This window comes from Ipomoea nil, unplaced genomic scaffold (assembly GCF_001879475.1).
Source record: "Ipomoea nil cultivar Tokyo-kokei standard unplaced genomic scaffold, Asagao_1.1 scaffold2360, whole genome shotgun sequence".
Lineage (NCBI taxonomy): Eukaryota > Viridiplantae > Streptophyta > Magnoliopsida > Solanales > Convolvulaceae > Ipomoea > Ipomoea nil.
Genome location: NW_017618788.1, coordinates 131486 through 275664, shown reverse-complemented (window position 1 = coordinate 275664; position 144179 = coordinate 131486). Strand labels below are relative to the sequence as shown.

The 144179-nt window shown below is 36.7% G+C and overlaps 2 protein-coding genes and 2 long non-coding RNA genes across 8 annotated transcripts; 1 reads left to right on the top strand and 3 right to left on the bottom strand.

The window, feature by feature from the left end:
- Nucleotides 1-49450: 49450 nt before the first annotated feature.
- Nucleotides 49451-56881, bottom strand: LOC109152079 (asparagine--tRNA ligase, chloroplastic/mitochondrial-like). 2 transcript variants are annotated; one of them, XR_002049341.1, is made up of 16 exons: nucleotides 56343-56881; nucleotides 56128-56196; nucleotides 54995-55105; nucleotides 53314-53418; nucleotides 52869-53006; nucleotides 52622-52702; nucleotides 52402-52479; nucleotides 52066-52134; nucleotides 51889-51963; nucleotides 51643-51726; nucleotides 51387-51473; nucleotides 50606-50701; nucleotides 50432-50506; nucleotides 50220-50346; nucleotides 49806-50092; nucleotides 49451-49543 (listed from the first exon to the last, which is right to left on the bottom strand). XR_002049341.1 is itself a non-coding variant. In XM_019299658.1 (15 exons), exons 1-15 carry the CDS (start codon nucleotides 56769-56771, stop codon nucleotides 49977-49979), a joined length of 1740 nt encoding a protein of 579 aa, XP_019155203.1. In that variant the 5' UTR covers nucleotides 56772-56881; the 3' UTR covers nucleotides 49759-49976. The 2 variants fall into 2 exon arrangements, 1 of the variants encoding a protein (XP_019155203.1); XM_019299658.1 differs by lacking the exon at nucleotides 49451-49543 and having other exon boundaries at nucleotides 49759-50092.
- A 3192-nt stretch (nucleotides 56882-60073) lies between these two features.
- Nucleotides 60074-71053, top strand: LOC109152080. Its single transcript, XR_002049342.1, has 3 exons — nucleotides 60074-60085; nucleotides 70636-70886; nucleotides 70974-71053. It is a non-coding gene; the product is annotated as an uncharacterized LOC109152080 (long non-coding RNA).
- Nucleotides 71054-74252: 3199 nt separating this feature from the next.
- On the bottom strand, nucleotides 74253-88142 carry LOC109152051. The gene is made up of 3 exons (XR_002049331.1): nucleotides 88085-88142; nucleotides 85977-85978; nucleotides 74253-74264 (listed from the first exon to the last, which is right to left on the bottom strand). It is a non-coding gene; the product is annotated as an uncharacterized LOC109152051 (long non-coding RNA).
- Nucleotides 88143-117044: 28902 nt separating this feature from the next.
- On the bottom strand, nucleotides 117045-121232 carry LOC109152071. 4 transcript variants are annotated; one of them, XM_019299648.1, is made up of 7 exons: nucleotides 121021-121232; nucleotides 120071-120399; nucleotides 118965-119412; nucleotides 118780-118785; nucleotides 118247-118545; nucleotides 117658-118009; nucleotides 117045-117420 (listed from the first exon to the last, which is right to left on the bottom strand). In XM_019299648.1, exons 2-6 carry the CDS (start codon nucleotides 120374-120376, stop codon nucleotides 117662-117664), a joined length of 1407 nt encoding a protein of 468 aa, XP_019155193.1. In that variant the 5' UTR covers nucleotides 120377-120399; nucleotides 121021-121232; the 3' UTR covers nucleotides 117045-117420; nucleotides 117658-117661. The 4 variants fall into 4 exon arrangements, with proteins under 4 accessions (XP_019155193.1, XP_019155195.1, XP_019155192.1 ...); XM_019299650.1 differs by having other exon boundaries at nucleotides 117045-117319; XM_019299647.1 differs by having other exon boundaries at nucleotides 117045-118009.
- Nucleotides 121233-144179: the final 22947 nt, after the last annotated feature.

The following is a 144179-nucleotide window of genomic DNA, read 5'->3' as shown; positions in this document are numbered from 1 at the left end:
AAAAGGATCAGGATCAAGTGCAAATCGAAACAATCAAAGATCAAACTCATCCAACCAACGACCAGGTGCTTCTCGGAACTCTCAATCTAAAGACAAAACCGGAGGCAAAGGGATCAAATGTTATGAATGTGAAGGGTATGGCCATGTGCAGGCTGAATGTCCAACCTATTTGAGAAGGAAGAAGTCAATGAAAGTTGCCCTTACCTGGAGTGATGATGATGAACCAGAAACTGATCCAGGTTCTGATCCAGATGAGATCTCCGGAAACTTTGTTGCCTTTACAGCTCTTACAACTATCGTATCTGCTACTACAACTGGCGAAGAATCAGAAATTGAAGAGTATGTGTCATCAGAAGACCAAGATTTACCTGCACCTTCATTTGAAGTAGAATATAAAAAATTGTATGCTAAATGGGAAATTCTTGTAATAGTCAATAGGTCTCTGTCTAGTCAGGTTAGCATTCTAGAAAATGCCAAAAAAGTGTATCTATCTAAATTATCTGACAGGGACAGCATCATTGAAGACAGTCACAAGAAAGAAGAAAATCTCAAACATGAGCTAGAAGATCTCAAAAAGGAACTGGAGTAACTCAAATGCAAGATAAAAATGATGGACAACACATCCACCTTAGACCAAATTTTAGATTCTGGTCGAAAGACGTCTACAAAGTATGGGTTAGGCTACTCTGGAGGAAAGGACAAAGCTACTACAATTTTCGTCAAAGCCTCAGGCTCTGACTCAGTCTCTGGAGCAGATCAAGATCGTCCAGAAACTAGTACAGCTCGGCATCAAGTTAACTTTGCTCCAAGGAAAACATCAATCAAGGTTAGAGTGTATAATCCTATATGTCATTATTGCAGGGTACGCGAACATACAAAACCGGAGTGCTTCTACTTCTACAAAGACCAACGTTGTGAGAAATACACAAACAAATCTATCACCCCATTTGTCAAGCAAATTTGGGTGAAGAAAAGTGACTTTGTATGTCATGTCTCTTTCCACTCTACGAGTACTAACAGAAAAGAGAGATGGTACTTTGATAGTGGATGCTCGCGGCATATGACGGGTGATCCTAAGTACCTAAACAACATAAAGGGAAGTACAGGAGAAGTAACTTTTGGTGATGGTGTTAAGGGAAAGATCACTGGAATTGGCACTCTAAATGTCACAGGTCTACCCAAACTCCAACAAGTTCTATTGGTGGAAGGTCTGCATGCAAATCTGATTAGTATCAGCCAATTATGTGATCAGGAGTGGAAAGTCTGCTTTACAAAAGACAGCTGCAACGTTACAGACTACAAAAAGAACTGTGTCATGGAAGGTAAACGCTCTTCTGATAATTGCTATATACTTACTAACGATTCTTATTGTTACAGGTCCAGCATAAAAGAATCAAAATTGTGGCATCAAAAGTTAGGTCACTTGAATTATCGCTCACTTGAAAAATTGATCAAGATTGAGGGTGTTCGAGGTCTACCTAGTATCAAGGTAGAAAAAGCTGGAGTATGCAGTGCCTGTCAAGCTGGAAAACGAACTAGAGCAGCACATACCTCTCAAAATATGATCAATACCACACACTGCCTGGAACTCATTCACATGGACCTCATTGGACCTACCAGAATAGAAAGCATTGGAGGTAAAAGGTACATTTTAGTTTGTGTTGACGATTTTTCTAGGTTTTCGTGGGTCAGTTTTCTCAGGGAAAACTCAGAAACTTTCGAAGCCTTCAAAGCCCTGGCCCTAAAACTCCAAAAAGAGAAAGATGAGCCAATCATACGCATTAGAAGTGATCATGGACGTGAATTCGACAATCAAGTATTTGATGATTGGTGTGCATCAGTCGGTATTTTCCATGAGTATTCAGCACCCAAAACGCCACAACAAAATGGCGTGGTTGAAAGAAAGAATAGGACGATTCAAGAGATGGCTCGGGTTCTACTCAATGCAAAAGACTTGCCTCAGAAATTTTGGGCTGAAGCAGTAAGTACTGCTTGTCACACGATAAACTGAGTATATCTATGACCCGGAACGCATCATACTCCATATGAAATATGGAAAGGTAAGAAGCCTAATATTAATTACTTTCACATTTTTGGCTCACGGTGTTTTATCTTGAAGGACCGAAACTCAACCGGAAAATTCGAGCCTAAAAGTGATGAAGGGTACTTTCTTGGGTATTCAACGAATAGTCGTGCCTACCGTGTCTACAACAAAGTTACAAAATCCATCATGGAATCAGCAAACGTGGTGGTTGATGATCAACCTGAGGAAATAACTGAGGTTATAAGCGTCTCTAACCCAGAAGTTACTCCAGAACCTGACACAAATAATCCAGAACCCCCTGAAACTACATCATCAGATTCTACTCAATCTCCTCCAGATACTAGTCTAGAACCTAGTCCAGACCTAGATGCTGGAGCACTCGACGGAACTATACGACATCACAAAGATCACCCTACTCAAAATATCATAGGAGATCCATCCTCTGGAGTAAGGACTAGAGGGATTAAACGAAACTACCTCGAGCTTGCAGGGTATACATGTTACACATCAAAGATCGAACCCAAGACGGTAAAAGAAGCCCTAAATGATGAACACTGGATTAAAGCCATGCAGGAAGAACTCGGACAATTTGAACGTAACAAGGTATGGAATCTAGTCCCTAAACCTGACGGTGTAAATGTTGTAGGAACAAAGTGGATCTTTCGCAACAAGACCGATTCAGCTGGAAACATTGCTCGCAACAAAGCAAGACTGGTTGCACAAGGCTATTCTCAAATTGAAGGTATCGATTATGAAGAGACATTTGCACCAGTAGCTCGTCTAGAATCTATTTGCCTTCTTCTATGTATAGCGTGTGCTCTAGGAATAAAATTGTTCCAGATGGATGTCAAAACGGCTTTTCTAAATGGATATCTGTCCGAAGATATATATGTTGCTCAACCTAAAGGGTTTGAAGATCCTCATCATCCTGACTATGTCTACAAACTGGACAAGGCTCTATATGGTCTAAAACAAGCTCCGAGGTCCTGGTATGAAAGACTATCCCAGTATCTTCTCCAGCACGGCTACAACCGAGGGGGAGTCGACAAAACCCTATTTATCAAAAGGTCAGGTAAGCATATTACAATTGCTCAGGTTTATGTTGACGATATTATCTTTGGTTCCACTCAAACAGGTGCTACAGATCAGCTGGTTCAAGTCATGCAACAGGAATTTGAAATGAGTATGATCGGCGAGCTAACCTATTTTCTAGAACTACAAGTCCAACAAACCAATGAAGGTATTTTTATATCGCAAGAAAAATATGCAAAAGGCCTGCTAACAAAGTTTGGACTTGAGTCAGCCAAAGAAGCAAGAACGCCAATATCTACAACTATGAAATTAAGCAAAGATGAATCAGGGAAGCCAATTAATCCTACTTTATATAGGAGCATGATCGGGAGTCTACTGTATCTGACAGCCAGCCATCCAGAAATTATGCTCAGTGTTGGAATATGTGCCAGGTTTCAAGCGGCTCCTAAAGAATCACATCTTAAAGCCGTGAAAAGAATAATAAAATATGTCAAAGGTACTCTCAATTATGGCATTTGGTTTTCGAATGATACTAATTTGAATCTTGTAGGATACAGTGATGCCGACTGGGTCGGAAATGCAGATGACCGCAAAAGTACATCTGGTGGTTGTTTCTTTTTGGGAAAGAACTTAGTTGCCTGGCTAAGTAAGAAGCAAAACTCGATATCTCTCAGCACAGCTGAAGCTGAATACATCGCAGCTGGTGGCTGCTGTACTCAACTCCTATGGATGAGACAGATGCTTCAAGATTATGGTCTACATCAAGAATACATGACACTCTATTGTGACAACACTAGTGCGATCAACATCTCCAAAAATCCAGTTCAACATTCCCACACTAAACATATTGAAATATGACATCATTTCATAACAGAATTGGTAGAAGACAAGGAAATCAACCTGGAGTACATTTCAACAGAGAAAAATCTAGCGGATCTATTTACAAAGCCTCTTGAACACAAGATTTGAGTTACTACGAGCTGCTCTCGGGGTATGCAGGTTTTCAATCTAAGTTTGTTTTGTGACTCAAATAATGTTTTTTTTTGCTCTTTTGTTTTGTGTTATTTCTTTCTTTTTCAGATTTACTCCAGAAAATCCTCCAGATATGATCTCTGCTCCAGTACGCTCACCAGACCGGAAAATAAGCCTCTTTGACCGCACTAAATAATCAGAATTTTTTATTAATTCTTTCTCTCACTTAGCTGTTATACACTACCGTATTCTTCCCCAATTAATCGAATCAAATCCCTAAAATCACTCTCCCCTTTCTTTAAAACATCTCTCACCTTCCATAGTTTTTCAAATCCTAGCCAAATTCTTCTACCAAATCGAATATGCCTACCTCAAATATGGCAAGCCATTCTGACCTTAATCCATTCCTTTTCTACCTCACGGAAGATGAGCGCCTCGATCTCTATCGTCAGATTCTTCGGGGAACAGCTCCGATTTCGGACATCTCTGCTCGCCGGGTTCTTGCAACGCTTCTTCGACATCCAGCTCTAATGGAGGAGTTATCTGTGAAGGACTCAAAGGAAATCTTCTCTAGAGCATCAGGAATCACGGATGACCCATGGCCGCTTGATGAAATCTTAGACGAGGAAGTCCTTCAAGGAGAACTTCGGGCTCGGCAAATGCGGGCTCAATCTACGGTTTGATTTCTCTCATCTCTTAGGGAGCAATATCTAATTGCTTGTTTATTAGGCATGCATCGCATTTTTATGCTTTAATTTGCTTATTTAGCCTTGATTATCTATGGTCGAGTTTTTTATACCTAAAACTGCTTCTTTCTTTGATTATTTATGGTATGTTAGTTTTGAGACTGTGCTATTGCCTTGTGAAATTAGGATCCCTCTGCTGGTTTGTCTATTGTGCCTCTGTCTACAATTCCCTTCACAGGTTCCCAACCTCAAAACACGGACAAGGCCACTTCCAAAAAGGCTGAGAATTGGCATGATCCAGTCAATGCTCCAGCCTCAGATCCAGTTATAGATGATCCCGTCTCTGTTCCAGGATCTGTTCCGGAGGATGTTGAGGTTTTGATTCGGGACATAGTCTCTGAGCCTGAGGATCCATCCATTCAAGCAGCCATCATCTCAGACACCATTGCAAATATGCCAAACACTGCCCGTGCTGAAACGGCTGTTCCAGTTATCAGGGTGCCGTTTACGAAGGCCAAAGGGAAAGCCAAAATTACTGATCCAGATGAAGCACCTGCAGCAGCTCCAGTGGCTAAGAGAAAGCTTCACATGTCCGATGATGTTGAATTTGTCTCTGAATCTCGTCCTAGCAAACGGTCTGAACATTGGCCTACGGGTCTTGCTCAGCGTACACGATCGAAAACTGGCGTGTCTACTCCGGCTCCTCCTCCAGCTTCTGCTCCAGCCTCTGCTCCTGTTTCAAAGGCAGCTGCATCATCCAAGTCCAAGACTGCTAAGGTGTCCAAGGAGACCTTGTTCAGACCTATCTTGCTCTCCCCTGCATTGGAAATAGTATGGCAGCAGCACTCAAATCGCGATATCTTGGTTGAGAAGAATTTCAGCATTGAGTACCTCATTCGCGTGTGCAATATTATTCCTCTTCTTAAGGCTCAAAATCTTCTCCAGACTATCCAGAATGTGGGAGCTTACTCTGCCTGGCTTATTCCTGAATTCTACGCCAATCTCACATCTGATTTTCTTCGACCGGCCTCTCCGCATCATCATCAGGTGTTTCTTCGGGATGTTTGGTATGATTTTAGTCCCTCTATTATTAATGCTTATTTTCAGCGTGATGCGTGTGATGATCTTTTTGAGCCTGCTGGAGACTTTCTTTCTTCACATCTTACCCACAACGAGATCAACATCTGGCCAAAGGATGGTCTGCCCTCGAATGTACTTACTGCAGTCTATTCGGTTCTCTTTCGCCTAGCTTCTAGCAATTGGATCCCGAATGTCTCTGTGCACACTGACAATAAGAAGATGGCCTCTCTGTTATACAAAGTTCGACATCAACTGCCTATTGATCTTGGTCACCTCATCTATCATCACATCATAGGTTTCGCTAAGAAGAAGGAAGCCAAGATTCATCTCCCTTTTCCATGTCTTATCACCGGGATTCTGCAACAACAAGGACTTCAACTCTATTCCAATGAAGAGCTCTGCCATGTTAAACACAAGATTTCTATGGACTCTCGCATCTTCCAGAGATCGCACTATGATGATCGGGCCACTCTCTCCTCAATTCCACCTGCCCCTGCTCCAGCTGATCCTCCAGCAACAGGCCTGGACTCTGCACCGACTGCTTCTGCTGCTGCTTCTGCTTCGACACTGGCTGTTCTTCGTCAGCAAGTCACCTTTCTTACTTCACACATTGCTACCATGAAGGATGCCTCTCTAGCCATTCAATCTTCCATCTCTACTGCCGAGGCTCAACTGCTCTGCGCCAATCGCCAGATTGCCTCTATAGAGGATGCTTCTACTGCTGCTCCGCTGGTGATGACGAAGACCTGGCGACCTCCTCCTCCTCCACCCAGTCCTGATGCTGCTCTTTGTCTATTAGATTGACAAAAAGGGGGAGTGCACTTAGTAAGGGGGAGTACGTGTTTTTGAGAACTTAGCCATAAGTGCCAGTGAGTAATGTGGTGTGCTCTACCTTTATTTTGTTTTCTTTTAAATGTGTTAAGGTGCTGCGTGTTTTTGCCTTGACTATGTGATAAATGCTATGCAGCTATATTATGTGACGTATATGTGTTCTGTGTCTTTTTGTGCTTTTAAATTTCTATGTGTTTGTATGCCTTAATTGTGTTTTGAATTCTCTGGCACAACATTGGTTAAGTTTAAAGGAGGGTGTGTGTCTAGCTACTCTTGACTAGTGACTAATTCGATCTCTTTTGTATAGATTATTCATTTGGCAATTCATTTTAAAGCCGATGATATCTTTTAGTAGTTTTGTCAACTAATAGCCAAAGGGGGAGATTGTAAGTGTAAATATATTGCACATTTAAACCTCTGTTTTATTGGCTTACATTAGTTGTCAAAGTAGTTCTGGATTAGTTGCTGGATTAGTCACACGTCTGGAGTAGTTGACTGGATCAGCGCAAGGAAGTTATCCAGGAGGTAAAAAGCTTGTTCAAAGTATTTATTCAAGACCCTATCAATGGGGAGATCTAGATCTAATGGAGCAGCCGAATTCAAGGAATGGAAGAGTGCATACTTTGAGGATCAAAACATCATTTACAACCTATATATACTGCTACCTTAATTAGCATTTGATTTGTGCACTCTTTCACAAAGTCTTACACTGAAATCTTGGTGCATCTATACCAAAGATATCTTGTACTGTTGTGTGTGAAGAAGATCTTGCAATCAGATCATGAAGCAATGAAGAACGCCTGCACATCGGATCCACTGGAGTAGGTTCTGGAGTAGTTATAGGTTATACTGTAGAGTGTAATTAACTACCTTTTTGTACTCCGTTTTTCATCATAGTGGATTTGGGTTGATGTGAGTGGCCCCGCAGACGTAGGAGTGAGGCTCCGAACTACGTGAACATATCCTGGTGCATGCTTTCTTTTACTGCTATTTATTTCATGCTCTTTATTATTTCTGGAATATGTTTTCATCTAGTCCAGCGTTAAAATTGAAATAAATTAAATGTTCTAAAGGCTTTATCTTGCATTCAAGACTCACGTGATTTTTCAATCGCAAAAGGGAGTGTAACCAACAAAATCTGTGAAGAAAAAAACTTCGATCAGCTTGCTTAAACCATTAAATCTTGTTAAGATGAATAGTAAAGATCACAATCAAATCAATCAAAACAGAACAAGAACTACAATATTGATAAACATCTAGTTTTCACCTTGTAAATTCAGAAGCTTATGAAGTAAAATAAATATCAAACTTACATATTCAAACCCAAATTTTAATAAATCTGAGGAAGTAATACCAGAAAGATCGTTTTACACTCTTGCAGAATATAATTAAATCAGAAATTCTTTTCGTATGATAATTAATATCTTGCCTTGCTCAATTTCCGTATTTGGTGAATTTGTTGTGTTTCTATGTATTGACTCTTTTAGTGGCTAATATTTAGTATTTTTCATTTCCCTGATGCAGTTTTGACTTTTGAGGCCTTTATCCTTCCCACCAACAATGGAGGTATACTTGTGTGTTTACTAATTTTCAGTTGACGAGTTATCTCGCTTAAATTTTTTGTGTCAATGTCCATAAATTTGTTACAGGGAACATCAACTGCTAGGGATGAGAGAGAAGATGGAATAACGCAAATTAAAGATGGAATACAGAGAAGATGAAATGACGCAAATACCCTCATCTCAAACAGCCATCTAACAGAAATGTAGACGGAGGACCAAAATTGTCCTCGTCATAATAAGTGTGTCTATAAATTGTCTAAATTTTTTATAAAGGACTAAAATTGTCCGTGTCACTATAAGTCTAGGACCAAAAATGTCTTTTACTCATATATATATATATATATATGGAAGGGTTCAGGTGCGGGTATAGCTTCCCGTGCAGTTAGATCTGAGCCGTTGATCAAATTTAGATCAACGGCTCAAATCAATAAAAATTATTAAAAAAAAAAACGCGTGCGTGTCTCTGGAGGAAAGAAGCATAAGCTAAAAATGGAGCACCTTAAGTGATAGAAACACACAACTTAAGTTTTAGATCTTAAGCACAAACTCACGCACATTAAGTACAAAACCCACACACATTAGACACAACCTCACGCACATTAAGCACAAAACCCATGCACTTTAAATATTAAGTCACAGACTTTAAGTTTCAACAACTACTGACATTAAGCACAAACTCACGCACATTAAGTACAAAACCCCCGCACATTAAGCACAACCTCACACACATTAAGTACAAACCCCACGCACTTTAAGTATTAACTCACAGACCTTAATTAAGTTTCAACAACTACTGACATTAATCACTAACCTCACACACACTAAGCACAAATCCTACGCACATTAAGCACAAACTCCACTCACATTAAGAACAAATCTCACGCACCTTAAGCACAAAAGTCCACACTTTAAGTTTTAACAACTATTCACGTTAAGCACAACCCCACGCACATTAAGCACAAAACTCACGCACCTTACGCACAAACCTCACGCATCTTATATACAAAACTCACGCACATTAATCACAGATCCGCTCACCTTAATTTTGACCTAGATGCAAAAATTACAAAATTACTACCGCATTTTTTTTTTTTTTAATTTTGGCAATCCTGGACGTTGATTTAAGCGAAATGAATGGCCCAGATTAAACCGCACAACCGCACCAGAACCTAATTATATATATATATATATATATATATATATATATATATATATATATATATATATATATATATATATATATATATATATATATATAAATTACAGGCCATTAGAGTAGATAGATCCAATGAATCACATTAATCAAGATTCTTCCAGTATCTTCGCGCGCGTTCTCCTACCCAGCAAACTGCAAGGGTAAACTCGTCATAGCGCACCGGAATAGGGAAAATCACATTGTTGTGTGTTTTATTTGTGTAATTGGTGCATTATTAGCCTTACTCTGGTGTATTTGTAGATTCTCATTGGTGCCAAGTTCAGGTGCGGCAATGCCTTCCCGTGTGGTCAGTGCGGCCGCACCAATTGTTATACAAATATACATCATCTATGTTATGAAATGCATAGCAAAAAACATACACAAAATAGGTACGGACCACAAAAAATGTGCCATTAGATATGAATAAATAAACCATACAGTGTTCGGGAATACACTATTGGTGTGTTTAACTGTGGTGTGTTTTATTACACTATTGGTGCATGTTGTCAACACTGTTGGTGTATTTCTGGAATCCGGCCGCTATAAATGGCCGCTGTAATTACAATAACACCCCCACTTACCAAAACGCGCTAAAATCCTCAAATCCTCATAATTAGCCACTGTCGTTAGATTAAATTGATTCAACGACACAGATACGACCACACCGCCACACCTAATGACATGACCACATATGAGCTCTCTTCGATATATATATATATATATACATATATACACACACACACACACACACACACACACACACACACACACACACACACACACACACACACATATATATATATATATATATATATATATATATATATATATATATATAATTAGGTTCAAATGTGGTGATAGGCTTTAAGTGCGGTCCGTGCGGAGATGAGGTTTAGTCTTAGTCATTGATCTAATAAAAATCAACAGCCCATATTGAACATAGATTAAAAAACACAGTGGTAATTTGGTCTGTTTGCATCTAGGTCAAATTTAAGGTGCGTAATTTTTGTACTTAAGTGCGTAGTTTTTGTGCTATGTGCTTAAGTGTGTAAGTTTTTAAAACTTAAGTCCGCTGGTCTAAAGCTTTAGGTGCGTGGTTTTCTTTCTTAAGGTGCATGGTTTGTGTACTTAAGGTGCGTCATCCTAAAGCTTTAGGTGCGTGATTTTCTTTTTTAAGATGTGTTGTTTTCCTTCTTAAGTTGCGTTGTTTTACTTTTTAAGGTATGCCATTTTTTTACAGTTTTCTTCTTTAACTGAGGACGCGCGTTTTTGTTTTTATATATTCATTGATTTGAGCCGTTGATGTAGATTTGGTCAACGGCTCATATCTCACTCCATTTCTCACTTGGGAATGTCTCCGCACTTGAACCGCTCCCTATATATATATATATATATATATATATATATATATATATATATATATATATATATATATATATATATAAAGAGAGAGAGAGAGAGAGAGAGAGAGAGAGAGAGAGAGAGAGAGAGAGGTTCAAGTGAAAAGGAAGCATGAGGTGAAACGTGCTGGTGCATCTTAGCCATTCATCAACTCATTTTTAAAAACAAAACATTCGCCACATGCGATCCACAACAATGTGCACTGGAAGGCAAAAATTGTGCACTGTAAAAAACTAAAATATGCAACAACTATTGAAAAGAGTAAATTTAATACATGATCTTTAACACAAATATAAAAGATCCCAATATTCAACTAAAATTAGTAATTAGTGATTTATTTAAGATCAAATACTCTTTATATATGCCAAGCGCCTTGTGCTCAGTTGGCATGTAGTGATCTCTCCCATGTGGGAAGTCATGAGATAGAGCCTTAGTGGAGGCGTTGTTGACTCTTTGTGCTTTGAACAATGTAAATAGAGTTAGTAGCACAGAAAGTATGTTCAGTGTGCACTAGAACTCTGGACGAACTTAAAGGTTGAATCAATGGCTAAGATTATATCATATATATAGGAGCGCGTAGAACTCTGGACGAACTTAAAGGTTGAATCAATGGCTAAGATTATATCATATATATAGGAGCGCGCTCAGGTGATAGCAGCCTCCTAGGAGAGAAACAAGCACCACTCACAACCGTCCACGTGTTCAGATCAACGAATCAGATGTAATTTTAAAAAAACGACGCGTTGACATTTTCGTAAATAACTTCAACTTTGTTGCAAGTGAATGTGTTATAAGTGCAAGTAATTGGTGCAATGCTGCCTCCGCCCCTGAACGTTAGGTGCATTTAGTATTAATGCTCAGTGTAAATTTTACTTACACCTGTAATAAATTTTACTTGCACTTGTAATACATTTTACTTACACTTAGGTGCACTATATGAAACTGCTACTTGCAGTTGTAATACATTTTACTTGCACTTCGATGTTCAGTTATCTTACGAAAATGTCATCGTATTTTTTTAAAAATCAGTGTTTCTCATTCGTTATATTTAGACACGTGAAAAGATGTGATGCGTTCTAAGTTCTCTCTTGGGCGAGCCGTTCACATACACACACACACAAATATATATATATATATATATATATATATATATATATTATATATATATATATATATATATATATATATATATATATATATATATATATATATATATATATATATATATATATATATATATATATATATATATATTATATATATATATATATATATATAAAGTCTAGGCATGGGTCGATCCCGGCTTAGGCTAGCACGGACTAAGACTGACCCTTAATTACCTAGGCCGATCTTGTACCTGGGTCTTTCGTGGGCTGGTTCAAGGCTCGCCCAGGAATTTTTATTATTTATTTCGTTTTCTATATATAAAATAATTATAAAAATTTTTTATTGGAAATAATATTTGGTACAATAATGGTAATTAATATTTTTATTTAAATTAATATTTGAACCATTCATTTCAAAATTAAAACTTAATAATATTTTCTAGTAACTTAAAATGTTTAAAAAAAAAAAAAAAAAAAACTAAAATGCCTCTTTCTAAAATCATATTTTTTGATGTTTGTGCACACAATTAATATTTTAAAGTCATTTTTTTTTTGTTTCTATTATATCTAAGTCATTTACCACATTTTATAATCGGCTTAACAAAATCAGTCAAACTTTGAAGTCCTTGAACACATAAACTTAGAACACGAGTACAATATATAATATGCAATAATTGACAATTAACAGGGAAAAATAAGGTTTAAAAAAAACAGGGAAAAGTAAGGTTTCAAAGTAAAAAATTTATAGATCTAGTATTGGATGAAGCATTATTTAAAGATATTGAAAACACTTTATTTTTTTTAATTCAAACTTATATGGGCCAAAGTCTGGGCTTCGGTCCAGGCCTAAGTCGTGTGGCAACTATTTCATGTTAGATGATGTGCTCACATTCTGAATTTGTTGGTGCAAGATGGCCTTAGCACTATTAAAGATAAAGATGTCATTCACAATGTTCGTGCAAGTGTCAAATTTATAAATTATTCAAATGCAAGGCTAAAGTCATTTAATAAAGTTGTTGAATTAAAAGGATTAAAAAAAAAAAGGAAACTTATTATCGATTGTCCAACATGATGGAACTCCACATTCTTGATATTGTGGACTACACTGAAATTTAAGCATACCTTTTCAGACTACAATGAAAAAGAGTCACATTATAAGTATGCACCATCATTTGAGGATTGAGAAGGTTTGTTAACTTTTGGAGGTTTTTAATGATGCCACTCATGTTATATCAGGTAGTGATTACCCTACTTCTAACTTGTATCTTGCTAAAATTCAAAGGGTGAAAAAGGTTATTGATAATGCAGCTGAGTCTTTTGACATGTCCATGAGTGAGATGGCAAAACCTATGAAAGAAAAATTTGATAAATATTGGGGAGAATGTAATTTGTTAATGGCTATTGCATGTGTTATCCAAAGATGAAATTAAATGGTATTAAGATAAGTTTTCCCTTATTGTATAAAACACAAAGTGATGTTGAAAAGAATGTGGATAAGGTGAAAAAGGGCATTAGAAGAATTATATCTTGATTATGTGAACTTGTATAATCAAGATGCTTTCTCTACCAGTGGATATAGTGAATTCAATGTTGAAAGCACCACTGTGGGTGATGGTGTACGGCAAATGGATAAAGGGATACAAGAGTTATTGAGTATGGTCTACCAAAGTCAATCAATTCCTCTTACGAAATCAGAGTTGGAGACTTATCTTGATGAAAATCTTTTTATTCTTGCTTCTTCTTCATCTTTTGGTGCCTTGGAGTGGTGGAAAGATAATAGTGTAAAGTTTAAAGTTTTATCCAAGATGGCTGTTGATATACTAGTTGTTCCTGTTTCAAGTGTGGGATCTGAATCCACATTTAGTGTTGGGGGAAGGGTGATTGATGAATATCTTGCTAGTTTAAATGAACAATCTATTGAAGCTCTTCTTTGTGGTGAGGATTGGCTCCGTAACAAGTATGGGTTGAAGAAAAAACAAAAGGTAAGAATCTTATTTTATATTACTACTTGAACTTGTAAATTTATAATGGACTTAGTTTTTTTTTTTTTTTTTTTTTAAACTAAAGAAGCTAATTCATTAATCATAAGCTGAAACGTTTACAATAAAGGTCGATGGAATGGCCTACATTCCTTACAGTCAGATATACAAATAATTTCCCTAGTAATGCTACAGAAAACTTTATTCGTAGACTGTTTCACAAATTTGAAGTTGAATTCTTTGGAGGAACTTAAAGCTTCTTTAATGATTTAGTCAAACATAACCAAGTCTGACACTGGTTGAATAGACTTGCACACCACATGAGTATCTATTTCCATTCTTCTATCCATTGACAATAACTCAATCGGACTGAACTACATATCATAGTTTAGAGGAATCTCTTTTTCGTTGTCATGTTTGTCACCCAGGATGAGGTTCACATAAGCCATGACTGGTGTTATCGTTTCACGCTTTATGAAAAAGAACTCGCTAAGTAAACGATAGGGAGAAACTCGGCAAAACAACGAGAGAAAAAACACAAAAACTGCAAACAAAATTAAACTAGTAAAACAAAGTAAATGGAAACAATAGTGCGAAAATAAGGGAGTAACGACCGGTAGCGGTGGAGATGGAGGAGAAAACAGTGAAGGCGGACGCGTTCTACGATGGAGATGGCAACAGGGGAAGACGATCGGATGCCGCCTTCGATCCGCTTTGTGACACCCCGAAAATCCGACTCCTTAATTAAGATTAATTGAAGAATTAATCCTAATTTCCTTGATGAATTCCTTTCCTAAAATTCTGAAATTTAATAGTCAAGAGACTAGGAGTTGACTAATTCCTTAGTCAACCATGAGTACCTTTTGCTTTGTGCTTTGTACCTTGCCTTTTGTCTTCCTAGTCTTTTAGTAAGGGTAAACTTGTCCTTTCACACATGATTGGTGTTTAAGCTTTCCCTAGCAAGACACACTTCATTCATTTCCTTACTAGCCAAATCCTAAACACTCCACCTTCTCTCTAAGAAATCTTGGCTTACTCTCCAAGCTAAAAGAAGAACAATCTACCCTTGCAAAGATTCATCCCAAGATTCCACATTTCTATCTTCCAAGCTTAGGAAAGGGTAAGATCTAAAGTTATTTAGTGTTTTTAGTTAGCTTTAAGGTGCCTTTATCTAAGTTTGGTGTTTTTTCTTGTGGTTTGGCTTGTGTAAGAAGTCTTGGTTGAAGAGAAGCTTCAAGGAGAAGCTTAGAAGGGTAGAAAGGAAGAGTTTCTTGGTCTTTAAAGGTAACCCATGCTATACCAAACCTATTTTCTACTTGCTATTAATGATTCTTGACTTCTATTGATGATTCTTGGTGTTAATGTGAGAATTGATGCATGATTTTGTGATAATGCATGTTTAGAGCTTGTATCTAGGTTTCTTGAATGCTATTCTTTGATCTATTCCTGGGTTCAAGTCATTTCCTTGTTGTGTGTGAGATTTGGGGTGTTTTGGACTTGAACTTGACCTTGGAGATGAATTTCCCCGAAGGGAAATAGTTGTGGCTCGGGTGTTCCCCACGGGCGGATGTCCACCCGCCGCCCCACCCGCGGGTGGCAAGTGTGTACCCGGCGGGGGGTACCGCGGGTAGGGATCCACCCGCAGTTCCACCCGCGGGGTACAACATGGTGGATTGTCGGGTGTTGTTTTTCCCATGGTTCCATCTTTTGGTATGTGATGTTTTGACCTCCTTTTGTGGGATTGTTGAGCTTTTGGGTGTCTTCTTGATGTTTCGTATGTCTAGAACGATGTTTTAGGAATCCATGATAGGACTTGGTGTCTTGAATCGTGCGTATGGTTCAAATTTGTCATTCTTTGGACTTATGTGAGTCTTGGAGGTTCGTTGGAACCGTTTTGGTTTACCCGTTTGATGTGCATGCTAGTCGTGATGTCTTTGATACTAGTATGCGTAGTTTGTCCATTCTTGTTGAGGATTGGAAACTTGTGTTGCCAATCATGTTGTTGATTGGATTGAAGTCCATCGTTTTTGTTGAGTATCGTTTCATGTCTTTCATTGAAACCTCTCGAATGAATCCCTTGATGTGATCTTGTACAAATGTTGTACTTTGTTGATTGTTCCTTGACTAAGTTATTGTTGGGGTTATCTGTTGTTGTACACACTTCGTGTCGAATCTATGTTTTGTTATATCTCTAGATTTTGTGTGTATTGACTCTTGTGAGATGATATTTAATGTTACCCTCGTGTACTGAGAGTTCGGCGGTGAATGATTGGCGGATGTTGGTGGGGGACGACGGTCCCAGGCGGAATAAGGTTGGACTCAGAAGTACAGGGTGGCAGTAGCAGGTAATGGTTGGAACTGAGATAAGGTCGAGGGTAGCCATAAGGTTGGAACTTGGAACGTGAATATGTCATTATGTGATTGTGTATTTCCTTACTTATATGCATGTCTTTGATGAACTCTACCTTGTGAATGGTAGGTTGCATCTAGAGCTGTGTTGTCCTTGTTTTTTGTGGTTTGTTGTCTTGTTGAGGTTGATGATCCTCATTCTTGTTGAGAGTGTGATGAGCCTTTGATGTTGATCTTCTCCTGGCTTTCAAATGACTATATACTGTATTCCTCAGTCTCAAATGGTTTTGATTATATCTATCTATATACTATGCTATTTAACGCGTATTGATGGGTTACCAGCATTATTTGCTGGCCAGGTGTTATCCCCATGTTTTACAGGTTTTGCTTAGTTGGAGAGCGCGCTAGATGTAGACTCTAGTTAGCGTAGCTTCGTTTTTCCCTCTGCTTAGTGTTGGGCCTGTGAGCCTTAGTTAGATGTGGCCTATGTGCCTTAGACAATATGTTTCTTTGGTGGATTTTTGTAGACTTAGCCTGTGCACCCATGGTTTTATGGGTGTAGCATAACACCTTTTCCGGTTTATAATAGCTTCCACTTTATGTTGATTGATGTTTAGTTTGCTTATCTTTGAATTTTCAGTTTTAAAATGTTGGTAAAAATCGGGGGTGTTACACGGAGGTATAGGTTGGAACTGATATAAGGACGGAGGTGAGCTACAAGATTGGAACTTGGTATAAAGTTGGAGGATGAATTGTGTGCCTTGATGACTACTTGCTAATTGATTATATTGAATACCTTCGTTGCCTCAACTTGTTATTCGTATGCTTGTCTGCTTGTCATGTCTTGTATTGCACGCTTAGAATGCCTGCTAGTTCTTATGATTATTCTATGATATTGAGTCTATAAATATGTCTTGAGTCTTGATCTAGATTTAAATTAGAGTCTCGTAAGTATATATGCATTCTAGTTTCAAAATGAGTTCCTTATATCTACCTATATTGTACTTAACGCGTTGGAGTGGGTTACCAGCATTATTCGCCGACGGTTGTTATACCGAATGTTTTCAGGTGATGAGCAGTAGCTTCGGAGCGCGCTAGTCAAGACCTTGGACTTAGCTTAATTAGCCTTAGTACTGTAGTTGGCATGCGTGCATTGGGATTGTATTTGAATAATGAATATTGAGTTGAGGATTCATTATGCTTGGTTAGTTTAGCATGTGCACCTAGGTTATCAAACCTAGGTGTGGCATAGCACCCCGATACTTATGGATAACTTTATGCTCTATTTGGGATTTAATTGATAGATTCACCTTTATTTTATAAATTTTAAATATCTCAAAATTTAGGGGTGTTACAGTTGGTATCAGAGCCTAAGTTCGACCCTAGGACAATGCCTTTAGGATAAGACTTTTGGACATTAAGCTTGAACTCTAGGTACTTACATACTTGGGATATTAAGAGTTAGACTTTAAGAATCTAGGTTGCAGCTAGGATAGTGCTCTAAGTTTGAGACTTTAGGATGCTAAGCTTTAACTCTAGGTGTTTAAATACCTAGGACGCGCGGTGAGGCTGTGAGTTACCTATCATTATCTACTTAACTTCTCTTTACTCTATTCTGTGTTTGGCTTAAGAATTTCCCATAATTATAGCATCAAGGTAAGGATGCGAACCCCTAACTTACCATTACAACCGATGTTGGTCCTGTAGAACACCAGAATGGCGCCAACAAGGAGTCAGTCAAGGACCCCTGAACCCTCTGCTCACGAATCACTAGCTCAGAACCTACAGCAACTGACTCAGGTCGCCCAGACACTAAGCAACCCCATCCTCCATAACAATAACCGACCACCACCACCGCCGAATGGAAACTCAGATGTAGCTCGGCAAGTCTCAAGCCATCGCCACCTATCTTCTCAGGAGAAGAAGATCCCACAACCCTAGAAGAATGGATCCGAACATTCGACAAGATCTTCCAGGTAGTAGAATGCCCGGAGGGACACCGTGTAGAAATAGCATCATTCTACTTCGGACACGAAGCCGACCTTTGGTGGGTTCACGAAGGACCTGCTTATAGGCAAGAACCGGGATTCAATTGGGAATCCCTAAAAGTGCGACTACGGGGACGGTTCTTGTAACACCCTAGATTTTCAAGATATTTTAAGCTTATATAATAAAGGTAATATCTCATTACATCCCAAAGTATATCATAAGTGTACGGGGTGCTATGCCACACCTGGGCTAGAGAACCCAGGTGCACAGGCTGTCTAACTAATATCCATTGAAACACAATGCATAATATGGCACGCAGGCCGAAAGGGAAACTACTCTACTTCTACGCTCCAGTTCTAGCGCGCTCCAGTGCTCTAGTCCTTTGTGCCTGAAAGCCAAATATATCTGTTCAGCGAGAGATGCTGGTAACCCACTCCAACGCGTTGAAATACAATACATATAGAGATATATATAGATATACGAAAACCATTTTGAGCATGAAGATATATCCTACGAACACTAGCTTTAAAACCGGGAATGACTCGACAGATAAGGCCAGACACAAGCACAGTTATAACGAGCATATGCAGTTCACAACAGATAAGGCAGATAAGGCAAAGCATAAACAATGATCATAACCCAACATGAACAATCCCCAATATAAATCCCATAGTCACATCCCCCAAGACACTCGTAATCACAACTCGTCCATGTCACAACACATAACACACTTTGTTGGTGCCACAGGACCAATCGCATGCCCATACATGAGGGTCAGCGCATATAGCTCTGACACGGCCCCGCAGCACCCTGCCCCGTATCGCAACACGGAGGGGTCGATCGCAACCGACCGATGAACCGCAGCTCATCATAGTGTTTGATCGCAACCAAACAGTAGACCGCAGCCCAAGAGAATGTCATCTGACCGCAGCCAGGAAAAAGGACGAACCGCAGCTCGTATAGAAACGTTTGATCGCAACTAAACGGTAGACCGCAGCCCAAGAGTATCAATCTGACCGCAGCCAGCTTCTGAACCGCAGCTCAGGATAACCAATCCGATCGCAACCGAATTGGGGTAACACACACATAACACATAGCAAGCACATGCAACCCACATTACACATTAGGAAGGGGGAGAAAACGTATAACAAAACCTATGCGTGATCCATCACTTACTAAGAATAGTCCTAAGGGGTTCATACTTCTTCCACCTAGGTCAACGGGATACCAATTCAACTAGCATGCAATATAATAGACTCATAAACCTACGAACGGTACCCGAAACATCAAACTAGACATAGGCACGATAAACGGAGTCCGTTGGGACACCACGGGGAACGGGGAACATCAAACGGGGAAGCCGGGATCCCGGGTGGGATGAATTTCCAGCGGGTAGCCGGTGGGTGGGGGCCACCCGCCGGCTGCCCGCCGGAGAATACTGTTCCGGGCAGCGGGTCGCCGGCGGGCAGCTGCCCGCCCGCCGGCCACCCGCTGCCGGGCGGTGCTTCACGGCCGTGGGTAGGTGGCGGGTCCCCTACCCCCCACTGACTCTTTTCACACACTTTACGCCCCGGGAACCGTTGTGGAACCCGAAACCATGCTTAGACACTTTACAACGCAATTAACGACAACACGTAGACAATTAACGAATCAAATACAAGAACGAACGGCACATAACCTATCATGCTTTTCTAAATATAATTAACACCCAAACATGCGATTTCCCCACCCGATAATCCAAGAATAAGATCATACGATACAACCTAGGGTTCTAATCACTTTTATATCAACAAGAATACAGTTCGTCTTTTAATTGCAAGATTCGGTAAGAATAACACATAAACATCAAGAGCATCACACAGTTATCAAGAACGACACATAATCATCAAGAACTCCATATAATTATCAAGAACACCATAGTTATCAAGAATCTCCCAATATCAAGATCATCAAGATCCCCCATGGGATCATCACATCAATTACCAATAATAATCATCATAACTCGCCAATATACAATAATATGGGGAAACCCTAAGGGGGAATTATAACTATGAAAATAGGTTTTGTTGAGACATGGGTTACCTCTTAGCCTTAATTAATTCCTTGGCTATGAAGGATCTTTCTTTAAGCTTCCTTGCTTTCTTGATTTCTCCTAAGGGGATTCTTGGAGCTCTTTTGGGGTGGTGGGGCGTTATTTTTGTGGGAAGTTCTAGGTGCCTCCTAAGTCCCCTATTTATATATTTAGGTGTCCTAATTAGGAACTAATATTATAGGCTCGCTAATTCTATTCCTTTTGGAACTAAGGATTGGGTTTAGGGGTTGGGTTTATATATGAGGGCCCATGGGCTATGGTGGGCCTTTTTCCCTAATTAATCATTATGATTTATTCTTTCTCTTGGGCTATTGATTAATTAATTAAATGGTTTTAGGGGCCGTAACACGGGGTGTTACACTCTCCCCCCCTTACAAGGGGCTTCGTCCCCGAAGCCCGGTGTTATAGTCCATCCTTTCACCCCTAGACACCTCGTAGCTCGGCCTCCTAATTAGGGTTGCGGCCTTACGTTTGTCTTGGCTTGGGGTAGGCTGAAATTTTGATGGTGTTGTGATAGAGAATTCTTCGGTTGTACCTCGGTTTCCTGCGCTGGAACTGGATGCACCGCGAGTGCCCAAGGCGGCCTCGATCGCTGCTACCCTTTGATCGAGTGCGCGTGTGGTGCGAATCAAGGATGAGAACCCTTCTTCCATGATTTGATTCTGCCGGTCGAGCTGAGCGAGTATGCGTTCGTTGACCGAACCCTCGTTTTGTCCCCTCGGGTTCCCTCCTGGCTGTGGGTGCACTGACGGGTTAGGCCCGTCTTCCTCCTCTTGTCCCTCATTTCCCTCCGTACCTCCGCAATCTTGCATGGCTCGCTTGAGATTTTTGTTGGAGATGTCCAAGCGATCAACCAATTCCCTACGTTCCTCCTCGGGTTTTTGGCAAATTTCTTCGAGGGTGAGATAGTGTCCTCCCTCGGTGTAGTAGATGTCGTTGCGGCGGAGGTTTTGGGCATTGAAAACCATGCCGTTGGCGGTTTTGACCTTGGTGTGGCTTAGGTCTACCCCCTTTTTCTCCATGATCCAACTTAGGATCATCCCGTAGGGTAGGCTATGCCGGTTGTTTGTCTTGCAGAACTCTATGTGCTTTAGCATGAGTGCCGGCAGGTTGAACTTGATTTTACGTTTTAGGAGATACGCAAAGGTGCACTCCAAGCTCCCCACATCCTTGCTCTTGTTATTGGTGGGCAAGAGGCTATCGGTTACAATCATAACCAATATCTTTTGCTCCGCCGATAGCCACTTTCGGTTTGGTCGAGTGGCCGAGGTGAACCCGTCCTCTTTCCCGAGTAAGTACCCAAGATAGTCCTTGTATCCCGTAGTTTGGGTATCAATCCACCCCTTTCGGTCATAGTCAGACACACCCGTGGTGGTCAATTTCAAGAGCTTGGCCAACCGGCCTTCGGAAAGCACAATTTCCTTGCCACGGACCTTGGTGGTAATTTCTACTTTGTCACCCCGTTTGGTAGCCACAAGGTGTTGGTAGAATTCTTTCACCAATTCGGGGTATGTGTCCCCTTTGATGGCGAGGTAAGTATCTAAAAGCCCTTGGTGTTTGAGCATGTCAACCAATTCCGGAGTGAATTGGTCGGGTTCAAGTGCTTTACCTCCGATTACGGTGTAATCGGCGTTGCTCCACTCCGGGGTGCGGATTCCCGAGGGGTTTCTTTGGCATCGTGATGCTCGTTTGATGGTGATGTTTGCCGGCGATTTTTCCGGCGAGGCGGTGCTGTTTTCCGGCGGGTTCTCCGGCGAGGCGGTGCGGTTTTCCGGCGAGGCGGCGGCGGGGTTTCGGCGTATTCTTCGTTTGCGAGGTCGACGCCGGTGAGGTGGGGTCCGGCTCTGGTGTGGTGGGGGTGTGGTGGCGCTGTGGGGCTTGGACTTGTAAATAGGAGGTCTAGGGTTCAATTCCTAATGGTGACATTAGGCATTTCTTGATGGTATGATTTTTGTCCTTTTCCTTGTTTTGTCCTTTAGTGGGAGAAGGGTTGGGTTGATAGTGTAACTTGTGCTTTACCTCCGTAGTGGAATTGAAATTCGATCAAAATCTTTATTCATAATACTTTCGAAATAGCTAAGCTAAATAAGTGGTCCTTACGACACGGGGGTGATTACAAGGGGTGTGAGGGTTTATCCTAGACAGAACTCGTTTTCTGGGTTTTCTTCTGTGGGATCCGTATGGTCCTCGTCCTCCGGGATTGGGTTTCCCCCTTCCAGGTCCTCTTCGTTTCCGAGGTTGGCTTGAGTGTGGCTCATAACGAATACCTTTCCGGGAGCGCCGTAACTTCCTTGATGACCGGTGCCCCCGTGTTGGCCCACGGTGGCGGGGCGCAGTCTTTGGGGTCGAGTGCACTGGAAGGCCTTGTGCCCCTCCTCTCCGCAGTTGAAGCATCGCCAGGGGTTGCCTGCGCAATCCTTGCCCCTATGGCTTTTGTTGCATCTCGGGCAAGGGAAGCTTCTTGGATTAGTTTCGTTGTTTCCCAGGGTCGGTCTTTGGTTGGTCGGGTTGTTCGTCCTTGTGCCGGTGTCGTTTCTCGTTCTTTTCACTGGCGGTGCCCCACTTCCGGTGTTTCTTCTTCGTACTTGTTCCTGAACTCCGCGTTGGAGTAGTTGGATCCGATAGAGAATCGCGGCACTAGAGTAAGCCTCGTTGAGGGTCCGAGGTCTGCTTACCACTAGCGCCTTTCGACCTTCGAAGTTGAGGCCCGACACGAATCTCTCTATCTTGGTTACCTCGGTGGGGACTAGCTCTGGCGCGAAGCGTGCCAGCTCAAGGAATCGTTTATGGTATTCTACGATGGTGGCCGTTCCTTGTTTTAGATGAAGGAACTCTTCGTACATGGATGCCTTCACGTGGGTTGGATAGAATCTCTCTCGTAGTCGTGTCTTGAGGTCCTCCCAATTGAACCCCGGTTCTTGTTGATAAGTGGGTCCCTCGTGGATCCACCAGAGATCGGCCTCGTGCCCGAAGTAGAATGAGGCTATCTCTACGCGGCGTTCCTCCGGGCATTCTACTACCCCAAAAATCTTGTCAAGGGTTCGGATCCATTCTTCCAGGACCGCAGGATCCTCTTATCCCGAAAACATGGGTGGTCGGTGATTTGAAACTTGTCGGGCGACGTCTGAGTTTGCGTTTGATGGAGGTGGTGGGGGCCTGTTGTTGCGAAGGGCTGCGTCACTTAGTGCCTGTGCGACTTGTGTCAGCTGTCGTAGGGTTTGGGTCAAGGGGTCGTCTGTGGCGGGCTCTGGAGTTCTTGATTGCCTTCTGTTCGGTGCCATGCTATCGTCTTTCTGGTCAGTGTTTATAAGAACGTTAAATTAGAGTCTGACGCACTTCTTATGAAGTGATAAGTGGGGAAGGGTTTTTGAATGAGGAAGGGTAAAGTGTAGGGAAGTTATGTGTAGGTTTCACAATCTCACCGCGCGTCCTAAGATTCCTGAGTCCTATGTTCCTAGGTACCTAGAGTTCAAGCCTAATGTCCTAAAGTCCGGTCTTACGAGTCTCTTCCTAGGGTCAAACTTAAGCTCTGATACCAACTGTAACACCCCAGATTTTCAAGATATTTTAAGCTTATATAATAAAGGTAATATCTCATTACATCCCAAAGTATATCATAAGTGTACGGGGTGCTATGCCACACCTGGGCTAGAGAACCCAGGTGCACAGGCTGTCTAACTAATATCCATTGAAACACAATGCATAATATGGCACGCAGGCCGAAAGGGAAACTACTCTACTTCTACGCTCCAGTTCTAGCGCGCTCCAGTGCTCTAGTCCTCTGTGCCTGAAAGCCAAATATATCTGTTCAGCGAGAGATGCTGGTAACCCACTCCAACGCGTTGAAATACAATACATATAGAGATATATATAGATATACGAAAACCATTTTGAGCATGAAGATATATCCTACGAACACTAGCTTTAAAACCGGGAATGACTCGACAGATAAGGCCAGACACAAGCACAGTTATAACGAGCATATGCAGTTCACAACAGATAAGGCAGATAAGGCAAAGCATAAACAATGATCATAACCCAACATGAACAATCCCCAATATAAATCCCATAGTCACATCCCCCAAGACACTCGTAATCACAACTCGTCCATGTCACAACACATAACACACTTTGTTGGCGCCACAGGACCAATCGCATGCCCATACATGAGGGTCAGCTAGGGGTGTAAACGAGCCGAGCCGAGCCCGAGCCTGGGTAGGCTCATGCTCGTGCTCGTTAATGATAGCACTGCTCGAGCTCGAGCTCGAGCTCGTTCGAGCTTGTGAACTGATGCTCGAGCTCGAGCTCGGCAATTGTCGAGCTATTCAAACTCGAGCTCGAATTCGAATTCGAGCTCGAGTTCAGGCTCGAATTCCATCTCGAGTTTAGGCTCGAATTTGAGCTCAATTTTGATCTCAAATTTGACCTCTTTGATTTAAAATTTAAACTAATTTCCATCCCCTAATTATTATTTTTATATACTAAATATAATATAATTATATTATATAATATATAATATATAATATATTATAAGGCTCGCGAGCGGCTCATCGAGCCGCGAGCCTACAATACCTAAGCTCGGCTCGTGCTCGTTTAATCCACGAGCTGCTCGAGCTCGAGCCGAGCTCGATTTTGACCGAGTTCGAGCCGAGCATTGACCGAACTGCTCACGAACGACTCGCGAGCGGCTCGACTCATTTACACCCCTAGGGTCAGCGCATATAGCTCTGACACGGCCCCGCAACACCCTGCCCCGTATCGCAACACGGAGGGGTCGATCGCAACTGACCGATGAACCGCAGCTCATCATAGTGTTTGATCGCAACCAAACAGTGGACCGCAGCCCAAGAGAATATCATCTGACCGCAGCCAGGAAAAAGGACGAACCGCAGCTCGTATAGAAACGTTTGATCGCAACCAAACGGTGGATCGCAGCCCAAGAGTATCAATCTGACCGCAGCCAGCTTCTGAACCGCAGCTCAGGATAACCAATCCGATCGCAACCGAATTGGGGTAACACACACATAACACATAGCAAGCACATGCAACCCACATTACACATTAGGAAGGGGGAGAAAATGTATAACAAAACCTATGCGTGATCCATCACTTACTAAGAATAGTCCTAAGGGGTTCATACTTCTTCCACCTAGGTCAACGGGATACCAATTCAACTAGCATGCAATATAATAGACTCATAAACCTACGAACGGTACCCGAAACATCAAACTAGACATAGGCACGATAAACGGAGTCCGTTGGGACACCACGGGGAACGGGGAACATCAAACGGGGAAGCCGGGATCCCGGGTGGGATGAATTTCCAGCGGGTAGCCGGTGGGTGGGGGCCACCCGCCGGAGAATACTGTTCCGGGCAGCGGGTCGCCGGCGGGCAGCTGCCCGCCCGCCGGCCACCCGCTGCCGGGCGGTGCTTCACGGCCGTGGGTAGGTGGCGGGTCCCCTACCCCCCACTGACTCTTTTCACACACTTTACGACCCGGGAACCGTTGTGGAACCCGAAACCATGCTTAGACACTTTACAACGCAATTAACGACAACACGTAGACAATTAACGAATCAAATACAAGAACGAACGACACATAACCTATCATGCTTTTCTAAATATAATCAACACCCAAACATGCGATTTCCCCACCCGATAATCCAAGAATAAGATCATACGATACAAACTAGGGTTCTAATCACTTTTATATCAACAAGAATACGGTTCGTCTTCTAATTGCAAGATTCGGTAAGAATAACACATAAACATCAAGAGCATCGCACAATTATCAAGAACGACACATAATCATCAAGAACTCCATATAATTATCAAGAACACCACAGTTATCAAGAATCTCCCAATATCAAGATCATCAAGATCCCCCATGGGATCATCACATCAATTACCAATAATAATCATCATAACTCGCCAATATACAATAATATGGGGAAACCCTAAGGGGTAATTATAACTATGAAAATAGGTTTTGTTGAGACATGGGTTACCTCTTAGCCTTAATTAATTCCTTGGCTATGAAGGATCTTTCTTTAAGCTTCCTTGCTTTCTTGATTTCTCCTAAGGGGATTCTTGGAGCTCTTTTGGGGTGGTGGGGCGTTATTTTTGTGGGAAGTTCTAGGTGCCTCCTAAGTCCCCTATTTATATATTTAGGAGTCCTAATTAGGAACTAATATTATAGGCTCGCTAATTCTATTCCTTTTGGAACTAAGGATTGGGTTTAGGGGTTGGGTTTATATATGAGGGCCCATGGGCTATGGTGGGCCTTTTTCCCTAATTAATCATTATGATTTATTCTTTCTCTTGGGCTATTGATTAATTAATTAAATGGTTTTAGGGGCCGTAACACGGGGTGTTACAGTTCTACCCCGCACACAAAAGGGCGGCCATGTACGAATAATTCCTCCACCTGAAACAGGGGATGGCCATGGTAATGGAATACCAAAAATGATTTCTTGAGCTAGCTCGTTTCGCACCTGAATTGGTGCCTACAGAGACGACCAAAATAGCAAAGTTTGTGACGGGCCCCAACTTCGAAGCTCGAAAGGCTCTAATCGTGACTAAGCCCAGAACCCTTAACGGGGCATACACTAGCGCCACCGATCTTTACCGAATCCAACTTCTACAACGAGGAGTTCAAGAACAAATCTGCAAGAGGAACACCAGAAGTGGGGGACCGACTGTGAAAAGAGCAAGGTACGACTCTAACACAAGGACGGTTAACCCACCTAGTCAAGGATCGTCCATGAAGTACAACGAAACCAGCGCACGACAATTCCTTTGTAGAAAATGCAATAAGGACCATAGGGGCAAGGACTGCCTCGGAAGCACCTTACGATGCTTCAACTGCGGAGGAGAAGGACATAAAGCCTTCCAGTGCACCCAACCCCCAAGCGCGAAACCTACGGTCATAACCCTACAAGGAAACACGAACAATCGGGGGAATTACGGGGCACCCAGAAAGGTATTCGTCATTAGCCGCACCCAGGCCGACCTCGAAGTCGAAGTCAAGATCGACGAAGAAAACGTAACTCTAGGGGACGAGGACCCCACGAATCAACTGGAAGTAAATCCGGGAGAAGAATTCTGTCTAGGATAGACTACGAACCCTTGTAAACTGCCCTTTTAGTAGAATCGCATATTTAGTTCGGTTATTTAGAAGTTCTCATACCTTTAAATAAAAGACAAAGTTAATTAACACAATCAGCTTAAATTCCTCTGACTATCGTCCCTCGGATTAAGTAAAGGACTAACATCCACACCTTCTATAATCTACAAATCCCGAAACCAACACTTGGTGAAACCAAAGAATACGACGAGAAGACCTATTCGGAGCACTTGCTACCCCAGATAAAACGAATAGTAGGAAGCCTCAAAAGCATGCACTTGCTACCCCAGATCAAACGAATAGTAGGAAGCCTCAAAAGCATGGAAGAAGTGCACTAAAAGACCTAATGTAACTAATAAGAATCGACCCTTAAACCTCTCAAATCCTTAACCAATGCCCTAACCATTGACCACAAATGTTTCTTAAAATTGCAAGGGAACACAACCTTCTTAACCCCCTCCAAATCCCGAAAACCCAAAATCCCCAAATCAAAAATCCTTCTTCTTCTCCTTCTTCTTCTTCCTCCCACTCTATCTCTCTCTCTCTCTCTCTCTCTCTCTCTCTCTCTCTCTCTCTTCCCCTCTCTCTCCACGCCGGCCGACCACCCAAACCCCACCCAAACACCGTACGACAGCCGTGAGCCACCCGTCCGACGCCCGTACACCGCTGCCAAACACCACAACCACCGCAACGACAACCCGAGCAGCGTCCACCGGACACACCAGCGCTACCCGCGCACCACCCAGTCGTGTCCTGCCAACCGCCCAGCCACGTCCCGCCAACCGCCCAACTGTCGCCCGTCACCGAACCAGCCAACCACCGCGCCGAGCACAAGAACCCTCACCTGAAGCCTTGCCAAAATTCTCGCCGGAAAATCGACCCCGCGTCCGTAGCCACCCCCTAAAAATCTCTACAATGTCAAGGAAATCCACCAACGCCCGAGTCCCGGAGTAGAACAATGCCGGCTACACGGTGATCGGAGGTAAAGCACTCGAACCCGACCAATTCTCTCCGGAGTTGGTTGATATGCTTAGATTCCAAGGCCTTTTGGATACCTATGTCACGATTAAAGGAGACACATACCCCGAATTGGTAAAGGAGTTCTACTGCCATTTGGTGGCTACCAAACGGGGGCACAAGTTGGAGATCACCTCCAAGGTCCGGGGCAAGGAGATAGTACTCTCCAAGGGCCGCTTAGCTAAACTCCTAAAATTGACCACCACGGGTTTATCGAACTATGACCGAAAGGCATGGGTCAATACCTAAGACACGGGGTACACAGACTACCTCGGGTGTTTGTTGAGAAGAGAAGGCGGTTTTACTTCGGCTACAAGGCCAATCAAGAAGTTGCTAACCGCCGAGCAGAAACTGCTAGTTATGATTGTGTCCGACAACTTGTTGCCCACTAACAACAAGAGAAAGGATGTGGGGAGCTTGAAATGCACCTTTGCCTGTTTCCATAAGCATAAGGTCAAGTTCAACTTACCCGCCCTTATCTCGAAGCACATGGAATTCTGTAAATCTAGCAACCGGCTCAGCCCCTACGGGATGATCCTAAGTTGGATCATGGAAAGAAAGGGAGTGGACCAATGCCGGACTGAAGCCAGACCCATGAGTGGAATGGCTTTCAATGCCCAAACCCTCCGCCGCAATGACATCTACCATGTCGGAGAGGGACAGTACATCACCCTCGAGGAGGTTTGCCTGAAATCCCTGGAAGAACGGCGAGTGTTGGTCGATCAGTTGGAGATCTCAAACAAGAAAATGAGACGGGCAATGCAAGAAAGTGAAGAACATGAGGAGCAGGAAGAAGAAAGCGAGCCTAGCCAGCCTGAACCCGCACAAGGAAGAGGAAAGACGGAGGATCGAGACGAGAGGTCCATCAATGAGTGCATCCTCGCGTAGCTCACAAGGCAGAATCGGATCATGGATGACGGATTCTCGTCCTTGATTCTTGCAACGAGCTCATTGGACAGGAGGGTGGCTACGATCGAGACCATGTTGGGCACACGTGGAGCTTCAAGCTCAGGAGCAGGAAACCAAGGTATATTCGAAATCTCAAACCTCACTTGCCACCGACCTAATCAACCCCCACCCTACACTCGTTAAATAGCAAGCCTAGGCCCCATTTCCTCAATTAAAATACCAATTGGAATGACACCTAGGAGCAAAAAAAAAAAAAAAGTAATCTGTACCCGAGCTTCGGGGACGAAGCTCCTTGTAAGGTGGGGAGGGTGTAACACCCCGTGTTACGACCTCCGTATCTGAATTAATTATTTAATTAATCCCGTTACCATATAATTAAGACTGATTTAATTAGACTAGAATCCCCATCAATTAATCAGCGTGGTCCACAATGGACCATGGACCCTTATCCTTAACCAAGTCCTTAATACTATAAGCAATAGGATAAGTTGACCATTACGATTCAGACCCTAGTTGGGACTCCTGAATCTATATATAGGGACTTAGGAAGCATTTAGAAACCCTACCACAGTTAATCCTACTACACAAGATATTCCCGAAGAGAAACCTACAAAGGGATCCCCTGCCACCAAACGTAGAAGAATCCACTAGAGGGAAATATTAGAGAAGAACCCTAGTAGCCAAGGATATTGATTAGGGCTAAGAGGTAACCCATGTCTCGACAAAACCTATTTTCCTTGCTATATCTTATTCATTGGCTCATTTGATAATCGTATGTGTAATTCTATGATTGAGTCTTGATAGAGCCTTGTTTAGGGTTTATTTATTGTGTTTATGTGATAATCTTGATGTTCTTGATCTTGTGATTGATTATATGAATGATCTTGTATCTTGATTATGTCTAGAGCCCTAGGGTTTAAACCGTGAATTTCGTATTATGATGTTCTTGGTATGTTTGGGTGGGATTATGCATGATCGGGTGTTGAGTCTAGCCTAGGACTTGTGTTTAGGACTTTGCATATAGATTTCTTGATATTCTTGTGGTTCTGGATGTTCTTGAACCGTTATATGATTAATATTTAGTCTTGCCATGTTTAGGAGTCGTGTTAGAACATACTTGGTGTGATTCTTGGTTTAATTCCGTTAATTGAATCCGTGGTGTTGTCGTTATGTGTTCGAATGTGTCTGAACATGGTTTCGGGTTCCAGAGTGATCCCGAGACCGAAAAGTTGCCTGTCTACCAGTGGGGGTAGGTGGGGGGGTGACCACCCGCCACCTACCCGCTGCCCGGGAGTACTGTTCCAGCAGGCACCCGGCAGGCGGTGATCTGCCCGCCAGTCACCCGCTAGAATAGAAGGTGGCCGCCGGCGGGTGGTCCTCCACCCGCCACCTACCCGCTGGAATGTTGATGTGTGTTGTGATGTTTTTCATCGTTTGACGTTTCCCCGTGTTCCGTTGTGTCCCGTTGTACCCCGTTTGTGGTGAATGAGTCTCGTTTGGTGTTTTAGGTATCGTCCTAGAAATTTATGTGTAATACGTGTCGTTGTTGTTGTGCCTTGATTGTTATGTGATTATGTGTTGATTGATTGAATGGTGATGAGTATCGTGGTCATTGCACAATAGCTGGTGTGACTGATGATGATGATGAGATTGTGATTGGTGGTAATGAATTGTTGGAGATTGGCACCACTTGTGCTCGGTCATTGTACTAAAGGTACATGTCATAGCGATGACTGTGCTGAAAGCACACACCCACCTTAGACTTGCTTGCCGTTGAGCATGGGTCAGGTTATAAGTGTTGCGGTGTCATGGTAGAGCTATATGCGCTAACCCCTTGATATTGGCACTAGAGGTGCGAATCATTGAATGGCATTGCGGCACCATATTGATATGTTGGTGGTTGATAGGCGGTTTGTCGGTGGGGGCATGTAGTTTCCCGGAGGCATAAGGGGTGGTGATATAAGGGTGGCCTGGAGGTATAGGTTGTAACTGATATAAGGACGGAGGGGAGCTACAAGGTTGGAACTTGGTATAAAGTTGGAGGATGAATTGTGTGCCTTGATGACTACTTGCTAATTGATTGTATTGAATACCTTCGTTGCCTCTACTTATTATTCGTTTGTTTGTCTGTCTGTCATGTCTTGTATTGCACGCTAGTAGCTTCGGAGCGCGCTAGTCAGGACCTTGGACTTAGCTTAATTAGCCTTAGTACTGTAGTTGGCCTGTGTGCCTGGGGATTTTATTTGAATATTTAGTTGAGGATTCATTATGCTTGGTTAGTTTAGTCTGTGCACCCAGGTTCTCAAACCTAGGTGTGGCGTAGCACCCTGACACTTATGGATAGCTTTATGCTCTATTTGGGATGTAATTGATAGATTCGCCTTTATTTTATAAGTTTTAAATATCTCAAAATTTAGGGGTGTTACAAGAATGGCACCAACAAGGAGTCAGTCAAGAACCCCTGAGCCTTCTACCAACGATTCGTTAACTCAGGTCGCCCAGACAATTGACTCAGGTCGCACAGACAATTGACTCAAGTCGCCCAGACACTGAGCAACGCCATCTTCCATAACAACAACCGACCCCCGCCGCCAAGCGAAAACTCAGATATAGCTCGCCAAGTCTCGAGCCATCGCCCGCCTATCTTCTCAGGGGGAAAAAATCCCACGACCCTCGAAGAATGGATCCGGACATTCGACAAGATCTTCGAGGTAGTAGAATGCCCGGAGGAACGCCATGTAGAATTAGCCTCGTTCTACTTCGGACACGAAGCCGATCTTTGGTGAGTCCACGAAGGGTCTGCTTATAGGCAAGAATCGGGATTCAATTGGAAATCCTTGAATGCACGATTACAGGGACGTTTCTACCCTGCACACATAAGGGCAGCCATGTACGAAGAATTCCTCCACCTGAAACAGGGGATGGCCATAGTCATGGAATACCATACAACAAACGATTTCTCGAGCTAGCTCATTTCGCACCTGAACTAGTGCCTACAGAGACGACCAAAATAGAGAAGTTTGTAATGAACCTCAACTTCGAAGCTCGAAAGGCTCTAATCGTAAGTAAGCCCAAGACCCTTAACAAGGCTTACACCAGCGCCGCCGACCTTTACCGGATCCAACTTCTACAACGAGGAGTTCAAGAACAAATCCTCAAGAGGAATACCGGAAGTGAGGGACCGACTGTGAAAAGAGCAAGGAACGACTCTAACACAAGGACGGTTAAACCACCTAACCAAGGACCGCCCATGAGGTACAACGAGACCAACGTAAGACAATTCCTTTGCAGAAAATGTAATAAAGACCATAGGGGCAAGGACTACCTCGGAAATGCCTTACGATGCTTCCACTGCGGGGGAGAAGGACATAAGGTCTTCCAATGCACTCAACCCCCAAGCACAAAGCCAATAATCATGGCCCAATAAGGGAAAGCGAACAATCGGGGGAATTACGGGGCACCTAGAAAAGTATGTGTCATTAGCCGCAACCAAGCCGACCTCGAAGCCGAAGCCGAGATCGACGCAGGAAACGTAGCTCTAGGAGACGAGGACCCCACGAATCAACTGGAAGAGAATCCGAAAGAGGAATTCTGTCTAGGATAAACTACGAACCCTTGTAAACTACCTTTTAGTATAATCGCTCACTTAGTTCGATTATTTAGAGTTCTCGTACTTTTAAATAAAAGACAAAGTTAATTAGTTCAATAAGTTTAAAATCCTCTTAGTCCAGCCCTCGGATTAATTAAAGAATTAAACTTGTGCCACCTACAATCTATGAATCCTGAAACCAACATTCCACCCTAGGCATAAAAGGAGTACACTAAAAACATTAACGTAACCAATGAGAATTGAACCCTAAACCTCCCACTTACAAAACCAAGTTCCTAACAAGACCATGAGTGTTTCTTCAAACCTCAAGGGAACCCAACGTACTTAACCCCCACCAAATCCCTAAAAACCCAAAATCCCCAAATAAAAACCCTTCTTCTTCTTCTTCTTGGCTGTGACCCGTACGCCACCCGTCCAACTGCCGTCGAGCGCCCACTGCAGCATCGCCGCCTCACCGGTCGCCTGGACAGACCACCACCACCGCCATCACATCACGCCAAGCCGCGAGCACCACCGCCCCCACCGTAGCTACAGGCGAGCGTCGCACCTCTGCCACCCCTCCGAACCGGCGTGACCCCATAGCCCCGCCATCCCTCGTCGCACCACGCCACTCGCCGGAAAGATCGCCGGAAGTTCGCCGGAAAATCCTACGATGTCGAAAAAGTCCTCCAATGCCCAAGTCCCGGAATGGAACAACGCTGACTACACAATGATTAGAGGTAAAGCACTCGAACCCGACCAATTCTCTCTGGAGTTGGTTGACATGCTTAATTTCCAAGGCTTGCTAGATACATACCTCGGGATAAAAGGGGACACGTACCCCGAATTGGTCAAAGAATTTTATTGTCATTTGGTAGCTACCAAACGAGCTAGGGGACAAGTTGGAGATCACCTCCAAAGTCCAGGGCAAGGATATGGTGCTCATCGAGGGCCGCCTGACTAAACTCCTGAAATTGACTGCCACGGGTGTGTCAGACTATGAACAAAAGGCATGGGTTAGCACCCGAGACACGGGGTACAAGGATTACATCGGGGTTATCTGTTGGGAAGAGAAGGCGGTTTCACTTCAGCCACGAGGCCAATTAAGAAGCTGTTAACCGCGAAACATAAACTACTAGTTATGATTGTGTCCGACAACTTGTTGCCCACTAACAACAAGAGCAAAGATGTGGGAAGCTTGGAGTGCACCTTTGCCTATTTCCTTAAGCATAAGGTCAAGTTCAATCTGACTGCCCTTATGTTGAAGCACATGCAATTCTGTAAATCTAGCAACCGACTCAGTCTACCCTTCGGGATGATCCTGAGCTGGATCACGGAAAATAAGGGGGGGACATAAGCCGGACTGAGACCAGACCCATGAGTGGGATGGTTTTCAATGCCCAAAACCTCCGCCGCAACGAAATCTACCATGTCGGAGAGGGACAGTACATCACCCTCAAGGAGGTTTTACCTGAAACCCCCAGAAGAACGACGAACGCTGGTTGATCAGTTAGAGATCTCAACCAAGAGAATAAAACGGGCAATGAAAGAAAGCGAAGAGCAGGAAGAAGAAAGCGAGCCTAGCCAACCTGAACCCGCGCAGGGAAGGGGAAACACGGAGGACCGAGACGAGAGGTCCACCAATGAGCGCATCCCCGCGCAGCTCATGAGGCAGAATCGAATCATGGATGAGGGGTTCTCGTCCTTGATTCTCGCGACGAGCTCATTGGACAGGAGAGTGGCGGCAATCGAGACCATGTTGGGCACGCGTGGAGCTTCAAGCTCAGGAACGGGAAACCAAGGTCCTACCTACCACCGACCTAATCAACCCCCACCCTACACTCGTTTAATGACAAACTTGAGCCACCTTTCCTTAATTAGGAGACCAAATTGCATGACACATAGGAGCAAAGGGAGTGACCTGTGTCTGAGCTTCAGGGACGAAGCTCCTAGTAAAGGGGGGAGGGTGTAACACCCCGTGTTATGGCCTTTAATCCTAGATTAATTATTTAATTAATTCCGTTAATAATAATCAAAAAGGATTTAATTTGATTAGGATCCCCTTTATTTAATTAATGTGGTCCACCATGGATCATGGACCCTTGCCTAAACGGGAGTCTTAAGCCTATCAGGAATGAAGAGAGTAGGCCTTTTACCAATTGGACTCTAATTAAGAATCATAGACCTATAAATCGAATAAGAGTAGAACATAGGTCTTTTCAATCAGACTCTGATTAGGATTCCCAACTCTATAAATAGGGGATTAGAAAGCAATTAGAACCCTTACCACCCATAGTTGTATTACATGAAGTTATCCCCAGAGAGAATCCCCCACCATCAAGCCTAGGAAGATCTATTAGTAGAAGAATCTTAGAGAAGAACCTTAGTAGCCAAGGATATTGATTATGGCTAAGAGGTAACCCATGTCTTACAAAACCTATTTTCCTTGTTATATCTTATTCATTGGCTCCTTTGATAATCGTATGTGTAATTCTGTGATTGAGTCTTAATAGAGCCTTGCCCGGGGTTTATATTGTGTTTATTTGATAATCTTGATGTTCTTGATATTGTGATTGATTATATGAATGATCTTGTATTTTAATTATGTTTAGAGCTTGTCCCTAGGGTTTGTATCGTGAATCTCGTTGTTGTTATGTTCTTGGTATATTTGGGTGGGTCTATGCATGATCGGGTGTTGAGTCTAGCCTAGGACTTGTATTTGGACTTTGCATATAGATTTCTTGATGTTCTTGTGGTTCCGGATGCTCCTGAACCGTTATATGATTGATGTGAAGTCTTGGCATGTTTAGAAATCGTGTTAGAACGTATTTGGAATGATTCTTGATTTAATTCCGTAAATTGAATCCGTGGTGTTGTCGTTATGTGTTTGAACGTGTCTGGACATGGTTTCGGGTTCCACGAGAGATCCCGGGGTCGAAAAGTCACCTGTATCAGTGGGGGGTAGGTGGGGGCATGGGTACCCGCCACCTACCCGCTGCCCGTATGTACTGCTCTAGCGGGCAGCCGGCGGGTAGGCGACTGCCCGCCGGGCACCCGCTGGAACAATGAGTCGCCGCCGGCGGGTGGTCCTCCACCCGCTGGAAACTTGCCCTGGTTCGTGATGTTTTTCCCCGTTTGATGTTTCCCCATGTCCCGTTGTACCCCGTTTGTCATGAATGAGTCTCGTTTGATGTTTTGAATACCGTTCTAGGAATTTATGTGTTGTACGCATCATTGTTGTAATTTCTTGAATGTTATTGATTGATTATGTGTTGCTTGATTGAATGGTGATGAATATCGTGGTCATTGCGCAATGACCGGTGTGACTGATGATGATGATGATGAGATTGTGATTGGTGGAAATGAATTGTTGGCGGTTGGCACCACTTGTGCCCGGCCATTGTACTAAAGGTACAGGCCTAGCGGTTACTGTGCTAAAGGCACAAACCCACCTTCGACTAGCTTGCCGTTGAGCATGGCTCAAGTTATAAGTGCTGTGGTGTCATGTCAGGGCTATATGCATTGACCCCTTGGTATTGGTACTAGAGGTACGGATCATGCGAATGGCACTGCGGCGCTATCTTGATATGTTGGTGGTTGAAAGGTGGTTTGTCGGTGGGGGCATGTAGTTGCCCGACGGAATAAGGGTGGCCTGGAGGTATAGGTTGGAACTGATATAAGGACGGAGGGGAGCTACAAGGTTGGAACTTGGTATAAGGTTGGAAGATGGATTGTGTGCTTTGATGATTACTTGCTAACTGATTGTCTTGAATGCCTTGTTGTCTCTATTCGCTATTTATACGCTTATCTGCCTGTTATGTCTTGCAACGTGTTCTTAGGACGCATGTTAGTCTTTATGATTATTCTATAATGTTGAGTCTGTTAATGTGCCTTGAGTCTTGATCTTGGATTTAAATTAGAGTCTCGTAAGTATATATGTATTCCAGTTTCAAAATGATTTTCTTATATCTACCTATATTGTACTTAACGCATTTGAGTGGGTTACCAGCATTATTCGCTGACGCTTGTTACACCGAATGTTTTTCAGGTGATGAGCATTAGCTACGGAGTGCGCTAGTTAGAACCTTGGACTTAGCTTAATTAGCTCTAGCGTAGTAGATGGCATGTGTGCCTTGGATTGTATTTGAATATTGATTTATGGATTAGCTATGCTTGGTTAGTTTAGCCTGTGCATCTAGGTTCTCAAACCTAGGTGTGGCATAGCACCCCGACTCTTATGGATAGTTTATGCTCTGTTTGGGATTTAAACATTAGATTCGCCTTTATTTTATAAGTTTTAAATATCTTAAAATTCAGGGGTGTTACAACATCGCTCTAGACTTACGAGACATCAATAAACACACACAAGTATACCATGGAATAACAAAACGGAAGCCAAAAACCAACGTACCAGTGGGTGGTTTGGACGGGAGGCAAACTACCCGCCAAAAATCCTACATGTACTAGCGGGTGGTCTCGCGGGTAGTGAAGTGCCCGTCGAACCCCCGCCATGCAACCTCGTACCCGCGGGTGGTACTAGCCGGTAGTGAAGTGCCCGCTGGTACCGATCTGAAGAAGAAAATCCCACTTCGGAAAAAAAATTCCAAGAATGCACAAATCCAAGTCCAAACACCTCAATACTCACATCAACAACAAAAGGGACTTGAATAGAAGGAATAGCTAAACAAATAACATCAAACAACCCTAGATACAAGCTCTACAAAAGCATAAACACAAGAATATGTATTTCACCACTCAAGAACATCAAGAAATCATAATAGCAAGGAGAAATAGGTTTCGTATGACATGGGTTACCTCTTAGCTTATCCAACATCTTCCAACTCCCTAGCCTACTCTTGCAAATCCTCTTCCAAGTGATCTTCAACACAAGAACCCAAAAACCCAACAAATACAAGAGTAAACTTAGATAAAGAAGATGCAGAACCAAGGAATAAGACTTCAAACTCCTATTACTTACCCCTCCTAGACTTGGTGATGAAGAAAGGTGCAAACTTGTTGGTCTTCTAGGTAGAGGAAGATGAAGAACTCTTTGGGTAGTGAGGGAGAGGAGAGAATGGCGAGAGAGAGATAGAGAGATGTAGTAAAGTTGAAATGTTTGGAGAGTCTTTGGCCATGGTAGGGTTTCAGTGCTAAGGAAAAATCTGAAAAGTTATAAGTGGGCCCCTTCATTAATATTATAAAATGCTAGAAAGGCTTCCTTTAAATAAAAGTCAGGGTCCAAAGTTATAACATAAGGTCCAACCCATTGACCATATTAAAAGGCTAAGGGATTTGGTTCAAACTAGATCCCTTAACTAAATTCAATGGGAATTAATTAAGTAATTAATTCGGGTTTAAAGGATTAATTTCCGGGGTGTCACATAAATACTCACTTAGATCCTAAGGGTTTACTACCCGGAGGAAGATCAACAAGTTCCCAAGTGTGATTCTATAGAATAGAATCTACTTCACTCTTAATAGCCTCTTTCAACATTGGTCATTCCGTAAAAGTCATGGCTTCTATACACGTTCGAGGCTCATTTTATAACAAACAAGTTAGAAAATCTGGTTTATTTTCTAATAAACAAGTTATAGTACTAGAATCATACTCTAACATGTAAGTTAGAAAATCATGAGCAAATGAGTTTCAGCTCTTGCCCGTTTACTGCGTCTAGGCTCGAGCTCGGGTTCTTTCTCCTATTCCCCACTATCATTATCCATAACTTCGTCAAATGTCCGTTTTGACGTACTAGGTCCCTCGTTGGACCTATAAGGGAATACATTTTCGAAGAAAGATGAATTACTTGATTATATTATCGTGTTCTTATGTACGTCCGGATTATGGGACTCATGTACTAAGAAACGATAAACACTATTGTTATGTGCATAGCCAATAAAGATACAGTCCACCATCTTAGGACCTATCTTTATTTTCTTAGGTGTTGACACCAACACTTTGGCAAGACACCCCCACACTTTGAGGTATTGATAGGAAGGTTTCCTACCCTTCCACAGCTCATAAGGAGTCTTATCGAGCTTCTTGCAGGGTACCATATTTAAAAGGTAATTGCTTGTCAAAATCGCCTCAGTCCACATATTTTATTGCAGGACCGAACTTATAAGCATCGCATTCATCATCTCTTTCAATTTCAATGTGTGATTCTTGCGTTCAGCAACACCATTCAATTGAGGTGCATAAGGTGCAGTACACTCGTATATAATACCTACTCTTGCACAGAAGTCACTGATAGGTGCTTCTTACTCACCACCTCTATCGCTTCTAACCTTTTTAATCTTACGATTAAGTTGGTTTTCAACTTCATTCTTATAAAAAATGAATTTTTCCAAAGCTTCGTCTTTACTCTTTAGCAAATACACATTGCAATAACGTGTGTTATCATCAATAAACGTGATAAAATATTTATTATCACATCTCGTTTGTATCGATTTAAAATCACACAAATTACTATGGATTAATTCAAGTGGTTCAGATTGCCTTCTAACCGATTTGAAAGGTCCTTTAGTTAGTTTTTCTTCAACACAAATTTCACATTTATTATTTGTGTTAATTTGGAATGTAGGAATATGGTTCATGCTAATTAATCTACACATAGAATAAAAATTAACATGATACCTAGTCTACCATGCCACAAATTTGAAGACTCTAGCAAGTAAACATAATTAACTTTGCTTTTATTAACGATAACATGCATTACAATGAGCTTAAAAAACCCATCAGTTACATAACTTTTACCTACAAACATTCATAACTTAGACAAAACTACTTTGTCTGACTCGAAAACCATACGGAATCCATACTTGTTCAGCAGCGAGCCAGACACAAGATTCTTCCTCAGCTCTGGAACATATCTAACGTCAGTTCCTCAAGCAGCTTGTTCAAATATAACGTCAGTTCCTTTCTGGATGTCATCTTCAAAACTACACGTGTCCTGCACAACAGACTGAGCAGAGTTTCCTATCCACACCTTCTTGCCCTCAACGGTCTCATAGGTGTAAAACATCTCTCGGTTGCAAGATAGATGCCTTGTTGCACCGGTGTCGACGCGCTAGTTGGAGCCCACAAGGTTCATCATTATCACCATGGCCGAAAGGCTGATCTCGACTTCCTTCTGACTGCTATCTCCAACAACATTGGCTTCAGAACCCTTGTTCCTCTTCCTTGGAGACTTGTGGCCATTCTTGCCACAATTGAAGCATTTACCATGAAACTTGGTCTTGGTAACGCCTCCCTTCGGACCTAGCTTTTTCTTGTCGTTCATGGCTTTTTGGAGTTTTTACCATGCTCCACAACGTTGGCCTTAGCGGCACCAACAATGTGAGCTTTCCAACCATTTCTCCTGTTCACCTCCTCAATTCTGAGTCATTGGATTAGGTCCTCCAGGTTCATTTCCTTCGCTTGTGCTAAAGGAAATTCTTGAAGTCCTTCCATCCTAAAGGCAATAAGTGGATAACATATGCCACTTGGAAGGCTTCACTCACCACCATGCCTTCGTCATGTATCTCGAAAAAGATTAACTATAAACCTTCAACTTGAATAAGCACAGCATTGGAATCAACCATTTTATAATCAATGAATCGACCGACAACAAATTTCTTTGCGTCGGCATCCTCGCTTTTGTATTTATGATCCAAGGCTTCCCATAACGCTTTCGTTGTACCAATTTTGTGATATACATCGTATAACGCATCACATAATTCGTTCAGGATGTAGTTACGGCAAAAGAAGTCTGAATCCTTCCAAATGCCAACTGCCATCACGAATTGAGCATCTTGTTCCTTCAGCTCAGGAGCCCTCTTGGTCAAGAACCGTGCCAAACCGAGAGTTGCCAGGTAGAACAACATCTTTTGTTGCACCTCTTGAAGTTCGATCCGGTGAATTTCTCTGACTTTTCGGCTGAACCACTCGGTACCGAAGGTACCCGCATCGTGGGGATGTACCCCTCGTGCTCCCACCGGTTTGTGAACCAACATTCACTGGTGCTTGAAAATGTGCAACATTGTTGCCGCTCCCACCATTGTTGTTTTCAACAATATTTTCGTCCCCATTGTGGATTGGCAGTGTGAGGTTCTCCATTTCTTCAAGGAAATTCGAGAAAATAAAAGTATAATGATAAGGTTTTAAGCTTGTTATGATTAATCCTACGAAAAAGAATTATTTTTGGAAAAAAATTAACAAGCACAAGAAACAAAGTAGAAGGGTAGGTTGTTAGTACGAGTCGAGTGAAACAATCTCTCCTTAAAACCTTATTTGCTACCTCCCAAAGGTGCTAGCAGTGCTATAGGCTAGATTTTCCAAAATAAACGTACTACGGCTTAATGTTTGAGCACTCAAACAATTAAACCTAGCGAACTAGAACAAGCTTGTAGAAACAAGTTCACAGTTAGTTATACAAGAACACTTTCTTTTTAATAGAAAACTGAAGGAAAACAACTCACCAGCTATTCGACCCTTTGCATCCTGGTAGTGGAGATCTAACCACATATAAGCAGCTAATCATTTATAAAATAAATAAACACATCACTATCACTTAATATGCAGAAGGAACAAACATTATTATCATAGAAATTTTGAATAAGATTCTAAAGGAGTTTCATCAATTTAACAAACACTGAAAGCAAAAAAAAAAAAAAAAAAAATGGTTTACTATAAGCTTCTTACCTTTGGTGCAAAAATAACATGCACGAGCAAGTTTTGGTGGAGTCAATGCCTGTAACCGGTTCAGAGCAACCATCAATAGCCTTCAGTTCTGTGCATTTCTCGGGTTCAACCTGTGATTCTTGTGACTCGAGAAATCTTGAATAGTCAATTGCCCTGACTGACTGATAACCAGATTTTCAGCACCATGCTCCTCACCTTCATTCTACATCCATTAGTATCACTTTCGGTGCTTTCAGAACTAGCTCTGTCTCCATAAGCTTCAGACGTTTTCATCTTGAAATTAACTCAAAGAAGTGGTGTAGAAAACAGATCTGAAGGCAGTGGAGACAGATCGGAGATTTATTTTAAGAAAAAAGCAAAAGAAAAGAAAAGAAGACGTTACTTTTGAGCTTTTGGTCATGCCGGAGCTTCTCCTCGCCGTTGCCGTCATCCTCAGTCGCGGCGGACATTCTCCTCGCCGTCGCCGTCGTCTAGAGACGAATGAAGAGGCCAGCGCAGTCATAAATCTTGGGAGAGGTCTTGGCGCAATGTCGGCCGTCAGATCTGAGAAAGAGAAAGTCGGCGGCTGTGGCGGTGGAGGCGGTGGTTGGGTCGTAGTGGAGGTGGAGCTAGATCTGGTCTGGTGAGAGTGAGAGTGGAAAGTGAGAGAGAAGTGATCTGGTCTGGTTTGGTGAGAGTGAGAGAGGAGAGCTAGATATGGTCTCGCGTGATGTTTTTTTTTATATATTTATTTATTTTTAATTATAAACTTTCCGCCACCGTTTCAGCTAGGAACGATGGAGAAAAGTAAAACCGTTTTTTAATCCGCGTCCGTTTTATCTTATAACAGTGGTAGATTGTTGATTAATTATTTACGAAATTGCCACCATAAATTTTTAATAAAGAATACACTGTTGTTCTTATAACAATAGTGGCTAAATATCAGTCTTCTATGTTTTTTTTTTATACTAGTGAAGGGATGAACGCAGTGGGTTGAGAAGAAGGAAGAGCGGAGTTTTTAGAAGAGAAAGCTAATATTTCAGCGTGTAAAAATTTTCTGCTCAACCACAACTTATATAGGAGTTGATTGATTAAATAGCATTTAACCATGACATTAAAACTGATAATAAAATCAATCATTGTAACCTCTGTAACAGCTGACTAGTAACTTGGAATTAATTCTGTAATTCAAAATTGGAATTAATATAAAATTAATTTCGTAACTGATAAGAATTAATACTGCCAGAACGGTCGCTACCAGAATAGTACTTACGAGTGGTACCCGAGAGGTTACGAGAGGAGGAGTCATAGACTACCATTTGATCAAACCCATTTAACCGAATGGTAACTACATCCACTCGGTCAAATGGTCATTTGACCAAATGGTAACTACAACCACCCCCCAACCGTCGAATGGTAACAACCACCCTCTAACTAAGTGGTACAAGTTACCACTCCGACAATGACTAAATATGTTGGAAAATATTTTTAAAAAGTTGGCGTAACTTAGCCCGCAAGTGCCGACGTGCACAAGTCAAGCCTTTTCAAGCTCATTTTGTGATTTGATTTGCACACCCCACCCCCCTCCTACGTGCGAGAGAGAGCCTCTATGCTATACAATTCAATATGCTTTAAAAAAGGCTCGTGTATATATAGTGGTGCAAACCATTGTAGGACAAATGCTTCTCTAAAGCCTTTCCACATTCATTTTCCAATTCAAATTGGTCTACTTTGAGAATCAATTTGTCATTCACTCATTATCCATTTTGAGCATACAATATATCAATCTCTTCGTCTCACTACGAAAAACTCGAATCTACTTTCATCCGACCCAAACCGGAAGTGAACCCCACTAATATTTGTACCACAAAATAGCCACTTTCCATGCTATTTTCTTGCTATTTTTCCAACAAATTATAATTATTACTTGGTATTGTTGTTGTTGTTGTTGTTATTGTTATTGTTATTAAAAGATGAGTTTGGGGGTTGTTATATCGTGGACCACGACAGTGCACGTGCACCGCGGTCAAAACGGCGCCGTTTCTTTAAGTAAAGAAACGGCGCGCCGTTAGTGTTAACGGAGCGCGTATTCTTTTGTATGTTAATTACCAACTGACACTCAGTATATCTAAACCAACAGTGCCTCATGTATTATTTTTATATTATCAAATGAAACTGCAGTTATATCAATATGATACTGTAGTTGTGGTGAAATAAAACTGCAGTGTATATAAAATGAAACTGAATAACATTTCACATATTTGAGTGTATATTGTACAATGAAGTTGTAATTATATCAAAATGATCATGTAGTTGTGTTTTAATAAAACTATAGTGTATATAAAATAAAATTAAATAACATTTTCACATATTTGAGTCTATAAATATCAAATGAAACTGTAGTTATGTTGAACTGAAACTGCAGTGTATACAAAATGAAACTAAATAACAGAGTTACTTTTTGCGGAAGGGTGCGGAACGGCGGGAAACGGATGTCGTTTCTATTCATTAAACAAAACGACGTTGTTTTGATGCGCGGTGCATAATCGATTATGCACCACGGACCGCGGTGAACGATATAATTTGCCGGAGTTTTGCTAACCCTACTCATGTGTAATAGCCCACATATCACACAAGATAACTAAACTGCTCTAAAAAGATCCTATGTTCAGACTCGACCGAAAATGTGTTGACAATAATTGAACTCGTAACCTTTAAGTACAATAATCATACTTCACTCACTTAATCACTTTTTCAAGGCCGTATTTCCTACCTCGCTAATTTTTATTTATTTTTGCCAGACCATGAGGTGTCCTGAGCAGGACCTAACTGTAGGAGGCAGGCAAATTATATCGTGCACCGCGGTGCATAATCGATTATACACCGCGCATAAAAAAAATAACTCTGTTCTTCAGTTTCATTTTGTATACACAACAGTTTCAGTTCAACACAACTACAGTTTCATTTCGATATAAGTACAGTTTCATTCAATATTTATACACTCAAATATGTAAAAATGTTATTTAATTTTATTTTATATACACTATAGTTTCATTAAAACACAACTACATGACCATTTTGATATAATTACAGTTTCATTGTACAATATACACTCAAATATGTGAAATGTTATTCAGTTTCATTTTATATATACTACAATTTCATTTCACCACAACTACAGTATCATTTTGATACAACTGCAGTTTCATTTGTTAATTTAAAAATAATACGTGAGACAGTGTACGTTTAGATACACTGTAGTGTCACTCCGTTAACACTACGCGGTGCATAATCGATTATGCACCGCAGTCCACGATATAACGACCCTTTTAAGCACGTACCATACTCAGACTAGTCCCCATTCACACCAGGCCGGCCCAATTAAGGGGAAAAGTGCTTGCTAGATTGATTTTCCATACGAGAGGATGTTCGAACTCCTAACCTCTCTTAAAAGATGAAAATGCATGGCCACTCACGCCAACCAAACTTGTTACCTCCTTTATTAGAAGTCAAAGAAATGGGGATGTGAAAAATGGTTAGTGCCATCTAATGTTGTGCCAAACATGTATAGTAGTTAGAAATGTATATATTATTCATCATCTCCATTTATTTCCGGTGCCATTAGTCAACAAATATTAATTAATACCTAAAGTAATCTCTATAACATCATAGCTAGCTAGCTTGGACCAACCTACAAATTAAAGTCGTTAATTTGGACCATAATTAAGTTACCCATGTGTGTTTTTCCAAGTTTTACAGCTTATTACGCCAATTCAATTAATAATGTTTTATGCGGGGCTGGTTGATCAGGAGAAAGTTAAAAAAAAAAAAACAAACAAACAAACAAACAAACCAAAAAAAACAAAAAAAAAAAAAAACAAAAAAACCAAAAAAAAAAACAAAAAAACAAAAAAAACTCTATACCATATGAGTTAACATAAATTTTTATAATCTAATTTTAAATTCAATACATGAGTAAAAAGATACTAATGTCAACTAATTTAAAATAAAATTCAAAAATTTTAATTAGATTGTTCAAGTTTATTTACGCGTAGTATATATCTCCAAATTCTCATCAGACGGTCATACTATTTTAATAAATTTATCTATAACTCTTCTTTGTGATTCTATTAATTGCTCAACTTTTTTTTTAACTTCTAGGCAAATGTTTTTTAGCCAACATTTTATTAAAAAATTATTATAAAATTGGTCTTAAAAAAAAAAAAAAAAAAAAAAAAAAAAAAAAAAAAAACATGTAGGAGATACAAACTAAATTGTGGAGTGCTTAAGTGATATTAATCTTCAAATAATAAACTTAATAAATTTACAATTTCATTATACACAAGTAATCCTAAATCCTAAATAAAATTAAAAAGCAAATAGGATTCCTAGCTAATTCCTAATTTCCTACTGCATGCAGTATACATTATACATAAATACATAATACATTTATACATCATCATACATTGTTGTAGAAACAATTAACAAAGATTAATAAGATGACCAATTACCAAAGAAAAGGTATTTGAGATTTTGAGTTCGTTAACACTAGTTTGCATAATTGCACTTTACAGAAACAAAGAAACAGTAGAGTACCTTAATTAGTATCTGTGTTTTTGCTTATATTTTGTACTGTGGTTCCTCGCTGACAATATAAGTATATATACAAGCCGTCATCGACAAGACGACAATACAAGCACCAAAGCAACTATACAAGAAAGGAGATTACTAAGTGTAGATTGCCGATTGCATATTACGGTTTGCTTTTGAGGTTTTTGAAATTTTAATGCTTTCATTTTTAACCGTTGAAAACTAAGAAGCATTTCAGGAGTGACTCCTGCGGTCCGGGATCTTGGCTCGGTAGCGTACGTGGGTGCGAGACGGGTTCTGTGCCTTCGTCTCTTCGACTTCAGAGTTCAGAAAGAAACGCGATGCTCTTTTATATATATATACTAGTTTTTTACGCGCATTGCGCTATTGGGATAATGCCCAATATTTTTTTTAAATAAGTACTTTAAAGTATATTAAGGCAAGATTATATTGAAATTGTTCATGAATAGATAATTATAGGTTGAATTTGCATATTTAAATAGGTAATTCTTCTCCCAAAGGTTGAGTCCCCAACCCCAAGGCCCCCCACACTCCGACCCGACAGAGCATTGTGGGAAGTTGTAAATCACGGTGACTCAATGGTTCAGCAGACAGGGCCAAATGCTAATACGCACAAGGAATCTGTCCACTTTGAACATAATTCCCGCATTGCCGCCGCCGAGGTTCAAACCTTGGTCTCTTCTCCCAAATACTACCCACTAAACCATTGAGCTAAGCCCGTGCGGGTTAAATAGGTAATTCTAAGTTAAAAATGCAAGATAATATAGTCAATATTGATTATAATTGTCAATAAAATAATTGTATAGGTATGGTTGAAATCAAATACGGGACATGCATAAGGGAGAACAAATAAAAATTAGGGTATAAAATATTAAATATATACTAATATTGTTTGAGGAGATTCCGACATTAAGATTTGTGGTTAAGTTCTATTAAGACTTTTTTATTAGAATTAGATTAATAGTGTAGTTATAATTCTATATTAGACTTTAATATTATAATTAGACTAACGGTGAATTAACGAAAAAGTTAAATGGATAATCATATAATTAAGGATAAATTAGAAAATCTTAAAAGAAAAAAATTAAAACCTGAACAATATGAACCATTCATTTGATTTAATAATTTGGCGGTCATTTTTTCTACCCAATGTTAATAATTAAATAAGGTCAAATCAGCTAGTATAATCCGCTAACGCTAACCGCTAACTGCTAATTGTCAAACAAGGACATTGCGAGGTAGTTCTCACTTCAATTTGTTGTGTGATTTGAATACTCTCTTTGTCACAAAATCTCTCAAGTAGTTAATATGGTTGGCTTTATTAATTATATTTTTTAAATTTTTTCATGGTATTAATAAAATACTTGGTAAATAAATATATAGCATTATTTTATGTTATAACTTTGATATTTAATTAGAAAAATAGTGCACAAAAAAGATAATAGATAATGTAGTGAATATAACCAATTGATGAATTTGAATGTAAAAATTTTTACATTTGAGAAAAATAAAGACAATATAACTAATGAAAATATTTCTTTTAATTAATTTACTGATAATTAATAATTTGTTTTTCACTGAATAAAGACATTGTAAGGACAATGTAGCGAATATAATCAATTAATAAATTTGAATATAAATAATTTTTATATTCAAGAAAAATAAAGACAATATAACTAATAAAATTATTTATCTTATTTAATTTATTGATAATGAATAATTTTTTTTTTGAATAAAGACATTGTGGACACATAATTCTAAATTAAAGAAATGCATATGTATTATTTTTTGTTGTAACTACTAAATTATTATTTATATATAATTTAATAAGAGTAAAATAGAGTACTAATTATGCCAACTTTGATTGGGATGAGGTTCGAACCTAAGACCTTTATAAGTTAACGGTGAACTAACGGCAATTCTTAAAATTTTAACGGAATTAGTAACGGTGTGTGGGTATTTTAGGAAATTTTAGTGTAAAATTTAAATCTGATCAATCTTTTAATAAATCTGAGCCATTCATTTGATTAAAATTTGTGACCGCCATTTTTTCTACCCATTATAGGCCTAACTCTCTTGGGCTCTTATTAGTATAGTAGATATAGAGAGAGAGGAAGGTGATCATATGAGAACAAGTTCATATGAGAAAATTAAAAATCAATTACAACCTTTATATCTATAAAAATGGCAAGATTCTAATGAAATTTTAAAAAATCCTGTTGTATTTTTATAATTATCGTGCAACTTTTAAAAATATACAGTGCACTTATTAAGATTATTCAAAATTGCACATCATATTGTTAAAAAGTGCACTCCATAGTATTAAAAATTGCACTTCATAGAATGCTAAAGTGCGTGTAAGTTTGAATTTTAGAACTTATGACTTAGTTTTTTGGTTTTATGTTTGGTGGTTTAAAGCTTCAATTTTTACTGGTTAGGGTTTAGTATTTACGATTTAGGTTTAAAATTTAATGTTTTCATTAATATTTTAAAAGGTTATCTAGAAATGCATTGTCTATTGTTAAATGTGCATTGTATTGCGATAAAAGTTGACCAATAAAATTGACGATAATTACAATATATTCAATGCATTTTTTAAAAAAGTTGGTAATAATTACAATTATGTCACCCCTTTTTTAAAAAATTTTATATGATTCTCATACATATGAAAATCATGCCTTATTAGGTGAAAATTTGTGAACTACTGAATGAGTACACACAATCTACTCTCAAGCATGCCTAGACTTGGTAAAGTCGAAAAACCTATAATTAAAAATTGTGTCCAGCTTTGTCACAAGAAACAATCTTGGAATGACTTTGTACTAAGGAGATAATGCAAACTTTCACCTGTCGTGAAGAAGAGTGGAGTAGACTTCATTAATAGCTGAACCACTATAAAAACTCTCTCTTTAGTTATTTACGCACTGCAATCATACTTCACATATTCAAACCCCAATCTTTATCTATCAAATCGACGTGCAAACATTCCTTTAAAAGGTTAACTTAATTCCACTGTGCATATAAACTCGGAGCGAGTTGTTAAGTTCTCACACTTAACGATTCGTAAAGATTTTCTAAAATCTAACAAATTATTCACCCCCTCTAGATTCGTTCCTCAACCCTTCGGGACCAACATCAACTGTTGCTTTTCAGTAATTCTTTAATCTATAGGGATCAACGTTATTAAATACAAAAGACTTAATTTAAAAATTATTTAAAATAAATAAGCGAAGAAAAAATAATTGGTTATACTTGGTTTCAATTTTGCAGAAGCAGTTTTTGTTTTTAAAAAAAAAAATAGAGAATATTCAAGCTTTTGAATCGGATCACAGGAATATAGGATTCTATCAAATTCTAATGTAATTTATAATGATTGTTGTCCTGAGTCAACATATTAGCTGATTCATTATTATAGATTCATGTGAACTATGAACACAAAGCTTGTCATGTGATGGTAATAAACATTAAGAAAGCTCACATGCCATAGCCATAGCTAGCTCATACTGTCATACACTCATACCATGCTTATTTTACCTTAAAGAAAATTTTATTTTTTTCTTTTCTTAGTATCCAACAATCAGAAATGGCAGTGAAATCAAGTGTATGTTACATACCAGACGATGGAATTTTTCCGATCAAAAGCCGCAATTCTGTTGTCCATCTCTGGTGCAAAAATTCATCTCCTTTAAAATCATGCACATCAGATATTCTGAACACTATCAAAACCCGGTGGCGGCAGTCGAGTATCAAAACTCGGCTGAGCCAGGTGTCCTAGGGAAAGGTATTGCATCCCGAATATTATCTATTCCCGTCGCAAACTGCACAAGCCTCTCAAAGCCTAGTCCAAATCCAGCGTGAGGAACTGGCACGTGAAGCAGATGACTTACCATTAACAAAATGACACAGACAAGTATTGGTGTAATTGTTCGGTTAGTATGATAAGATAGTGGTAATGTTAAAAAGGTTGGGGAGAGACTAGAGAGTAAAACCTGAGCCATAGCGCCGTAGATCGAGATACCACCAGTAGCTTTCTTTATTCAGATTTAAGTCATCTAAGCGTTTTTCCAGATACTCAAGGCGTTCCTCTCTCTGGCTTCCACCGATAAGTTCACCCACCTGAAACGAAGCAGTCAATAGAATAAAGTAATACCAATTATAAGCGCGCACACAATATGGATACCAATTATAATATACAGCATACCCGAGGAACCAACATATCCATTGCTGCAACAGTCTTTCCATCATCATTCTCCCGCATGTAAAATGCCTTAATATCCTGCAGTTTTCATGGGAAGATCTTCAATGAACGTTATCCGGCAGCACTTCATAATTTAGATAGTAAATGTAATATACTAATATCACTTCAAATTAATGCCTTTGGATAATCTCTTATTATGACAGGGCATCCACCAAAAGCTTCCTCAGTTATATAACGTTCATGCTCACTTTGCAAATCACATCCCCAGTTAACCTACAAAATGCACCAAAACACCCTCAATAAGCATACTAGTACTAGATTAGGAAACAAAGTTGTAGAACCTTAGCAACTCATAATCAGTTGGGCGTGAATAATCACATCGAACATATATTTAGGGTAATTGTTAGATCATACTTTTACATTAATGATGCACAGAGATTTCCAGAAGCAGATTAGTAAGAACCCCAAAATTAGAATAGAGTATTCAGATGCAATCTGTCCTTGTAAGCATATAACCATTAATGTGCAATCCAACTATCAGCTTAAGCTTTTAGTTGGGATGGAGCACATGCTTCAATTTGGTATCAGAGCCAGACCAAAGGTCTCTACGTCACCCGATAAGCGACTACGGTCCACGTGTTGCTTGGAACCCACCGCACACGTAAGGGGGCATGTGAGCATATAACCATTAATGTGTAATCCAACTATCAACTTAAGCTTTTAGTTGAGATGGAACACATGCTTCAATTGTGATCCACGTGTTGCTTGGAACCCACCGCACACGTGAGGGGGCGTGTGAGCATATAACCATTAATGTACAATCCAACTATCAACTTAAGCTTTTAGTTGAGATGGAGCACATGCTTCAATTGTCCTCACAACTGAGGTTATAATATCAATTCCCATTCAAAAGATATGCAGGGGATACACAATGAAGTGACAAAGTGAAGATGCTTACTGGGAATTCAAACTTCTTTTTTGTTTTCAACAGTAGTTCAATTGCATCAGTATAAGTCAACTGCACAACTTTTTTCTCAACAACATCCTGTTGGCCACACAATTGAAAGAAAAATCACTTGGGGTGTATGTAAATATTAAATATATCAGCAACATTACGGAGAAAATGTTGAAAGAATGCAAAAGGATACAGGGCTCAATTGTAAACAATGTGTAGACAAATTAATACTAATGGTTGAGAAGGCTAAAACTCATACACTTAATCGCTTGATGATTCCTTTCTCAATCCAAGTATTGAAGAATTCCATGTCTTCTTTGCAATTATCCAGAATATATTGTACCTTTCATGAATAATAATATATTAATAGAAATAAAGTTCAGAAAGGAGAAATTTATGTTAATATATACAGAGGAAATTACAACTAAACACAAAGCTGGGATGTAAGAAACCATCTTGTTTAACACATAATAGAAGGAAGCAATAGATCTGAATAGTGACATACTACGTACTGGAGATAGGCAGCTGCACAGGACATGTCATCTTCTAAATCAGCAAATGCAAGTTCTGGTTCAATCATCTTGTACAATAATATATAGGTGTTAGCTTTTTGAAGAAACAATCTCCAAACTGAAAAAGAAATTATACAAGCATTAACTAAAATTAGGTTTGAACTGTATACCCAAAATTCTGCCAAGTGTCTGGAAGTGTTAGAATTTTCTGCTCTGAATGTAGGACCAAATGTGTAGACCTGTGCACAAACCAAACAATTCCATGAAACTTTAAATGTAAAACAAATGACAAGATTGAAACAGATACGGATACTCAAAGAGCTATTAAACCACAAGAAAAAACAAAACAAAACAAAACAAAAAAAAAAAACAAAACAAAACAAAACAAAACAAAAAAAAAAAAAAAAAAAAAAAAAAAAAAAAAAAAAACTAAACTAAACTAAACCAAACAAAAAATCTAAAAAAACAAAAACAAAAACAAATAAAGAATAGATAAGAGAATATACATCATTGAGGGCAGTAGCATATGTTTCAGCATTGAGTTGTCCAGAAACTGTTAAGAAGGCTGGTTTCCCAAAAAAGTCCTGTAATATAAAGATGCAAAGCTATTTTACTAAAAGCATATTTCAAGATAAAAATCTACTACTAACAAAATCCAACTGGCCTTTCAACTTTATAGAGGAAGGGGTAATGGAATCAAAATTCACTTGCAATTCTTATACTTACTTGAGACCAGTCAATAGAACCAGATACAGTTTTTGGGATTTCGTTCACTGGAGAATTTGCAGGTTCTTTGGAGTTTGGAATCTGTTAGGGAAACAAGCCCTTACATGAGCATTAATACATACATCATCAAAAGATCAAACACAGCAGACCAAAAAAGATTTAAAAGAGAGAAATTATGTAGGGTTATGATCAGAAAAATAAAATCTTCCTCAAGAGCAAAAATATAGTAAATTGAGAAATCACGTACCAAGGTTGTCACACAAAATTGTTCGCCAGCACCTTCACAATCAGAGGCAGTGACAATAGGACTTGAGACCCAAACAAAACCATTTTCTTGGAAAAACTTGTGTGTAGCAAAGGCCAAAGCGTTCCTCACCCTTGCAACCTAAGAAACAACTCAGAAATTAAGATTGCAAATTGGTGAACCTAAAGGTCAAAAAAGGCAAGCATACATGAATATGAATATAACTATATAAGTGAAGTTTGCCAGACCTTGAAGGCTATATCAAATATTCAAATATAAACATGTGTAGAGCTTTAGCCAGGTATGGCATGCACAATTTTAAGTACTAGTATCACTACATTTTGAGCCCTTTAGCTAAAGCAAGCATTGGATCATTTATGGAGCCTTAATCATGATGCATAAAAAACTTGAAATAAAACACAGGTACAATGCAAGAATCAAGTCATACCGCACCAAAAGTATTTGTTCTAGGACGAAGATGTGCTTTGGTTCTCAAAAATTCTCTGCTGACTCGCTTCTTCTGAATTGGGAAGGAAGGATCACTTTTACCAACCTGAAAAGTTATCAGGAAAAGCAAAGTCATGAAGAACTAAAAAAGCCAATGACAACAAAAATATGAGCATTGAAGAAGATAATGATGGATCAAGGTTATCAAGGCGGACTTTCTAGGCGAGATGCCACCAACTGCCTAGTCGACTAGTCGACTAGGCGACCGCCTAGGCGATGACTAGGCGATGAGTATTAAATAAATAAAATATATAAAATATATACATATATATTGAAAATATCTTGTCTTGGGCAGCCTATTTACTTCAAGTTGCCTTTAGTAGATGAATAGTTTTTCCTAGAATAATGAGAAGTTTAGTATTTATTGTATATATTGGAAATATCTTGTCTTGGGAAGCCTTTTTGAACCCTATTTACTTCAAGTCATCTTTGAGAAGATGAATAGTTTTTCCTAGAGTAGTGAGAAGTTAGTATTTATTGATAACATGTCAGGGTGAGGTAGTGGGCTTTGCTCAGAACAGGAGGACGACGCCGGAGCTCGAACCGCGCCGCCATCGGAGCCTCCACGCGCCGCCGCCGTGCCGCTGCTCCGACGCCACGCGCCGCCGCGTGAGGCAGATTCCGGCGTCTTCTCCGGCTGAAAATTACACCGGTCAACTCGCCTTAGTGTGTAGGTTCTGCCCATGTATGTTTTGTGGGGTTTTGGGTTGTATTTTGCACTTAGGCGAGGCGAGCGGTCTAGGCGCAAGGCTGTGACCGCCCAGACGCCTAGGCGACGCCTAGATAACCCTGTGATGGATATAAAGCATGGTACCAACTCGATCCTTAGAATACAAAGTACCAGATTACTAGATTAGCCAACATTGCATATTGGCCAATAAAAATGAAGCTGCATACTTCCTAGTTCAATACTTCTATACAATTTCTTCAAATTCTTCTATCAGTAAAAATGACTACCTACCCCATCTCATCACTCAAAAGAATCCTTGAAGTACATTAGGACTTTGTTCAGAATTTGTATGCATGGAATGGATAAATCTTTGAGTTCTAATGATTTAATCTTTAATTCTTCAGATAAGATATTAAGATATGATTTTAGTTTTTGCATGACTACTGTCTTGATATGTATTTTTTTAGTAGAATGCTACACCACATAAAACTTTGTACTCCACAGGACATGAGTTAATATGCTGAGGACGCCTGTTACCTTGGAATTTAGAAACCAAAAGATAATTGGAAGCCCCGCTTCATGCATTGTGTTCTCCCATCTTCTTTGCATGTTTTGGAATCTGTTCTAGCAATTTTACTAAACGTACGTCATTGAAAAATGTTCTTTCTAGAGCACCTTATCTCTTTTGTAATGCTTCCTCTTTGCATGTGTTCAGATTTTAGATAAAATGTTGATCATGTATTCCTTTTTCTACTATGGAATTTACTTCCCATCATTTAAAAGTCAGTAAAAAGCATGTCTGAAAATAAAATGAAAAATAGCACACCGACACATATGGTCAGAACTAGCATTGTCAAATGAGATGAAAGTAACTAACATTTGGAGCCAAAATCAGAAGACAATTATTGTATAAATTTTCTACATTTAAGGAGAGCAAGAATGAATCGATTACCAGTATGAGCTTCTCAACTTTCAGTTCTATTTTCTGTTTTGATCCTTGGCTGCTCGCTATAGTGCCTTGTATCCATACTGATGCTCCAGTTACAATCAGACCATTCTCCACCTATTAAGCAACACCAATGCTTAGGGTGACTGAATAACAAAAATTGAAACCTTCTGACATAGTAAAGGAAAAGAAATAGATTATATATATATATATATATATATATATATATATATATATATATATATATATATATATATATATATATATATATATAATATTGATTTACAAGGCAAATAAAGTGTGCTAAAGAAAATTCTTATCCAAAATATTCCTAAGATTATTCCACTATCTCTAAAGCTCAAAACTTTATGTTTAATTCAGCTATCAGTTACCTTCAAAAGGAAAATGAAGATCCAGTAAAAATTTGAAAATAAGCATACATAAAGAGCAATTGAAGTGAAAGACCTCATGGCCTAAAGAGCATCTGCCTGTGACTCTAGGTAGGAAGTTGCATGTTCAATCCCCAACCCCCTAAAAAGTACCCACAAAAAAAATTAAAGAAATAAAGTGCAGTTGAAAACTCACTACCTTTTATCATTTTCCAATTAGGGAAAATGTTCCATGAAATATTCAAAGGGAAAGAGGCATGCTTTACCAATTATTATTCATTACAGGAAATTCTTTTAGTTTTGTAAAATCGCAGAAAACCAAAAGTTTCCAGAGACACTAAATCCTGCAGGCAGAGCGCATAATTGAATCAGGAAAAGGACATGATATCTTTAATCTTTAAAGGATAAGAAGGCCAAATTCCTGCATTTCTTTAATGCCTTTTCCCCATTTTAACTCTGATGAAAGTATGAAACTCAGAAACAAAGTTTTGAAGGGCAGGGGTTAACTTATGAAAATAATTAAAGAAAAAAATTACCTTCTCTATAATTTATTCATTTGCTACTGACAGACCAAAGAAGTAACATTTTCAATAAGATTATGCACACAGCCTACAACTATAATGTTACTCTAAAATCGCACTTTCAAAATCCAATTGTCTCATCTCATCTCCCCCCGTTTAGACCCAGAACTCTTTAAATCTCCTTATTCTCAAGGAACCAAAGAAAATATGAATATTGCATTCTTACTACCTGATCATAACCCTCGGCATCCTGGCTCATAACACATTGCATATTCGAAAGACAGGACCCATCATTAACCTGCACAAAGCAAATAAGCAATAACGCAAACTTCAATTTCCAATGGCAGAGGGGAAAAAAAAAAAAAAAAAAAAAAGCATTAAAGTTGAAAACTAACAGAGCATCATTTGCAAAATGAAGTCCGTCTCAGTATAATATATGAATACCTCTATAAATGTAACGCTGCTCTGTGCTCGCAAAGTCCGAACCCAACCTCGAACCACTAAAGTCTCACCCAATCGATCCAACCCCTCATTAGGCCCTCCTTTTATGTCTGCGATTCTCAATCTTCTCCGGAATTCCCCGATTTTCCTGCTTTCTTCAACTTCCTTTGTCCCAAAGTCGCCTGATAAAGGCCTTTCCACAGCTTCGCCAGACGAAACAGCGGAGCAAACTACAGAGCAGAAGCTGCGGCTGCGGCGGCAGACGGAATATGATGGTATGGAATGTGTTGGAGGCTTCGGCAAGAAGCAGGGGTAGCTATTGGGGACTGCCGTGGTTTTGGTGGTTTTGTGGTAGAGAGAGAGGAGGCGGACGGCAGAGAAGGGTTTTAGGCGGAGGGAAGTGGTGGCTGGCGACAAAGCCGCGGCCGCCATTTCAGTGTGAACACGTTTGTGCTGTTAAGACCACTGGCAGTGGCTTATAGGATTAGAGCTCCGAATCTCCAAATATTTGGCCGGAAGCCATGGGCAAAAAGTAAATAAATTTTGGTGAAATATAAGCGGCCTAAAAATTGGCATAAAGAAAATTTTCGTTCTTGGTTTGTTTGATTTTCTCAAACTCGAGATTAGAGGCTGATTGTAGTTCACGTTAATTAAATTTGTAAGAGCATCAATATCAATTATTGCATCTACCTTTTTTTTTTTTTGAATGCTACTCGCCCTATTACATTGTAGTATCTGTATAATGTCTGTATAATGCCTCCACTAAGGTTCGATCTCATGACCTCCAACATAAGAGAGGTCACATTAGCACAAGGTGCTTGGCACAAAAATGTAAATTATAACGTTTTAAAATTAAAAATTAAGTTACAAATTATGAAGACAAGTGGATACATATTTAATTTATTTTTTTTTAAATAACCTTTGCCAACAACGACCAAAAATGTGGCCGTTGCTGGCAACGGATATAAGAGCAACGGCCAGAATTTAATTAAATTGAGAGTGGCCACCAGCCGGTGGCCACTCTCAATCGCCCAGGCGGGCGCGTGTGATGTGGGCAGTGAGACGCAGTTGCGTCTCACTGCCTTCTTTCTTCTGTTTTTTTTTTCTTTTTTAAATTTTTCTGACATTCTTCCACTCTTTGCAGGGCAATTATTTTTCAAATAACTCCTACCCATATCAGTTATTATTTTGGGCTTGAGAGATTCACTGTACCAAGAACTCCAAATTATGCTCTAGTGTGGATGCTCTAAGAAAACAATTTCAAGGAATGTATTTTTTTAGTACTAGTGACTCTGTTACAATGTAGTATCTGTTCATAACTACTTTCTCAACTTACTAAAGCACAAAGAGCCAATAGTCCTGTGACACCCCGTAAATCTAAACTTTAATCAAGGATTAATTAGAGAATTAATCCTAGTCTCTTTGTTAATTTATTCCTAAAAATCCTGAAATTCAATAGTCGAGGGACTAGATTTTGACTAGTCACTTAAGTCAAAGGGTTGTACCTTGTGCTTCTTGATCTGTGTCATTGTTTCCTTGTCTTTCCAACTTTAGTAAGGGTAGGGATGTCTTTCTACCTAAGGTTTGTGATTCAAGCTAACCTAGCAACACCCTTTCATTTCATTCACCCTACAATCTAGACACAAAAATCTCTAGCCTCTCTCTAAAAAGAGTTAGCTTTTTCTCCAAGCTAGGATTTGGGTATCCCAAATCTTGCAAGTTGTCTCCCAAGATTCCTACTTTCTTCCTCTTGAAAATAGGGGATGGTAAGATCCTTGGTCTTTTGGTGTTTTTAACTTCCTTCTAGGTGTCTTTTTCTAAAGATAGAATCTTTGTTGTCTTTTGGTTTATGTATGAAGTTAGTGTGGAAGAGGAGCTTTAGGAAAGGCTTTCTAAGGGTGAAAAGAAGCAGTTATTAGGCTACAAAGGTAACCCATGCTTTACAAAACCTATTTTCTTACTTATATGATGATTCTAGGCTTCTACTTGTGATTCTTGTGTTGATTTGTGAGATTTGATGCATGATCTTGTGGTGATGCATGTCTAGAGCTTGTTCTTAGGTTTATTGAATGTCATTTCTTGGCTATTTCTTGGGTTCAAGTCATATTGTTGTTGTGTGTGAGATTTTGGGTGTTTTGGACTTGAATTTGGACTTGTTATTGAAAATCCCCGAAGGGATGTTTTGGTGTACAGGGTGGTACCCGCGGGCGGAACGGCGGGCAGGGCCCTACCCGCCGCCCCACTCGCGAGGTACGTGGTTCATCGTGGGCATGTACCCGCGGGCGGAGCTGCGGGTGGTTGTCCACCTGTGGCCCCACCAGCGGGGAACGTCTATGGATGTTGGCGAGGGTTTGTTCCCCGTGATTCTTTTGACTCGGTATTGATGTTTTGACCTCCCAATGTTGTTTTATTGGGCTATTTGTGAGTTTTCTTGATGTTTCGTATATCTAGAACGGTATGTTAGGAATCCATGTAGGATTTGGTGTCTTGAATCGTGCTAAGGGTCCAACCTTGTGATTTGTTGGGCTAATGTGAGTCTTGAATGTTCTTTGGAACTACTTTTGGTTTACCCGTTTGATAAGCATGCTAGTTTGATGTTGAAATGCTAGTGTGTGTGGTTTGTTCCTTCCTACTGGGGTTGGCAACTTGTGTTGACAATCATTTGGTGTTGGATTGTGATTCTTCGTTGTTGAGTATGGTTTCATGTCTTTGTTGTGATCCATTGATTGATTCCTATGATGTGAACATATGTAATCGTTGTACCCTTTGATTGATACTTGATTAAGGTTATTGTTCAACCTTAGTCCTCTTGGTAATGATGATGATCTTGTGTGACTATGATTGAAATTGGTGGTGTGTTACCTGAGCTTGGCTCGCATGTTGGAGGTTGTGTGAATGAAATTAATGGTACCCTCGTGTACTGAGAGTTCAGCGATGAGTAGGAGAGTTGGAGGGGGGACGACGGTCCTCGGAGGCATAAGGTTGGACTCAGATACAGGGTGGCACTAAGAGGTAATGGTTGGAATCGAAATAAGGCCGGGGGTAGCCATAAGGTTGGAACTATGGTACTTGTGACATGTAGTTGTCACTGTGGCATGTAGTTGCCAATGTGTGAATGTGTATTCTTTGCTTATGAGCATGTCTTGATGTATTCTACTTTGTGATAAGTCGAATGTATCTTGAGTTGTATCGTTCCTCATGTTTCTTGTCTTGTTGTTGTTGTAAGGATGGGGATTCCTTTTCCTTTTGAGAGCGTTTGATGAGTCCTTGAAGTTGACTTTTCTCTATGGCTTTTGAAATGATATATACTGTATTCCGTTTCAAAATGGTTTTGATTTATACTTATCTATATATGTTATTTAACGCGTATTAATGGGTTACCAACAATATTCGCTGACCGGGTGTTATCCCCATGTTATGTTTTCCTTGTGCTACAGGTTTTGAGTAGATGCCCGGGAGCGCTAGACTTGGAACAATAGATAGCTTAGTCACCTTGTCTAGACATTATGTTTTGTTGGCCTGTGAGCCTTTTGAGCAGCCTGTGTGCCTTGACTCTTTATGATTTGTTTAAACTGTTTAGTTTTTCCGCCTGTGCATCTTTAGTACTTTAAGATGTGGCATAATACCCCCGTTTAGACTTGCTTCCGCTTAGTGCTTAATGGATGATTCGATTGCTTATCTCTTGCCTTTTAAGTTTTAAAAATGTGGTAAAAATCAAGGGTGTTACAGTTGGTATCAGAGCCTAGGTTTGAGCCTAGGATGTTAGGATTTGAACTTTAAGAAGTTAAGTGTGGTTTAAGACCATAAGATGACCTTTAAGTACTTAAGTGTTTAGGACTAAGGACTTTCAGGACGCGTGGTGAGCTGTGTGTTGTTTGTCGTTTGTTGTGTTTGCTTCGTTGTTTTTGTTTAGTTTTAGCGTTTTTGCCGTTAGCGCTGGGTAAGGGTGCATTGTTTGCTTGTGCCTTCCGTAACGGTGTTGTTTTTGTAGAAATTTCACCATGGCTCCGCCCCGTCATCGCGCCCGTACGCCCGAGACGCCGACTAACGAGCAACTGGCTCAGAACTTGCAACATCTAACGCAAACGATGCATACTGTGACACCCCGTAATCCAAATTCAATTAAGGGATTAATTGAGTAATTAATCCTAATCCAATTGATAATTTAATTCCTTAAATTCCTGAAAATTCAATAGTTAGGGACTAGTAATTGACTAGTCAACCCAAAGTCAAGTGTTGTACCTAAAGCTTTTTTGAGTAGTTCCCTTACACCTCTTCATTTTAGTAAGGGTAATAAATACATTTCACCCTATGTTAGAATTTCAAGCTAACCTAGAGGACACTCCTCATTCTTTCCCCTTACACTTTCTAAACTTGAGCTCATCCTTCTCTCTAAAAGTTAGATAGCTTTTCTTCCAAGCCAAGTTGGAGCTTTACCAAATCCTCAAAGTTTGTCTTCAAGATTCCACCTTTCCTACCTTTGAGCATCTAGGAGGGTAAGATCTATGTTTATCTTGTGTTTTTAGTGTTTTCTAAGGTGTCTTTCCTTAAAGATAGAATCTTTATGATCTTTTGGTGTGTTCTTGAAGTGGGTGTGGAAGGTGAACCCTATTAGGAGCTTGGTGAAGTGTTAAGTGAAGGTTTTTGTCTACAAGAAGTAACCCATGCTCTACAAAATCTATTTTGCTTACCTATATGATGATTTCTTGGATTCTACATGTAATTTTGCTATGAAATGTGAGTGTTGATGCATTGTCTTGTGAAAATGCATATCTAGAGCTTGTTATTAGGGTTCTTGTATGCCATTGCTTGGCTATTCCTTTGATTCAAGTCATTTTGTTGTATTTGGTGAGATTTGGCATGTTTTGGACTTGAATTTGAGCTTGGAGTTGAAAATCCCCGAAGGGATTAATTTTTGGTACAGGAGTGTACCCGCGGGCGGAACGGTGGGTAGTGGCCTACCCGCCGCCCCACCCGCGGGGTACATGGTGGTTTGGGAGGTGGTTCCCACGGGTGGGGGTCCACCCGTGGCCCCACCCGCGGGTACACAATGTTGGCTTATTGGGGATTTGTTCCCCGTGATTCTTTTGACTCGGTATTTGGTCTTTTGACTTCCCGATGTTCTTTTGTGGAACTATTTGAGCGTCTTCTTGATGTTTCGTATGTCTAGAACTATATGGTAGGTATCCATGTAGGTTTTGGTGTCTTGAATCGTGCTAAGTGTTCAACATTGTGATTCGTTGAACCATGGTGAGTCTTGTGTGTTCTTCGGAACTATGTTTGGTTTACCCGTTTGACAAGCATGCTAGTTTGGTGTTTAAATGCTAGCGTGTGTGTTGTTTGTCCTTTCCTATTGTTGATGATGACTTGTGTTAATCATCGTTGTTGTTGGACTGTGATCCATTCCTTGATTGAGTATGGTTTCATATCTTCGTTGTGATCCGTTGATTGATTCCTGTTGTGGTGTGGTGTGTGTAGCTGTACCTGGATTGCACGATTAATGGTATGGGACATTAGTCACCAAGGTACGGCAGTGGTCTTCGTGGTGGCCATGACGCGATTATGGAGTTTGTGACCTGTGTGTAAGGTTCACGTATTTCTTGGGAGGCATGTGTTGCCGCGTGTGTTCGGTACCCTCGTGTACTATGAAATTGGTGGTCTTGTTGGAGATTGTTGGAGTGGGGACGACGATCCTCGGAGGAATAAGGTTGGACTTGGTGTACAGGGGTCCTGGAGGTACAGGTTGGAACTAGCTATAAGGTTGGGGGTAGCCATAAGGTTGGGACCGGGCATAAGGAAGGCATCTCAATTCGTGATGAGTGATGTCACGAAGGCTTGTGTAGCCATTGTGTGTGATTCTCTATTCGTGACGAGTGATGTCGCGAAGGCATGTGTTGCCAATGTGTGTCTCTTGTTCTCTTGTGTTTTGCATGTCGGGTGTTAATTTACTGTGTGATGGTAGATTATGCCTTGAGCCGTTCTTGTGAGTCGTTATTACTTCTCGATGTCTTGGGATGTGTTCCCTTATCTTTCTTGTGAGTGCATAGAGTTTTGTGTTGATCTCTATCTTGGCTTTTGAAATTAATATATACTATATCCCGTTTCGCAAATGATTTTGTATATATATAAACTATCTACATATGATATTTCACATGTATTGGTGGGTTACCAGCATCACTCGTTGACCGGGCGTCGTCCCATATATATATATATATATATATATATATATATATATATATATATATATATATATATATATATATATATATATATATATATATATATATATATATATATATATATATATATCTGTGTTTCTTTCAGGTGCTGATTAGATGAGGGCGCGGTCTAGAAGCTGTTAGAATAAATCCCTTTTTTTTTTATGAAGATTCGGGCCTGCGTGCCTTTGATTAGACTTAGATGTTATGTTGTTGACTTGGTTTCTGAGATTGTTGGATAATGATGCAGATGTTTACGCCTGTGCGCTCACTGTTGAGTGAGCGTGGCATAACACTCTACGTTTTCCATATATTTCATGCTTAACTCTTCCGCTATGTATGCTTTTATGGTTAGAATTATCTGCATGTCTAAGGTTTAAATTGGTATGGAATTCGGGGGTGTTACACATACGCTGAGTGTACACAACAACCATCATGCCCCTCTGCCGCCGCCTGCCGGGAATCGAGATGTGGGACGCCTAGTCTCGGGGCATAGGCCGCCAGTGTTCGCAGGAGAGGAGCATCCCGTGATACTCGAGGAGTGGATCCGGTCCTTCGATAAAATCTTCACCGTTGTGGGATGTCCTGAGGATCGCAGAGTGGAGCTGGCTTCTTTCTACTTCAGTCACGAGGCTGATCTCTGGTGCGTGCCAGACCCGCACCTTCCCCGCCTCAAGGATCAACTCGGGTAGAGAATGGAGATCACGCTAAGGCTTTTGGATGCAAGAAGTGTGGGAAGGACCACATGGGGAATGATTGCCAAGGACAAGCGCTCCGATGCTTCAAGTGCGGGGAAAGAGGCCACAAAGCTTTCGTATGCCCTCTCCAAGCTAATCAGAGAACCTTGCCATCCAATGCGAGACCTAGTGGACCTTCGAGAGGGAGTTCCGGGCAGGGTGCGACAAGGACAAGGTGTAACACCCCGTGTTACGACCCCTAAGATCAATTAAATCGTTGATCAATTACCCAAAAGAAAGAATTAAATCGCAATAATTAATTAGGAAAGACCCACCATAGTCCACGGGCCCTTATCCCGAAACCCAATCCTTAGTCCCAAAAGAAATAGAATTAGCAAGCCCATAATATTAGTTCCTAACTAGGACACCTAAATATATAAATAGGGGACTTAAGAGGCACCTAGAAACCCCCACAAGAATAACGCCCCACCTCCCCGAAGAGCTCCAAGAATCCCCCTAGAAGAAATCAAGAAAGCAAGAAAGCTTAAAGAAAGACCCTTCATAGCCAAGGAATTAATTAAGGCTAAGAGGTAACCCATGTCTCAACAAAACCTATTTTCATAGCTATGATTTCCCCCGTAGGATTTCCCCGTATTATTGTGTATTGGTGACTTGTGATATTATTATTGATGATTGATGGGATAATTCCATGGGTGATCTTGATATTGGGAGATTCCTGATAATTATGGTGTTCTTGATGATTATGTGGAGTTCTTGATGATTATATGTCGTTCTTGATTATTGTATGGCATTCTTAATGCTTATGTGTTATTTGTACCGAATCTTGTAATTAGAAGACGAACCGTATTCTTGTTGATATAAAAGTGATTAGAACCCTAGGTTGTATCGTATGATCTTATTCTTGGTTTATCGGGTGGGGAAATCGCATGTTTGGGTGTTGATTATATTTAGAAAAGCATGATAGGTTATGTGCCGTTCGTTTCTTGTATTTGATTCGTTAATTGTCTACGTGTTGCCGTTAATTGCATTGTAAAGTGTCTAAGCATGGTTTCGGGTTCCACAACGGTTCCCGGGGCGTAAAGTGTGTGAAAAGAGTCAGTGGGGGGTAGGGGACCCGCCACCTACCCACGGCCGTGAAATACCGCCCGGCAGCGGGTGGCCGGCGGGCGGGCAGCCGCCCGCCGGCGACCCGCTGCCCGGAACAGTAAAGTCCTGCGGGTGGCCCCCCACCCACCGGCTACCCGCTGTAAATTATCCCACCTTGGGATCCCGGCTTCCCCGTTTGATGTTCCCCCGTTCCCCGTGGTGTCCCAACGGACTCCGTTTATCGTGCCTATGTCTAGTTTGATATTTCGGGTACCGTTCATAGGTTATGGGTCTATTATATTGCATGCTAGTTGAATTGGTATCCCGTTGACCTAGGTGGAAGAAGCATGAACCCCTTAGGACTATTCTTAGTATGTGAGGGATCACGCATAGGTTTTGTTATACGTTTTCTCCCCTTCCCAACATGTTAATGTGGGTTGCATGTACTTGCTATATGTTATGTGTGTGTGTGTAACCCCGAGTTGGTTGAGATCAATCGGGCTATACGGGCAGTCGGATGGGCTGAGAACCATACCGGCTGTTAACCAGGCTGGTAGAGACCGGTCAGGTATATAAATATTATATAGGACTAAGTTCCACTATACGGGCAGTCGGACGGGCTGAGAACCATACCGGCTGTTAACCAGGCTGGTAGAGACCGGTCATGTATATAAATATTATATAGGACAAAGGTCCACTATACGGGCAGTTGAATGGGCTGAGAACCATCTCAACTGTTAACCAGGCTGGTAAAGACCGGTCAGGTATATAAATATTATGTAGGACAAAGGTCCATCAGCCGGTTGCGATCGGCTCCTCCGTAATGTGAGACGGGGCAGGGTGCTGCGGGGCCGTGTCAGAGCTATATGCGCTGACCCTCATGTATGGGCATGCGATTGGTCCTGTGGCGCCAACAAAGTGTGCTATTTGATGAGATATGGATGAGTTGTGTTTATGAGTATATTGGGGGATTTGACTATGGGATTTATGCTAGGGATTGTGTATGATGTGTTATGATTATTATTCGTGATCAGCTTTATCTGTCTTGCCTGTTGTGGATTGTATACGCTTGATTATAACTGTTGCTTGTGTCTAGCCTTATCTGTCGAGTCATTCCCGGTTTTAAAAGCTAGAGTCTCGTAGGATATATCTTCATGCTTCAAAATGGTTTTCGTATATCTATATATATCTCTATATGTATTGTATTTCAACGCGTTGGAGTGGGTTACCAGCATCTCTCGCTGAACAGATATATTTGGCTTTCAGGCACAGAAGCATAAGTCACTGGAGTACGCTAGAACTTGGAACGTAGAAGTAGATAGTTTCCCTTCCGGCCTGCGTGCCATGTTTATGCATTTACATTGCTAAGGATATTAGATAGTTAGCCTGTGCACCTGAGTTCTCTAGCTCAGGTGTGGCATAGCACCCCGGACTCTTGTATTATGTTTTGGGATTTAATGAGATTTCACCTTTATTTTATAAGTTTTAAATATCTTGAAAATCTGGGGTGTTACACAAGGCCTCCGGGCAGAGTGTTCGTGATGGGCCGGTCGCAGGCCGAGTCTGAGGGTTTGGTGGAGGAAGAATCCGCAGGTAACCTTTCTTAAGCCTACCTTTATCTTGAGAGCGTGCCTTCTTGTGATTCCCTTATCTCTTGTGGTGTGATTCTCATGTATCTTTCGGGTGATTCCCTTATCTCTTGTGGTGTGATTCTCATGTATCTTTCGGGTGAGTTTCCCTTTGTGATTCAATTATTCATTCTGAGTGGTTTAATGATAGTTCTAATTCCGAAGCTTTATGTGTATACATTTGGTTCAAACCTCACTCCTTTGTGTCACCCAAGTCAAAATCGTTCACTTAAAAATTGGATTAGCCAATTACTAAAGAATTCCTAGTGGTTAAGTCTAAAAAAGTTAAAAAGAACTTATTTTGTAATGACTAGTGAGTTTTGAACCCGAGTGTCCAAGTTTTTAACCCAACTTCTAAACCATTTGGATTAATTAGGTTTCTTAAACCTTATCCCACCTAAAGTCCTTTTAACCTATAATTTCCAACTTACCCCAAAAATCCCCAAATTAAAATCTTCTATTTCCTCAAATTTCCCCAAAATTTCCCAAAACCCTTCCCTCTTTCTCCTACCCGTGAACTAGCCGAGAAAACCCCAAACCCCCGCCACCACCCTCTGCCCGTCGTTGCTCCTATCGTCGTCGATCAACCACCGCCCGAAGCCGTTGCCGCCGCCGCCGTGACCTGCTGACGGACTCGCCGAGAAGCCGAAGAAGAGAAAAGAAAAAGAGGAAGAAGTTTGGGTCATTTCAGAATCATTCCTAGAAGGTCTAATTTTGCGAGAAGGGTGGAATGGGTGGATGCCCACTACCTAGTTTTGGAAGGTAAAACTTTTGATCCTGACTCTTTTTCGAGTTCTTTGTTGGAATTGTTGAATTACCAAGGGTTGTTGGATGGGTTTCTCGCCATTAGGACCGAGACTTACCCGAGTTTGGTAAAAGAGTTCTACCGTCACATGAGTGTGACCAAAGATAGTGGAAGGTTAGAAGTTACCTCTAAAGTGGGAGGTATGAAAATTGTCTTGACCGAAAAGCGGTTGGCTCAGCTTTTGAGTTTGACAACTACGGGAGTCTCGCAGTACAGTGGTGACTCTTGGATTGAGACAAGCAACATGAGTTATTAGAATTATCTGAGTTATCTTTTGGGAAGAGCTAGTGGGTTCACCCAGGCCACGAGGCCGGAGAGGAAGTGGTTATCTGCTGAGCAAAAGATTTTGGTCATGCTCGTTTCTGACTGCTTGTTGCCTAACAACAATAAGAGTCGTTTGCTGGGTAAGCTGGAGTGCACGTTTGCTTTCTGTCTGAAGAACAAAGTGAAGTTCAACTTGCCTTCGTTGATGCTACAACATATGGTCTATTGTCGAGACCATAACCGCAAGAGTTTGCCTTATGGCATGGTGTTAAGCTGGATCTTCGTTAGGAAAGGGGTGAGAGTTGAAGGTTGTGTGCCTAAGCCGGTGGGCAAGATGGTGCTGGATGCCATCAATCTCCGCAGCTGCAACCTTTCTCAGCTAGATGACGGTGACTACATCACTCTTGAAGAGGTCGCCAGAAAAGCCCCTGCCGAGAGGAGTTCGTTGGTTGCAGAGCTTGAGATTCCTGTTGGGAAGTTGAACCTAGCGGTTCAAAGCTTGGAAGGAGATGCTGGGAGCGAAGGCAAAGAAGAGCGAGAAGAGGAAGAGGAAGGAGAAGAAGCCGAAGAGGACGAAGAGAGCGACTCCGAAAGTGAAGAAAACATAAGGAGAAAGGAAGTGAAAACCAAAAAGGAACATGATGCTATGACACACGAGGAGCATGTGGTGACCCTTCTTCGTCAGCAGAACCGGATGATCGAGGAAGGCTTCTCTTTCATGAAGACTCAGTTCGTCGCCGTCAATCAGAGGTTGGATTGGTTGGAGGCCGGTTCTAGCCATGGTGGAGCTGGGGAAGACTCGAACGAGGACTCAAAGGAGTCGGAGGATGAGTCCTCTTAGGCCCGGAGTTGGGGTAAGCTCACCTCTTCGTTCGTTTGTTGTTGCCGTTTTGTAGTTGTTGCTTGTTGGCTGTGCTTTGTTGCTTTTCTTGCTTACTTTGTTTGTTAGTTTGTTGTTTGAATAGTTAGTTTAGTGTTTTGCTTTGTAAGAATCCAGTTTTTTGAGTTTAGGCGTGGTATAGAAGGCTTCTAGTTGTCATTGTCTTGGCCTTAGCGTTTGTGTGCTCAAGAAACTCCTTTTGAGACCTTTTGAAACCTTGCAATTTCTTGATCTTTGCAAACCTTACACCTTTTAGATCCTTGAAGTTTTGGTTAAATGGTATTCTTGTTTTCCTTTTTGTCACATTGTTGATTCGTTGCCACCCGCTTGATTGAACTCGTCGTGCCCAAGCTTCGGGGACGAAGCTTCTTGTTAGGGGGAGAGGATGTGACAACCGGTAAATCCAAACTCTAATCAAGGATTAATTAGAGAATTAATCCTAGTCTCTTAGTTAATTTATTCCTAAAAATCCTGAAATTCAATAGTCGATGGACTAGATTTTGACTAGTCACTTAAGTCAAAGGGTTGTACCTTGTGCTTCTTGAGTTGTGCCATTGTTTCCTTGTCTTTCCAACTTTAGTAAGGGTAGGGATGTCTTTCTACCTAAGGTTTGTGGTTCAAGTTAACCTAGCAACACCCTTTCATTTCATTCACCCTACAATCTAAACACAAAAATCTCTAGCCTCTCTCTAAAAAGAGTTAGCTTCTTATCCAAGCTAGGATTTGGGTATCCCAAATCTTGCAAGTTGTCTCCCAAGATTCCTACTTTCTTCATCTTGAGCATAGGGGAGGGTAAGATCCTTGGTCTTTTGGTGTTTTTAACTTCCTTCTAGGTGTCTTTTTCTAAAGATAGAATCTTTGTTGTCTTTTGATTTATGTATGAAGTTGGTGTGGAAGAGGAGCTTTAGGAAAGGTTTTCTAAGGGTGAAAAGAAGCAGTTATTAGGCTACAAAGGTAACTCATGCTTTACAAAACCTATTTTCTTACTTATATGATGATTCTTGGCTTTTACTTGTGATTCATGTGTTGATTTGTGTGATTTGATGCATGATCTTGTGGTGATGCATGTTTAGAGCTTGTTCTTAGGTTTCTTGAATGCCATTGCTTGGCTATTTCTTTGGTTCAAGTCATATTGTTGTTGTGTGTGAGATTTTGGGTGTTTTGGACTTGAATTTGGACTTGTTGTTGAAAATCCCGAAGGGATGTTTTGGTGTACAGGGTGATACCCGCGGGCGGAACGGTGTGCAGGGCCCTACCCACCGCCGGTTCATCGTGGGCATGTAGCCGCGGGCGAAACCGCGGGTGGTTGTCCACCCGTGGCCCCACCCACGGGGAACGTCTATGGATGTTGGCGGGGGTTTGTTCCCCGTGATTAGGGGTGTAAATGAGCCGAGCCGCTCGCGAGCCGCTCACGAGCGGCTCGGTCAACGCTCGGCTCGAGCTCGGTCAAAATCGAGCTCGAGCCGAGCTCGAGCGGCTCGTCAAATAAACGAGCACGAGCCGAGCCTAGATACTCTAGGCTCGTGGCTCGTCGAGCCGGCTCGCGAGCCGTATAATATATGGTATAATATAATTAAAATATATAAAAATAATAATTAATATTTAAAATTTAAAAGTCAAAGCTCAAAACTCAAAAGCCCTAGAATTCTAGCGCCTTCAGAATTTGATATTTTATATTTCGAGTTTCGACTGTCAAGAGAGACTTTGGCAGTTTCTATTCGACAGGGTGTTTGGCTAAAGAAACTTCGACAGTTGCCACCGGTGATTCACGACCAGACTTTGGCTCCAGGACATCGTCGACTCTGTCCACCCCCAGGGTTTCCGTCGCGAGGAAGCTATAATTCTAGGTATTCATACGTTTGCGTTATTGGAACCTTGATATAAAAAGAAGATATAATTCTAGGTATTCATATTTCATACGTTTGCGTTATTGAAACTTTGAATATATTAGTTCATTATGGTATTGATTCAATTTAGCTATATTCCAGTTTAGTTTCTTGGGATTAACTATTGAAGATATAATCCAGTATTCCAGTTTCTTAATTTGTTAAATATATTAGTTTAGTTTGTTATGGAACCTTGAATATATTAGTTCATTATTGTTAAATATATTAGTTTAGTTTGTCATGGAACCTTGAATATATTAGTTCATTATTTATTTCTTATTGAAGATATAATCCATTTACTTGCAGCAATATAATTTTATAATCCAGTTTCTTAATTTGTTAAATATATAATCCAGTTCATTATGGTTATTATATTAGTTTCTTAATTTGTTAAATATATGAAAGTAAGGTACTAGAATATTGGATTAGTTGTTGTTGAATTGAGGTATGATAACTTGATGTCGTAACTGTTTTCCATTAGGCATGTGAGCATGTCTACCGATAATTCATCTGTCCCGCAAAATCCACACACTCTAAATAGTGTGGTTGGTGAAAGCAATGAAACTATTAATCAATCACATGAACAATCTGAAGGAGTTGAAAGAGTAGAATTACATTCAGATGATCATGACACACAACAAAATGAAGAAACACACGAGCAAAGGATACACTCCAAAGGTCAAGAAGTTTGGTATGTGGGGGACGTTTGTTTCATGTTCGTTGTTGTGCACACATCTTGAACTTGTGTGTTCAAGATGGATTAGATGAGATTCAGAACATCATTAGTGATGTTAGAAATAGTGTGGAATATGTGAACCGGTCGGAATCAAGGCGTATACAATTTGCTAACTGTGTGCAACAATTGCAATTGAAAGATAGGAAATTGATTCGTGATTGTAAAACTAGATGGAACTCAACTTTTGAGATGTTAAGTTGTGCACTCAAGTTCAAAGAAGCTTTCAAGATGCTAAAAGATCGTGATCCTTTCTATGAGAGTTGTCCATTGGAAGATGATTGGGACAAGGTTGTCAAAGTTTGCTCAATTTTAGAGACTTTCTGGACAGCTACTCACATTATTTCAGGTTTGTTTCTTTTAATATATATATTTTTTAATTTAGTTAAGGTTGTGACTTGTGAATTGTGATTATCTGAATTCAAATTTATTTCAGGTTCTGAGTATCCTACTTCAAATTTGTTTCTTCAAGAAGTTCAAAAAATCAAATCAACATTGGATAGTCATGTAGATGATGAAGATGACTTTATTAAGGATTTGGTTAAAATAATGAAGAAAAAGTTTGATAAATATTGGGGTGAGTGCAATTTGTTGATGGCTATAGGTGCTGTTTTTGATCCAACAAAGAAAATGCTTGCAGTTGAATTCTGTTTCCCTAGACTTTATTCTGATAAGGAAGCTAAGGAGAATATAGCAAAAGTGAAGGAGATCATCAATACTCTTTATGAAGAGTATGTTGCTGAATCAATGAACAAAGATAATCCTGAAAATCTAAGTTCTTCTAACACTTTTAGAAGCCAAGTCAGCCGCCAAAAGTCTACATATGCTTGGGAAGATTTTGAGGGATTTGTGCCCAAGTTGAAACTTCAGGGCCTAAAAACTCTGAGTTAGTAGACTATCTAGAAAAAGCGCGTCTTAAGACTACTGAGGTTCCAAGCAACTTTTGTTCTTTAGATTAGTGGAAGATGCATAGACTGCAGTATCCAATATTGTCTCGAATGGCAGCAGATATTTTAGCTATACCTGTTAGCAGTGTGGCTTCAGAAGCAACATTTAGTGCTGGGACAAGGGTAATTGATTCGTATCGTGCATCATTGTTGCCTGAAACAGCCCAAGCTTTACTTTGTGGGGGTGATTGGCTAAGACATATACATGGAGTTACCAAAAACAAAGTAAGTTAACTTTTATGCTAAAAGATACATTATTTTTTAAAAAAATATTTGTTTAATTGTATACTTATTTTTATTTTATTTTTTTTTGTAGAAAGAGAAATCATTCCAAGAAATATTTCTTCCGGCATCCAACTCATGAAAGTAAGTTACAAAGTAACATCTTTGTTTAACTATTTTTAATTAATTTCATTTATTATCTAATATTATTCATTTTTTTTTTTGCAAGTTGAACAGATATTTCCTGTTTTGAACATATCCGGGACGAAATATATATGTACAAGGAATCAAGGACTACTACACTGTTGACTTGTGTTTTGTTGTGATTTGCAAACTTATTTTGAATGTTTTGAAGTTTGAACAATGTTATTGACTTGTGTCTTCACTATCTTTTACTTCGTTGCAAAATTATTTTGATTGTTTTGATTTGAAGTTTGGATTATTTATGTATGGATAAAACAGAGTAGTTTAAATTTTAAATCAAACAGGTCAAACCGTCAAATTCAAGGTTAAAATCGAGCACGCATTTGAACTCAAACTCGAGCTCGAGTTCGAGCCTGATCTCGAGCTCGAGCCTGATCTCAAGCTCGAGTTTGAGCCTGATCTCGAGCTCGAATTCGAGCTCAAAATCACGCTCGAACTCGAGCTCAAGATCGAGTTCGAGCTCGAGCTCGAACAATCGAGCTGCTCGAGCCGAGCTCGAGCAGCTCGATAATTGCCGAGCTCGAGCTCGAGCATCCAGTCACGAGCTCGATCGAGCACGAGCTCGAGCTCGAGCATAGCTTCATTTACCGAGCTCGAGCTCGAGCATACCCATGCTCGAGCTCGAGCATAGCTTCATTTACCGAGCTCGAGCTCGAGCATACCCATGCTCGAGCTCGGCTCGGCTCGTTTACACCCCTACCCGTGATTCTTTTGACTCGGTATTAATATTTTGACCTCCCAATGTTGTTTTATTGGGGTATTTGTGAGTCTTCTTGATGTTTCGTATGTCTAGAACGGTATGTTAGGAATCCATGTAGGATTTGGTGTCTTGAATCGTGCTAAGGGTCCAACCTTGTGATTCGTTGGGCTAATGTGAGTCTTGAATGTTCTTTGGACTACTTTTGGTTTACCCGTTTGATAAACATGCTAGTTTGATGTTGAAATGCTAGTTTGTGTGGTTTGTTCCTTCCTATTAGAGTTGGCAACTTGTGTTGACAATCATTTGGTGTTGGATTGTGATTCTTCGTTGTTGAGTATGGTTTCATGTCTTTGTTGTGATCCATTGATTGATTCCTATGATGTGAGCGTATGTAATCGTTGTACCCTTTGATTGATACTTGATTAAGGTTATTGTTGAACCTTAGTCCTCTTGGTAATGGTGATGATCTTGTGTGACTATGATTGAAATTGGTGATGTGTTACCTGAGCTTGGCCCACATGTTGGAGGTTGTGTGAATGAAATTAATGGTACCCTCGTGTACTGAGAGTTCGGCGGTGAGTAGGAGAGTCGGAGGGGGGACGACGGTCCTCGGAGGCATAAGGTTGGACTCAGAAGTACAGGGTGGCACTAGGAGGTAATGGTTGGAACCGAAATAAGGCCGGGGGTAGCCATAAGGTTGGAATTATGATACTTGTGACATGTAGTTGTCACTGTGGCATGTAGTTGCCAATGTGTGAATGTGTATTCTTTGCTTATGTGCATGTCTTGATGTATTCTACTTTGTGATCAGTCGAATGTATCTTGAGTTGTATCGTTCCTCATGTTTCTTGTCTTGTTGTTGTTGTAAGGATGGGGATTCCTTTTCCTTTTGAGAGCGTTTGATGAGTCCTTGAAGTTGACTTTTCTCTATGGCTTTTGAAATGATATATACTGTATTCCGTTTCAAAATGGTTTTGATTTATACTTATCTATATATGCTATTTAACGCGTATTGATGGGTTACCAGCAATATTCGCTGACCGGGTGTTATCCCCATGTTATGTTTTCCTTGTGCTACAGGTTTTGAGTAGATGCCCGAGAGCGCTAGACTTGGAACGATAGATAGCTTAGTCACCTTGTCTAGATGTTATGTTTTGTTGGCCTGTGAGCCTTTTGAGCGGCCTATGTGCCTTGAGTCTTTATGATTTGTTTAAACTGTTTAGTTTTCCCGCCTGTGCATCTTTAGTACTTTAAGATGTGGCATAATACCCCCGTTTAGACTTGCTTCCGCTTAATGCTTAATGGATGATTGGATTGCTTATCTCTTGCCTTTTAAATTTTAAAAATGTGGTAAAAATCGTGGGTGTTACAAGTCCGCCTCCACTGAGGCCCGAACCTACAACCTCCCACAAGGGGAGCAACTTGGTACTAATTTCAAGGAATGTATTTGATTGGCAGAAAGAAAATTTTCTTTCTTGATGCATTTGTAGTAAATCTTGTACGTTCTGCATGTATATATCTATTTACTATTGTTCAATTTTATGCACCTAGTAAATATAGGTTTGTTTATATATAAATTTAATTGATAAATAGTGTTATTATCCTTCGTAATAGTGGGATAGACAAATTTCTTATGTTTATAATATACTTTTAACTTGATGCCAAACAGACACTTTATTTCTTTCATGGACACTTTAAGGAGAAGCGTGGTCTTAGGCCGGGGACCCTTTATCTCCCATTCTCTTTACTCTTTGCCTTGAGTACTTATCTAGACTTCTTGCGGTCAAGGTTAGAACTTAGACATTTAACTTCCACCCCAAGTGTGAAAGCCTAAAAATTACCCACTTGACTTTTGTAGATGACTTGATGTTTTTTTTTTTCTAAAGGGGATGGGCCCTCTGTTGCCACTCTTATGGAGGCATTGGCTGATTTTGAGACCACCTATGGCATTTCCATGAATGTCTTGAAATCTAACATTTTCACGGTTGGGATCCATGATAATCGCTTAGCCTTTACTGGGCTTCCTACCCTGTTAGGTACTTGGGTAATCCCCTTGATGCCCAAAGGCTTAAAGTAGTCTTTTTTTAATTTGCTCCTCTGATTGGGTCTATTTCAGCCTACATCTCCACCTGGAAAGGTCATACCCTGTCTTATGCGGGTAGGTTTGAGCTTTTAAAATCTGTCATCCAGTGAATGATTGGGTTTTGGCTCCAAAATTTTCAATTCCTATCACTCGGACTGTGGTTGACCATGTGATTTCACTCTGTAGGAACTTCCTATAAGCTGAGAAGAGGGCAGCAGTAGCTTGGGATACCATCTGTCTTCCCTTACAAGAAGGTGGTGTAGGCATTCATGACTTTCGTATTTAGAACTTGGCCTTTCTTACTAAAGTCCTTTGGAATCTTCCTTTGAAAAAGGATTCTTGGTGAGTCAAATCAGTCCACACGTACCATCTTGCCAATAAAGATCTTTGGACTTAGGCATCGAAAAAGATGGACTCTCCTCTTTTAAAGAGCTTTGCATTTGTGCGGAATCTCTTAAGCTCTAAATTCAGCTCCGCTAGAGATTGCATTGTTGTGTTGTCCAATTTTGCTACCAATGGTGATCTTTCAATTGCCCGTGTGTATGATATTCTGCGCACTCGCAACCAAACCTCCTTTGATTGGAAACGCATTTGGAAAGATTTTGTTCCCAGGAAGTATTCTTTTATTGCTTGGATCCCTTAAGGATACACTGGTCACTAGGGATAGACTTTTATTTTTGGATATCAGTAGATTATGTCCTCTGCGTAATCACAATGATGAATCTTCTTCTTATCTTTTCTTTGTTTGTCCATTTTTCTAATAGGTTTGGGGCATTGTGCAAAGAAGTTTTGGGTTTGAGAAAAACACTATGACAATTCATAGTGCAATTAAATGGATTTGTAGACTGCATAGAGTCACTCGTGTCTCTTCCAAAGTCATCTTTCTGACTCTCACATGTATAGTGTACCACCTTGGAACCTTTGAAGATACATGAATGATGTTGTTCATGGGTTGTTTACCGTCAGCTCTTGCTTTGGGGAATGTGAATTTTTTAATTATTGTGTTGGCTCAATGTTGGAAAAAATTAATTCTTTGACAAGTGAATTGTGTGGATTTGTCACATATGAGTTGTGAGAATTCTATGATAGATTCAAGAATTAAATGGTGCAATGCGATGGATTAAAGAATTAAAATGAAAATGGTCATGCCATGCGAAATGCATAATGCAAAGTCAGAATGGATGATGAATTAAAGAATTAAATGAAAATTGGCCATGCAAAAATGGATAATGCTAAGTCAGAATCTGCATCCACTTTTTTAGCTCGAAACAAGTGGTGGAGAAATGACTTCACATCTCAAAGGCACAATGAATGCTGATCATGGAGTTAGTGCCAACATTGAAGTAAGTTAGTTGCTAGTTACAATGACCTATTACACTATAAATAAGCTCCTTGTAATAGTTGACAATTGAAGTTTTCAGACACAATTGAAAAATATTCTACCTAGAAGAAAACATCAAGAAGTTGAATGGAAGAAAATTCAAAGTGATACGACTTCAATAATTGAAATTGAAAAATCAAGTTGGTTACAATTTGTGTAATTTGTAGAACTAGTATAGTACCCGTGCGATGCATGGATAATAACATATATTCAATAATTATATTATTTATCAAATTTAAATAATGTAAATAAATACTCAAAATATTACGGAGTATATAATATTCTAACAATATCTTATTATAATAAAGTATGTATAGTACCTAGCCTCTGTTTGGGAACTTATTTAGGAGCTTATAGCTTATTTTAAGTTACTAATAAGCTATAAGCTCTGTTTGGTAACGTTCCCAAACTAAGTTCCTAGCTTCCTAATTTTTTTCCATCTTTATCCTCATTATTTTAAAGAAATGAAATAATTTACCCTTCCAAATTAAAACCATTTTCTCTTCTCCTTTATCCGCAACTTTCACCGCAAATATTATTATTATTATTATTATTATTATTATTATTATTATTATTATTATTATTATTATTATTATTATTATTATTATTATTATTATTATTATTATTATTATTAGATTCTCAACAATATTGCTACTTCATTATGAGATGCTAGATCATGATTATGCTAATAGTTTTATTTCAAAATGTTAATTTTTTTAAAGACAAAATGTTAAATTTTAATATGTAAACAAACTAATTTAAATTTTATGAAGATGTCATTTTTAGTCTTTTCACATTTATCAACTTATCAAAAAGCTAATTTTATCAAACACTTTCAATCATAACAGCTAGCTTAACAACTCTTCAGTTTTCAGCTCCTAGCTTATAACTTTTCAGCTAGGTTTGCCAAACAGAGCCTAATATCAAATTTTGCTTTATAATGACTTAGTGTTGGGATTAAATTTTTTAAAAAAGGGACCATATACCCATCACTTGTCAAACTACAAAAATACAATGGGCATACAAAGAAAATTATACCAAAAAAATCACAAAGACTGAACCTAATTTGTGGGTATTTATAAGCAAGCTAAGGGACATCTAAAAGCTAGAGTGCAAAGTGACTTTGCTAGACATAAATTTTGAATTTTAAAATTATAAATGTAGTCAACAAAACAAATAATGTATTTGGCTACCTAGAAGTATTAGAATTTGCATATACTAAACTATTACACTAAATATAATGTAATATTAGTAAGCCCATGCTATGTGTATTGTTTAAGGTGTCTAAGATAATATTTTTTTTTTTTTTAGTAAATGCAGGTCATGCGTGTTGCTTCCATGGTGGACCAGGGTCACCTTCCATGGCGGGTCCTGGTCCAAAACGACATTGTTTTATATCAAATGTCAATTAGTACATCATATTTAACAATATTATCATAGACTATGTTCATAATATTTGTTCTACATGTCCATAAATCAAACTTTAGTGTCCATAAACACAAAACTAAATATACATTATATGCATTTTCATTCATCTATAGTTGGTTCATAATATCAATTCTATATGTTCATAAAAATAAAGCTTAATGTTCATAGACAGTATACTATGAACGCATCATGTTTAGTAATATTCATTGTGTGCTATACTCATAATCTAAACACATAATAAATTTCAATTCAAGTTATATCCCTGGTTTTATGTCCGTTTTTTCTGTTAAATTTTTTGTACCTTATGCTATAAATGTTGTACTATATAATTTTTTGGACAAAAATGTCCATCTCGTTATAACTTCTGTTATCTTTTAACATTGTTATTATCATGCACATGCATAAATAATATCTTTTTCTTACATTCTTCAATAGTAAGTTTGATTTTATTTAGATTTTAATTAAATGTTACCATAGTTATATTTAGTAATATGTCATTTCTATCATTCTTACTACATTAATATTAATATGAATTCTACAAATTTACACACACACACACAATTATTTAAAAAAAATATTTTAACATTAAGTATTAATATTGACATATATTTTTGCGCAACGCACATATGAAATAGTGAAATACTAGTATTTGTTATATATGTCTATAAACATACATATTAAAGTTCATGAACACTAAACTAAATATACATCATATGTATTTACCTTCACTCTATAGTAGGTTCATAATGTTCGTTAAAACAAAGTTTAATGTATATAAATATTACTATAGACGCATCATGTTTAATAACATTCATCACGTACTATGTCAATGATATTTAGAAAAAATTTCACTTTTGGTCCCTTGACAATAATACATGAATCACATTTGGCCCTTGACTATTAAAATTTTCTAATTAGCTGCATGACTATGTAATTTGTATCACATTTGGTCTTGTCGTCCAATTTCCTAGCTAACTATTGCTGGAAGTGCTGCATTTGCTTCTTCCGGAATGACCACTGCATGCATTTACTTATTTCGGATGGAGCACTTCCGACAATAGTTGGCCGAAAAATTACAGCCATACACCTAATTAGAAAATTTTAATAGCCAAGGACCAAATGCGACTCATGTATAATAGTCAGTCGACTAAAAGTGAAATTTATTCTAATAATTATTCTATATGTCTGTAAACATAAGTTGTAATGTCTAAAAATCCTAAACTAAATGCACATCATCATATGCATTTCTATTCATTTTATAGTAGGTTCATAATGTTATTTCTATATGTTAATAAAGACAAAGCTTAATGAGTTAATGTATATAAATATTAAAATAAAGCAATGACTTTATATACCTATAGATTTATTTAAAATTTTAAAATAAAATATATCAATATGGATGTCATTCAAAATATCTTAATTAGAGCTTTTTAATAATATATTTTTATACATTAGTTGTATTTTTACAACAAGAAAAAGAGAAAACTAAACACAAGTTAAAATTAACATAAAATTACCATATGAAAGAAAAGTGTAATTAACTTTAATTTTAAATGACATTTTTGTCCAAATAATTGATATTACACAAATACCCCTAAGTTTTGGGGGAAAAACCTTTCCAGGCACTTCTATTATTATTATTATATAGACATAGATATAGATATCGATATAGATAGATTAGCTAAAATTGTAATTCTTTATTTTTTAGGAAGTTACTTACAAGATTAGTGTCTCAAATAGGTGCCAGTCCTAGTTTGTGTAATTCATTAAATCTTGTGAAGTGTAAAAACTTGAAGTTGTACTTGGGTGAAAAATATTTTGGGCGTGGCCCCGCAGAATGGAAGGCAGTCTTCAACTGCGTTATCAAATACCTGTGTTCATAATTACCTGTCTCATATTCTGAAATATTTTCCTAATTTGTTTTTGAGTGCTTCCTGTGATAATTTAAATCGTTAGTGAACGTACATCCTTGCATTATAAACTAACAATTGGTATCAGAGCAGTGTCGTTCAAATTACTGGTGAGATCCTATGGATACTCGAGTTATTTTTTGCAATATGGAAGAAAATGGCTGGACCCCATCAACAACCACGGAACAAAATGAGACAAAGAAAAAACCAGTGATCAGTTTGATAATAGAAGAGAAAAGGTTGTCATCAGCTAACAATAGAGCCTTGAATGCAATTCATAGCGCCATGAGTTCAGACCAATTCATGCTTATATCCGCCACAGATCGGGCAAAGGATGCATGGGATGCACTAGAAACCCATTCTGAAGGTACTGGATCTATGAAAGTATCCAAAATACAGATGCTCATGTCTCAATATGAGAGTCTACGGATGGAAGAGACAGAGACTGTCTCAGAGTTTAGTGCTCGTGTCAAAAGCCTTGCAAACAATGCTTTCAACCTAGGGGAACCATTCGATGAAGAAAGAATGGTCCGTAAGGTGTTGCACTCTCTACCTCCAAAGTTTAAAATGCAAGCAATTACTATTAAACAATCCACAGACCTGAAAAACACTCTCACTAGATGCGTTGATGGGCAGCCTACAAACCTTCGAGATGGAGTTAGATGAGGAAGACAAGTACTCAAAGAAAAATAAGGGAGTGACTTTTGGCGCTACACAGAATACAGGCTCACATTCTGAATCTGATGAGGCCATGGTGTTGTTAACTATGAAATCTACAAAATTTCTAAAGAAGGCCAGAGGTCGCGGGAAGACCAGAGGATCAAACACAAGAAGTGAATGATCTGGAGCAATCAAAAAGCAAAAAATGTGTGCACCGACTACAAACAGAAGGATATTCAATGCTATGAGTGTGGAAGCTACGGGCACATGTAAGCAGTCTATGCTAACAACAAAGGAAATAAGTCATTTACTCTCACTTTGAGTTATACAAATGACTCTGAAAAAGATGAACAAGAGGAGCAGCAAACCAGCAACTTTGTGGTATTTCAAGGCAATATATGTCACACAAGTGATATAGAAGAACGAGCTAACTTTGAAAAATTCTTCAAGTGTGCAGATCAAGAAGGAGAGCACAAGGAAGCGTCAGGTCATGAGAATGACTCTCAATCTCAAGATGAGGATGATCTAGCAAGCGCATAAGAAGAATTCTGCATAAGTTGGTGCAAGGTAAGTAAATTAAATCGCTCTCTGCTAAAAAATGTTAAAAATCTTGAAGAAGAAAACTTGAAACGGAAATCTTCGGTAAAGACACTTGAAAAGAAGATAAGAATAAAATATTCCAGTGAAAGGTCTTTACAGAAGGAACTGGAGCACTTGATGAAACAAGTCTGGATGCTGAACACGGGAACAGACGAGTTAGATGAGATACTGAGAAGAAATGGACAATCCTCGACCAAAACAGGGTTGGGATATGTTAAAGGAACAAGCAATCAGCCAAAGATAACTTGGTTGAGAGAAAATACAACAAAGGTAAGGAAATACACTAGTCATTTTTTCAATCAAAGTTGTTTTAGGTGTAATAAACAAGGTCATGGTTGGAGGCGGTGTAAAGAACAAGAGCTAAAATTGAAGAAACTGTGGAGACCCAAGATCACATGTATGGCGACAAAAATATCTATGTCAGCCAACATGTCATTAACATGGTACTTCGATAGCGAGTGCCTTAGACACATGACTGGACACAAAGGGTTTCTAACAGACATAACATATGAGCATGCTGGTCAAGTCACCTTCGGTGATGGAGAAAAGGAGAAATCATTGAACGAGGAACGCTCGACATAGAAGGTATGCGTAAACTTGAGAATGTGTTTTTGATAAACGGTCTAAAAGCCAATCTGATTATCATAAGCCAATTAAGTGACCAAAACTTGCTTGTTAGGTTTACCAAGAAAAAATGCAAAGTGTCTGATACTCAACAAACATGTGTCACGGAATGGATTAGAACATGTGATAATTGTTATATGATAAAATATATGTTCATGTGCAATAGTGTCACAACTAATGAATGCACAAATTGGCATTATAAACTTGGACACTTAAATTATCATGACATGGAAAAGTTGGTCAAGTCTGGAGCAGTTAGAGGACTTCCAAGCCTTTCAATCAAGGAGAAACCTCAAGTATGTAGACCATGTCAAGAAAGCAAGCAAACCAAAGTGCATCATAAAAAGTTAGTACACATTCCTACTACTAGAGCTCTTGAATTACTACATATGGACTTAATTTGTCCAACACATGTAGATTGTAGAGAGTCTAAGAGGAAAAAAAAAATATGTGTTGGTATGTGTGGATGATTTTTCACGCTTTTCATGGATTGATTTCTTAAAAGAAAATTTGATACATTCATTGCATTTGAAATATATGTTTGAGATTACAAAGAGAAAAAGATACTCAAATTGTGAAAAATCAAAAGGATAAAAAGTGATCATGGTAGAGAATTTGAAAACAATATTTTTAGCAACTTCTGTGACAAAACGGGCAGACAACATGAATTTTCTGCTCTTAAAACACCACAACAGAATGGGGTAGTGGAAAGGAAAAACAGAACTCTACAAGAGATGTCAAGAGTAATGTTACTCACCAAAAACATCACTCAGAGGTTCTGGGCTGAAGCAATGAATACAGCTTGCCACATCATAAACAGGGCAATTTCAAGACCAGGTAGAAAACATACTGTTAGGAATAAAGTGTAATGGTTTTGATATGCCAAATATGTATTTGTAGATCCCCCAATTTTATTTCATAGAGTCTTAGACCATGATCGGGAAATTATTTAAATTGGAAAAGAGAAAAACAGAGGAAGATGCATGAAAATAGAAGAAGAAGATATCAAGCCTAAAATCAAGAATTTTTCTGGAGAAAATGACAAATTGAAGAAGAAGATGAATGATACAATATTCACGTCAATGCTACTCAAAGAAGATATCCCAGAAGAATTTTCGTGAAGAAAATTAAGATTGGAAGATTGCATGAATTTGACTTGAAGATCAAGCATCTATGGAAAGAAAGGAGTACATCAAATGTGATTGGAGATTTAATCAATAGTTGTACGGACGAAGTGGATGAAGTTTGATATGCTATGCGAAATGGCTCAAGTTCAAAACTCACCAGCAACAATTTAACAAGGTAAAATTTGAGAAGCCAAGGATCACTTCAGAGAAGGAGGAATATCAGATGAAGTTTGGGAAACCATTCGCATGAAGTTCAAGCTCTCAAACGGGGACAGATTCTCATTACCAGCTATAAAATGAATGATGAAGATCGGATTTCAAAGATTCTCATTACCAGAGCAAAAATCTCATTTTGGTACAGAGCATACCAAAAAATCTTCAAGTGAGAAAAGAACTCAGATTCTCATTACCAGCTATAAAATGATGAAGATCGGATTTCAAAGATTCTCATTACCAGAGCAAAAATCTCATTTTGGTACAGAGCATACCAAAAAATCTTCAAGTGAGAAGTAAGAAAAGAACTCAGAGCATACCAAAAAATCTTCAAGTGAGAAGTGAGAAAAGAACTCAGAGAGCTTCAAGAGAAAAATATTCTGAGAGTTCTTAAAACAGAGCAAAGCAGAGCATAAAAATCAAGTGCTTTACTTGATACACTCAAAGAGAGAAAACACTCAGAGCATTCAAGAGAAATCATTCCATAGTGTTTATCTTCATCAAAGAGACCTACGCATCATTGAAGATCAACTACAGAGTCTCAGAAGTTGGAAGCAAGACAACACTTGTTTTGGAGCAAAACAAGAGAAGGGAGGAAAGTAGCACGGAGCTGTGAAATCCTGGATTGTCACACGGAGCTGTGAGATCCGAAGCAGCAGTGTCGGAGGCACTGGGCGTGATTAGTGCGGGCTTTGTGATCAAAGCACTAGATCACGGGATACGTTTCTACCAGAGTGTGGAAGACGGGGGGGAAAGTAACGCAGAGTCGTGAAATCCTAGGATAGTAGCGCGGCGATGTGAAACCCGAAGCAGCAGTGTGGTGTCACTGGGCATGATTAGTGCGGGCTTTGTGATCAAAGCACTAGATCACGGAAATTCATTGTATCTTGGAACCAAGGAGTGGTAAATATAGTGAATTGCTCTTGGAGATAAGAGCAAGTGGAGTAGGAGGATTACACCACCTCGCGAACCACTATAATTGTCTTGTGTTCTTTACTGCTTTCTTTCCATACTGCTCTTTACATATTCGTTCTACACGAGATACACTGCTCACACAATCTCACACACACTTTATGTTTATTTATTTCCGCTGTGCACCATACTCTAACAATCTAGTTAAGAGTTTTGGTTTATCTCTGGCTTAGCAATTGTTGTGCTGTGCGAAAAAGTTTGAAAGTCTATTCACCCCCCCCCCCCCCCCCCCCCCCTCTAGACTTTCACCTTACCTCTTTTGGGACCAACACATTCCCCCTATAAACTATGGAAAGGGAAAACTCCGAATCTAAAGTATTTTCATGTGTTTGGCAGTACATGTTACATTTTGAATGACAGGGAACAAAGATGCAAGTTTGATGCTAAAAGCGACGAAAGAATTTTCTTGGGATACTCAACACACAGCAAAGCCTGCAGAGTATTTAACAAAAGAACCAAATCCATCATGGAATCAATAAACGTGATACTAGATGATCATGTGAGCCAAAAACGTGATTAGGATGATGAAGTACAGAAGAAAACAACATGTTTGGGAGAAACACCAGAACAGGTAGAAGAAAATGCACCGTCAATCGAAAATATAGAACACAAAGATAGCTCAAACATAATTCCATCCACAAGAATACAGAAAAATCACCCAATTGACAATGTGATTTGAGAAATCAACTCAAGATTAGAACAAGGGGCAAGAGAAGTAAAACTATCGTGAGATGCTAGGTTACTCGTGCTATATCTCAATGGTAGAACCAAACAATGGGTGTGAAGCCCTTAAAGATGAGTGTTGGATACAGGCTATGCAAGAAGAACTACTCCAATTCCAAAGGAATGAGGTGTGAGATTTGGTACCGAGACTTGAGAATGTAAATGTAATTGGTACTAAATGTATTTTCAGAAATAATTTAAACAAAAAAGGAATAGTTTTCTGAAATAAAGCTCATCTGGTAGCACAAGGGTATTCACTAATGGAAGGCATTGATTTCGAAGAAACATTTGCACCAATAGCAAGACTGGAATCCGTCATACTTCTCATTTCTATCGCATGCTCACTAGGGTTCAAGCTACAACAAATGGATGTCAAGGCAGCGTTTCTAAATGGATATCTCAAAGAAGATGTGTATGTTGCACAACCTAAAGGGTTTGAAAGCTCAAAGCATCTAGACCATGTGTACAAGTTAAAGAAAGCTCTCTATGGACTAAAGCAAGCACCTAAAGCATGGTATGAAATGCTTACTGAGTACCTAATTAAGAAAGGATAACGAGGGGAAGTGTTGATAAGACACTATTCATCAAAAGGTATAACTCTGATCTAATAATTCTTTAAGTTTAGGTTGATGATATTGTGTTTGGATCAACATCTGCAAGTCATACTAATAGTTTTGTGAATCTCATGCCAGAAGAATCTGAAATGAGCATGGTAGGTGAACTGTCTTACTTTCTAGGTCTACAAATCAAACCAACTTCTGAAGGTATGTTTATCTCACAAAGAAAATATGCCATAATCTGGTAAAGTGATTTGGACTCAACACTTCTAAAAGTGTACGAACTCCATTTCCCACACACACGAAACTGCAACGAGATAAGACAAGCAAAAGTGCTGATACAAATCTATATCGGAGCATGATAGGTAGTTTGTTATATCTAACTGCTAGTCGTCCTGACATTAGTTTCAGTGTTGGAACCAGTGCTCGATATCACGCAGATCCCTACATTTTGTATCTCAGCGCTGCACTATGCTTACTTCCCAGGGGGTCACCCATCCCAGGAGGGATTGCTAGAAGTCAAGCACACTTAACCACAGAGTTCTATAGTACATGGTTGCCATATCCTACTTAAAACCAATTGGTGATAAGTAGGTAGACATTAACCATTTAACCACACCTCACCATGGTAAGCCACAGCGAAACATCTCGAATCGAGCAGGGGCTAGACTCGGCCAACCCGGCCGACGCCCAACAATCCCCCTCCTAGCACATGTCGCTTCCTTTGAACACCAAGCCCAGTTGCACAGCATGCCTAACTCAGTCCTTAGCCTACACGCCCATCATCTCCTCTTGGGATTGGACTTGGCCCGACCTACGCCCACATCCCATCTGGGACTGGACTCGACTTTCGCCTCGCCATCGATTCAAACCCATGACCTCGGCTCTGATACCAATTTTTGTATCTCAGCGCTGCACTATGCTTACTTCCCAAGGGGTCACCACCCCAAGATTGCTAGAAGTCAAGCACGCTTAATCACAGAGTTCTATGGTACCTGGTTGCCATATCCTACTTAAAACCAATTAGTGATAAGTAGGTGGACATTAACCATTTGACCACATCCCTTTATGGTAAGTCACAACGCCACGTCTCAAATTGAGCAGGGGCTGGACTCGGCCGACGCTTAACAATACATCCGGAGGTTTTTTACTTAGGTTTCAATTTAATCTCTTGGTTAAGCAAAAAAACAAAACTCCATATCCTTATCAACTGTAGAAGCAGAATATATAGTTGCAGGAAGTAGATGTGCCCAATTATTCTGGATGTGGCAAATTATGGACTTTCATAGGAGGTAATCACATTATACTGCGATAATTCGAGTGTTATCAGCATCACGAAAAATCTAGTATTACACTCCAGAACAAAGCACATAGACATTCGACATCACTTCATTCTGGAGCTTGTAGAAGACAAAATCATTTTCCTGGAATATGTTCATACAGAAAATCAACTTGCTGATATTTTCACAAAAGCCTTGGATGCTAACAGGTTTGAAATTCTCAGGCACAAACTAGGATTGTGTACATTATATTAATTTCCATCATTTAAAAAATATGTATTGTTTAGTTAGTCTCGTAATTATGTACATTCACTTTTTTTTTTTTCTATTTTCATTTCTCTTTAGATCTTTTTAAAAAAAAATATTCTTCAATCAATATTGTTATTTTTTTAGAAATTAAATTGATTCATTTGTTTCCTATTATTTCGTACTATCATTTAAAAAAAAAAAACACACACACACACACATTTTTTTGTTGTTCTTTTCTCAAACAGTACTTACAATTTTTTATTCTTTTCTTACTTTTAGCACTTACATTAAAAACAAATCACTTAAAATAAAAATAAAAATAAACAAAAAAAAAAGGGTTTAGTAGGTCTCTTTTTTTTCCCTCTAGAATCCTCTACCTCATAATCTAAGTTTTGTTTTCTTTGTTTTGACATATTCTCTTCGTTCTTAATTTTTTAAAAAATAGTTTTTTTGTTAAGACTTTTTGGCTGCATTCTAGGCCTTCAATTCTCCCTAGACCATACTATTTAAATCAAACTCAAACTCATGCATGTGTATAGATTCTTTCTCTTAATAGTAGATTAAACGGACTCAAATCATCATACATGGTTCAAAATCTACGAATCAACCTAGGAACCGCAAATAGAGAAAAAACAAACGAGAGCTCTGGGAAGGAAACCACCACTACTGCCAAGGACAAAATCACAAGTGGTTCAATCCCTCAAACCTCTGATCCGTCTGAGTACAGCTCGGACCCCATCTATGCTGCTGTTGAAAACTATGTGAGCAATCCCTCCACAGACAATGAGGAAGACGATATTCCAATTAGTTTTAACAAATGTACTATCAAACGGAGTCTCAACTTCAACATTATTGTTGAAAATGAAGGCACCATGCAGTCATCTATTCGTAGGGAAAATCCCCATACTACTAAAGCCGAAAGAAAACGATTGGTTGTCCATATCTATCCTCACTGAATGACTCGGTCTGCCACAAAGCGTCAAAAAGCCTTATATAAATCCATCCCGGACGAACCGGTGATCCAGACACCGACCAACAACTTCTCCGTTCCAGATAAGTCCATAATTTTTTACACTGATGATTTGAAACCTGTGTTCGGTATCATGATAAAAAAATAATTTATCTGTCAACGAAAACTTCTCCTTGATGAGTTCAACGTAAAAACTGAAGTCACAGGATTACTTGAAAATGTTAGACTGCTGCAGAATGTTGTTAGAGTTGATAGGTTTATTAAAAAAGTGGTATGTTAGTTTTACACAAAACTTGTGCCAGAATTGGTTAAACAAGGGAAAGTTTTTCTGCGATGGAGGCTTTATGATTTTAATCCAACCGTGATTAATTCCTTATTCGATTCACCAAATATAGATGATGAATACAAAGAGGATTTAGACATCGTGGCATATGAACTAACTGGTAGGGTCAAGCATTTATGGATAGCAAAAGACATTGTGCAATCAGTCATTCCGACTCCATATGCATTGTTGCATAAAATTGCCCTGCATAATTGGATGCCAACAAAGCACAAATGTTATGTCAAGGCGTCATTAGACGTGTTTTTGCACAAAATTGCTAATGGCGTGAAGATTAACTTAGGGCAGCTGTTGTTTGATCAAGTGCTTGAAACCCGAGATAGAAAGCGAAGGAGAAAGGAACTCATTCTACCTAACATGATTTTTAGTTGTGTGAAGTGACAAATAGCACCATGAACCAACAACGAAATGTCATGCCACACCCTAATCTTACATAAGTGATTATTCGATTCACAAACCAAAAAAATTTGTTCGCCTAGCCTTTTTTTACAAGTTTCCCTGTTGCCTTGGTGACATGGCTCTGGTAAAAATATGACGTGGAAGCTGATTTGTACATTTCCTACTAATTGTTCTTATTTATAACAGAGTTTTCTTCTTCCTATCGCAAAGCTATTGTATACGGAATCTTCTTCTTCTTCTTCTTCTTATCGCAAGGCTATTGTATACGAAGTCTTCTTCTACTTTTTCTTCCTATCGCAAAGCTATTTATAAAGTTGGTTCCAGTTCCTCCGTCAAAGCCACAACTCTACAAGATGTCATCTTCCTCAACCTCATTACGTGTTAGAGTAAATATGGAGTACGGGTCTAGTGTTTATATAATTGTGGGTTGAAAGCTCCAATTTGCACAAGTAGAGAATCAGGAAAACAATTCTTTGGGTGTCAAAGATGGAAGGTACGCAGTTAGTGAAATTTTGTATGAATTTTGAGTTTTCAATTGTATTAAAATTTAAAGCTAGGGTTTGTTCGTTGTTTGGGTATTTTATTTGGTTATTTGATTTTTGTAATTTGATAGCACTGCAAATCCGCAATTTGATAGCTTTGGGAATTTGATAGCACTGCAAATCTGCAATTTGATAGCTTTGGGAATTTGATAGCACTGCAAATCTGCAATTTGATAGCTTTGGAAATTTGATTTTGGTAATTTGATAGCACTGCAAATCTGCAATTTGATAGCTTTGGTAATTTGATTTTGGTAATTAAAGCTACGGTTTGTTCATTGTATAGGATGGCAATGGTTTGGGCTTCTTTCTTTGGAAGGATCACAGTGCAAGAAGGGTCGAAGGTGAGCATGAAGACCTAAAGAAGATGGTGGTGTCTTTGAGGTGTGAAATCGAAGTTGTTAAACAATTAATTGTAAATGAGTATAGTGGTATGAAAAAATAAAACCAAGTGTTGAGGATCAAGTGTGTTGTTCTCCTAATTGTAATTGTGGTCCTTCTAGCAAAAATTTGTAGTTAGAAATTGTAATGGCTTGACATTGTGATGAAAATTTGGTAGTTTGCAATTTAAGTTTCCAGTTTGCGTTGTTGAAGCCAATTTCCAGTTTGCAATTTTACAGAAACCACATGGTAATTTAGATGCCAATCACATCTTTACTTGAGGTTTGAAAAGATTTGGTAAGCTAACCCATACCAGAAACATATGGCTTGAATAACTATTTTCTAAAAGAAATAAACTACAGACTGTGAAGAATGAACTGCTATCTATCATGTCCTGTCATACTTGCAAGAAATGTTGAAATTCGAAACCTTAAACACATAAAATTGTCCACCACGATTCACCTATGAAATCAAGAACAGCAGTGGCAGGAAAGCTGATAGAACAATTACACTCATACATCATCATATTTTATAGTGTTTCACATCCAAAAAAGTCTCATAACATGTAAACCTACTCTGTAACATGGCACATCTACAACAACCCATAGTTATGAATGTTGTTGAAACATAAGCATTTCCAGTTCAATATTTTACTCATTCTCGATAAAACTTATCAGAGATATATAACCTGGAATTCACTGCAACAAATATGAAATTTCTTTGTTTTACCAACATAAAAATGAATTCAATTGCAACTCCAAAAAACTACAGAAACCACATGGTAAAACAATTTTAAGCCAATTTCCAGTTTGCAATTTGAAGCCATAAATCACTACCATACATACAGTAAATGAATGCATAAATCAATGCCAATGTTTTGCCAACTGCATAACTGTAAATGAATGCATAATATACAATAGGCCATAAATCAATACCATACACAAGCTAAGCCATAAATCAGTGCATAAGTACCTTGCCATAAATCATTAAGCATTACCAGTACATAAGGCAACTACAATAGCCATTAAATCATACTACATAGAATACATTTAGATTTACATAGAATACATAAGCCAAAAACAGTCAGATTTGCATGTTTGCACTGGTATCAAAAAATTCAGTTAGATTTGTTGCCAAAAAAGTCCTTGCCAAAAATTCTAGCCAAACCAATCAGATTTGTCATTTGATGTCCATGCCAAAACCGTCAATCATTGCCACAGAAGTCTTCAATTTTGTGTGCAATCTACAAGCATAAACAAAAACAAAATATTAGTATGATAACTTATCATGGCAAGTTTGAACTGAACATTATTATCAAAGTACATGCCTAATTCAATAAAGGGTGGATTAAATTTAGGGTTGTATTTAGGGTACTTATCATTGTACCTTGATTGAACCTCATTCCCATCCTCATTCTCCAAGTCTTCTTCAACAGTTGGTGGATCTTGTGAATAATAGTACATAGAATCTGCCTCATCTACTAAAGGATTTTCAGATGTGGGCACAGATTGTGGTATAGGTTCATCTTGTACTCCTATTTTCCTTTTCCTCTTATCCTTATGTGTAGACTCCTCACCCTCACTGCCACTACTTATATGTTCACTGCCACTATAGTCACTCCCAACACCATAATCAGCATCTACTTCACTCCCTTCTTCCTCACAGGTACTTCATCTTCTCCTCCCACTTCCTCACCCAATAATTCATCTTCTGAAGCTTTTGCCCCCACCCCCCCCCCACCCCCCATTTCCTCACCCAATCCTTCATCTTCTGCCCCTAATCTCTCACCCAATATATCAGCTTCTGCCCCCCTTCCCCGCCCACTAATCCAGCTTCATTCCCATCATCCTCAGGCCCAGGTAAACATAAACCAACCACCTCAGGCTCATCTACCCCATGCTCAACATATATCTCACACTTTTTATTTTCACGAGCAATCTGAGCTAAATGTAGACTTCTAGCATCATTATGTAAGAGTTTTAAAGTTGTAAAGGGTTCAGATGTCAACTTATAGGTAAGTGAGACTATTTTCCCATATCTTTGGGCTGCTATATATTTCATTAAGTGGGGATAACATATTAAGTCATGGTCCATATCCACTACTCTATCTCACCATTCAAATATTTTAACCTATGGGATTTGACAAAATTACCACCATGATGAATTATTAATTCCACACTATCAGTCATCCTGACAAAAAAAAAATGTAAAGCACATTTTAACATAAAAGCAACATCATACTTTTATCACTTTCTACACACTTTACAAACTGGCGCAACAAGACCAAAAAATCAGCCTAACTGGAGCAGGACCACAGTATATACAGACAAAAATAACTTAAACACAGTATATCAAGACCCTACTGTATCACAATCAATACAAAATTAAACGAAAAGCTAAAGTAGTAGGTCCACTCATCATCATATTAAAAGCATATAGGACCACACTATATACAAACATATATTCAATTTAAAGACAGTATAGCATGACCCCACTACATCACAATCAATACAAAATTACACATTAAAAGCATATATTCACAAGGATATTTAAATATTGTTCTACATACCTTACTCGGTTTGAGATTTGAGCCTTATTTCCAATCTTCTTTCTAGTCTTCTTCCACTCGGTTTGAGATTGTCGTCGCCTTTAGGGATTTAAAGTTTCGAATTACAAATACATATTAGGGCTTAGAGCTTAAGCTAGGTGATTAGGGATTTGGGTTTGAGATTATGGATTTGGGAATGAGATTCTTTAAGTCGCGATTTGGGATTTGGGACTGAGATTAAGGTAGGGTTTCTTCAGACATTGAAAGGGATTCGAAATACGCCTGAAATTAGGGATGATTTCGCCTAAATTACATTAAACAGGTGAATGGATGCCACATCTACTCAAGCCCCTGCCACATCTACAAAACAACACACGTCACAACCAAGTCACCGCCACATCACCAACTTATAACCTTTAACTTGAAGGTTACCTATAAAAAATAAAAAAATAATAAAAAAAAAGACTAGGCGGACAATTTTTTTTTTGTTTGTGAATCGAATAATCACTTCTGTAAGATTAGGGTGCCTATGACATATCACGATTGGTTCACGGTGCTATTTGGCACTTTACCCTTTTTAGTTTGCTAGTTATGCAGGGATTCCAAAGCGAAAAAGATGATTTTTTTAGATAGAGGAAGTTCCTATTAAGGTGGACTCACGCTTACTAGTACGAGATCATGCTGATGACATTGGAGTCACGAAGCTTACCGCATCATTTCCCAGGAGTCACCGAATTATTAGTTTCCTTCACAAAGAATTGAAATGGATTGTTGATCAACAAGAAATGCTAAAAGCTAGGGAAAAGATTACAAATGCATTCTTGTCCTCACTGCTATGGGACGTTATTGCACCTGTCGGGCCCTCATAGAATAATGCTGACTCTTCTTCATCCAACCCAGGATATACACCACTAGCACCGGGTGACACCACTAAATCTCGAGATGCTTGATTCCCACTCTCCAAATGGTAATTATTTGATCTATTTCGTTTGAAAGTTCATATCTAGTTGGTATGTCAATTATTTCTTCTAGTTTCAATAAACTATTCCAATGTGACTAGAAGTAGATGTTGATTTTGCTAGGACTCCTTACATTTGCTCCATCTACTGAATTTGTATGCATGTATGCCAAGCTGTCAACAAATTCCTGCTCACACTCTTGAAATGAATATTATTGTTTTCAAAATACCCAAAGTGGTATCAGTTGTGCCAAAAAAAATGTGGCAACTCTGTTTACAGTTGTGGCTCCAATACTAAACTTAAACACAATCACCTTTTCGTCACAACTAGTTGCATATATACTCATGAAAATTCTTGTCACATTGCTCTCACTTGATACATAGCTACTATCTTTTTTGTTGTGAACGGGGATTAGTCAGATGGACTTAGACTGTTAAATGGGTAGAGAAATACCCGGACATCTCATGGATCATACAAAACTGAAAAAAAAAATTCTTCTGGTACATTTCATTTCTTGTATGGAAAAACATTTTTTTATGTTGTACATGCTACATGCAATTCCCGCACATACAGATTCAATTTTGTGAGCTCATCATCGCCTTGCTCTACATTGACAGTACATTCATAGTATTACTCTACATTGACAGTACACATGTCACAAACTCACAAACCTCTATTATCCTCATTGGTTGCAACTTCATTATGGGCTTTGTTTGGTGGCTAGCTAATATCACTCTCTCAAGTTACATTCGATGCCTTTATTGTTCGTGATAGAGATTTTGACTTGCTGGTTAGTTGTGATATTTTCAAGAATGTTTCTTTGGCATCTGTTACTCAAGAGGGGGAGTACATACGACACAAGGGGAGTAATAAACATTAATTTTTTATCAACATTTGTCAAAGGGGAAGTTTGTGAATTTTATAATTATTGTGTTGGCTCAATGTTGGAAAAAATTAATTCTTTGACAAGTGAGTTGTGTGGATTTGTCACATATGAGTTGTGAGAATTCTATGATAGATTCAAGAATTAAATGGTGCAATGCAGTACGTCGATGATGGATTAAAGAATTAATATGGAAAATGATCATGCCATGCGAAATGCATAATGCAAAGTCAGAATGGATGATGGATTAAAATATTAAATGGAAATTGGTCATGCAAAATGGATAATGCTAAGTCAGAATATGCATCCACTTTTTTTTTAGCTTAAAACCAAGTGGTGGAGAAATAACTTCACATCTCAAAAGCACAATGAATACTGATCATGGAGTTAGTGCCGACATTGAAGTAAGTTAGTTGGTAATTACAAGGACTTATTATACTGATCATGTATCATTCTTTCAGTGTCTTTGAGTAAATAAAAATTCCTTGTTGTTTCCTTTGGCTTGTTGTTTGCCTTTGTAGTTTTCTTTCTTGTTTTACTTTCGGTTGTTCCTTTTGTCGGGGTATGCCCCGTGTACTTGTTTTTGTTGATTCTTTTATCCTCTCTATTCTTCTGAGATATGCCCTGTGTATTTTTATGTTTTTCTCTTGGTTGTGCTCGCCACCCCATTCTTTTTTTGTGGCTCCTTTGTGTTCGATCTTTCCGATCTTTGGGGTTTTCCCCATGTGTTTGTAGTTGTTAGCTTTGCATCCAGCCCTTCTCTAGATGGTTCCATTCCTCCCTTTGTGCTCTTCACTTGCTTTATCCTAGGATTTGTGTTGTGCTCTTGTTTGCTTGGGTTTTGGTTGTTTTTCCAGTTTGGGTTATGTTGCCTATGTTTTCTCGAGGTTCCCTTTTCGTTCATTAAAAAAAAAAAAAAAATTCCTCTTTGTTGTGTTTATGGATTTGTCCTGTGTTTTTGTAGTTGTTGGCTCTTCTTTTCTGGCTTGATGTTTTCTTCTTCGGCGTTTACCCCATTGATAAGCATATTTTACACTCATATTTTAGGTACATTTTTATAATAATTTTACATTAGTTATTTACTATTATATAATAATTAATTGTCTTTAGAATTTAATAATTAATTAGTTAAATAAGCATTTGATTATAATATTTAGTTAATATTTAGTTAATAACAAATTGCTTATTCTTTACTTTAATTTAATATTAAGCTTTCTTTTAAATGTTGTTTGTCCTGATTCCTAATAAAATGAAAGAACATTTGTTTATTCTCAATGTTTCGTACATGGCATAAGGACAAAGCAACGGCAATTGAATTCCTCAAAGGTGAGAACTATTTCAACGGTGAGTGGCGTATGTTGCGGATGACATCTTCATGAGGCGCCAAAAGAATGAAAATGGATGGTAGAGATTTTTAGAGTTATTTTTAGGAATACTATAAATAGCGGGAGTTTCCTATTGTAAAATGTTCATTCTTCCCCTCTCGAATATTCTTTAAGGTTGTTATCAATGTCCATTCGTGGCTAATTTCTTCTAGCTTGGCTTAGTGAATTGATGCCCCGGAATTGATTATGCTGTAAGATTATTTATTTATTTTTATTATATATGTTTCTATGCATTTGAGTATTAAATATTCTGCTAAAATTATTTGAATAGTTGTATCATTTAATTGCTAGGGAGGCCTACTAGTTATTTATTTGATATAATTATTTGCTATATTAGATAATGTTGTGCTACAAATTATTCTAATATTCAGTAGCAACTGAGGTTAATTATTGACGGCTTAGTGATAATTGGTCTCGGGTAGAGTATTTTCCTAAATTAAATGCAACCGCTTGTGCTTGTGTTATTTAGTTTGTCGGTTTTCCTAGTTCCTATTGCTGCTATTAAATTAAATCTATAGCGCTTGTCTTAGATTATTTAGTAGTTAGGGGTAATTAAACCGCTTGTGCTTTATTTACCTACAACTAAGGGAAAACAGAAACGAAATAATTTCACGACAAATATTCAATTGCATATTAATTACTTTATTAATCAATGATCAGTGTTGAATTCCGGTGGTGGATCTTTACTAACCAAGGTCTCCTATTATAAGTGTTTTCGATATATTATTTTCATTGCTTTATTCGTTCGATTAAATTTCTCGTTTATTTAATTTCTCTTTTATTTAATATTTATTCTCGATATATTCCAAACCCCCCATTATTTCCTTGAGCACAAAAGTTAAACTAGTTACTCCTCGTGGGATCGATCCTTACTCCCGCTACTACGTTTGTAAGGTTTTAATTTGGGAGCCTACGACAGCTCACCAAATTTTGGCGCCGTTGCCGGGGAGTAAGGATCGATCCCACGAGGAGTAACTAGTTTAACTTTTGTGCTCAAGGAAATAATGGGGGGTTTGGAATATATCGAGAATAAATATTAAATAAAAGAGAAATTAAATAAACGAGAAATTTAATCGAACGAATAAAGCAATGAAAATAATATATCGAAAACACTTATAATAGGAGACCTTGGTTAGTAAAGATCCACCACCGGAATTCAACACTGATCATTGATTAATAAAGTAATTAATATGCAATTGAATATTTGTCGTGAAATTATTTCGTTTCTGTTTTCCCTTAGTTGTAGGTAAATAAAGCACAAGCGGTCTAATTACCCCTAACTACTAAATAATCTAAGACAAGCGCTATAGATTTAAAACCAGTATGAAACCCACAGGGGTTACTGAAGAACAAATCAAGTTGAGAGCCTTCCCATTTTCTTTGAAAGATTCAGCGAAGGATTGGTTATATTATTTACCCTCCGGAAGCATCACCACATGGAACAACTTGAAGACAATGTTCCTTGAAAAATATTTCCCAGCTTCAAGGGCGGCCAACATTAGAAAGGAAATCTGTGGTATAAGACAAAACAATGGAGAGTCATTGTATGAATATTGGGAGCGTTTCAAAAAGTTATGTGCAAGCTGCCCACACCATCAAATCAGTGATCAATTACTCATTCAATACTTTTATGAAGGACTTTTTCCGACTGATAGGAACATGATTGATGCCGCGAGCGGTGGTGCTTTAGTTGACAAGACACCGGACGCTGCAAGAACTCTAATTGCAAACATGGCTGCAAATTCTCAACAGTTTGGCAATAGATTTGTCCAACCGTCTAAGCAAGTGAATGAGGTAAATATTTCTGCTCTTGAACAACAAATTACTGGTTTAACTACTCTTGTTCGTCAATTAGCAGTAGGCAATATGCAAACTGTAAAAGCATGTGGAATTTGCTCGGTAGTTGGGCACCAAACTGATACCTGCCCAACTCTTCAAGAAGAACCTATTGAACAAGTCAACATGGCTGGAGGTTTTCCTGGACAACCTCAAGGTAAGTCTCCCAATCTTTCGAACTATGAACCAGTTCCCCCATTCCCCCAAGCTTTGTCAGAATCTATAAAAGGAACGAAAGATGAAGAGTTATATGAAACTTTCAAAAATTGTGAAGTGAATATTCCATTACTTGATGCAATAAAACAAGTTCCTAGATATGCTAAATTCTTAAAGGAGTTGTGTACAACAAAAAGGACACAAAAGTCAAAAAAAGGTGAGAAAGTGCTAATGGGTAAGAATGTTTCTGCTGTGATTCAAAGCAAGCTTCCTGAAAAATGCAAGGATCCAGGTATGTTTACTATTCCTTGTATGATAGGCGATACTAAACTTGAGAAAGCCATGCTAGACTTAGGAGCATCTATTAATGTTATGCCATATTCAGTGTATGCTTCTTTAAAACTTGGACCTTTGAATGAAACTAGTGTAGTTATCCAGTTGGCTGATAGGTCTAATGCATACCCCAAGGGTGTAATTGAAGATGTATTGTTGCAAGTTAATAATTTAATCTTCCCTACTGATTTCTATGTGCTAGATATGGAAAATAATGATCATTCTGCACCTATTCTGTTAGGAAGACCATTTTTAAAAACTGCAAAAACAAAAATTGATATTCACAGTGGTACACTTACTATGGAATTTGATGGTAATGTTGTTACATTCAATATTTATGATGCTATGAAATACCCTGGGGGTGATAACTCTGCTTATTCTGTTGATATTATTGATTCATTGGTTGAAGAAGTTTTTGAATTTAATGGTGAAGATAAATTAGAAGTTGTTATTTGTGAACACCTTGAAAAAGGAAATAATGAGTTTTCTCTGAGTGCCAATTTACATGAAGTTATTGCATCATTGAATCATTGTCCTGAATTACACCAACAAAATAATGTTTCTTATATGGCTTTACCTGTCTCTATCAAAAAATTGTTACCATCTGTCGTGCAGGCACCTATCCCTGAGTTGAAGCCTCTTCCCAACCATCTTAAATATGCTTTCTTAGGAGAAAATAAAACATTGCCAGTCATAATTTCAACTAAACTCTCTGCAATAGAAGAGGAAAAACTTGTCCAAGTGCTAAAAGAACATAAAACTGCCATTGGGTGGACAATTGCAGATATCAAAGGGATAAGTCCGTCCACTTGCATGCACCGAATTCTTCTAGAGGAAGGAGCAAAACCATCTCGTCAACCACAAAGAAGGCTAAACCCGCCCATGATGGAAGTAGTCAAGGAAGAGGTCCTCAAACTCCTTGGAGCTGGGATAATCTATCCTATTTCAGATAGCAAATGGGTTAGCCCAACTCAAGTGGTTCCTAAGAAAACAGGGATTACAGTTGTCAGAAATCAAAATAATGAACTTGTCCCCACTCGTATTCAAAATGGGTGGCGAGTCTGTATAGACTATAGGAAGTTGAATGCTGTTACAAGAAAAGATCACTTCCCTTTTACCGTTTATTGACCAAATGCTAGAAAGGTTGGCCGGTCGCTCTCATTTTTGTTTTCTTGATGGTTATTCAGGTTATTTCCAGATTGCAATCGCTCCAGAAGACCAGGAAAAGATGACTTTTACATGTCCCTTCGGCACTTTTGCATATCGACGCATGCCGTTTGGCCTCTGTAATGCCCCGGGTACCTTTCAGAGGTGTATGGTTAGCATATTTTCTGATTATGTTGGGCATATGATTGAAGTTTTCATGGATGATTTTACAGTTTATGGCGACTCTTTTGACTCCTGCTTACATAACCTTTCACTTATTTTGAAAAGATGCATAGAGAGTAATCTTGTGTTAAATTCTGAAAAATGTCATTTTATGGTTAATCAAGGTAATGTTTTGGGGCATGTTATTCATCTAGTGGGATTGAGGTTGATAAAGCCAAAGTTGATATTATAGAGTCTCTGCCTTATCCTACTACTGTGCGGGAAGTCCGCTCTTTTCTTGGACATGCAGGTTTTTACCGAAGGTTTATCAAAAACTTCTCGAAAATAGCACTACCTTTATGCAAATTGTTGCAGAAAGAGACATCCTTTGAGTTTGACAAAAAGTGTAAGGGAGCATTTGACGAATTGAAGGAGTTGTTGACGTCTGCGCCGATCATTCAGCCACCTAACTGGAACTACCCATTTGAGATTATGTGTGATGCAAGTGATCACGCAGTAGGGGCTGTGTTGGGCCAAAAGATCGGGAAATCATCCCATGTTATTTATTATGCTTCTAGGACTTTAAATGATGCTCAGAAAAACTATTCTACTACAGAAAAAGAACTTTTAGCCATTGTTTTTGCTTTAGAAAAATTTAGGTCCTATTTGCTGGGCACCAAAGTTATCGTTTATTCTGACCATGCAGCTCTTCGCTACTTGATGAAAAAGCAGGAAGCCAAACCAAGATTGATAAGATGGATTCTCCTCTTAAGTGAGTTTGATGTGGAGATCAAAGATAAGAAGGGGTCAGAGAATCTTGTGGCCGATCATTTGAGTCGGTTGGTACACATTGAACCTGAACCTCCGCTGCAAGAAGCATTCCCTGATGAGCACTTATTGGCTGCGACTGTGGTTTTACCTTGGTATGCTAACGTAGTCAACTTTTTGGTTGCCAACAAGTTTCCTCATAATTCGTCTAAAGCCCAAAAAGATAAAATCAGGAGTAACGCCAAGTACTATGTATGGGATGAACCGTACCTCTGGAAACATTGTGCTGGCCAAGTGGTAAGGCGGTGTGTACCTGATAGCGAAATTACCTCAATCCTTGCCTTTTGTCATTCTTATGCTTGTGGCGGCCACTTTGGTGCTAAGAGAACAGCAAGGAAAGTGTTGGACTCTGGGTTTTATTGGCCAACTTTATTTAAAGATTCATACTCATTTTGCAAGTGTTGTGATGCTTGCCAAAAGTCAGGTAATTTATCCTGGAGAAATGAAATGCCACAAACTCCGATCCTATTTTGTGAGGTCTTTGATGTTTGGGGTATTGATTTTATGGGCCCATTTCCTGCCTCTTTTGGTTTTGTCTATATTTTACTTGCTGTTGATTATGTTTCGAAGTGAGTAGAAGCTAGAGCTACCAGGACTGATGACTCTAAAGCTGTTGCAGATTTTATCAAATCTAACATCTTTTCCAGGTTTGGCATTCCAAGAGCTATAATAAGTGATCAGGGTACTCACTTTTGTAATCGCACCATCGAAGCATTGCTTAAGAAGTACCATGTAACCCATAAGGTGTCAACTGCCTACCACCCACAGACTAATGGGCAAGCAGAGGTGTCCAACCGAGAGGTGAAGTCAATCCTTGAGAAAACAGTCAACCCAAACAGAAAGGATTGGAGTTTGCGATTAGATGATGCATTGTGGGCGTATAGAACCGCATACAAAACACCTATTGGTATGTCCCCTTATCGCATTGTGTTTGGGAAAGCTTGTCACCTTCCCGTTGAGTTGGAGCACAGAGCCTATTGGGCTGTCAAGAGCTTTAATATGAACATTGATGAAAGTGGCCTACACCGGAAGTTGCAACTTTCTGAGTTGGAGGAGATTCGCAATGAGGCCTACGAGAATTCAAGAATCTACAAAGAAAAGACAAAAGCTTTCCATGACAAGATGCTTTTGAGAAAGGAATTTTCAATTGGACAAAAAGTCCTCCTCTTCCAGTCACGTCTTCGGCTATTCCCAGGTAAGTTACGTTCTCGTTGGGTTGGTCCATTTATTATCACTAATATTTTTCCTCATGGGGCGATAGAGATTCAAAGTTTACAGACTTCACAGATATTCAAGGTTAATGGCCATCGGCTTAAACCTTACCATGAAGGGGCTCAAGTTGAATATATTGCCGACATACTTCTTGAAGATCCCAGCTATTTTGAATAATATGAACAACTAGAAGGGGAGTTTGTTCTATTATTATTATTATTTTTCTTTTTCTTAATCTTTACGTTACTTTTAATAACCCTTTTTCTGTGCTTTTTTGTTCAACATTGGGGACAATGTTGATAATAAGTGTGGGGGAGGGAATTTAGTTTTATTATTTGTTTGTTTGCATATGTCAAAATTTTCAAAAATTTTTACAAATATTTTACTAGTATTTTATGCAAAATAAGTATTATTTTGAAAAAAAAAATTATTTTATTTTTCCTTTCTTGGAATTCATAACATGATTGAATAAATAGTTTGGCAAGTTGTGATTAAGTTGTTAGCATTTCCTGTTCGATATGTAGTGGCTAGATTAAGTAAGCAATAAACCTGTGAGATTTTGAGCCATTGACTGACACTTCGGTCTTATTTTCTTTCTATTGTGTGATTTCTTCCATAATTTTGTTTCTCTAGAACTTGCCTTGATTCTCTTTTAAATCTAATTAGACCATGCATGATTCGAATGTGATTAAGGCCATTATTTGATTTTGAGCCTCACTAGCCAAATAACCGGTTTGTCCTATGATTTATTTCCCTTTGTTAACCACTTTGAGCTTTATGGCTATTCCTTTCTTTATTTTGAACCACTTCACAAGCCTTTTATATCTAAAAATAATGCCTTCACCCAGCTGAATAACTAGTGGAGCAAATTTTGAATTATTCTTGTAATCTACGTGAGGTTGTGAGGAAGAAGTGTGGGGAAGGTCACTTTCTTGTGTTAATATGATTGAGAATGAGGTGAGTTGTATCTTCATTACCGATTTATCGCTGGTCTTCTATGAAAAAGAAAACGAAGACAATTCATGATTCCAAAAAAATACGGAGGCTGAAAAAAATGAAGAAATGGGAGAAATGATTAATGTATTTTGAAAAAATGTTGCTGAAATTTATGAGAAAAAATGAGAAAGAATCAGCAGTTGTTTTGAGTCTGAAGTTATCTCTGAATAAATGAAGAAGGGGAAATTCTGGTAATACTGAGGAAGCATTCTATATTTTTGAGAATGATACTTGAAGTGTCAATGAGAAATGTTTTGAATGGAAATTGAGGGTGTTGGATTATTTGTACTTATTTGCTCCTCTAGTTTGAAGCTTTTGTTTAAGCTAATTTCCTAAAAATTCCCTACCTTAACCCTAGCCCCATTACAACCTGTGAAAAGTCCTTATGATTTGTGTCATGCATGACTCTTGTAGTGGTGATTGAGAAGATATGCAAGCCTATGGTAGATCAATTTTATAGGAATGAACTTGAGTGAAATTTATACCCATCAAACACTTGAGTGATGAGTGATATTCCTGTGAGGGCTTACTTATTTAGTTTTCTCCATTTTCAAACAGGGTGCTAACTTATTAATTGCAGGGTGCTTCAGATTGTTGTTCATGATATGTTATGAGTTTTGGGAATTTCATTTCTATTTACTTCGCAAATAATATTTTTGCTTGGGGACAAGCAAACGTTTTAGTGTGGGAGAATTTGATAAGCATATTTTACACTCATATTTTAGGTACATTTTTATAATAATTTTACATTAGTTATTTACTATTATATAATAATTAATTGTCTTTAGAATTTAATAATTAATTAGTTAAATAAGCATTTGATTATAATATTTAGTTAATATTTAGTTAATAACAAATTGCTTATTCTTTACTTTAATTTAATATTAAGCTTTCTTTTAAATGTTGTTTGTCCTGATTCCTAATAAAATGAAAGAACATTTGTTTATTCTCAATGTTTCGTACATGGCATAAGGACAAAGCAACGGCAATTGAATTCCTCAAAGGTGAGAACTATTTCAACGGTGAGTGGCGTATGTTGCGGATGACATCTTCATGAGGCGCCAAAAGAATGAAAATGGATGGTAGAGATTTTTAGAGTTATTTTTAGGAATACTATAAATAGCGGGAGTTTCCTATTGTAAAATGTTCATTCTTCCCCTCTCGAATATTCTTTAAGGTTGTTATCAATGTCCATTCGTGGCTAATTTCTTCTAGCTTGGCTTAGTGAATTGATGCCCCGGAATTGATTATGCTGTAAGATTATTTATTTATTTTTATTATATATGTTTCTATGCATTTGAGTATTAAATATTCTGCTAAAATTATTTGAATAGTTGTATCATTTAATTGCTAGGGAGGCCTACTAGTTATTTATTTGATATAATTATTTGCTATATTAGATAATGTTGTGCTACAAATTATTCTAATATTCAGTAGCAACTGAGGTTAATTATTGACGGCTTAGTGATAATTGGTCTCGGGTAGAGTATTTTCCTAAATTAAATGCAACCGCTTGTGCTTGTGTTATTTAGTTTGTCGGTTTTCCTAGTTCCTATTGCTGCTATTAAATTAAATCTATAGCGCTTGTCTTAGATTATTTAGTAGTTAGGGGTAATTAAACCGCTTGTGCTTTATTTACCTACAACTAAGGGAAAACAGAAACGAAATAATTTCACGACAAATATTCAATTGCATATTAATTACTTTATTAATCAATGATCAGTGTTGAATTCCGGTGGTGGATCTTTACTAACCAAGGTCTCCTATTATAAGTGTTTTCGATATATTATTTTCATTGCTTTATTCGTTCGATTAAATTTCTCGTTTATTTAATTTCTCTTTTATTTAATATTTATTCTCGATATATTCCAAACCCCCCATTATTTCCTTGAGCACAAAAGTTAAACTAGTTACTCCTCGTGGGATCAATCCTTACTCCCGCTACTACGTTTGTAAGGTTTTAATTTGGGAGCCTACGACAGCTCACCACCCATGTATTTGTCTTTTCTTCTTCTTTTTTGATTTTTTTTTCTGAGATATACCACGTGTACTTGTTTACTTTTATACACTTCCTCTTGCTTGTCACCCTTCTCGTTTTTGGTGGAGCCCCTTCTTGTGCTTTTTACTTGTGATTTTGTGGGTTTTGTTGAGCAGTCTTCTTGCTTGATGTTGGTTTTTTTCTTTGCTCCTTTGATCTTTTGATCTTTTCTCTTGTTGCCTTCTTTTTAGATTGTTGTTTCTAAGAAAAAAAAAATGCATTTCTCTAGCTTTTTTCCAGGGCTTGCCCTGTGATTTTGTTACCATTTGTTCCTCTTTTTTTTTTTTTTTTTTTTGGCATTTCGCTCTCTTTTGTTCTTTTTATTTTTCTTTATTGCTTCATTGTGGATTTTACTGCTTTGTCTTTTACCTTATTTCGGAATATAGTATAATTTAACATTATTCTGTAAAAAAAAAAAAATAATAATAATAATAAATAAATAAATAAAGAGTAAATCCCACATATGGGAGGTAGAATTCTTTTTCTTATGTGACTCGGAATCTACCAAATTTATTTAGGGTTTATTTGGAAACCAAATAAAATATTTTTCGAAAAATAACTAATTTTTCATAAAATATTTTAATTTTCTAATATTTGGCTGAAGGTTAGAAAACTACATTTTTCTGTTTAGCTGAAAGTTAAGAAATTATTTTTTCTGTCTGGTTCATTTTTCTTGAAAATGAACATATTATTTCTTATATAATAATAATAATAATAATAATAATAATAATAATAATAATAATAATAATAATTCGTGGTGGTGTTCTTGTTCGTGCATGTTGGTGGTGGTTTAGTGATGGTGATGGTGGTGGTGTTGGTGTGATTGTGATAGTGTCCTGGTAGTGGTGTGGTGGTGATAATAATGGTGTAGTGGTGGTGGTGGTGGTGTGATGGTGATAGTGTGTTGGTGGTGGGGGTGGTATGGTGTGGTGGTAGTGGTAACAGTAATTTGAAAACTAACTTGCAGAGAAATGAGAGAGATGAGAAAATAAATTATCCATAAAATATTTTTCGACTAAAAATCTAGGAAGACATTTTTCGCCCCAATCATTATTGTGTGAACCACGGTCCAAAAACATATAAAGTACATTATTCTAACTCATAAAATACATTATCTTACCTAGAAGTTTCATTATTCTAACACATACATTATACATTATTCTAACTCATAAAATACATTATATTACCCCAGAAATTTTATTATTCTAACAAATAAAAAGTGCATTATTCTAACACATAACTACATTATTCTAACTCATAAAATATATTATGTACCCCAGAATGTTCATTATTCTAACACTCGCACGAAGGGCAATTTATATCCTGCACCAAGGCGCGCATTGCATTGTGCGCCCTGATGCAAAACGACGTCGTTTTAGATTTTTTTTTTTTTTTTTTTTTTTGAAATTTCGTTACCCTGTGTTGGCGGTTAATTTTCTTTAAAAAAATCTCATGTTCAAAAATGTACATAATTTTATACTAGAATACACATAATTGTATACATGAATGTACATAATTGTATAACAAAATACACATACTTTTAAAAAAAAAAAAGATAATACATATAATCTAACATAATACATAATATACATAAACTTTTAACATAATAAATATCAACTCTTAACATAATACACATAAATTTCCTGTTTCGGATGTACATAATTGTATAAAAATAGATGTACATGATTGTATAAAAAATGTACATAATTGTATAAACAAATACACATAATTGTATAAAAATACACATAATTATATAAACAAATACACATAATCGTGTCAACTCCCTACATAACTTACCAAAATGACGTCATTTTGGGAGGCGCGGGGCGCACAGTGTTGTGCGCGCCGTGGTGCAGGGTATAACGATCCCGCACGAAGCAAGAATTTTTTTTAACATCAAAGCGACGTTGTTTTGGACCGTAGTCCACACAATAATTTGCCTTTTCCGCCAAATTGGGCCTTTTGAATGATTATTTTCCTTTGACTTTATTTTCTTTGAGTATCCAAACACGAGAAAATCCAGAAAATGACTTTCGGAAGTCATTTTCTAGATTTCCAAACGTACTCTTAATTACGTATTTATCTCTTTTATTTTGGCATTAGGTTTAAAGTATTTTATAAATATAAAAATTTATCACTCCCACCATTACACATTGTTTACCAAATAAATTTACATTTATGTACATAGGTAAAAATTTTCGTAATTGCAATATGATTCATTACATAACGATGTAGTACTATATATATAACTTGATTTTAATTTTTTGGATATTTAATTAATTTGATGAAATGGTGATCTTTTTATACATACATATTATTTTTTATTTTGAATATTCTTGTTGCATATTGGAATTTTTTGGCATATATTTTATTAATTTACAACTAATTTATTAAACTTCCAATTATTAGTTATGTTTTTTTAAATGTTTTTATTTAGCAATGATATATTAGAGATTATAAAAAAATTTCTAAAAAAATTTGAACACACCAAACATATTAATTATTCTTTTAAGTAATTTAATTTTTATGTTTTCATGGAAACACCAAACATATTAATTTATTTTTTATGTAAAGTTATTCTTATCAAACATATTCCTTGAAAAAATTTCCCTGATAATTTTAATTGATGGGAATGTACCAAAATCCCTCTTAATTAAATTCTAAGAGATTCGTGTCCTATCAACATATCGTTCACACTTCAGGGATACTCAATAATTACTAATTAGTTGCTTAAGTTATTTGATGAAGTTGCTCCAAAAAAAATAAATAAATAAATAAAAAGTTATTTGATGAAGAGAGGAAATTATGTAAATATAATGTAAGTGTAGTTATAAAGTCGAAAATATTATATAAATTTAGTCTCTAAATTATTTTTTAATAGTAAATTTGGTTTTTAATTTACAATACAATCATAATAAAATAAAATAAAATAAAATAAAAACAACTAAAAGTGTTACCTTTTTCAAATATTAAATATTTACATATTGCACACATAAAAAAAACATAAAAAAAAAACAAAAAACAAAACAAAAACAAATTAAGCCATTTTTTTTAACTACATTCTAATCCTATTTATAATATTTGCTCAACATGATTAGGTCAAAACTTTTATCTACTTAAAAGAACTTATTTGAATTAAATGAATTTTACAAATTACAATACTAATTTATCAATTTTAAATTAGTTGACTATAATGATTACAAGTAAAATTTGTAACATATTTTAGTATCTCCAAGATTCCTATAGAGAAGTATTTAGTCCTATTTAAGAACATTATAATTGGGGATGACAATGGGTTGGGATAGATCAGGAAATGATACATCCATCACCCGATCAATCTTATATTTTCTCTACCTAATCTCATCCCCAACTCGCATTGGGTGGACTTTTTCAAAATTCACTCCACCTCACTAGATGTGGGTGTCCACTACAGGTACAATCATTATTGTATGGACCATATTTTATCTACTGTAAAATAATGTACATTCAGTACAAAAATAATGTACATTGTATTCAGGGGATGTACAATATTTTTGTTCTGAGTGTACATTATATTGTATAATGTACATTCAGTGCAAAAATAATGTACATTTAGTATATTAAAAATGTATTTTTTTTATGGTCCACATAACATTGTGTGGACCATGGTCCACACAATAATTTGCCCTACGGATACCCAACACTTATCATCTTATTATTTTTTAAAAAAATTAATAATATTTAAATTACTTACACAATTACACATAATAACATAATAAAATTCATTAGTTATTTCCGAACTAATGAATTTTATTAGTTATATTAAAACATAAAATAATAAAAATATTCAAATATAATAATTAATTTTTTAATTTTTAAAAATAAACTTAGTAGTTTAGATATAAAAAATAATATAAAGTTATCTAAAATTATAGAAACTTTTATAATCAACTACATTATCTATTGATTTCAACTCTCCAGATCCTTGGCTTACCTAAGGTGTCCTGCTCAATGCATTTCTTGGTATTATCCATCTGCTTACTTGTCATGTTTTTAAATATATAAAATTTTATATACTAGTACTAAAGTAAATTAAATTAAATGTTACAAAAAATTAAATTATTAATAAGTTGAAACAAATCTCGTTAATTAAATTAAACATATAAAATAAAACCATTCAACTTCACAATAATGTTGGCAAAAAAAAAAAAAAAAAAAAAAAATGAGAAACTTGGAGAAGATTAATAGAAATCTCGTATTTAGCCTGGTAAATATTCTCTTAAAAATCTGCAAAACGTACTCCAATGTGTTTTTCTTTCTAATGGATTTATGGAATTCTCCAATATAATAATCATGAAACGAAAACTAACGGAGATGTGAAGATTCGCAGCTTGGTATAGTGGAAGATCGAGCTTACAACTACGCTGCTGCATTTGGCAATGCAACCCAGAACGTACGCAGTCTTTTAACCACTCTATATCATAGACATGCACCGCGGTTAAAAACGGCACCGTTTCTTTAAGTAAAGAAACGGTCCGCCGTTATAGTTAACGGAGTCCGCTTATTTGGTGTATTAAATACCAACTGACACTACAGTATATTTAAATCGACACTGCAGTTATATCAAAATGATACTGTAGTTATAGTGAAATGAAACTGCAGTGTATATAAAATGAAACTGAATAACATTTCACATATTTGAGTGTATATTGTACAATGAAATTGTAATTATATCAAAATGATCATGTAGTTGTGTTTTAATGAAACTATAGTGTATATAAAATAAAATAAAATAACATTTTCACATATTTGAGTCTATAAATATCGAATGAAACTATAGTTATATCGAAATGAAACTGTAGTTGTGTTGAACTGAAACTGCAGTGTATACAAAATGACACTGAATAACATGATTACTTTTTGCGAAAGGGTGCGAAACAGCGAAAAACAAACACCGTTTCTTTTCATTTAACAAAAGGACGCGCGGTGCATGATATAATTTGCCTCTTTTCACCCTCAAAACGTTATGTTGTGCAACCATGGTGCACACGGTTGCAAAACGATGTCGTTTCATTTTTAAAAAAAAAATTCCGCTCGGATCGTCTTTAACGGTGTTAGGCGGTTTCCTTTCGTATTCAAACAGTAGGATATATCGATAATTTCATAACTATATATCCACAATTTCATAACTATATATCCAGAATTACATAACTATATGTCCAGAATTACATAACTATATATTCATAATTTGACAATAGTACATTCAGATATAATGACTACACATTCATAATTTCATATCCATATATTCATAATTTCACAACTAGACATTCATAATTACATAACTCCATATTCAGAATTCTTAAAGTGTTTGTTCACAGAGAACCATATCCATAATTGCATAACTACACATTCATAACTTCATAACTATATATCCATAACTTCATAATTATATATTCAGATGTAACACCCCCAATTTTACCAAAATTTAAAACTTAATTTAAGGAAAAACAAGCTAAACATTCATTAAGATAAAGCGGAAGTTACTAATCAATACGGGAGATGTTATGCCACACCTATTTCAAACATAGGTGCACAGGCAAGCTACTAACAAAACAACAGCAGTTCATCAGTTTAACTATCTAGGCTCAGAGGCCATAACCAACTAAAACATGAGGGAACTACGCTAACTAACAGTCCGCTAGCGCATTCTCCAAAAGCTACTCAAAACCTGTAAAAACATAGGGATAACACCCGTTAGCGAAAGATGCTAGTAACCTACCAATGCGCAGTTAAGTATCATAATATATAGATATAATCAAAACCATTTGAGACAGAGGAATACAGTATATATTCTTTTCAAAACCAAGAGAGGAACAACATAAGACTCAACACCAAGTCGCTCTCGAATAAAGACCAACATCAGATGATTACTCAATAACCAACAAGGATAACAAAGACAAGATGTTCAACAACAAGATATATCAAACGATAATCAATCAAGAGACAACATAAGTCACATTCTCACGAACCGTGAGAGACAAGAATCACATATCAAATGACTAGTTCCAACATTATGCCATGTCCCAACCACTCTCTCCAGGCCAACCTTATTACAGTTCCAACCTTTACCTCCTAGTGCCACCCTGTACCCGAGTCCAACCTTATTCCGCCTGGGACCATCGTCCCCCACCAATCGTTATACCACCGATCTCATAGTACACGAGGGTACCGATAAATATCATAGTAACAACCACCGATCTCATGAGCAACGCTTAAGTAACAATACCACCAATCTCATAGTAACACATAGTCATCATTAAGAGGGATTGAGGCTCATCAATAGCCTAATCAAGTATCAATAAACGGGAACATCACATGTACGAGATCATATCAAGGAGTACAACCAATAGATTTCAATGAAAGGCATGAATAGACCATCAAGCAACGATACATCAACGATAGACTTTAATCCAAAGACTACCATGATTGGCAACACAAGTAGCCAATCCTCATTAGGAACAAACGAACAACACATACTAGCATAAACAACATTAAAACTAGCATGTACATCAAAAGGAGAAACATAACGGTTCAACCGAACCTCAACGATTTCACACTAATCCAATGAATCACAAGGTTGGACCATAAGCACGTTTCAAGACACCAAATCCTATCATGGATACTTAGGACACCACTCTAGACGTACGAAACATCAAAGGAGATGCACAATTACACAACGATCCAACGAAATGGAGGCCAAAGCAACACGTTCCAGCGGGTGGAACCACAGGTGGAAAACCACCCGCCGGTTCCAGCGGGTAGAACCACGGGCGGACCACCACCCGTGGCCCTGCCCGCCGGGCACAACCATACCTGGCAGCGGGTGGAACGGCGGGTAGAGCCCCCACCCGTTGTTCCGCCCGCTGCCTCCCCTGAAGCAGTCCAAAATTCCCTTCGGGGAAAAACATCAACAAAGCCAAGTTCAAGTCCAAAACACTCAAAACCTCACATACAATAAGGAAATGACTTGAACACATGAATAGCTCAAAAGATAGCATTTAAGAACCCTAGATACAAGCTCTAACATGCATAATCACAAGAATATGCATCAAATCTCACAATAACATCAAGAACAGCAAATAGAAGTCAAGAATCATCATATCAAATAGAAAATAGGTTTTGTATAGCATGGGTTACCTTTGTAGACCACAAGTCTCTTCCTTAGACTCCTTGACTCCTCCTTAAGGTTCCTCCACACCCAAATCTTCACAACCACACCAAAACCATACAAAGAAGAACCACACTTAGATAAAGACTATGCAAAACTACTCAAAAACAACAACCAAGCTAAGATCTTACCCTTCCTAGTGCCTTAATGGTAGAAAGATGTAATCTTAGAGAGATCCTTTGCAAGGAAGAAGGTGGGTTTTTCTTGGCTTGGGAAGAAAGCTACTACTCTAGAGAGAGGGTGGAGAGCTTAGAGTGTCTTGCCAAATGAGGGAAATGAAATCTGGTCCTTGTTAGGGAAAGGCTTGAATGTCAAGCATAAGTGAAAAGACAAACATACCCTTACTAAAAGGCTAGGAAGACAAAGAGGTCATGTACAACTCATAAAGCTCAAAGTCCTTTTTATTGACTAAACAAATTGACCAAGGGATTTGTCAATTTAAGTCCTCCGAGTTTCAATTAAGAATTGGAAGGGGAAATTCATGAGAAAGCTTAGAAATAATTGCATAATTAATTCCTATTTAAGAATTGGATTTTTTCGGGGTATCACATCAGACTTCCATAACTATATATTCATAATTACACGTCGATTTGAGTTTTTGAAGAAAAAAAAAATTTGATTGGTGGAGTTAAACGGTGCCACTAATGACACCGTTACTCCATAGTAAACGGTGTCGTTTTGCAACCGTGTGCACCATGCATGGTGCACACGGTTGCACAGCATAATTTGCGTTCACCCCTGGCATAAGCCCTAAGCTCCAGCTATGGTGGCCCATTTGGAATTGTAATAATGTAGTTCCAACATTTGGAAGTCATAGCCAATTTATATCGTGCACCACGACACACATAGCAATGTGCGCCTAGGCACAAAATGCGCGTGTCTTGCTGACGTCACTTCGTCCGTCCGAACAGACCAAACCCCATTATGTGTATTCAGTTAAAAGTTTATGTGTATTGTGTTATGAGTTTATGTGTATTCAATTAAGAGTTTATGTATATTATGTTAACCAAACCTCATTATGTGTATTCAGTTAAAAATTTATATGTATTGTATTATGAATTTTTGTGTATTCAGTTAAAAATTTATGTGTATTGTATTATGAATTTATGTGTAATCAGTTAAGAGTTTATGTGTATTATGTTAACCAAACCCCATTATGTGTATTCAGTTAAAAGTTGATGTGTATTATGTATTATATTAGATTATGTGTATTCTATCATGAGTTTATATGTATTATGAGTTTATATGTACTAGTATTTTCACCCGTGCGATGCACAAAATGGATTTATTATAATATTTTAAGAATATTTGGATCGATATACAATTATATAAATTATTACATTGAATATTATATAATGTAATTGAAGAATTGAGTTTGATCGATTGTATTTTATGATATTATCATTGCTGAATTTGAACAAATAATTACCCAATTTATAGCTAATGTGTAGATGTACGAATCCGGTGCTGAAACTTTAGAGAATTTATATATCAGTGTTTAGGATTTGTATTGATTGGGAAAATTTACTCGTTGTCTAGCAACTCAATTATAGAAATCATTTGCTATCCTAATTTATTTGTGGAAGATATATTTTCTGTGTAGATATAATTTTGCCATCTTCGCATAAAAAAAACATAATATTACTGGTTGGAATTACACATTATTGAAAGCATCTTTATAGAAGACATTGGTAGTAGCAACAGAATCTTGTCTATCTTTGTCTAGAGCTAACACCTTCAGGCCATTAGGATGGGTGACTCGGGAAAAAGCTATATGTACAATTGACAGTGATTAAAGATCGGTTTTTCAGCAATAACCCAACGTGAGTTACTGGTTGCCCTGGCTTTTGTTGATAGTCATGGCATATGCGAGCATCAACAGGTATTGTTTACGCAGGAACTTGAAGGGCAATATTGTATCAGAAGGAGTGAGAGACATTCGGGGGATAAGAACTTTGGTTCCTTCGTTAGTCTCATTAACTATTCTTGCTTCAACAATGTGATCGGACAATCTTGTGACAAAGAAACACGTATCATTGCAAAGACCAATAGAGTGGTCTATATTCTGCAATAACATAACAGGTGCACCAACCTTTAATGTAAATGAATGATTAGGAAGTCCAGAAAATCTCAAACTATTTACGAATTCAGGAGTGTGTACTTCTGATAGATTTTCACCATCTAATTATGCCTTACACAAAGAGTCACAACTTAAATATGTTCGACCTTCTGCAGTGTTCATGTCGCACATGTGATTAATTTGATCAACAACATCTAAAGTCGGTGAGAGGATCGCTTGGCCTTCTAGGTGTGACTCATTAAGCATGTCATATCTCGCTTTTGGGAAAGTGCTTTCCACTATAGTTGCTATAGGATCGAGTCCACACTTAAACAAAAACCATGCTGGAATATCGATTTCATACAAACCGTCGTTACAACCCTTGTAATCCCATCTCCGATGTCTGCAATCCATTTTGAAAACCAATCAACTGTCTGTCTATCTTCCGCAGAAGCTAAGCTCCATAATCTCAAGTTTTTCGTGAACCTCAATACCTTGCAATTTGTCCAAAGGTAGGAAGAATTAAAAGTGGTTGCGACAACTATTAGTCTAGTTGCTTTCGGAATAACCAGAATAATCTGTCTAAAATCGCCGCCCAAAACTACTGTGTTTCCACCAAATGTCTTTTCATCACTACCCGGTATGGCGAACCTCAAAGATCCCTCATGGTTTTATCCAAAGCCTCAAAACAATGTTTGTGCGTTATCACTGCTTCGTCCTATATTATCAATTTGCTCCTTATTATAAGCTTAGTAAGGTTACGATATATTGCACGTGGAATCTTCGCTCAAAGAGAATGGCATAGCAAATCTGGAATGCGTCATCCTGCCACCTGGTAAGAGCAAAGATGCTATTTCACTCGAAGAAACTTTCAGAACAATATCACCGCGCCTCCTTTTCTTTGAAGATAACGTTCTCCACACTAACGTCTTGCTTGTTCCGCCGTAACCATACACAAAGAACAATCCATCTCCATTAGATCAATATCATTCATCACAGAGTCGTAGACATTCTTATTTTTTTTTCGTCCGTAAATTGTGTTACCATTATGCTTTGTCTTCAACGATTCCTTGTCATACACCAACTTTTCAGCTATCAACATGTCTTTCATCAAATCCATGCTGCTTTCGTTTCGAATTGGCATTTCTGGAAAGTCTCTCAAGCTCTTGCCCCCAACAGAGATAGCAACTTCTCTAACTCCACCAGAGTGAATTGTTTCTTATCCGAGTCCGATAACACTAACTCTTCATAGACCAAAAAAGAAAAAAAATCAACAAATTAGTTTATTTAGAAATAATGATAAGCAAATAACAAAGTCGAATAAATAGATTGGATGCCGATATACCTGGATTTTGCATGAGACGTCAATGCTAAAGATGTGCATCCTCCGCAAGAAATTCCCAAACGGCACTCCACACCACCTCTGGCCTACTAATTGAACTTGAAGTGAGTAGGGATGGCAATGTGCCCCGTCCCCGACGGGGATCCCCAATCCCCGCCCCGACGGGGACGGGGATAAAGAAAATTTTCGGGGAATGGGGACGGGGACGGGGAATGTAAACAATTCCCCGTCGGGGACGGGGATACCCCGCCCCGCCCCGTTCCGTCCCCGATTAATTTTTATAATTAAATAGATAAATAAATAAATAAAGAGATATATATATATATATATATATATATATATATATATATATATATATATATATATATTAAAACTTAGGTTTTATTTTTAAAATTTAAAATTTTAACTAAGAGTTGACGGGGATGGGGAATCCCCGTCCCCGCCTAATTCCCCGTGGGGACGGGGATGGGGAATATTTTCAATTTCTCGCCGGGGATGGGGACGGGGTTGGGGATTCGGGTACTCCCCGTCCCCGCCCCGCCCCGTTGCCATCCCTAGAAGTGAGCAGCTTAGCAAACAACCTTTGCAAAGCATAAGCGGATGCCCAGTAACTCGAGTTAGTATACTGTCAATGTACTCCTTGTCATCATCTAATAATCCATATTCATAACACGCATCCCTAAACGATTTGTGAATGACCCCGCAACAGTGTGAATAATATCCTCGTGGTTAGAAGGTCCACGTACCAGATTTAAAAGGCATCTACCTCTTATGTCATTTCATGCAGATGAATCAGTGACCATACCACCTCTTATGTCAGATTCGTGCCATTTTTAATCATCGTGAATAACAGTTTTCAATTTTTATTTTTAATCATTTACTTTTTCAATTGGCCTAATTTCCTGGTCACCTCTTATGTCAGATTCGTGCCATTTTTAATCATCGTGAATAACAGTTTTCAATTTTTATTTTTAATCATTTACTTTTTCAATTGGCCTAATTTCCATGTCATTTTTATTCTCAGTCAATTATTCATTTTTAATACATATTAATTAGTTAATTATTAATACCAATTTTTTTCTTTTTTAATATATATTAATTAGTTAATTATTAATAACAATTTTTTTATATTTCCAATAAATTATTAATAACATATACTTTAGTTAATCCCCCCAGCACAGGGTTCGATCTTGTGACATTTCTTCAAAGGGCTCCACAGAGGTGCCATCTAAGCACAAGGTGTTTGGCAACAATTCTTTTTAATTTTCAATCAATTATTAATATTCATTTTCTTTTTCAATTGGTCTAATTTTCGTGTCATATATATTCCCAATCAATTATATTTTTAATACATATCAATTAGTTAATTATTAATAACATATTCTTTTTTAATATTCTCAGTCAAATATTAATAACAGATTTCTTTTCCAATTTATATATACTATTGTGTAAGCGGTCTGGCCATTTCCTTTTTCATTTGAGTCAATTTGGGATCATTTTTAATTTTAAATTAAGTATTAATATTCATTTCTTTTTCCAATTGGCCTAATTCCCGTGCCATCTTTATTCTCAACCATTTTTTTTGAATATGTATTAATTAGTTAATTATTAATAACATATTTTTTTTATATTTCTAATAAATTATTAATAACAGATACCGTTTTCCAATTTACCTATACTATAGTTAATATGTTTCCTTTTCGAAATAGTTAATATGGGGATCTTTTTTAATTTTTAGTCAATTATTAATATTCATTTTTTTTCAATTGGCCTAATTTTCGAGACATTTATATTATCAGGCAATTATTTTTATTCAATACATATCAATTTAATAGCAAATTCTTTTTTTTTTTAATTTCCAGTCAAATATTAATAACATATTTCTTTTCCAATTTACATATACTATTGTTTGGACGGTCTGGCGATTTCCTTTTTCATTTCGGTTAATTTGGGATCATTTTTTAATTTTTAGCTAATTATTTATATTCACTTCCTTTTTGAATTGGCCTAATTTTCGTGCAATTTTTATTTTCAGAAAATTATTTTTTTTAAATACATATCAATTACTAATATATCGTGCACCACGACACACATAGCAATGTGCGCCCAGGCACAAAATGCGCGTGTCTTGCTAACGTCACTCCGTCCGTCCGAACAGACCAAACTCCAATATGTGTATTCAGTTAAAAGTTTATGTGTATTGTGTTATGAGTTTATGTGTATTCAATTAAGAGTTTATGTATATTATGTTAACCAAACCTCATTATGTGTATTCAGTTAAAAATTTATATGTATTGTATTATGAATTTTTGTGTATTCAGTTAAAAATTTATGTGTATTGTATTATGAATTTATGTGTAATCAGTTAAGAGTTTATGTTAACCAAACCCCATTATGTGTATTCAGTTAAAAGTTGATGTGTATTAGATTATGTGTATTCTATCATGAATTTATATGTATTATGAGTTTATATGTATTCTTTTATGAGTTTATGTGCATTCAAAACAGATTATTATTTTTAACTACTTAACAAAACGACGTCATTTTGAGAGGCGCAAGACCCACATGCTATGTGCGCCATGGTACACGATATATCGATTGGAAGTCATATGCATGAAGTTTGTTTATAGTACGTGTAAGTATTTGCAACAAATATCCATCCATGCTAAGTAACTGCTTACATGGATAAATTGTTTGTTGCTTTTCTCTTGAAATGATGAAAACCCATGTATCGTTTGATTATAAGCTTGAAAGAGCAGACCATAAAACTACAAATCCACCGAAAAAGTAGACTACAATGGTAAAATAAACTATAAGCTTATCAAACAAAGTTCATAATTTATTTTTAACTTAAAATAAACTATACGCTCTAAAATAAACTCTACCAAACATAATCATAGCATCACAAAATCCTTGAAAAATGAGTGTTCCTCCACTCATTAGGCAATGGCATCTTAGGAACTGCTTTGTGTCAAGTTCAAACATATTACAAACACTACTATCCCTAAAACAGCAAGATAAAACCATCTTCTACTTCTACTGACCACAGCACTTAACTACCAAAGCAGCCAAATTTCAAATGAAAAAGCCAATACTCTGTTCATCCAGCATCTTGAAATTGTGATAAATAAGAACACTTACACTCATAGATTCTTCTGCATAGTCGTGCCCCCACCCAGGATCCTGAAATTTTTTGAAGTGGCAATTTAAGCTAATGCTGTAGAAAAAAGCTGGAAATCCACGTATACAAATTGATGAAGAATGCCACCCCATCCAACTCAAACCTAGAAAATCACAAAATCCACATCCTCATCAATCCAAAAATGGAATGGTGACAATGCGTGTTCTGGAAGCCCCACACAATTCTTAGAATCATCCTAAAGATCCATATTTTCCAACATAAATGCATGCCATGCTGTACAATGCCCAACCAAGACTGGACCCAGTGGAAAATAATACACAACAAAATTTTTGAGCTCTCTACTTGTTAAAGAAACTCACTGAACGGGACATCAACCTACCATTTTAGAACCGATTAAAGGTTTTCCCAAAATCATTGCGTCTCTGACGAAAATCACCATAGTTGTCATGGGGCCTTGAAGGAGGATAACTTTCCATGGGATTTGGATACCTGCTTCTAGAGTCCATAGGCATATTGGGCCCAGAATAGTGTGCATTGCCTGCAGAATTCTCATACTCAGGATAACCAGTTTGATTGTATGGATGACCAAATCCAGAAGTGGGCATATGCTGGTTAGCCTGTGGTAGCCTTCTTTGAGCATCTCGCTGAACAAACTCTTCCCGTTGTTTGGCATATGCCCCTCTGAGGATACCAATATTTTTCATGTAGTTCTCCCTAATTTCTCTAACAACCTTAAAGTTGAAAAACCAAAACATTGTCAGGACCAATAAACACTGGCTTTACAAATATGTAGTCATGAACCTAATAATTATATACCAATATCCAAAAAACGAACCAAATTATCAAGTCTCAAAGGAACACAATATTAGGGCATCTAATATTATAGGCTACAATTTTCTTAACCTCAAAAAACAAGATATGACAAAAATATTCAAAAACACTTTAGAGATTGAGAAATTGAACTCTACCTCACGATGCTTATTATTCTCTTCATCTTCTTCCTTGTCCCGAATTCTTCCCAGATCATCAGCTTCTCTTCTATATTCCAATTCTATTTCTTCCAATGTCTGAAGAAAAGCTGGGTAGTCAACATTATGGCCAGATTTCATGTCAGACAACCGTGGCTCAGCATTCCATCCATCAGTCCTGTAAGCACCCCTACTTTGACTATGACCATCACGTGAATTGTATGAGTTGGCCAAAAAAGACCGACGAGCTGGAGACCTTGAGTGGGTTGAACGTCCTCTAGCTCCATCACTACCATAAGCTTCACCAAAGGAAGAATGTGTTAAGCACTTCCATTACGACCTCTAAGTCTCTATAATGATGGCAGCTTTAACACAGCAAACTATCCTAACTTCTCATAGTGAACCCATCTGAAGCAAAGGAGTCTGGACATGCTTTCAGTTAAAATTTTCAATTGGGTGACATTCCTTTTCATTTCAGACCACCATGAAAGATACATCAGAATCGAACAGAATGCTTGGACAGAAGAACTTACCTCTTGCTGCAAAAAAAGAGTAATAAGCAACAAGCACCATTACTATATTATATGGAAAAATAAGGAATTAAATGAGCATGGGTCTCAAACAACAATGATACATGTTAAAGAGTCCTACAACCACAACTAGATATGAAACTAACAAATCTGTGCAAAAGTGAAATTATATACTCTTATTTCCCTACCTTGGGGAGAACCCCTTGAAATGTTTTGTACATCTTCATGAAAACGGTCTTCGATGATCTTCTCTTGCCTGGCAGACCTGGGATGGAACTGAGAGGGTCTATGCGGGCTGTGATTAGATCTCTGCAATTCAGAGTGTACAATACGAGAGCTAACAGGACTTCGGTGCTCAGGTGTCCTGGACATGGAAATGTGAGAGCTGGAAGATGCTTTTTTCTCACCCTCTTCTTTTACTTTGTGAACAGCATCCACACCCTTTTTCAAAATCAACCTGTCCTTCCCACTGACTATAATAAATTTCTCCTCAATTTTAATCTTGCAACCAATATCCTTCTCAATCTGAGTTACCACTTTCTCAGTGAACAAGGCTTTCACATGATTTTCCCTAGCAGGCACTCTCTCAAAAAAATCTTGAGACTTTCGATTAGCTCCAAGCGTTGATGGACAGCCCTATAAGTAGGCCATTTTAGCAGTATAACATGTATAAAATAAAGCTTGATTCTATTTCCACGAGTCATGTTTCATTTCTAAAACAGAATGAATACTAAACTCCCGGACGCAAACCATGTGAGTATCATTGAACAAGTCATGGTTCAAGGGGAAATGATACCCTGGATTACAGAACTACAGAACACTAAAAATTGGGGAAATTTGATACCAACTAGATAATAGAGTGGTACCAAGAAACAATCATATTATTGAAGAACCAACAAACTTAGTATAAAAATCTTAAATTCACAAGTAGGAATAAAATCCTCCCAAAACACCAAGTTTGAGATGGGTAACAGAAATATTTACTTAGGCTTCATATATTATTCAGTATTCAATAAATCTATTTAATTCTATATAATGGCAACTTAATGAAACAGTAATCAGTAGGACAATTTATTAAAACCAAACACAACCAAAAAGCACCCCTGAAGCTTGGTCATTTGAATCATAGTGATATGGCATTCAACATGTATTATGGAGGATCAAAGACCTGAAGACAAAGAGTCCACATAAACAAGCAAAAACTAGCACACAACATTTGTCCCAACTGGTTTATATCCTTTTAGGAGGATAAGCCAGATATGCAGAAGACAAAACATCAATGAGAAACATTCACCTGTGTAAAGTGTCCAGACTCTCCACATATTTTGCAAATCAATTCTTCCTCCTTCCTTTTCTTCCAGTTTCTCTCAGTTGCTTTGGATTTAGCTTCCCAAACCTTTGCTTCTCGGCTAGTAAAATCAGTAGGAACAGCATTTGGGTCACGTGCCTCTTCTTCCTCATCAGAACCAGTATGGGACCTTTTGTTTATTGTAGTAGTCCTTTCTTGTGCCTTAGGAGCAGCAGATCCATGAGGACCAGTATATTCCTTGTATATTTCACTAAAATCATCATCAATATCCGAATCCTGCCTACCATCCATCTCAGAGTTATGCAAACACAGACCTGCACAACAGCAGTAGTAATGACAAAGATGAGAAAGAAGAAACTTATAAAATAACAATAAAAATTCAAGATTAATCAAAGCCCACTAGTGTCTAGACAATCCCACATTTCCATTTTAAGATTTTCTACGCCAAAAACCATTCTCCAGTTCTGCTTGTATCAAAAGAATGCCTACTTTTCTCCCTTATTCCTCAGAAATCTATTGCTTGACAATTTCAGGAGAGTAAGCAATCTGTAGTGGCAACACCCACAGACCACTATAGAAAATCACAAAGCATATGCTACAAGCAGAATATTCCAAAGGAAGAGAAACTAACAAAGCCATCAGTTGGAACAAATTTGCAAAAATTCAGCAAAAATCCAAAGCCTTAAACAGCACAAATCATCCATGAACTGTTTAGGCGAATCAATTTCGAGCAATATATTTCAATGTATCCAATGCAGCATTAGATGGCCATGGCACAATAACAATATCATCGAAAATGGCAGTAAATCTGAACAAAGACATTAAGAAACGTAGAACAAAACCATAGACAATCATATTCATCGGGCAATGGAATAACGTGACAATAACAAACATAACTTAGAGAAGACCGGAGGAATTGAAAACTAAAAAGTTACCTTTCTCTTTTGAAGAGTCTCGGAGTATCCGGAAGTCCGACGCTGAATCCCCCAAGGCCTAAAGCAGAAACCAGAAGATGTATATTGGTAGGGAGAAAGATAAAGGAGTGAGAGTCAGGAATGGAAGCGTCGTGCGCTAGAGGCGAGGGCTAGGGTTTGACAGCGGAGGGAGATGAAGAAATATTGGAGACTGAGCTTGTTTGCTTATCTTTTTTCATATATCAATCAATATATCTACTAAATATAATAACAGGCCTCTATGAGTCTATGGGAAAAAAATATTGGTTTAATTGTTTGTTTAAATATATATGGTCTGGTGATAAATTTGACCCTAAGAGGGCGTTTGGTTCAAGGGATCTCAGATTACCCTGGTAATCTAAAAAAGGTAATGTGAGATTACATTGTTTGGTTCAAGTAATCTGAAATTGAAGGTAATAAAACATGCCTGCCACGTAAGATTTGAGGGTATCTTTGAGGTAATGTGATTACCTAATTTTTTTTAGGTAATGTGATATTACTTTTCAATATTCCACATTTGCCCTCACTCTCTCACTCATACTTCATGTTTTTTATTGGTCAATAGACAATTACGCAGCACACCATTGACAAACCCATCAGTATTTCCCTTCTCCGATCCTTATCTTAACTACATGTTGCATGTTTAATTTTTTTTGCAAGTTTTAATTTTTTTTGCCTGTTATTAAGTAATAATAATAATAATAATAATAATAATAATAATTTATTATTATTGGAAAAAAAAAAAAAAGAGACTTAGCTTGCTCATTTTCTTTGAGGGCATTTAGGTAATTGATGTAACATAACTTAAAATATAACCTCCAACCAAACAAGTTAATATTATATTCCTAAAACTTAACCAAACACATCAGGTAGTCTTACATTCCCTTAATCTCACATTACCTTCCCAGAGGTAATCCTATTACCTGGGGTAATCCAAGATTTCGTGAACCAAACGACCCCTAAGGGTATTCTCAATAGTTAAAGATTTTTTTCCAAATTTTTGTGGGCCTCAATATCCACTTCATCATCCACTATCTTACACAATCACAAAAACTCTTTTTCCCATTAGTTTTAAATTTTTTCACAATTTTTCGTGGACCCACCATTTTATTTTATATTTTTTAATTAATTATTTATTTATTATTATTTATAAAATTATAATTATAAATTTAATAACAATATTATTAATAATTATAAATTAAAACAAAAAAGTTAGAAAGTTAAGATAAAAATTTAAAAAATAAAATAAAATAAAAAAGCTCGCCGTTGCAAATGCAATAGCAAGCATAATTTTAAAATAGAAAAATAAAACAAAGAAATTCTGACAATTTCCACGCGTCTCACTCTCCTCCTTTTTCTTTTTAAAAGACTGACAAAATTTCTATAACTTGCAGGAGAAAAAAATGGCTAAAATTCCCAACTCCCATTTGTCAAAAACTTAACATTGAAAATTTTACTATTCTAAAAGTTTAGCAAGATCCTCCATTGGGGTTGCTCTAATGATAGGGTTTAGAGTTTTTGAACTGAAAATATTTAAGAAAGTATAGAATAAATACTACTTTATAAAAAATTAGAGAAAATGGTCAAATAGGTCTTCAAATATTTTGCGAAAAGTGAATTAGCCCCACAAACTTTTTAAAATGTCAATTGAACACATGAACACACGATTTATAGTCAGTTGACCCCATTAGCCGGTAACTTCTCTAATAAAAATCGGTAATTGCCCACATGGCGTGTCATATAAGCGTTGAAGTGGGTACTTGGTTGCATAAATAAAAAAAAAAAAAAATTAAAATCACGGTTCAGCCATGCGTCTTCTTCATTCTGATTTCTTCTTCTTCTTCTTCTTCTTCTTCTTCTTCTTCTTCTTTGTACTCCATATGGGTCATCATAATCATCTGAAATTCTAGATCACCATCCCACCTATGTTCAGATAAATTATGTTTTATTCCATAATTACAACATCCCCAGAAAATAAAAACAATGAGTATACACATCAACCATCCCCCAGCATACCATAACCCACTCCTCGTTGGGTATGCTCAAAATCTTTTGGTCTTGTTGGCAGATTGTAAACATAGTTTTTGGTTGAATCTGCTATAAAGTCTTGTTGGCAGATTGTAATGATTTTGTTGTTTTTGGTTGAATCTGCCTATTTGAAATATTATTTATGTAATTCACTAGATCTTAAATGTGATGTACACTTTTCAGCCTTATTAATAAATGTATTCATGGCTTGTTACCAATTTGTGAGTATGCTTTTTTTGCCATCATTTGTTCCATCCATCCACCCACTAACACCCAAAGAGGGGTGGGTGGATGGATGTTGGGTGATGATTGATGTGTATACTCATTGTATTTATTTTTTGGGATGCTGTAATCTATATCTATATCTATATCTATATCTATATATCTATATATATATAAAAGTAAAATCCTCCTAACAAATTTTCCCCCTAAAACTTTTGTAGTAAAACTTATTTGGTAAGTAAATGTCAAATGGAAATTAAATTAAATAAATAAACTATATATATATATATATATATATATATATATATATATATATATATATATATATATATATATCTACAATTTTAATAAGAGCGAATCTTGTTAAACCCTTAACTGGAATAAAAAAAATGTCGGTACACCAGATGCTCCTCCAAGTTGTACTTTGAGCTTTTGTAGTAGTACATTGCTAACCGCAGAACCTAATCTAACCTTAATGCCAATTGCAAATCCTAATATAACCTTTAAGTTGTTATAATTTAAACAAAAAAAACACCGTCCGACTTAACGATTCCGTCAACAAAGCTATGCGGTGGCAAACTTGAAATTAATGTCAAATTGAGAGGCAATTACGAGAGGGGATTGAGGCAGAGAAGCACAGAAATTAGGCATCTGGTAGCAGTTCGAAGGAAAGGCAATTACGAGAGGGGATTGAGGACAATCCAGAGAAGCACAGAAATTAGGCATCCGGTAGCAGTTCGAAGAAACGATCTGCGGCGGACAATCCAGAGAAGCACATCAAAGAAATTAGGCAGTTCGAAGAAGCGATCTCCGGTAGCAGATTCTCTGGTCCTTCCAGTGTCGGAACAAAAAGTAATTGCATTTGTTTATGATTGTGAATTGTGATTAACGTACATCATAACTATGATCAATGTTTATGATTGTAATGTTCATCAGTGAAGTAAATGCCCATCTGACTTGTGAATTATTTATGAAGGGTCATATAACTAATTCACCCTAGGTTCATGGAATATGTAGTACTAATTCTAAGGTTATTGTTCACAATCTTAGTTTCGAAACATTGTGAATTGTGATCACTGTGTCAACATTAACACTAAGATTCAATAATAGCTGTATAACACTTGAGTTAACATTAACTAAATTATTTATGCTTCAGATTAATAAATTAGTGTTGTGGTAGTTCACTTTTTTAAATTTAACATGCTCCATTGATCATCCCCTACTTATAGATTGTTGGAATGTTGCTCTACATTGTGCTCAAGGATAAAGGTTAATACTGTGTAGTTTCTGGTTTCTTCTTGTGCTAATTCTTAAGTGTGTTTTGCCTCTCTTCTTTAGACGATAACATGATTTTCTTCCAATATGTGGTGCTTTTATTACTTGAATTCTAACCACCCTCGGATGCTCCTAATCATATATTCTCTAATTCTGTTTGTTTTAGCTGGCCTTAACAGCGATGCTTTCCTCAGTTTTATATGTGTTATATTGTGGCTTGTGTCAACAATGAGTTTAACATGGTATGATGAGCAGAAAGGAAAACCAGAAGTGCATGTAAAGCCATAACAGTAGTTTGCATTGTATGTTGTGATAATAGGCAAACTCCTTTCTCAAAAAGTTCCAAAGTTGAGGTTTTACAATTTTATGTAACTTAAGTTGGGGATAAACACTACTCAGATTATGGAAATTACATTCTGTTTTAAAACAATTGAATTTCATCAATGTAGGCTATTTCAACATATCATCAAATCTAATTTTTTAATCTCACATAATCTACAGTATTATAATATTGTTCTGTTTCTGATAATGTTTTAAAATCATTAATTATGTTCCTGCATTTATATTTCTAGCAACTTCATTTAATGGGAAATCCTAATATGTTTGCTCTTTATTGATTTGCAGTTGATATAATTTCTGACATTGAGTTTGATAAAACTGGCGATCATCTTGCTACTGGTGACCGTGGGGTTAGAGTGGTATTATTTGAAAGGAGTGATACAAAGGAGGTACGTTTGAAAAATTTGAGCAGATTATTTATTTATTTATTTTAAATTGAGTGATTTACTCACTGCTTTGTTTCTCCGACAAATAAATTTTAAAGCTTGTTGGAAGTCGAAGAGAGTTAGAGAGGACAGACTATCCTGTTAGTCGGCACCCAGAGTTCCGGTACAAGACAGAATTTCAAAGCCATAAACCTGAGGTATGCAATTATTCCAGGATATCTTAGCCTTTATTTGTCTTCACCTTATTGCCTTAACAATCATCCTTCGATTGCGAGATTAGGTGAACTGTAGTAGATGTGTAGTATATATGTAACAATTGCCCTATCTACTTGTGATGTGAATATCTTTGAACAAGATACTACTTTTTTCAATGTATATAGACTACACTACAAGAAATAAATCATAGATATAACTAATTGGTCCAAATTAAAAACATATCTTCAGATTTACCTTTAATTTAATGTAGAAAGATCAGAATTCACAATTGTATTCTCATTCATGAGTTTGAATTTATTGTTTTTAAATAGCTATGTTATGAAGTCTCGCGATTCTGAAGTCCCTGAATCCAGTCGTGATGCTCGGAATAGTAAACAAAGCGAGCAGTATGCTTGTAATGAGAGTCGACGGGCAGAGAGGAACTTGAGACGCCGAAATGCTTACGCAACAATGGATCCTGCTAAGAAACGAAAAATGCTAGATGATATTAACGAAAAGCGTCGCGTCAAAAGTAATGCAGCTAAATCTACACTAACTCACGACGTCAATGCTGGTATGCTTTTTAATTGTCATATTTGTCTTACTTTGAATTCAATTCTTTAACTTATGGACATTAGAACTAACTTGTTTACATGCATGCATTTGATTGATTATACATCACTTGCTTATGCAATTTAAAAAAATATTATATGATATTTCAAAATAAATAAAGGTCCTTCAGAAGTAGTACTCAGACAAACTTCTCAAGAATGTTTGCAACACAACAATACTCTTTCTTCTAATCTCGACCAGTCTTTTATGCTAAAAGATTGTTCTCCTTGTACCTATTGTAAAGCAAAGCGATTCCAATATGAACCACCTGGATTTTGTTGCTCCTCTGGCCAAGTGGTTTTGGTGTCTAATGAAATGCCTCCGCTATTGAAGCAATACTTCTGTGAGAAAGATGAAGTGTCACGTCATTTTCAAGCATGTGTTCGAACATACAACAACACATTTGCATTTACTTCACTAGGAATCCACAACTATGACAAAATTTTATCCAGGAGGAATAAAGGAATCTATACATTTAAGGTCCAAGGACAAATGTATCATTTTATCAATGATCTGGTGCCTGAAAATCAACCTCCTAAAAACTTGCAACTATATTTCTTTGATACTGAGCATGAGGTTGAAAATAGAATCAAAGGGGCAGAACGAATGGAGGCAGGTGTTGTTGAAAACTTGATTGATGTACTTGGAAGCAATCCGTATTCACAGTTCTTCAGAAATCTTAAGGATATATCAAGTATTGAAGATTGTAATATTGTAATTCGCTCAAATGCAACTTTAGATCAACGTGTTTACAACATGCCTACCTCTTCTCAAGTTGCAGCAATTTGGGTAGAAGAACAAGATGGTAGCGGAGAAAACAGTCGTGATATTAAAGTTTTTGCAAAAACTGGCCGTTCACATTCTGTCAAATACTATTATGGTTGTTATGATCCCTTGCAATATCCCCTATTGTTTCCCCACGGAGAAAGTGGTTGGCATGAGGGTATATCTAAGGTACCTAAATCTTATACAAATCGTACCTCCATTTGTCAAGGTATTCTTCAACCTGGACAATTTCCTTCAATAGAAGCTTTGTTAGACAAAGAAAATGAAAATATTGTTAGTAAGAGCAAGCGGAACACAGTTTCATGCAGAGAATATTATGCTTATCGTTTCCAAATTCGACCAAATGATAAGTCTATGCTCCTACATTCAGGAAGACTCTTTCAACAATTCATTGTTGACACGTATATCAAAATTGAGACACAAAGATTGGATTATTTTCGAGCACAACAACGTGATGTTCGAACAGAAAGCATGCAAGGATTAGTGGATAGCATTGCATGCGGGGAAACAAATGCATCTAATGTCGGACGTAGAGTAATTTTACCCGTTTCTTTCATTGGAGGCCCACGGGATATGCGTAAAAGATACATGAACGCTATGACATTATGGGCATGAATTTAGTGATAGCTTTTTATATGCTGCGTGATTATAATTATTTTTTAAATAATAATAATAATAATAATAATAATAATAATAATAATAATAATAATAATAATAATATTATTATTATTATTATTATTATTATTATTATTATTATTATTATTATTTGTCATTTTTAAATTTATATTTATTAGATTATTAGACATGTATAGTTCTTTATTTACACTCAAATCAAGGTGCTTTCATTCACCACCAACATCATTGTAAATGCTATATCTATATACAGGGAACTCGGGTTCAATCAATAGTGTTTGATAATGACATTGAAATCTATGATAGCACTTTAAAGACCAACAAGTGGTACATAATTTCAAGTGCCATTGTCAAACCTGCCCAGACGAACTATAGAGTACTTGACAATAAATACAAGTATACATGGATTTTAAATGCTCAGACCAGTATCCAAACAAGTGATAATGCTGACACACCATTGCCTACCATTGAACAATCATACACACCATTCTCAGAATTCTATGAATGCATGAAAAAGTCACAAGAAATTTGTAAGTTAATCTTTATTACAACATCTTACCAATATCTATTGTAATCATATTTGAGTAATTATTTCTTGTCATCCCCTATGATAGCAATTGTAGGTATTGTCATTGACAAACTTGCAAAAGAATTCATCTCAACAATGAATGGAAAACAAAAGATCAATGACTTTATTGTTGTTGATGAAAAGTAAGAACCCTATTCTATTACTATTCTTATATTAAATAAATTGCTATCAACCACATCAATTTTTTTACGTAGTACCATTTTTTCTTTATTTAAAAAATGCAGTTTGAAGCCAATTATACTAACCATGTGGGGAGAATACGCTGACAAAGAGGGTTCCCTAATCACTCGAGAAATTGAAGCTGGAAACTACCCGGTAATATCAGCAGAATATATTGCAGTTGTTCACTTCAAAGGTAAAATCAAATTATTTACTAACATCGTTTCAAAACTGCACCATTTATACATTACCATATCTAATATACTATCCACTACACCAGGAATTTCTTTGACTACAAGAACAAATTCAACAATACTTTTACACCCAGAAGTACCACGAGCAGAACGTTTAAAAGAATGGTATGTTTTAAATTTGTTGATAAGTTATTCAATATACACACCCACGCACACACATTATTTTAAAAATTGATTTCTTTTTAATGTATTTTTAGGGGAACAAAGCATCGTGCTACACTTGATGCATTAAAACGCTGTCGAGACTACAATGACGCTGCCATAAAACTTGCAAATCCAGAAACTGCAGAAATTTCTACAATTGATAGTGTCCCTCAATCAATTGATCCGGTATATATAAAAAATTGTTTTACACACTAATTCAATATTTTATACTTTAACATTAACATTAATCCTTTTACTCATGATAACTTGCAGAGTAAACCTGTTTGGATAAAAGGGAAAATTAGCTTTAAGCCTCAAATAAAAAACACATGGTACATTAGATGTAGTCATTGTATGAAAAAGGTTTACGCAGAAAGTGACAAACTATTTCATTGCATGCATTGTGGTGAAATGAATGCAGTGGGAACACCAAGGTTAGTAACAATTTTTAAAGTCATTTTATTTATTTTTTTGTTAGAAGGAGGTCAATATCAATTTAATCATTACACAAACATAACACAACACTGCTACTCTCAAAACACATAATAGGTGTAAACTAGATGTGGAAATTACTGATGGAAGTGGAGGCCTTGTTGCATCTGTGTTTGGAAAATGTGCTGAACAACTATTACTCTCAACGAGCAAACAAATTATGCAATTGGAACAACAGGTATTTCTCCTTTACCACCCACAACCACTCATGTTTTACAGTAAACTAACATAATGCCTAACTACATAAACATCTTGTAGGGTCAACAACTACGATTTCAACATATCAATAACCGCTTACAAGATGAAGAATATATAATACAATTGAGGTCTCAATCCTACACACAACAAGGCAAAAGCATGGTATCATATACCATAACATCATTGCACGATTCATTGTCATTCGCTACCACAAGTAAACAAGATGCAATAAACACACAACCAGCAAAAAGGAAACTCAACTTCACTAAAGATGGAGAAGAAGAAGACAATTCCGAGCCTCACCAAACACGCACTAAGAAAAATTAATTCACTGTGTTCAAATTACTACTCTTTTCATTATTGATAGTCAGCTTTAGTTAGTGGTTTATTTGTTTTTACTTTTATTCTAATTTAGCTATTTCGAATTTCTTCTTTAGTTAGTGGTTTATTTGTTTTTACTTTTATTCTAATTTAGCTATTTCGAATTTTTTTTTTTATTACAATATATAATCACCAACACTATTTCAATATCTTTTATTAATTTCGCATTTTCTCTCTCTCTCTCTCTCATTATTATATTATATGAATACTTTAACCAATTAAGAAATACGGACTACTAATTTATAAATACACATTGGGCATTGGTCCCAAAACTTTTCTTTTTGTATAAATTTTCTACATTTTTCTAACTATATTCTCACGTACTTCAATATGTTTTGCAGTTTATATCGTCTGGTATAAGTTTGAAGATACTTAAGGAGGCTCTGCTTCAACAAAAGGAAATTGAGGAGGAAGAGCATTTGTAAAAGAACCCTATTGATTTAGTTTTTATGGAAGATTGTAGAAATGCGATCGAGGATGATAAAGACGGTAATTTTGATAATTTTATAAGATTTTCTGAAACTTAGAGATAGTATGTTGATTTCGAGATGTGTACATGCCATTCAAGTTTCTATGTTTTTTTTAACAAGGAGAGTTCATTTTACAGTATTTATATTTATATATATATATCATATTAATACTGTATTTTTTTTTCCTAAATAATTTTAGGCTTAGTTTGTTGATGTATCAATAACATTGTTCAATCTCTGTGAATAAGGATTATTCCTTTGTTGTTTAGTACCATACAGAATTACTATGCTATTCGATCCATTTTGAAGGTGAAAAAGGTATTTATCTTTATCCTAAAATCTAATTTTATGTTATTTTTTAACTTTATTTTTTGTTTGAATGTTTGTCTCTATCTTTTTTAATTTGTCAACCTTGAAGGGTTTCAACCATGGCCGCCAATCATTGTAGATGAAAATTTGCAGGATGACTTTTTTCAAATTTAGAGGTGATAGTAACCCCTAGAACAACTTTGATTGTATTACAAAATCATGACTTGGTGGATACAAAAACTAGAAATGCAAAATGAAGAATCTGGGCTTACCCAGTGAATCTCCAATATTGAAAATATAATCCTTGGCTCATTTGGAAGCAATAAAATATTTAAATGGGGTTTAATCGAATTCAAAGCTCCTCTAACAAGTTGTTTATATATTATATTTAATAATTGCCTTATTTTTAGTTTGCGTCATTATTTCGATCATGCATGAAAATGCAATTGTAGATGTATCCAATTTAACTTTTTATCGTATTGTTTTTAACTTCATTGTAGTAAGGATTATATGGATGAGTCTAGACATTGAATGCTAAATATAAGAACTACGTACAGCTTGTGATATATATATATATATATATATATATATATATATATATATATATATATATATATATATATATATATATATATATATTCTTTTGTAATTTAATAACTAAAGTAGTTTATGAAATGTTTTTAATAATTTTTTATTTTAATACTTTGTATTAAAAGTTTATTATTTTAGATATCAAATCTAAATATGGTAGCTACTCATTTTAAATAGTGTAGTTAATCGAATTTAAATCTCTTCTAAAATATGCATAAATTGAATATATTTCATATGTATATGGTCTAAATTTGTTTTGCATTGATAGTTTAGTTACTATACTATTTAGCAATAATGTAGCATATATAAAATGCTTTAGTTCATGAATCTGTATGCTTATCAGTATTCAATTGAGAATTTGATGTCATTATTAGCTAAGTGCAGTTTGGAAAGAATTTCCTGCTTTTAATCTGTAACAACAGTGTTATAAAAAGTTTAAACGAGATTTATATCAGAATGATAAAGGATTAACAATTGACATTTCAAACAATTTCATTTTTGTCCTTTCGATTACTATACAATCATGTAAATGAAAAATAAAAGTTTCATATTTAGTTCTTAAATATACATGCAATTGCATATATTGAAAAAGTAGTATATAAATTTAATAAAGTATATTTTATTGGTAGTTTTATTCAAAAAAAAATGCAATATTTCGCAACTATTTCAGGTAAGCACTTTAGCAAGTTGTTTGTATATTATATTTATTAATTATTTTATTTTTATTTTGTGAAAATATTTCATGAATGAAAATTGAATTGTAGATGTATCATATCCAATTCTTTATCATAATATTCTTTTTAATTTTATTGTGATGAAGATTGTATTTATGAGTTTAGACATTGGATGAATTAACAACTATCATATTCTTTTTAATTTAATTGTGATGAAGATTATACAGATGAGTCATGAGTTTACATTGGACAAATTAACATGGATGTTAGTAAAGGATGTGGCAACACCTAACTTGCACAATTAATATATAGATTAATTAGTCTTGGTGTAATCAGAATTACTTATAAATGAGAATATAGATTTTCTTTTGTAGTTTACTAAGATGTTTGTAATAATTTGTTGTTTTATAACAGTGTATTAAAAGTTTATTATTTTAGCTAATTACCCATTTTAAATATCAAATCTTATTTAATTGATAGTATGTTTTTGGAAATCAATAAAATAATAGTATATTTTTTTCAATTGTAATATCGCAATGTTTCCTATATAGTCATTACACAACAAAACTTTAAAATGAATAAAGGTTACATATCGTATTTACACATGAAACTTATTTACAATAATAGTTGTTAGTATCATAAAATCACTTCAACATAGAAATATTTAAAAAACAAATGTTATTAATAATTAACTAATTAATATGTATTAAAAAGAATCATTGACTGAGAATAAAAATGGCATGAAAAGTATATCAATTTGAAAAGGAAATGATAATTAATACTTGATTAAAAATGGCACAGAATATATTATTAGAAATATATATATATATATATATATATATATATATATATATATATATATATATATATATGTGTGTGTGTGTGTGTGTGTGTGTGTGTGTGTGTGTGTGTGTGTGTGTTATTAATAATTAACTAAGTAATATGTATAAAAAAATCATTGACTGAGAATAAAAATGACATGCAAATTAGACCAATTGAAAAAGAAAACGATAATTAATATTTGATTTAAAATGGCATAAAATATATAAATTCTAAATATATATCGACAATTATATTAATAATTATAGTATAAATTAATTGATATGTAATAAAAAAATATTTGACTAAGAATAAAAATGAAATGAAAATTAGGCTAATTGGAAAGAAAAATGATTATTAATACTTGATTACAAATTAAAAATAATCTCAAATTGACTCAAATGAAAAAATAAAATAAAATAGCAAATTCGCCCAAACAATAGTATATGTAAATTGAAAAAGAAATCTGTTAATTAAAAATAATAATTGACTGAGATTAAAAATGACATGAAATATACAAATTATGATATAATATTTTTTTTAAAAAAAAGATCTCCAAATTAACAATGTCAAAAATGAAACGGATTAACAATAGTATATGTAAATTGGAAAAAGGTATCTATTATTAATAATTTACTGAAAATAAAAAAATTATATTAATAATTATCTAATTAACATGTATTAAAAAAAATTATTGATTGGTAATAAAAATGACATGAAAATTAGGTCAATTGGAAAAGGAAATGATAATTAATACTTAATTAAAATGGATTAGAATATATTACTGGAAATAAAGAAATATGTTATTAATAAATAACTAATTAATATGCAATAAAAAAAATCATTGCTTGAAAATAAAAATGGAATGAAAAGTAGTTCAATTAGAAAAGGAAATAATAATTAATATTTGATTGAAAATGGTATGAGATATATAATTCTAAATATATAACGACAATTATATTAATAATTATAGTATAAATTAATTGATATGTATTAAAAAAAATCGACTGAGAATACAAATGACATGAAAATTAGGTTAATTGAAAAATAAAATGATTATTAATACTTGATTAAAAATTAAAAATAATCTCAAATTGACTCAAATGAAAAAAAAAAATAGCAAGTCCGCCCAAACAATAGTATATGTAAATTGAAAAAAAATAAATCTGTTAATTGAAAAAATAATTGACTGAGATTAAAAATGAATCAAAATATACAAATTATGGTATAATATTTTGTTTTAAAAAAAATCTCTAAATTAACAATGCCAAAAATGAAACAGATTAACAATAGTATATGTAAATCAGAAAAAGGTATCTGTTATTAATAATTTACTGGAAATAAAAAACATTATATTAATAATTATCTAATATAATTAATATATATTAAAAAGAATTATTCGCTGGTAATAAAAATGACATGAAAATTAGGCCAATTGAAAAACAAAATGATAATTAATACTTGATTAAAATGGATCAGAATATATTACTGGAAATAAAGAAATATGTTATTAATAAATAACTACTTAATATGTAATAAAAAAAGAATCATTGATTGAAAATAAAAATGGAATGAAAATTAGTCCAATTACAAAAGGAAATAATAATTAATATTTGATTGAAAATGGCATTAAATATATAAATTATAAATATATATCGGCAATTATATTAATATTTATAGTATAAACTAATTGATATGTATTAAAATAATATTTGACTAAGAATAGAAATGACATGGAAATTAGCACCATTGGAAAATATATTTGTTAATTAGAAAAATAATTCACTGAGATTAAAAATGACACAGAATACATAAATTATGATATAATATATTTTAATAAAAAAAATGATCCCCATATCAACTATGTAGGAAAGGAAACGGATTAACTATTGTATATGTAAATTGAAAAAGGTATCTGTTATTAATAATTTACTAGAAATATATATATAAAAAAAAAAGCTGTTATAAATAATTAACTAATTAATATGTATCAAAAAATAATCATTGAATGAGAAAAAAATGGCATGGTTGGAAAAGGAAATGATATATATATATATATATATATATATATATATATATATATATATATATATATATATATATATATATATATATATATATATATATATATATATATATATATATTGAAAATAGGAAATGATAATTAATACTTGCTTAAAAATGATAAAAAATATATTATTGGAAATATATAAAAATATTTTATTAATAATTAATTAATTAATATGTATTAGAAAAGTATCATTGATTGAAAATAAAAATGGAATGAAAGTTAGGCTAATTGAAAAAATAAAAGATAAGTAATACTTGATTGAAAATGGTACGAAATATATTACTGAAAATATAAAAAAATGTGTTATTACTAATTAACTAATTAATATGTATTAAAAAAGAATCATTGACTGAGAATAAAAATGACATGGAAATTAGGTCAATTGGAAAATGACATGATAATTAATACTTGATTAAAAGTGTCATGAAATATATAAATTTGAATATATATCGAAAATTATATTAAAAATAAAACTATAAACTAATTTAAAATTTAAAAAAAAATATTTAATTGAGAATTAAAATGGCGAAATTAGGTCAATTGTAAAAGGTATGATTATTAATACTTGATTAAAAATTAAAAATGATCCCATATTGACTCAAATGAAAAAGAAAATGGTTATACCGTCCAAATAATAGTAAATTAAAAATGAAATGTATAAAAAAGAATTATTGACTAAGAATAAAAATGGCATGAAAATTAAGTATTTGGAAAAATAAATGATAATGAATACTTGATTAAAATTGGCATGAAATATATAAATTCTGAATATATATCAACAATTATATTAATAATTATATTATAAATTAATTGATTAATTGATGTGTATTAAAAAAATATTTGACTGAAAATAAAAATGGCAATAGTATTCATGAAAAAGAAAAATATATATATTCTATTAAAATAAATTAAAATTTTGAATGACAACAAATTTCATATAAAATAAAATGAAAATTTCAAGTTCACCAATTGATATGTGGAATTTATTATTATTATTTTTTGAAGTTATGTGGAATTTGATTTAATTAGATGGAATTGAAGTGGCCCAGCACTTTGTGATCAGATGGCATGTAGTGACTCTCCATATGGGAGGTCATGAGTTCGAGCCTTAATGGAGGCGATATTGACTCTTTATGCTTCATTAGGTTGAAATAGTATAGATGAACATACACTATAATGTAATAGAGTCAGTATCATTAAAAAAAAAAAAAAAAAGAAGATAGAATTGAAATGTTCTATTTAATTTAATATCTTTAAATTTGTATTTTATTTTTTGTATTTCAGTTCAAAATTTTTAAAATTGAAATAATTTTATTTTATTCGAATTTAGTTATATGTATATATTCTATCTTATATTTAAATTACAGTAAAGACTAATATTTGTATTAATTTAAGCTTAAAATAATGATAATCTATCTATCTATATATATCTATATATATAATTAAAAGTAAAATCCTCATAGCCAAATTCCTCTCCCCCACCTCCCCCTCCCCCCAAAAAAAAAACTTAGAGGCATTTCTGTACTATCCGTAAATATATAATTAGTCTATATATAATTCATAAATATTCCGTGTGTGACTAATTAGTTATGAAAGAATATTATGGTAATTAATTAATTTGTTTATAAAATTTATTCGGTGTGAATTTTATAGTTGACTAAAATTTAATTAATTATAGAAATTATATATTCATATTCGTGTATATATAATTAGTTTCTATATATTTCATAAATATTCCGTGTGTGACATACTAATTAGTTATGGAAATAATATTATGAAAATCAATTAATTAGTTTATAAAATTTATTCCGTGTGAAGTTTAGTTGACTAAAATTTAATTAATTTCCGTTGATGCTAGCATATGCAATGACTATCAACAAAAGTCAGAGTCCAACACTAACTCACTTTGGCTTATTGTTGAAAAAACCAGTCTTTAATTTAATCACGGCCAATTGTACGTGGCTTTTTCCCGAGTCACTCATCCTGGTGGCCTTAAGGTTTTAGCTCTAGACAAGGATGGACAAACTTTCAAACTTTTGTTACTACTACTAATGTCGTCTACAAAGAAGTTTTCAACCGTGTCTAATTCAAAACAGTTATATTATGTATTCTTCTTGCACAAATATAACAAAAATGTTATATATCTACATATTACGTATATATTCCGTTACAAAAATTTCTATAGCTAAATTACTACACATAAAGATAATGAGACCAATTAATTCAATTCTACATATTACGTATATATTCCGTTACAAAAATTTCTATAGCTAAATTACTACACATAAAGATAATGAGACCAATTAATTCAATTTCGAAACATTCATACAAATCTTAATTCAAAGTTAAAATTTACACTATCGAATATGAAGCAAATTATAATTCATATATTATAACGAATACATTCCGTGCATCGCACGGGTGCAAATACTAGTTATGGAATAAAACAGAATTTATCTGAACATAGGTGGGATGGTGGAAGAAGAAGAAGAAGAAGAAAAAGAAGAAAAAGAAGAAATGAAGAAGATGCATGGACCGTGATTTTAATTTTTTTTTTTTAATTTAATTTTTTTTATTTATGCTTATGTGGCAGTCAAGTACCCACTCCAACGCTTATGTGGCGCGCCATGTGACCAATTATCGGCTTTTACCGGAGAAGTTACCGGCTAATGGGGTCAACTGACTAAAAAGCATGTGTTCATATGTTCAATTGACATTTTTAAAAGTTCGTGAGACTAATTGACTTTTCGCGAAATGTTTATGGCCTATTTGACTATTTTTTCGAAAAATTATTAGTATTTCAAAATAATATATATATGGTTCACATAATTTTTGTTTTAGTATTTTCATACTATTTTTCTTACTTTATCCTTTATTATTATTATTATTATTATTATTATTATTATTATTATTATTATTATTATTATTATTATTATTCCCATGATTATCTCTGCATTATGTCCATGTAAACTCTAATAACGAATATTCTGTTAACTATTTATTATTCTTAACTAGTATTTTCTTTTGTCCATGTAAACTTTAATAACGAATATTCTGTTAATTGTTGTAATATATTAAGAATATTTAAATCGATATATTTTTTGAATGCTACTGGCTCTATTACATTGTAGTATCTGTTCATATACTTTCTCAATCTACTAAAACACAAAAAACCAATAACGTCTCCATTGAAGCTTGAACTCACAACCTTCCAACTAGTCCAACTAGAAATCTAACCCGGGTACCATTAGACCACATAGTCCTAGTATTTAAATCAATATATAATTATTAAAGAGTTAATTTCAACAGAGGCCACTTATCTTTTCTGACAAGTCCAAATTTAATCCTAAACTATAGTTATTAATTATTACGATTTATTCTATGTTATAATTCTTACGTTAATAACCTTTCTATTATTATTAACACTTAATTACTTTTAGATATTATTTTTACCACTTATATTATTATTATTAGTTTCTTTTCAAGTTTTGTTAGTATATAATGGCCGTGAGGCACAATAATAATATAACCATAATTAAATATTCTTGTATTGTATTCCGTGAATCACAATAATAATATAACAATAATTAAATATTCTTCAATTCTATATTCTTCTAGGATTTCTATTACCATCATTAATTATTCCCTAATTTACCATAATTAAATAATTTGACCAAATATAAAGAGAGATTATTAAATAATACACGGGACAATTTTTTAATTAAAAAATTTAAAAATTCATTAATAAAACATAAGGTTCTCATAGTTTTTTCTTAAAAACTATTTAATAAAGCATTTTTTTAGAAATTGGTGGGGCAAACCGCCTACGGCGATTTCAAAAAAACTTTTGTCCAAAACGGACAACCGAGTCAAAAGTTATGCCTTGCCGAACTTTTGACACTTTACAACTTAAAAAAAATAATAATAATCGCCGGTTCAGCCGGCGAGGCGGCCGCGGAGGAGGCCGATTCCGGACTTACTCGCCGCGGCCGGCGGCGCGATTTTTGCAACATTGATATATAGTATAGATAGAATAGGAATAGTATTACACAATTTTATAATATTAGAATATAATTTTAACCCAGAATTATTGTAGAAATCAATGTATTTTATTAGGAAGAGAGATTTTTAGTAATTGGGCGGGAAGTTAAAATTTCAGACTTTTGTTTTTTATATATAGTATAGATTACAATAGGAATTGTGTATTACACTATTTTATAATATTTGGGGTAAGAATTTTAACCCAGAATTATTGTACGAATGAGAAAGTAGAAATCAATATATTTTATTAGGAAGAGAGATTTTTTAGTAATTGGGCGGGATGTTAAAATTTCAGGATTTTGTTTTTATATATAGTATAGATTACAATAGAAATTGTATTATATATTGTATATATTACAATAGGAATTGTATTACACTATTTTATAATTTTAGAATAGAATTTTTACCTAGAATTATTGTACGAATGGGAAAGTAAAAATCAATATATTTTATTGGGAAGAGAGATTTTTTAGGAATTGGGCGGGAAGTTAAAAGTTAATGATTTATATATATATATATATATATAGTATAGAAGTATAGATATAGATTACAAGTGGAATTGTATTACACTATTTTATAATATTAAAATAGAATTTTAACCGAGAATTATTGTACGAATGGGAAGTAGAAATCAATATATTTTATTAGGAAGAGAGATTTTTTAGAAATTGGGTGGGAAGTTAAAATTTCAGGATTTTGTTTTTATATATAGTATATATATTCCAATAGGAATTGTATTACACTATTTTATAATATTAGAATAGAATTTTAATCCAGAATTATTGTACGAATGGGAAAGTAGAAATCAATATATTTTATTAGGAAGAGAGATTTTTTAGGAATTGGGCGGTAAGTTAAAATTTCAGGATTTTATTTTTATATATAGTATAGATTACAATATAAATTGTATCACATTATTTTATAATATTAGAATAGAATTTTAACCCATAATTATTACACTATTCACACAGGAGTGCGCCCATATATATATATATATATATATATATATATATATATATATATATATATATATATATATATATATATTAAGGATCAAATAAGGACACTTCCCACATGAGGTGTGTGGATTAATCATAGCCTTAGATATTGTCTTGATGTGTGGTTGGGATTTTTTTTATTAATTTCCTTTTTTGCATGGTTTTGGGTGTTTTTAGTAATTTTGATTTAATTTCCTTTCATAGTTTTAATTGGTTTGGGTTGTTATGCATGTTTTTAGGCTGAGTAATTAAGGTAAGGTAGGAATTCTCATTATTCTACTGTATATCTGATTTTTTGTTGCGTCTCGGGCTTGAGAGATATTTTGTTTCGGCTTCATTGTAGTTTCAACGTGTGGATTCCGTGCATCCGTCGTCGTTGATCATGTTTGTGGTCATTCGTTTGTATGGACTCGTCGGGTTTATCTTTTTTATCTGCTGTTTTTCATTGTAATGGCTTGGTGTGGATTGTTATGAGTTATGCACCGTTGTTTACTGTATTTATGCATTTATGGCAAGCTGGTGCGTTAATTGGGTTTGGCTGTAGTTTTGTTATTTTTCTTTGCGTTTTTGGGTCTGTTTGCAGTTCTGAGTGGCCAGGTATGTCCTTTTTTTTTCATTCGTTTTTCATTAGCAGGGATTGTTGCTTTTTATTCTCGATTGTGCATTGGTGTGTTCTATTTTTGTGCATTTCCGGCGTGTGTTGGTTGCTTTGCATTTTTTCCTGTGACTATTGGCATTTCTCTTTATCGGCGGCACGGTTGTGCCTGGCTTTAGGTATTTTGTGTGCATGCAACATCTAGTGACAGTGCATGGTGCATGGTGCATGGTGTTATCTTGATGAACTTTGTTTGAGTTTGGTTTAATCCAGTTTCTTATTCATCAGATCAGGTCGTTGTTATTCGCCCTCCTGGTTTGTCTAATAACAAAAGAAGTGGTAAATGATTCAAAAGCTCTAGGGAAGTTGCTGTGGAGAAGGCTTCACGCCCCAAGTGGATGTATAGGACTTGTAAACAGTTTGACCATCATGATAGTCGTAAATGTCCTTTTTTGCTTGTGGAATAAATTGTTAGTTCTATTTTAGGATTTTTGTTATTTTTCACGTCACGATACAACTCTAGTGTTTTGGACTTGCTTTTTTATTTTTTATTGTGTTGTGGACCTTTTCGTTTATTTCACAGTGATCTATAGTTGGTATTAAGCTTTTAATGTAGCACATTATTTGTTTAGTGTATTGCTGACGGATCTCAGTGTGCATTTGGTATAAGTGTTTTCTTGTTGCTTGTTAGGGTGAACCTGATAGCAAACTAGTTTTGTATACTCGATCTATTATTTTGTGTAGTGTACTTTTCATTCATGTCACTCTCTTGCCGAAATGCACTCCAACGAAAAAAACACACCATGCGAGTAGTTGCACCAAAATGCACATTGACAGTCAATAGAATTTGTTTGAAATTTAACACACACCAATTTACACCAACATAGATATTTTTGAATAGTAGCATACGTCGAGTCTAAAAAGTTTAATACATACATCCGAAATAAAACACATAAAGCTGCTCAGTTAAAAAACTACACATATCATTACTGTGTTTAACAATATGTTGTGCTCCGTTGCCATATTGAAATTCCAATCACAGTACGGAATCAAAATCACCATAATAGGGAGTTGGCTGTTGAGGCCACAAGTGTAAAAACTACCACACACAAATCTATCATTACAATCCACCACACTAAAGAAATTAACTTGAAGCCCAAAAAATAAATGTTCCGCACATGTCAGTCTGTCATACGTTTCGACTCTAAGAGTTACACTATCGTTGCCTTCTCTTTGACGTGCATATCATCGAGGAAAGTAAAGAGTAGGTCCTTCTGTGAGATGCCCAAGATTGTTAGTTATGTGCTTTAGTTGAGCAGTGCTGGAAAAATTAGCCTAACCAACACACCTCACTGATGCCAACACGTGAAATGCACAGATTGAAGTACATGAGATGCACGCTTTAAATGCACAGATTGAAGTTCATGAGGTGCACTCAACACCTCACTGTTACTGGATTACTGTACACTCACTAAATGTGAAATATCAGCACGCAAACACCTAACACTCTTTTACATATATCTTCAGCTGTGTTACACGAACATCGATGGCCATGTAGCCTTGGAATGAATATGTAAAATTGTCCAAAATGTACTGATTATCCATGCAACTATGCACCCTAACTAATTCACCACATTGCTCTATGAATGCACCATCTATACACGCAAAAATGCACACAAAAGTATCTCTCTAATGCACATATGAATTATGGTTGTTTAATTTTTTAACTTTAAAAATCACATTTTCATTCATCTTAGTCTGGGTAGCTTACCAAGTCCTCTCATGATGCTACGACAAACACTACCACACATGTACATTCCCTAATGCCAATGGCCGAAACACAAATGCACATATTATATAGAACATCACGCATATTCTCCGTCTCACACCCACATCTCTCAATGATGCACCATCGCAAACCCGAACCTCAGACCTGCTGTGAAAAGGGGGTTTTTCTACCCTTTATTTCGACCAACTACGCTGCCCCCCCCCCCCCCCTCCCCGAACCCCACCCCCCAACACACACACAGGGATTTATTCACAATTTATGTAAGGCTTATTCTCATTCAGCACACACAAAAAGAAGGGTAACATACATACCTATCTTCCTCATCGGCTATGGATTCAGATTTCTTCTTTGGATTTCTTCTTTAGGCTTGAATGTCTTCGTCTGGCTATACAACAGTAAGGTAATCGTGTTCATTAAGGAAGGGAACTGAGGATTATGGGTACGGGTATCTCGGAGTTTCCATTCTGAAGAGTTGCACGATGGACTTCTTTTACTATTTTACCCCCTTTCGCAATTAATTTTCTTCGTTATCGCTCTGCGTTCGCGACGTTCATTTCTCCCCAGCACCCAATCACAACCGTAGATCTTAGTAATTGTAAGGCTGAAAATAGTCCACAGTCGTCCTCATGTGAGATATTGTCCTCACCTGAACCTTACCCTATATATATATATATATATATATATATATATATATAAGGGAAAACGACGCTTTTAGCCCCTCAGTTGTTTTACTGTTGAAAATTTAGCCCCTGTCAATTGATTTGAACAAATCTAACCCTTTAATTGTTCATAATGTGATTCATTTGGTCCCTCATATTATATAATTAGAATTATTTCTAATAATTTATATAATTTATTTATTCAAAATTAAAAATTAAAAAAAAAAAAAAAGAACAACCATCAGCTGTGTGGCGAGTTGTCTTATTCATAGACAAAATATATAAAAAATAGTAAAATAAAACAATATATATATATATATATATATATATATATATATATATATATATATATATATATATATATATATATATATATATATATATATATTATAGTATTAGGTTCTGGTGCGGTTAGGGTGCCCAAGTGTGGTTGTGCGGTTTAATTTAGGCCATTCATCTCGCTTAAATCAACGTCCAGGATTATCAAAATTAAAAAAAAATGCAGTGGCAATTTTGTAATTTTTGCATCTATGTTAAAATTAAGGTGAGCGGATCTGTGGTTAATGTGCGTGAGTTTTGTATATAAGATGCGTGAGTTTTGTGCGTAAGGTGCGTGAGGTTTGTGCTTAATGTGCGTGGGGTTGTGCTTAACGTGATTAATTGTTAAAACTTAAAGTCTGTGAGTTAATACTTAAAGTGTGTGGGTTTTGTGCTTAATGTGCGTGAGGTTGTGCTTAATGTGCGTCGATTTTGTACTTAATGTGCGTGAGTTTGTGCTTAATGTCAGTAGTTGTTGAAACTTAAAGTCTGTGAGTTAATATTTAAAGTACGTAGGTTTTGTGCTTAATGTGCGTGAGGTTGTGCTTAATGTGTGTGGGTTTTGTACTTAATGTGCGTGAGTTTGTACTTAAGATCTAACACTTAAGGTGCGTGTTTCTATCACTTAAGGTGCGCCATTTTTAGCTTATGCTTCTTTCTTCTAGACACACATTTTTTTTAAATTTTCATTGAGTTGAGCCGTTGATCTAAATTTGATCAACGGCTCAGATCTAACCGCACGGGAAGCTATACCCGCACCTGAACCCTTCCACATATATATATATATATATATATATATATATATATATATATATATATATATATATATATAATCGCGTTCTGGTGCGAATGGCGCGCCCATGAGCAAAGTATGAATAATCCAGCGCGCGTCACGTGTCCAGATGTAGGTGCACCCTATAGTTATAACTAGATGCACTTGTATGTGAAAATAGGTGCACCTATAGTTATAACTTTTAACCACCAAGTTTGAAGTCAAAAGCCTTTACACATTAAGCTATAGGCACATTTGTGTCAATGTTTACATTTGTATGTTAATAAAGGTATACATTTTTTATTAAATGTTGTACTTCAATTGTAATAGACAAAATTGTCC

What these genes read in the sequence shown, in the direction of transcription:
- LOC109152079 (XM_019299658.1), bottom strand. Translation starts at nt 56,771, where the DNA reads ATGGCGGCCGCGGCTTTGTCGCCAGCCACCACTTCCCTCCGCCTAAAA. An exon ending in ATGCCGAGGGTTATGATCAG is followed by an intron (nt 55,106 to 56,127) that starts GTAGTAAGAATG and finishes GTTGCTTAATAG; the next exon opens with GTGGAGAATGGTCTGATTGT. An exon ending in GAATCATCAAGCGATTAAGT is followed by an intron (nt 51,474 to 51,642) that starts GTATGAGTTTTA and finishes TGTGGCCAACAG; the next exon opens with GATGTTGTTGAGAAAAAAGT.
- LOC109152071 (XM_019299647.1), bottom strand. Translation starts at nt 120,376, where the DNA reads ATGGATGGTAGGCAGGATTCGGATATTGATGATGATTTTAGTGAAATA. An exon ending in AGTCTGGACACTTTACACAG is followed by an intron (nt 119,413 to 120,070) that starts GTGAATGTTTCT and finishes GCCTACTTATAG; the next exon opens with GGCTGTCCATCAACGCTTGG. An exon ending in AGAATAATAAGCATCGTGAG is followed by an intron (nt 118,010 to 118,246) that starts GTAGAGTTCAAT and finishes TTCAACTTTAAG; the next exon opens with GTTGTTAGAGAAATTAGGGA.